The sequence below is a fragment of the Phyllobates terribilis genome, unplaced genomic scaffold (assembly GCF_046119375.1).
Source record: "Phyllobates terribilis strain yellow unplaced genomic scaffold, ASM4611937v1 Scaffold_9__5_contigs__length_417890890, whole genome shotgun sequence".
Lineage (NCBI taxonomy): Eukaryota > Metazoa > Chordata > Amphibia > Anura > Dendrobatidae > Phyllobates > Phyllobates terribilis.
In genome coordinates this window covers 386,292,436-386,430,170 of record NW_027362769.1, presented here as the reverse complement: position 1 = coordinate 386,430,170, position 137,735 = coordinate 386,292,436, and the positions used below count along the sequence as shown (strand labels likewise).

Here is a 137,735-nt window from a genome sequence, read left to right as displayed (position 1 = left end):
TTTTACTTCCTAATAAAACATTAAAAAATAAACATGAAAGAAAAACAATCAAAAAGAATTGAATAAAATAAACCGACGAAAAATAGCACATAAGAATCACATCACTTTTACAAGCCAAAAAGGTAAAGTGTGAAGGGTAAAACAATGAAAAAAGATAAAAAAAAATCCTCAAACAAATCACAAAAATAGTAGTAAAGTCATCGAAACTATAATAATGTGCGGAGGAAAAATACAAAAGTATACAAACATCAGCGAGAGAATAATAATGTCCCAGCAAACAAGTCTAGGTGCATAGTCTGGAAATGTTCACTGACTTCAGTGGGATAGTGTTGTGGGCATGTCTGTGCAGAGATCATTATACAGAGAGGGGGAGGAGGTAAGCTGTGCAGAGATCATTATACAGAGGAGGAGGTGAGCTGTGCAGAGATCATTATACAAAGGAGGAGGAAGTGAGCTGTGCAGAGATCATTATACAGAGGAGGAGGAAGTGAGCTGTGCAGAGATCATTATACAGAAAGGGGGAGGAGGTGAGCTGTGCAGAGATCATTATACAGAGGAGGAGGTGAGCTGTGCAGAGATCATTATACAGAGGAGGAGGAAGTGAGCTGTGCCGAGATCATTATACAGAGGAGGAGGAGTTGAGCTGTGCAGAGATCATTATACAGAGAGGGGGAGGAGGTGAGCTGTGCCGAGATCATTATACAGAGGAGGAGGAGGTGAGCTGTGCAGAGATCATTATACAGAGAGGGGGAGGAGGTGAGCTGTGCAGAGATCATTATACAGAGAGGGGGAGGAGGTGAGCTGTGCAGAGATCATTATACAGAGGAGGAGGTGAGCTGTGCAGAGATCATTATACAGAGAGGGGGAGGAGGTGAGCTGTGCAGAGATCATTATACAGAGAGGGGGAGGAGGTGAGCTGTGCAGAGATCATTATACAGAGGAGGAGGTGAGCTGTGCAGAGATCATTATACAGAGAGGGGAGGAGGTGAGCTGTGCAGAGATCATTATACAGAGAGGGGGAGGAGGTGAGCTGTGCAGAGATCATTATACAGAGGAGGAGGAGGTGAGCTGTGCAGAGATCATTGTACAGAGCGGGGGGGAGGTGAGCTGTGCAGAGATCATTATACAGAGGAGGAGGATGGGAGCAGTGCAGATCTCATTATACAGAGGAGGAGGAGGGGAGCAGTGCAGAGATCATTATACAGAGAGGGGGAGGTGAGCTGTGCAGAGATCATTATACAGAGGAGGAGGAGGGGAGCAGTGCAGAGATCATTATACAGAGAGGGGGAGGAGGTGAGCTGTGCAGAGATCATTATACAGAGGAGGAGGTGAGCTGTGCAGAGATCATTATACAGAGGAGGAGGAAGTGAGCTGTGCCGAGATCATTATACAGAGGAGGAGGAGGTGAGCTGTGCAGAGATCATTATACAGAGAGGGGGAGGAGGTGAGCTGTGCCGAGATCATTATACAGAGGAGGAGGAGGAGGTGAGCTGTGCAGAGATCATTATACAGAGAGGGGGAGGAGGTGAGCTGTGCAGAGATCATTATACAGAGAGGGGGAGGAGGTGAGCTGTGCAGAGATCATTATACAGAGGAGGAGGTGAGCTGTGCAGAGATCATTATACAGAGAGGGGGAGGAGGTGAGCTGTGCAGAGATCATTATACAGAGAGGGGGAGGAGGTGAGCTGTGCAGAGATCATTATACAGAGGAGGAGATGAGCTGTGCAGAGATCATTATACAGAGAGGGGAGGAGGTGAGCTGTGCAGAGATCATTATACAGAGAGGGGGAGGAGGTGAGCTGTGCAGAGATCATTATACAGAGGAGGAGGAGGTGAGCTGTGCAGAGATCATTATACAGAGCGGGGGGGAGGTGAGCTGTGCAGAGATCATTATACAGAGGAGGAGGATGGGAGCAGTGCAGATCTCATTATACAGAGGAGGAGGAGGGGAGCAGTGCAGAGATCATTATACAGAGAGGGGGAGGTGAGCTGTGCAGAGATCATTATACAGAGGAGGAGGAGGGGAGCAGTGCAGAGATCATTATACAGAGAGGGGGAGGAGGTGAGCTGTGCAGAGATCATTATACAGAGAGGGGAGGAGGTGAGCCGTGCAGAGATCATTATACAGAGAGGGGGAGGAGGTGAGCTGTACACAGATTATTGTGCAGAGAGTGGGAGGAGGTGAGCTGTGTGGATGTCAATGTTTACAGAGGAAGAGGTGAGCTATGCAGAGATCATTATACAGAGAGGGGGAGGTGAGCTGTGCAGAGATCATTATACAGAGGAGGAGGAGGGGAGCAGTGCAGAGATCATTATACAGAGAGGGGGAGGAGGTGAGCTGTGCAGAGATCATTATACAGAGAGGGGAGGAGGTGAGCCGTGCAGAGATCATTATACAGAGAGGGGGAGGAGGTGAGCTGTGCACAGATTATTGTGCAGAGAGTGGGAGGAGGTGAGCTGTGTGGATGTCAATGTTTACAGAGGAAGAGGTGAGCTATGCAGAGATCATTATACAGAGAGGGGGAGGAGATGAGCTCTGCAGAGATCACTGTGCAGAGAGGGGGAGGAGGTGAGGTGTGCAGAGATCATTATACAGAGAGGGGGAGGAGGTGAGCTGTGCAGAGATCATTATACAGAGGAGGAGGAGGTGAGCTGTGCAGAGATCATTATACAGAGAGGGGGGGAGGTGAGCTGTGCAGAGATCATTATACAGAGGAGGAGGAGGGGAGCAGTGCAGAGCTCATTATACACAGGAGGAGGAGGGGAGCAGTGCAGAGATCATTATACAGAGAGGGGGAGGTGAGCTGTGCAGAGATCATTATACAGAGGAGGAGGAGGGGAGCAGTGCAGAGATCATTATACAGAGAGGGGAGGAGGTGAGCTGTGCAGAGATCATTATACAGAGAGGGGGAGGAGGTGAGCTGTGCACAGATTATTGTGCAGAGAGTGGGAGGAGGTGAGCTGTGCGGATATCAATGTTTACAGAGGAAGAGGTGAGCTGTGCAGAGATCATTATACAGAGAGTGGGAGGAAGTGAGCTGTGCAGAGATCATTATACAGAGAGAGGGAGGAGATGAGCTGTGCAGAGAGGGGGAGGAGGTGAGGTGTAAAGAGATCATTATACAGAAAGTGGGAGGAGGTGAGCTGTGCAGAGATCATTATACAGAGAGTAGGAGGAGGTGAGCTGGGCAGATATCATTATACAGAGAGTGGGAGGAGGTGAGCTGTGCAGAGATCATTATACAGAGAGTGGGAGGAGGTGAGCTGTGCAGAGATCATTATACAGAGAGTGGGAGGAGGTGAGCTGTGCAGAGATCATTATACAGAGAGTGGGAGGAGTTGAGTTGTGCAGAGATCATTATACAGAGAGTGGGAGGAAGTGAGCTGTGCAGAGATCATTATACGGAGAGTGGGAGGAGATGAACTGTGCAGAGATCATTATACAGAGAGTGGGACGAGGTGAGCTGTGCAGAAATCACTGTGAAGAGAGTGGGAGGAGGTGACCTGTGCAGAGATCATTATACAGAGAGTGGGAGGAGGTGAGCTGTGCAGAGATCATTATACAGAGAGGGGAGGAGGTGAGCTGTGCGGAGACCACTGTGCAGAGAGGGGGAGGAGGCAGCTGGGACATCGCCTTTTGTGATTGGTGGATCCTGCATTATCTATATATACACTGCTCAAAAAAATAAAGGGAACACTGAAATAACACATCCTAGATCTGAATGAATGAAATCTTCTCATTGAATACTTTGTTCTGTACAAAGTTGAATGTGCTGACAATAAAATCACACAAAAATCATCAATGGAAATCACATTTATTAACCAATGGAGGCCTGGATTTGGAGTCACCCCCAAAATTAAAGGGGAAAAACACACTACAGGCTGATCCAACTTTGATGTAATGTCCTTAAAACAAGTCAAAATGAGTCTCAGTATTGTGTGTGGCCTCCACGTGCCTGTATGACCTCCCTACAACGCCTGGGCATGCTCCTGATGAGGCTGAGTATTGTGTGTGGCCTCCACGTGCCTGTATGACCTCCCTACAACGCCTGGGCATGCTCCTGATGAGGCTGAGTATTGTGTGTGGCCTCCATGTGCCTGTATGACCTCCCTACAACGCCTGGGCATGCTCCTGATGAGGCTGAGTATTGTGTGTGGCCTCCACGTGCCTGTATGACCTCCCTACAACACCTGGGCATGCTCCTGATGAGGCTGAGTATTGTGTGTGGCCTCCTCGTGCCTGTATGACCTCCCTACAACGCCTGGGCATGCTCCTGATGAGGCTCAGTATTGTGTGTGGCCTCCACGTGCCTGTATGACCTCCCTACAATGCCTGGGCATGCTCCTGATGAGGCTGAGTATTGTGTGTGGCCTCCACGTGCCTGTATGACCTCCCTACAACGCCTGGGCATGCTCCTGATGAGGCTGAGTATTGTGTGTGGCCTCCTCGTGCCTGTATGACCTCCCTACAACGCCTGGGCATGCTCCTGATGAGGCTCAGTATTGTGTGTGGCCTCCACGTGCCTGTATGACCTCCCTACAACGCCTGGGCATGCTCCTGATGAGGTTGCGGATGGTCTCCTGTGGGATCTCCTTCCAGACCTGGACTAAAGCATCCGCCAACTCCTGGACAGTCTGTGGTGCAACTTGACGTTGGTGGATGGAGCGAGACATGATGTGCTCAACCGGATTCAGGTCTGGGGAACGGGCGGGCCAGTCCATAGCTTCAATGCCTTCATCTTGCAGGAACATCTCATCTCATCTCATCTCGGTACCTAATGGCAGTCAGGCTACCGCTGGCGAGCACATGGAGGGCTGTGCGGCCCTCCAAAGAAATGCCACCCCACACCATTACTGACCCACTGCCAAACCGGTCATGCTGAAGGATGTTGCAGGCAGCAGATCGCTCTCCACGACATCTTCAGACTCTGTCACATCTGTCACATGTGCTCAGTGTGAACCTGCTTTCATCTGTGAAGAGCACAGGGCGCCAGTGGCGACTTTGCCAATCCTGGTGTTCTGTGGCAAATGCCAAGCGTCCTGCACGGTGTTGGGCTGTGAGCACAACCCCCATCTGTGGTCGTCGGGCCCTCATACCTCCCTCATGGAGTCGGTTTCTAACCGTTTGTGCAGACACATGCACATTTGTGGCCTGCTGGAGGTCATTTTGCAGGGCTCTGGCAGTGCTCCTCCTGTTCCTCCTTGCACAAAGGGGGAGGTAGCGGTCCTGCTGCTGGGTTGTTGCCCTCCTACGGCCCCCTCCATGTCTCCTGGTGTACTGGCCTGTCTCCTGGTAGCGCCTCCAGCCTCTGGACACTACGCTGACAGACACAGCAAACCTTCTTGCCACAGCTCGCATTGATGTGCCATCCTGGATGAGCTGCACTACCTGAGCAACTTCTGTGGGTTGTAGAGTCCGTCTCATGCTACCACGAGTGTGAAAGCACAACCAACATACAAAAGTGACCAAAACATCAGCCAGAAAGCATTGGTACTGAGATGTGGTCTGTGGTCCCCACCTGCAGAGCCTCTCCTTTATTGAGGGTGTCTTGATAATTGCCAATAATTTCCATCTATTGTCTATTCCATTTGCACAACAGCATGTGAAATTGATTGTCAATCAGTGTTGCTTCCTAAGTGGACAGTTTGATTTCACTGAACTTTGATTCACTTGGAGTTATATTCTGTAGTTTAAGTGTTCCCTTTATTTTTTTGAGCAGTGTATAATCTCTTTTATTGTATCCTCACTGTTGATAAGAAGTAACATATAAAATGATAATTTAGCGCTCAGCGATCAGTGTGAAAACTGCCGGCCATGATTATTATTAACGTGTGATGTTCCCGTTATTTGTCTTCTTCTTTAGATTTGACTAAACTTCCCAGAACTTCTCGTTTCGTTGTTTGCTGAGAATCTGACACGAGAGATCTTCAGACTTATAAGGACGCCTTTCGTTCTTCCTGCAGGCAAATGCGCCTGCGCCCCCCCGTACACCCACCCTGCAGGTGCAGCCGCTCCTCCCAGGGGACCCAGCTGTTGAGAATTTGACTTTGTGCTTCTGGCTCACTGATCGGTGCCATCAGTTACTCCCTGTCAGGTCTGTGGCCACCATGCTGCTTCTCCTTGTCCTCTACCTGGGGATCACCTGCTCAGCCAAAAATCCAGATTACAGCAGGATTATCCCGGTAACTGCAGAAGGTAAGAAATGTGCCCCAATCTGTCAGTGATGATCCCTACTCTTCCTACACCTTCATCATCCCTACTATGGTTTTCACTATTTTCCATTTTATATTAATCAGCCCTCGATATTCTAGAAAAAACTTTCCTGTGTCCTATAGATCCAATCATGGTCTTATATTCAACAATCTATGACGATCCCTACTCTAATAATAATATAATAATCCCTACTCTAGTTACATTGTCATAATCCCTATGTCCCCATAATAACTGTGTGGGTAACCCACAATAATTCCTTATCTGTATTCCACAATGATCCTTCCCCACTCCGCAATGATGATCCCTACTCTCCCACACTAATAGGATCCCTGGCCTATAAAATATGATGCCCTCTCATTTCGTCTACATGTAATATGCCTATGTGATGTGGGCCCTATGATGACCCTACTGTCCCTACGTGATGATGATCTCATCCCTTTCTGTAACCTATGATGATCCCTACTGTCCCTACATGATGATGATCCCATCAGTTTTTTTAACCTTTGATGATCCCTACTGCCCCTACATGATCATGATCCCTTCTCTTTCTGTAACCTATGATGATCCCTACTGTCCCTACATAATGATCCCTTCTCTTTCTGTAACCAATGATGATCCCTACTGTCCCTACGTGATGATAATCCCTTCCCTTTTTGTAACCTATGATGATCCCTACTGTCCCCATGTGATGATGATCCCTTCTCTTTCTGTAACCTATGAAGATCTCTCCGTGATGATGATCCCTTCCCTTTCTGTAACCTATGATGATCCCTACTTTCTATAAGAATTTCAAAATTATTATTCTCTTTTTGTTCTGTATTCTAAAATGATCCATTCTGTGCACTTCGAGTGCTGCGATGATCCCTACTCTTCCTACACTTTGATAAGCTGTAGAAATATGCAGAGATAAACCTGTGATGTATTCCCTACAGCGTTCCCTACTCTTCCCACTTTATCATGATCCCTTTTTTCTATCTACTCTATGATTCCAGCTCTTTCCAGACTGTTAGTTTCTATAAAACCCTATGTGATGTATTTCCTACAGTGATCCCTACTCTTCCTACAAAATCTGGATCCTTTTTATCTGTCCACCCTATGATCCCTATTCTGTGTACAGAATATATTATTCACTTTCTTGTTATTTTAAAGATCTGTTTTTACTGTGATGATCCCTACTCTCCAAAAATAAAAAAAAAGACTATTACAAATAAAAAAAAAAACTATTACATCACCTTCTTACCGATCCCTACAACGATCCCTATCCTGTCTTGCTTTCTATAGTATGCTGGGATGGTCCCTACTCTATTTTTTTGCAGTTGTCTAATGATCCATGTAGTAATTCTTACATTGGCATGCTTTTATTCTGTGACGATCCCTACTCTCCAAAATAAAAAATAATATTACATCACCTAAGTTCTTACTGATCCCCACAAAGATATCCTATCTTGCTTTCTATGGTATGCTGGGATGATCCCTACTCTGCATAATCTAGAACTCTTACTGTCATCATCTACCTAGTGATCCCTCTAATGATCCATATGCTGTCATGCTAAGTGTGGCATTCTGTAATGATCCCTACTCTCCAAACTAAAAAACTATTACATCACCTTACCGATCCCTACAACGATTCCTATCCTGTCTTGCTTTCTATGGTATGCTGGGATGATCCCTACTCTCTGTACTCAGTGACTTTAGCTGTCTAATGGTCCCTACTCTCTGTACTCAGCTGTCTAATGGCCCCTACTCTCTGTACTCAGCTGTCTAATTGTCCCTACTTTCTGTACTCAGCTGTCTAATGACCCCTACTCTCTGTACTCGGTGACTTCAGCTGTCTAATGATCCCTACTCTCTGTACTCAGCTGTCTAATGGTCCCTACTCTCTATACTCAGGTGTATATGATCCCTTCTCTCTGTACTCAGTGACTTCAGCTGTCTAATGGTCCCTACTTTCTGTACTCAGCTGTCTAATGATCCCTACTCTCTGTACTCAGTGACTTCAGCTGTCTAATGATCCCTACTATCTGTACTCAGCTGTTTAATGATCCCTACTCTCTGTACTCAGTGACTTAAACTGTCTGATGGTCCCCACTCTCTGTACTCAGCTGTCTAATGGCCCCTACTCTCTGTACTCAGCTGTCTAATGGTCCCTACTTTCTGTACTCAGCTGTCTAATGACCCATACTCTCTGTACTCAGTGACTTCTGCTGTCTAATGGTCCCTACTCTCTGTACTCAGCTGTCTAATGGCCCCTACTCTCTGTACTCAGCTGTCTAATTGTCCCTACTTTCTGTACTCAGCTGTCTAATGACCCCTACTCTCTGTACTCGGTGACTTCAGCTGTCTAATGATCCCTACTCTCTGTACTCAGCTGTCTAATGATCCCTACTCTCTGTACTCAGCTGTCTAATGGTCCCTACTCTCTATACTCAGGTGTATATGATCCCTTCTCTCTGTACTCAGTGACTTCAGCTGTCTATTGGTCCCTACTTTCTGTACTCAGCTGTCTAATGATCCCTACTCTCTGTACTCAGTGACTTCAGCTGTCTAATGATCCCTACTATCTGTACTCAGCTGTTTAATGATCCCTACTCTCTGTACTCAGTGACTTAAACTGTCTGATGGTCCCCACTCTCTGTACTCAGCTGTCTAATGGCCCCTACTCTCTGTACTCAGCTGTCTAATGGTCCCTACTTTCTGTACTCAGCTGTCTAATGACCCATACTCTCTGTACTCAGTGACTTCTGCTGTCTAATGGTCCCTACTCTCTGTACTCAGCTGTCTAATGGTCCCTACTCTCTGTACCCAGCTGTCTAATGGTCCCTGTAGTAATTCTTACCTTGTCATGCTTTTATTCTGTGATGATCCCTACTCTCTATAACCTAAAACTATTCCTGGCATCATCTGATTAACAATCCTTATCTTATCATGTTCTCTGTGGTAATCTGTGATGATCCCTACTCTCCATAATGTGGAACCTGCCTAGTGACCCCTCCGGTGATCCCTATGCCGTTATGCTCAGTTTGTTATTCTGTATTGATCCCTACTCTCCAAAATAAAAACTATTAGATCACCTTCCTACCGATCCCTACCATGATCCCTATCCTGTCTCTCTCTCTCTATGATATGCTGGGATGATCCCTACTCTCCATAATCTAGAACTATTACTGACATCACTTTTCTAACGATCCCTACCATGATCCCTATCCTGGTATTTTGGGGTGACCTGGCTAAGGTCATATTTTTTTATGTGATAAGTTTTTTATTAGCATTAAAAAAAAATGTTCTTCTTGTCGTAACATCTTCATTTGCCTCCTGGTTTTCTATAACTTTGTTTTACTTTGTGTAATGTTGGAAAAAGTGGAAACCATCAGCAAGCTGGTGCTGACGGATCTGTTGCTGACAGAATGGATGTGGATCTGATGAGCTGATAGTCCGGGCAGAATCATGTGGACCTTACACATAAGTGTCCTGTGCTGGGATGGTAGTCAGAAGATTTGTCTACTTGTATCTCAAAGGGATATGCCATTAATAAAAGGTTATCCAATATAGATAGTATGGGGGGGGGGGCTACATGCAGACCCCCAGCGATCCGGAAAATGGGGCCCTGGATCCTGGAGGCCCTTCTATAGCATTGCTCCGCTACTTCCAGCAGCCCCATGAATGGAGCGGAGGTCGATCATGCAGGACCCCGAGCCCCATTCTCCAGATTGCTGGGGGTCCCCCAGAGATAAGTGTGTTGTCCCCGACCCTTTAACACGAGCTGGGCTCTTCTGGGACTTTCTACAGGTCACAGCTGGAATAAGAACCTAAATTCAATATCCAACTTGCTGATGGTTTCCCTATTTAAAATGTAAGAAATACGTTTATGAATAAGTCCCCACACAGAATATGGCGTCGTATAATGGACGTGTTTTTGCTTTGCTTGTACATATCTCGAGTTCCATTATTTTTTATCCTCCGCTCACATCCGAAGCTGCAAGTACAAGTTCTTGTCGGAATTATCGGTGTGTAATTGTGCAGTTATTACCGAAGCCTCTGAGCGATCTTTTCCCATCTCTGTCAGGTTCCACCTCTCTGCCCTGCAGACATCGCTCCTCCGATCCCGTCCCGCTGGTGCTGAAGCTGAAGATGGAGGAGCACAGCAACCACTCGTGGGTGGTGGTGGCGATGACTCCCATCATTCTGATGTTAGATACCAACAACTTGACTCTACAGCTCGCTCCTGACAACACGTCCGGCAATTACTCCTGCTCCGTGGATGATGCTCACCTATCAGGTAGGACTCCAGATGGTAGCAATCCCCGTGACCGCCATCGGGAGCGAACCCAGCACCAACTACGACCTCTTAAAGTGTTTGCTTTCCAATAAAACATCTACTTTTTTTCCAGAAACAGCGCCACCAGTGTCCTCAGGTTTTGTCTGGTATTGCAGCTCTGATCCATTATCGTGAATGGACAGCCGCCATAAAATCATATGCAGATCTGTCACTCGGGAGTCGGGAAAAGCTGTGTGACATCTGCGAGCGCATTACCGTATTAGCGCTTTATTGGTTGTCACCCGGACTATGGGCGCGCACTTTGACATTAAAATCATAGTTTTGTCCGTCTTTTCGACGCGTGGAGTTCTTTTTAGGTTGGGAGGTTACAGATCTATAATCCATGATTTTCACCTCCCCAAATTCTGGTAAAGCAAAAAGTGACCGGACGGCGGTGTCCTCTGTCCTCTCCATTTACTTCTGCTCCCTACATTTTCCTCTGTTCCCATTAGACTCCTCTGTTCCCATTAAACTCCTCCATTCACTCCATTTTCCTCTGTCCCCTCGAGACTACTCTGTTCCCTCCATTTGCTTCTATTCCCTACAGATTTCTCTGTCCCCCAAGACTCCTCTGTTCACAACATTTTCCTCTGTACCCTTCAGACTTCTCTGTCCTTTCCATTCTCCTCTGTCCCCTGGAGACTTCTCTGACAGGGGCTAATCCTCCATGACAACAAAATGACCGGGTGTTGAAATCTTCGACCTGGTCCTCCTTGCCCCTGACATCGCCTGTTGGAGGAGTGTCGGGGGACCCTATACACAACAGCCGGTGGGATGCTCCTGCCAATATCTCTGTGTTTTGAGTCCCTCTGTATGTGGGGGCCTTTGGTTAGAGTGATGGAGGAAAGTCTTATTGTTTAAGTTGTTGGGGGTAGTGGGAGCGGGGGACATTGCTATGGTCCATAAGAACTGGGGGCCTTTCCCCTTGTCTTAGACATTGTTGCCTAGTGATGACAACAGGTTGCCTCTTCGGTGATGTAATCGCTGATGTCACTGATTCCAGGCCCCGGCACTTAGTCCTCCCCACAACTCTTCTTTCTTCCATCGCTGATGTTTCTGATTCCCGGTCCTGGCACTTAGTCCTCCCCACAACACATCTTTCTTCCAAAGCTGATATCTGATTTCCGGTCCCGGCACTTAATCGTCCTCACAACTCTTCTTTCTTCCATCGCTGATGTCACTGATTACCGGCCCCGACATTTAGTCCTCCCCACAACTCTTCTTTCTTCCATCGCTGATGTCTCTGATTTCTGGCCCCAGCAATTATTCCTCCCCACAACTCTTCTTTCTTCCATCGCTGATGTCACTGATTCCCGACCCCAGCACTTATTCCTCTCCACAACTCTTCTTTCTTCCATCGCTGATGTCTCTGATTTCAGGCCCCAGCACTTAATCCTCTCTACAACTCTTCTTTCTTCCATCGCTGATGTCTCTGATTCCCGACCCCAGCACTTATTCCTCCCCACAACTTTTCTTTCTTCCATCGCTGATGTCACTGATTCCCGACCCCAGCACTTATTCCTCCCCACAACTCTTCTTTCTTCCATCACTGATGTCTCTGATGTCCTGGCCCCCGACATTTAGTTCTTCCCACAACTCTTCTTTCTTCCATTGGTGAAATCTCTGATTTCCGGTCCAGGCACTTAGTCCTCTCCAAAACTCTTCTTTCTTCCATCGCTGATGTCACAGATTCCTGGTCCCGGCACTTATTCCTCCCCACAACTCTTCTTTCTTCCATCGCTGATGTCTCTGATTCTCAGCCCCGGCACTTAGTCCTCCCCACAACTCTTCTTTCTTCCCCACAGAACTGAATGATGTGGTGAAGGAGTGGATCACCTGCCGTGCCCCGATGAACTGGACCAAGATGCAGTGGTCCAGAGGTAATGAGGTGATTGCGATGGCGCACAGAGCGAGGGCTCAGCTAAACGTCAAGGTGATGAGGCAGGGGCCATCATTCATCATCACCTCCATCATTAATAAGGATTCTGGGGGTGCCTGCTGCCATAATAACAGAACGATAAAGGTGTTAAACGCTACATGTCAGTGGTCGCCTCCGCACGGCAACGCGACAGGTGAGAGAACTGGAAGGATGGGGCTGCTGTGTGGTACAGGGCTGGCCATGGGGGCCGACCGGCTCCGCTTCCTGGCCTCACTTGATGACTGTCATAAACCATACTTATGGAATACGACAGTAGAGAGCCCAGAAGCTCGCTGACTAGTGCCTTGTTTCCTCCTGGCAGGATGGCAGCTGTTCCTGGAGGGGCGATACTGGATCATCGTGGTGGTGGCGTTGTCCTCAGCGCTGCTCTGCCTGCTGCTCGTGGGCGGCTTCGTAAGCATAAAACGCAGTGCGTGTCACTTTATTTTATCAAGACCCCACAGCCAAAAATATTCACAAAAGTTCTGTAACTTTCTAGTCGGCTTTGTGCTTCAATTCTTCCCCATTTTCAACATCTCTGCTGGCCATCAGTGAACGGAAACAGTGTCTGCGCTTACAGTTATATGAAAAAGTTTGGGCACCCCTATTAATCTTAAGCTTAATGTTTTATAAAAATTGGTGTTTTTGCAACAGCTATTTCAGTTTGATATATGTAATAACTGTTGGACACAGTAATGTTTCTGCCTTGAAATGAGGTTTATTGTACAAACAGAAAATGTGCAATCTGCATTCAAACAAAATTTGACAGGTGCATAAGTATGGGCACCTCACCAGAAAGGTGACATTAATATTTAGTAGATCCTCCTTTTGCAAAAATAACGGCCTCTAGTCGCTTCCTGTAGCTTTTAATGAGTTCCTGGATCTTGGATGAAGGTATTTTTGACCATTACTCTTTACAAAACAATTCCAGTTCAGTTAAGTTTGATGGTCGCCGAGCATGGACAGCCCTCTTCAAATGATCCCACAGATGTTCAATGATATTCAGGTCTGGGGACTGGGATGGCCATTCCAGAACATTGTAATTGTTCCTCTGCATGAATGCCTGAGTAGATTTGGAGCGGTGTTTTGGATCATTGTCTTGCTGAAAGATCCATCCCCTGCGTAACTTCAACTTTGTCACTGATTCTTGAACATTATTGTCAAGAATCTGCTGATACTGAGTGGAATCCATGTGTCCCTCAACTTTAACAAGATTCCCGGTGCCGGCATTGGCCACACAGCCCCAAAGCATGATGGAACCTCCACCAAATTTTACTGTGGGTAGCAAGTGTTTTTCTTGGAATGCTGTGTTTTTTTGCCGCCATGCATAACGCCTTTTTGTATGACCAAACAACTCAATCTTGGTTTCATCAGTCCACAGGACCTTCTTCCAAAAAGAAATTGGCTTCTCCAAATGTGCTTTTGCATACCTCAGCCGACTCTGTTTGTGGCGTGCTTGCAGAAACGTCTTCTTTCGCATCACTCTCCCATACAGCTTCTCCTTGTGCAAAGTGCGTTGTATAGTTGACCGATGCACAGTGACACCATCTGCAGCAAGTTGATGCTGCAGCTCTCTGGAGGTGGTCTGAGGATTGTCCTTGACTGATCTCACCATTCTTCTTCTCTGCCTTTCTGATGTTTTTCTTGGCCTGCCACTTCTGGCCTTAACAAGAACTGTCCCCGTGGTCTTCCATTTCCTTACTATGTTCCTCACAGTGTAAACTGACAGGTTAAATCGCTGAGACAGCTTTTTGTATCCTTCCCCTGAACAACTATGTTGAATAATCTTTGTTTTCAGATCATTTGACAGTTGTTTTGAGGAGCCCATGATGCCACTCTTCAGAGGAGATTCAAACAGGAGAACAACTTGCAAGTGGCCACTTTAAGTAGCTTTTCTCATGATTGTATACACCAGGCTATGAAGTTCAAGGCTCAATGAGGTTACAAAACAAAAAAAAAGTGCTTTAGTAAGTCAGTAAAAAGTAGGTAGGAGTATTTAAAACAAGAAAATGATACGGGTGCCCATACTTATGCACCTGTCAAATTTTGTTTGAATGCAGATTGCACATTTTCTGTTAGTACAATAAACCTCATTTCAAGGCAGAAACATTACTGTGTCCAACAGTTATTACATATATCAAACTGAAATAGCTGCTGCAAAAACACCAATTTTTATAAAACATTAAGCTTAAGATTAATAGGGGTGCACAAACTTTTTCATATAACTGTAAGGGCTTCGAAACCAATCTCGATCGTGTCTTGCTTGCATAAGTATAGGGTTTGCTACAGTGTATCGGTGCATTTTCTTCTGTGTCGGATGATATGTGATCACTGTTGTAGAGCATTCTAAGGCTATGTTCACACGGAAGATTTTTGAAGTGTTCAAAAATTATACGTTTTTTTAATCGTTTTTTTTTTTGTGTGGAATTTTTGGAGCAATTTTTCATTTCCGGAGTATTTTGTTTTCCTTTTTTTTGCAGCCTTTTAATTGGACAATGCCCAGTTTGGAGCGGATTCCATCAGATTCCACTTCCAAGAAATGACCTGCACTTTTTTATTTTAACATCCGTTTTTTTTTTCAGCACCTCTTCGGGTAAAAGAAAAACCAAAACTCAAAAATTCCTCATTTGAATGGCAAAAGGGATTTCCCATTTCCCATAGAAATGAATAATAAGAGTTTTCCAAGTGATTTCGAAATGGATTTTTTACTTTAACAAAAACTCGGTGTGAACAGCGTCTAAGAGATTATATTCAGAATTATTAATGATTTGCTTTTGTGACAACGAAAATGGCTGCCATATTTCCCATAAAAGTTGTCCCTCCACTCTCCTGGGCCCCTAAATGACAAATGTGCTTAGTGGCGCAATAATGGTGGCGATTCACAAAGAGTCAGATTTATCACTCACAACCCGAGGAAGCTGAGTGACCGTTATACTCCATGTCTCATTACAGGAAGGAGAGTGAGGAGACGCGCCAAGAGCAGGTGAGTGCCGCCGCCACAGACAGGACCCTGCGTCTATCAGCTGTGCCGCTACGTCCGCCATCCTGTGCCCGCGTGTCGCCTCAGGAGAGATCTGTGCGGGAAAACTCCATTTTCCCTTTTGATAGAAATACTGAGCTTCTATCAAGGTGTGGGGTCAGGGACGGCAGCGGTGAGGCGCACCGGACACAGGGGAGGCGGCATCGAATTGTGCCCTGGTACGGCGCCATCTATGGGCCATGTCCTCCTCTCTCTGTAATGTCCTCGGGTTTATATAACGTTCTCTCCTTATCAGTTTCTTCAAGATGAGCTCAGCCGCCAGGAATCTCTACACAGAATCCATCAGCCCCGAGACAGGTACCACCACGTGCGGGAGACCCCGCGTCTCCTCCTAATCCCTCCTCCTTCTCTTCCTTTTTTCCTTCTACATATTTCCCTTTTTTTTATCATTTTCTGTCTTCTTTTCTTTGAATTTCCCTTTTTTTTCTCGTTTTGTTTTTCTCCTATTTTTCCTTCTTTGTATTCTCCTTTTCTTATTTCTTGTCTTCCTTTTCTAATTTTTTTCTTCTTCATACTTTCCTTTTTTATTTCCAATCTTATTTTTCTTTGTTTCTTCTTTTTCGGATTTTCCATTTTTTTTTAAATTTCCTGTCTTCTTTCTTTCCTTTTTTTTCCCCATATTTGTATATTTTCATTTTACTTTTCGTCTTCTTTTTCTCCTTTTTTCCTTCTTCATATTTTACCTTTTTTTTAAATTTCCTATCGTCTTTTCCTTGTACTTTCCTTACTTACCGATTTCTTATTCTCCTTTTTATCTTTCTTCATATTTTCCTTTTTTTATTTCCATCTTCCTCTTTTCCTTCCTCACATTTTTCCTTTTTTTTATTTCCCATCTTCTTTTTCTCCTATTTTTCTTTTTTCTTATTTTCCCTATTTTTATTTCCCATCCTTTTTTTCTCGTGATGATGACATCAATAATCTTTTTATTCTTTGTGCCTCCACCGATCAGATGTTGCCCACAAGGATCAGGACTTCACCTACCAGAACGTGTCTCCATCTAAAGTCGTTGGTGATGATTATTACTCGGACAAGGGCTCCTTCCTGTCTCTGGGTGAGTGCGGCGCGGTCTCATTATATGTCAGAGATCCCAGGTGGCGCTCTAACCCCTGAGAAGCAGGGAATGGGTTACTGGGAGCTCTACAGAGCACCGCTGCCTCTTCAGGCCTCACCTCTGGTCTCCTCCTGTCCAATTCTTCAAGCCTCACCTCTGGTTTCCACCTGTCCGGTTCTTCAGGTCTCACCTCTGGTCTCCTCCTGTCCGGTTCTTCAGGCCTCACCTCTGGTCTCCTCCTGTCCGGTCCTTCAGGCCTCACCTCTGGTCTCCTCCTGTCCGGTCCTTCAGGCCTCACCTCTGGTCTCCTCCTGTCTAATTCTTCATGCCTCACCTCTGGTCTTCTCCTGTCCGGTTCTTCAGGCCTCACCTCTGGTCTTCTCCTGTCCGGTCCTTCAGGCCTCACCTCTGGTCTCCTCCTGTCCGGTTCTTCAAGCCTCACCTCTGGTCTCCTCCTGTCCGGTCCTTCAGGCCTCACCTCTGGTCTCCTCCTGTCCGGTTCTTCAGGTCTCACCTCTGGTCTCCTCCTGTCTAATTCTTCATGCCTCACCTCTGGTCTCCTCCTGTCTAATTCTTCATGCCTCACCTCTGGTCTCCTCCTGTCTAATTCTTCATGCCTCACCTCTGGTCTCCTCCTGTCTAATTCTTCATGCCTCACCTCTGGTCTCTTCCTGTCCAGTTCTTCAGGTCTCACCTCTGGTCTCCTCCTGTCCGGTTCTTCAGGTCTCACCTCTGGTCTCCTCCTGTCCGGTTCTTCAGGTCTCACCTCTGGTCTCCTCCTGTCCGGTTCTTCAGGTCTCACCTCTGGTCTCCTCCTGTCCGGTTCTTCAGGTCTCACCTCTGGTCTCCTCCTGTCCGGTTCTTCAGGCCTCACCTCTGGTCTCCTCCTGTCCGGTCCTTCAGGCCTCACCTCTGGTCTCCCCTCCTGTCCGGTCCTTCAGGCCTCACCTCTGGTCTCCTCCTGTCTAATTCTTCATGCCTCACCTCTGGTCTTCTCCTGTCCGGTTCTTCAGGCCTCACCTCTGGTCTTCTCCTGTCCGGTCCTTCAGGCCTCACCTCTGGTCTCCTCCTGTCCGGTTCTTCAAGCCTCACCTCTGGTCTCCTCCTGTCCGGTCCTTCAGGCCTCACCTCTGGTCTCCTCCTGTCCGGTTCTTCAGGTCTCACCTCTGGTCTCCTCCTGTCTAATTCTTCATGCCTCACCTCTGGTCTCCTCCTGTCTAATTCTTCATGCCTCACCTCTGGTCTCCTCCTGTCTAATTCTTCATGCCTCACCTCTGGTCTCCTCCTGTCTAATTCTTCATGCCTCACCTCTGGTCTCTTCCTGTCCAGTTCTTCAGGTCTCACCTCTGGTCTCCTCCTGTCCGGTTCTTCAGGTCTCACCTCTGGTCTCCTCCTGTCCGGTTCTTCAGGTCTCACCTCTGGTCTCCTCCTGTCCGGTTCTTCAGGTCTCATCTCTGGTCTCCTCCTGTCCGGTTCTTCAGGTCTCACCTCTGGTCTCCTACTGTCCGGTTCTTCAGGCCTCACCTCTGGTCTCCTCCTGTCCAGTCCTTCATGCCTCACCTCTGGTCTCCTCCTGTCCGGTTCTTCAGGTCTCACCTCTGGTCTTTTCCTTTCCGTTTCTTCAGGTCTCACCTCTGGTTTCCTCCTGTCCGGTTCTTCAGGCCTTTTATACATTGACCGCCTCAAGTTATTTTGAGCAGACTACTTTACATAAATGGATATTACAACTCGCGGAAAGCAGCCAGATGGCGGTTGTATAGAAAATGTAATTCTGGGAGCAAGTAACAAGGGACTGCTCATTATTGGGTCATTTTCATCATACCAATATACAGGGTGGGCCCTTTATATGGATACGCCTAAATTAAATGGGAATGGTTGGTGATATCAACTTCCTGTTTGTGGCACATTAGTATATGGGAGGGGGAAAACTTTTCCAGATGGGTGGTGACCATGGCGGCCATTTTGAAATCGGCCATTTTGGAAACCAACCTTATTTTTTTCAATGGGAAGAGGGTCATGTGACACATCAAACTTATTGAGAATTTCATAAGAAAAACAATGGTGTGCTTGGTTTTAGCGTAACTTTATTCTTTCATGAGTTTTTTACAAGTTTATGACCACGTATAAAATGTGTTCAAAGTGCTGCCCATTGTGTTGGATTGTCAATGCCGCCCTCTTCTCCCACTCTTGACACACTGATAGCAACACCGCAGAAGAAATGCCAGCACAGGCTTCCAGTATCCGCTGTTTCAGATGCTGCACATCTCGTATCTTGATGGTATGGTGTGGTATATGGGGTACAAAGATAGTGGGGCCATTCTTCATCAATGGAAACCTCAGTGCCACTGGATATCTCAAATTGCTCCATGATGATGAGTTGCCCTCTTTATGCACTGAAGATGGCACGTTCCCTGAGTTTTTCCAACAAGATGGTGCACCACCACATTATGGGTGTCAGGTCCGAGCATTCCTACATGAACAGTTTCCTGGAAAGTGGATTGGTCATCGTGGGCCAGTTGAATGGCCACCAAGGTCTCCCGATCTGACCCCCTTAGACTTTTATCTTTGGGGTCATCTGAAGGCAATTGTCTATGCTGTGAAGATACGAGATGTGCAGCATCTGAAACAACAGATCCTGGAAGCCTGTGCTACCGTCTCTTCTGCAGTGTTGCTATCAGTGTGTCAAGAGTGGGAGAAGAGGGCGGCATTGACAATCCAACACAATGGGCAGCACTTTGAACACATTTTATAAGTGGTCATAAACTTGTAAAAAACTAATGAAAGAATAAAGTTACATTAAAACTAAGCACACCAGTGTTTTTCTTATGAAATTCTCAATAGGTTTGATGTGTCACATAACCCTCTTCCCATTGAAAAAAATAAGGTTGGTTTCCAAAATAGCCGATTTCAAAATGGCCGCCATGGTCACCACCCATCTGGAAAAGTTTTCACCCTCCCATATACCTATGTGCCACAAACAGGAAGTTGATATCACCAACCATTCCCATTTAATTTAGGCGTATCCATATAAATGGCCCACACTGTATATATATATGAATTAGATACGTACCTTATACACAGATATTAATACCTTAATACTGTTCACACCACAAACAATAATACCGCCACATGGTGCCCAAATAACACAGCCATTCAAGCCCCTAAAAAAACTGATTCAGGATCTCTATAACACCGCCATACAATGCCTAAATAGTAACGCGTAAAATCTCTAGAGATCTAGGGCAGTGATTGGGTAATGGTAAATTCCCTGGGGGTCCATGGGAGTGAATGGGTAATGGTAAGTCCCTGGGGGTCCATGGGAGTGAACGGGTAATGGTAAAGTCCCTGGGGTCTAGGGGAGTGAACGGGTAATGGTAAAGTCTCTGAAGGCCCAGGGGAGTGAACGGGTAATGGTAAAGTCCCTGGGGTCCAGGAGAGTGAACGGATAATAGTAAAGTCCCTGGGGTCCAGGGGAGTGAACGGGTAATGGTAAAGTCCCTGGGGGTCCAGGGGAGTGAACGGGTAATGATAAAGTCCCTGAGTGTGCAGGGAAGTTAATAGGTAATGGTAAATTACCTGGGGGTCCAGGGGAGTGAACGGATTATGATAAAGTCACTGAAGGCCCAGGGGGGTGAACGGGTAATGGTAAAGTCCCTGGGGGTCCAGGGGAGTGAACGGGTAATGATAAAGTCCCTGAGTGTGCAGGGGAGTTAATAGGTAATGGTAAATTACCTGGGGGTCCAGGGGAGTGAACGGGTAATGGTAAAGTCCTGGGGGTCCAGGGGAGTGAACGGGTAATGGTAAAGTCCTGGGGGTCCAGGGGAGTGAACGGGTAATGGTAAAGTCCCTGGGGTCCAGGGGAGTGAACGGGTAACCATAAAGTCCCTGGAGGTCCATGGGAGTGAATGGGTAATGGTAAAGTCCCTGGGGTCCAGGGGAGTGAACGGGTAATGATAAAGTCCCTGGGGTCCAGGGGAGTGAACGGGTAATGGTAAAGTCCCTGGGGTCCAGGGGAGTGAACGGGTAACCATAAAGTCCCTGCGGTCCAGGGGAGTGAACGGGTAATGATAAAGTCTCTGAGGGTCCAGGGGAGTTAATAGGTAATGGTAAAATCCCTGGGGGTCTAGGGGAGTGAACGGGTAATGATAAAGTCCCTGGGGTCCAGGGGAGTGAACGGGTAATGGTAAAGTCCCTGAGGGCGCAGGGGAGTGAACGGGTAATGATAAAGTCCCTAGGGTCCAGGGGAGTGAACGGGTAATGATAAAGTCCCTGGGGTCCAGGGGAGTGAACGGGTAATGGTAAAGTCCCTGAGGGCGCAGGGGAGTGAACGGGTAATGATAAAGTCCCTAGGGTCCAGGGGAGTGAACGGGTAATGATAAAGTCCCTAAGGTCCAGGGGAGTGAACGGGTAATGATAAAGTCCCTGAGGGTCCAGGGGAGTTAATAGGTAACGGTAAAGTCCCTGGGGGTCCAGGGGAGTGAACGGGTAATGGTAAAGTCCCTGGGAGTCCAAGGGAGTGAACAGGTAATGATAAAGTCCCTGAGGGTGCAGGGGAGTGAACGGGTAATGATAAAGTCCCTGGGGTCCAGGGGAGTGAACGGGTAATGATAAAGTCTCTGGGGTCCAGGGGAGTGAACTGGTAATGATAAAGTCCCCGGGGGTCCAGGGGAGTGATTGGGTAATGATAAAGTCCCCGGGAGTCCAGGGGGGTGATTGGGTAATGGTAAAGTCCCCGGCGGTCCAGGGGGGTGATTGGGTAATGATAAAGTCCCCGGAGGTCCAGGGGCAGTGAATGCAGAGCATTAGAGGGTGATTGGTAAAGTCCCTGGTGATCCAGGGCAGTGAATGTTTACATGCCTCATTCTCAGGTTGCTCCTCATCGTCTAGTTCTAAGGGGGCCAAGGAATAGGGGGTCTCTGATGGGGCTGAGTGTGGAGCCAGATTGAAGGAATGACTGATGAGATATTTGGTGAATGGTGGACAAATGGCAGAGGCCCAGGTGGGAAGAAGAGTCTGCTGCCATGTTTTTGTATGTAATATCCTGGTGGGAAGGCTGAGGGGCTTCTTTGTGCCCCTTCCTTGCCCCATCATGACAGTGAAGCATGTGTCTCGTACACCGGGCCCCAGTTTTGTTCTGCTCCTCGCAGTCTCCGGCCCATGGGACCCGTCCACTCAGTTGTCTCCATGTCTGGGGTCATTTACGAGACCTTGAAGCCCCCTGTCCTCCATTTCTCGGTGTCGCCCTCCCCCAGTATCAGTAACTTGCATTTCATCAGTGAACTTATTTGAGCCCCGTCCTCCCCGAACAGTCAGAACAGAAGAGGAAATGACATTTTTTTCTCTTTTTTGCTCTTGTTTTTGAGTCACGCTTCCCCAATTTCTTTGTCTCAAAAACATTTCTCTGTTCATCTCCAGAGTTCGGTTAGGAACCTTTATAACCATTATAATAACCAGCCGCATTAAAGGGACGGTGCAAAAGTTCTGCAACTTTCCAACGCAATTTTATTCCCAAACTATTTTGAAAACCTCGGCTTCCTGTCAGTGACTGGAAAAAAATCCCACGTGATCTATACACTGCAGCAGCACAAGTTCGGGACCCCTGACATCCCCTTTAATTGCTTTACGGTGTCATTTCCAGGCGGTGATTCTTATTTGGAGCCGATGGCTGAAGGAGGGGATCAGGCGTCTGATGGTGAGAAAGTTTCATTTATGATTTTTGCTCCTTCCTCCGTTTGTCTTCCTATTTTTCGGCCCCTCAAAAATACACGTGTAATACCCTCTCTCACCAGCAAGCGGCTGCTATGAGGACCCCACCGAGGACCCGGATGACCCTGAGGACTCCATAGGTAACAAGGCCTCAGCGATGGGCAGGATATCTGGGGGCACAGGGTTGCCTTAGGGCTTCTTCATTTTTTGGCTACCCTCCACCCCCAGGTGAACTAGATAAGTAAGGCAGCCAGAGATGGTCTGACATCCAGGTTAGGGCCTCTGCACCGCAGGTTCCTATGCAGAGCGCAGCAGTTGAGATGAGTTTGTCATTGGTTTCTGCGCTCTGCTTTGTCAGTAACATATATAACAAAGCTCTCGGTATAATGAGGTGAGCTTTGCTATGCAGAGCTCAGCAACCAATGACAAACTCATCCCGACTGCTGCGCTCTGCATAGGCAGCCAATGAGATGATAGAGGCTGCACCGTGCTCTCTCGCAGCTCCCCACCTCCACTCTCACTTTTAATTTTGTGAGAGAATAGACGGTGACCTGATGTGTGAACTGTCCCATACTTAAAAAAAAATAATAAAACCATACAAAATCCCTAATTTTACAATAATCTAATTTTACATAGTATTTTTAACCCTAGGGCTAGGAATAGGGTTAGGACTGGGGTTAATGCTAGGACTGGGATTAGGGTTCGGACCACTATTAGTGTTTGAAGTAGGGTTAGGATTAGAGTTAGATTTAGGACTAGGGCTAGAGTCAGGACTGAGGTTAGGGTTCTGACTATAGTTAGTGTTAGAAGTAGGGTTAAAGTTAGGACTAGATTTAGGATTAGGACTTGGTTAGGTCAAGGACTAGGATTAGGACTGGGGTTAGGGTTTGAGTGGAGTTAGGACTGGGGATAGTATTAGTATTAGGACTAGGAATAGGGTTCTTATTAGGTCACGGCCCCACTATCAGTATTTGATCAGTATTCGGTCAGTATTTTTTCTCAGGAGTGGGAGCCAAAACCAGGAGTGGGTGATAAATGCAGAATTGGTGACTTGTTTCTATTATACCTTTTCTCTGATTGTTCCTCACCTGGTTTTGGCTCCCACTCCTGAGAAAAAATACTGACCGAATACTGATCAAATACTGATAGTGGGGCCGTGGCCTCAGAACTTGGATTAGGACTAGGGTTAGCGTTAGGACTGGAATTATAGTACTGACTACCATTAGAAGTAGGGTTAGGATTAAGACTAGAGTTAGAGTTAGGACCAGGACTAGGGTTAAAGTTAGGACTAGGTTTAGGATTAAGACTTTGGTTTGGGCTAGGACTAGGATTAGGACTGGGGCTAGGGTTCTGACTACGGTGTTAGGAGTAGGGTTAGATTTTAGACTAGGGTTAGTGTTAGTACTACACTTAGGGTTCTGATGAAGGCTAGGACTGGGGTTACATTTAGGACTCGATTTAGGATTAGGATTTTGGTGTGGGACATGGATTAGGTCTGACGAGGGATAGTACTAGTGTCGGGTTTAGGTTTAGGGTAATAAAATATTTACATAATAAAAAAAAGAATATAGTAAAACAAACATGAATGTGTAATTTTATAATGTACTGTTATGTAACGATGGGACGGGGACGGGGGGTGAAGTCCTTGTTTTGTCCGGGCGTTAGTCGCCCCCCTGAGGTGCCGGTTACGCGGCTGACGCCCCCACTTCTGTTTTCTAGATGGCGACTGCTATGAAAACACCAATGAAGAAATTAAAGATGGCTCAGAGGGTGCGGCCCAGGACCTGGGTGCCGTGGAGCTGGGGCGGCCATGCTGTGATATAAGAATGGGGTCACTTCATCTCTGTTCTTCTCGTGTCTCAGGGTCCCAGTCGTATGAAGACATGAAAGGATCCATCTGTGTCCGGACGAAGGCCGAGGGTCCTGCAGACGAGGGGACGACACAAGACGAAGGTGAGAAGCCATCACTCCAGTCACAGCGAGAGCTGCTGTCCCCTGTGTAGCGCCACCTGCTGTCAGGCATGTGGTATTACAGCCCAGCGTGCCTGAGAGTGTCCTGACAGCTCCCACAATGCACTGCTCACTGGTAACAGCTGATGGGCGGAGTCAGAAAGAAAAAAGGGGAGGAGTCAGCAGGGGCTATGTGATCCCGTGAAGCCGGGGAGACTCTGTGACCAAAGGAGAAGAGATCATGTGACGTGTGTAATCACATCCCCCCATCAGACCATCCGCCCGCACAGTAAATATCACCGCCCCATACAGGTGTGTCACCGCTACTCCAGCCACGGCCATTTCTCTTAATAGCAGATGCAGATTCCTACGAGAACATGCAGACGCCTCTGTACTCCCAACCAAACTGGGTCCTTCACCCCCCACACAAATCCTCCGAGGACCAGACCGAGGGCACGAAGGGGAATCTGTCAGAACCCGCTACCCACCAGCCACAGAAAGTGTCCACGGGACTGCCACAGAAAGTGTCCACGGGACTGCAGGAACAAAGTAGGTGTCCTCCTCTGGGATGGGAAATCACACCATGTAGCACCTACATAATACCGCCATACACTGCTCTAAAACCTGTGCTACTACCTGAATAATACCGCCATACACTGCTCTAACACCTGTGCTACTACCTGAATAATACCACCATACACTGCTCTAACACCTGTGCTACTACCTGAATAATACCGCCATACACTGCTCTAACACCTGTGCCACTACCTGAATAATCCCGCCATACACTGCTCTAACACCTGTGCTACTACATGAATAATACCGCTATACACTGCTCTAACACTTGTGCTACTACCTGAATAATACCACCATACACTGCTCTAACATCTGTGCTACTACCTGAATAATACCGCCATACACTGCTCTAACAACTGTGCTACTACCTGAATAATACTGCCATACACTGCTCTAACACCTGTGCTACCTGAATAATACCGCCATACACTGCTCTAACAACTGTCCCACTACCTGAATAATACCGCCATACACTGCTCTAACACCTGTGCTACTACCTGAATAATACCGCCATACACTGCTCTAACACCTGTGCTACTACCTGAATAATACCGCCATACACTGCTCTAACACCTGTGCCACTACCTGAATAATCCCGCCATACACTGCTCTAACACCTGTGCTACTACCTGAATAATACCGCCATACACTGCTCTAACACCTGTGCTACTACCTGAATAATACCACCATACACTGCTCTAACACCTGTGCCACTACCTGAATAATCCCGCCATACACTGCTCTAACACCTGTGCTACTACCTGAATAATACCGCCATACACTGCTCTAACACCTGTGCTACTACATGAATAATACCGCTATATACTGCTCTAACACTTGTGCTACTACCTGAATAATACCACCATACACTGCTCTAACATCTGTGCTACTACCTGAATAATACCGTCATACACTGCTCTAACACCTGTGCTACTACCGAATAATACCGCCATACACTGCTCTAACACCTGTGCTACTACATGAATAATACCGCTATACACTGCTCTAACACTTGTGCTACTACCTGAATAATACTGCCATACACTGCTCTAACAACTGTGCTACTACCTGAATAATACTGCCATACACTGCTCTAACACCTGTGCTACTACATGAATAATACCGCTATACACTGCTCTAACACTTGTGCTACTACCTGAATAATACCACCATACACTGCTCTAACATCTGTGCTACTACCTGAATAATACCGCCATACACTGCTCTAACACCTGTGCTACTACCTGAATAATACCGCCATACACTGCTCTAACACCTGTGCTACTACCTGAATAATACCGCCATACACTGCTCTAACACCTGTGCTACTACCTGAATAATACCGCCATACACTGCTCTAACAACTGTGCTACTACCTGAATAATACCGCCATACACTGCTCTAACACCTGTGCTACCTGAATAATACCGCCATACACTGCTCTAACAACTGTCCCACTACCTGAATAATACCGCCATACACTGCTCTAACAACTGTCCCACTACCTGAATAATACCGCCATACCGTGCTCTAAGAACTGTGTCACTGTGTGAGGGTAATATTATATGGACAGTGAGGGGGATGTTCTTGACTACCTTATGGCGGTATTATGTGTAGTTTTTGTGGACTGTTAGGCGCTATATAACAGTCACTGTATATGTGCACAATTGTGTACTCTATGGTGCTAGTTCTTGGGCACTATATAGTGGCATGAAATGGTCACTGTATATAGGTACTATGGTGCACTGTATGGTGCTAGTACTAGGGCACTATATGGAGGTATTATATGGTCATTGTATTTGGGTACTATGGTGCACAGTATGGTGCTAGTACTTGGTGGTATTACATGGTAGTAGTATATCGGTACTATTTTGTACTGTATGGTATTAGTTCTTGGGCACTATATGGCGGTATTATATGGGCTTTGAATATAGATACTATTGTACACTGGTGCTAGTACTTGGGCACCCTGTTGTGATATTATATGGGCACTGTATATGGTTGCTATCGTGCACTGCATGGTTATACTGTTGTGCACTGGTGGTGCTAGTACTTGAGCACTATATGGCGGTATTATATGGGCATGGTATGTAGCCACACTTTTTCTGTATTTTCTGTCATTGTGACACTTTTTTACCTGCTTCTCGCTTTTTTTGGTTTTGAAAGATGGAGATTTTTACATTTCCTATGAAACCAACAGACTGTGAGAGGAGCAGACGAGACCCCCGCAGCAGCACGAGGGACATCGATGCAGACTATGGGGGGCAGGACTGGACCTGAAACCACAAGTACCACGCTCCGTACAAAGCTGCGCCAAGACTGCGTGCTGCGTCCATGGAGAAGAATGGAGATGTCCACTACTGAGGTCTCCGGCTGCAGATGGCGACTTTACTGCCCTGAACTTAACCGTCAGGGATGAGAACGGCATCAGAGACAGGAGGCGCCATCACCGCCATCGTCATCCCACAAATATATTCAGCATTTTTTTCAAGATTTATTCATAAAAAAAAAAAAAAAAGTAAAAAACAAAAATCTTGCAGTTTTCACTTTGACCACTAGATGGCAACACAACAGCCAGAGATAAGTGTAAAGCGGGAAGAGTCTTGATTTACGGCTGCTGTAAAGAGCCCGATGTGATTGGTTTTAGATACTGATAATATTTTATGAAGCAAAAACGAATAAAAAGTCAATAAAAACTATTTAAAAAATAGGAAAATCCCTCTAACCTGGCGTTATTATTAAAGCCACGCGTTACTTTCTGGGGCGGGGTCTGACACCGGACAACACCAGGGATCGGCTGCTACCAGCTCCGGTGCACAATGTACAGCGCCGTACACCGTGTGGTGGCCGTTCTTGGTACTGCACTGCGGCTCAGCTCCTATAGAAGCTGCAGTACCAAGAACGGACACTGTAGGGCGCCGTGCATTGGAAATTGCCACAAGTCCACAATAAGTCCGATATTGCGGTGGATTCCTGTCAGCTCTGAGATCTAGGAGGAGACTGATGAGCAGGATATTATTATTATTATTATTATTACGCTGTTATATCCCACAGCGCCCCCCACTGGTGATTACATATTCACCACTTCTGGAACTACATTTCCCGGCATGCACAGGGCGGACAACGGAAGTTCCAGGGGAAGAGACTTCCGGCGCATAGAAGTGACGTCACTTGAAGCGGTTTCTGTGGCAACCGGACGCCTCGGCCTGGTGATGGCGCGGGAGATGGCAGGGACGGTCGCTTTATTGCTCCTCATGGCCGCACATTGCTGCAGGGGAACAGAGACCGGTAAGAGGCGGGGCAGGGGAGGAAGTGACGTCATCTCCGAAGGAAGAGTGTCTGCATGACGTCATGTTAGAAGGGAAGAGTGATGTAACCTCTAGTGTGGAAAGAGAAAGCTTCTGCATGAGGTCATAACTTAAAGGGATAGTGTCTAGACTCCATCACTCTTATAGGGATCGTGTCTTCATGATTTAACCACTTTAAGAGAAGATAAAAGGATGACGTTATCCCTTTAAGGGGATGAAGCAACCCTGAGGCCATGTAATGCAGAGACTAGGCCTTTAAGTGTCTACTGACGTCATCTCTTAAAGCAAAAGTCTATGACAATCTCTTAAAGGGAAAGTGTCTGCATGACATCATCTCTTAAAGGGACCTGATACCAAACAAATACAAGTTTCTTCTTTTCCGTCAGGCGTGACGATCTGCACGTGTGACCTGTCACCTGGGAGCTGTGACATCGACTGCTGCTGTGACCCCGACTGCACGTCCGGGGACCCCACAAACGTCTTCTCCTTCTGTTTACCTGGAAGCACCAAGTAAGGAGACCCCACAAAACGTATTAAAGGGCCCCTGCCCCCAATCTCCACCGCTCCTGGTGTCGACCTCATCTACTGACCTGGCTGATACCAGGGAGCAGTAGTTTGTCCTCACCGGTCCTAGTGTCGACCTCATCTGATGTAACTGATAACTGAGAGCAGTCGCTGTCCTCACTGTCACCAGTGATTCCTCTGCAGGGCGGAGCGCTGGACGTGTCTCTATAACTGGTTGATCTTTCGGAATAACACCCCGTACCCATCCACCCTCCTGGGCGCAGCCCCCGCACAGCTGTTCTGCGTCTCCTCGGCTGATGGTAAGGAACCGGTCCGGTGTCCACTGGTACCGACCCCCCTCCCGCCCTCCGGCATCGGCCGCCCGCTGTGACCTTCTCTCTGTTTTCAGCCTCGGTGAATTACTTTGTGACCCCTCGGAGGGTGGATGCAGAGAACTTTGCCTCCGTCAGTGACCCGTTCAGAGGGGCGTCATTCTCTCCGGCCTCCGCCTCCACGCCCGCGTTCTCCACCTTCTACCGGGTGAGAGTCTGGAACTGCCGCAGTCTGCCATCTTGGGGTGCAATTGGCGCTCTCATTTCCCGTTGTCTCCTCTAAGGCCGGTGATCCCGTTCTTACCGTCTCCACATCCGGGGTGTTGGGAGCATTGAGGCAGCCGGCGGCCCTGGGGGGTCAGAGTCTGTGTGCAGATGGCAACCCTGCAAGTAAGTGACAGTAAGTGGCCAGCTCTGGGCCTGTCACCACCAGAGCTGCCAGTGATGATGTGTCCCGGACAGACAGCCCGTCCACGAGACCGCGGGACAGACAGCCCGTCCACAAGACCGCATGACAGATGGCCCGTCCACGAGACAGATGGCCCGACCGCGGGACAGACGGCCCGTCCACGAGACAGACGGCCCGTCCACGAGACAGACGGCCCGTCCACGAGACAGATGGCCCGACCGCGGGACAGACGGCCCGTCCACGAGACCGCGGGGCAGACGGCACAGCTGTTCTGCATCTCCTCAGCAGTGATTACAGCGCACTCACTGCAGTAACCGGAGGCTGCAGAGAGGATCCACCGTCGTGTTCTCCCTGCAGCTTCTCCTCCTGCCACACCTGGTTTGTGTCCTGTCCTTGTATAATACCGCGTGCATTTATTTCCCAGAGTTCCTGCAGGGTGACACGACTTCCTGTGTCCGTGCGCTCAGCAATGTGGCCGCCGCCTGTGAGACCGACCTCTCCTTGTCACCGTCATTCTATTACCAGGACACAGCCGTACTGAGGGTCCCGGCGGACGCGACGGATCAGAACGCTATAAGGGTAAGAGAAGGGGCTGCTGGGAGGATGAGGGTTGTGCTGTGGAGACCCTTCTCACCGCTCTGCTCTGTCCGCAGGTCCCCATCACCAGCGATGTGACAGAGACCCCCGTCCTGCGAGGAGATGTCTGTAGTAACGTGGTTACCCAGGTGACTGCACCATTATAGGCTGAGGGTCAGCCTGACCTGTCTGCAAGGGGCGGTAATGGTGGCCGTGTGGCCCCCAGGGTCCTGATCTTCTTTGTTCCCGTGGCAGGTGATCTACACGGTGCTGTACAATGGCACGCAGGGCATCACGGGCGTGAGCGCAGCCTTCACCCTCAGCAACATGTCCGCAGGGAGCGCACGCCTCAGCCAGACCTTCTCCATGGTGTATAAGGTGCGTCCTGCTCAGTGGGTACAGAACAGTCATGCTGGGACTTGTAGTGGTGCCTCAGGGTGGAGATGACAGCTGTGTCGGCCATGTTGCTGCTCTCCTCCTCCTGCTGCGTGTTGTGACGTCTCGCTCTCCTCCACAGCCGGCTGCTTCAGCGTCGCAGGGTCCTGCCTGGTCCAGGAGCGGGAACCCGGGGTACCTGGTTGGACGCCCTGTGCTGAGCGACATCGGCCGCGTATCCTTCAATAGCCCAGCGGCATGTGTGTACCTGGGTCCTGCCCTATCCCAGCTTCCCATCCCTGCGCCGCCATAGATAGTGCCTGCTCCCCCCGCTGTACTCATGCCGTTATTACTCCTGACCCCTGCAGCTCTCCATGTTGCGGTCTCTGACGGGCGATTCTTGCAGCCGCAGCGATACACAGTTCGGGGTGAACTCTCTGAGCGGCTGTGCCATCCGGTGAGTGCTCCTTCCTGCATGTTCCTGCCCGATGTGTAATGAAGTAGTAACCAGTGTCGCTCCTCCACAGAGGAGGAGACGCGGAGACGTGCAGCGAGCTCCATGCCCGGGCATATCAGCTGCTGCTCGGGGGACAAGCACCGGGGAGCCTGGCCATGCTCGGCAACGTCACCGCAGGACTGGACGGGGACCGGACGCCCATCATCTACCAGAACTGCAGCCTCCAGGTGACCCCCTCATACATAACTGCTGCTAACCACAAGTCCCAGCATGCAGGGTGTGCTGAGAGTTGTGGTGCCAGAACAGCGATCATTTATAGAAAGGAATGTTACATCTCCCACCATGCACCTCGGTGATGCCAGGCGTTGCAGCTCTGGCTGTGACTGGAGTAGTGTATGATCCTGACGCCGCTCCTCCATCCTTAGGGTGACTGCGCCTCCGCCTGTCTCATCCCCACCTCCCTGCACATGCAGATCCTGTGGGCGAGGGCTGGCCTGCAGTCCAATCCTCAATCCCAGGTTATCGGGGCTCGCTTTGTCTTCAGGTGTCAGCTTGTCCAGGTGAGTGTCTGCAGCCGGTGGAGCAGTGTTTGGCGGTGCGACCCCCGGGCGGTGGAGCCCGATACTGACGACCATTTCCTTTCTGCAGTGTCGGGACACATCCGCTCTCCAGACGCGGGTCACCTTCACCGACCTGACGAGACGCGGCCCGGACCCTCGCTTCAGGGCGACCAGCTGAGCACTAATGACATCTGGGAACCTTCACCAGTGGCACCGGAGGGTGCTGGAGTGTTGACACTGTTTGCATATGTCATGGGAATTTTCTTAATAAAGTATTTTTGTATTTAAATGTTATTTCTCAGTTTTATCTGCAGAATCCTCCGAAATCCCAGAGATCAGCGCCACCTGCTCCAACCTACAAAGCACTCCCTGCAGCCCCCACCAGGCGGCGGTCTCTTTTTTTGAGTGGGATAATATCTATATATACACAGTGCCTTGAAAAAAGTATTCCTACCCCTGGAACTTTTCTGAATTTATTTCACGTTACATCCACAAAAGTAAATATATTTTATGGGGGATTTTATGTAATGCCAACACAAAGTGGCAAGTGATTGTGAAGTGTAAAGGAAGTGATACAAGGTTTACAAATTATTTAAAAAAAAATATACATTTGCAAAGTGTTCTGTGTAATTGTATTCAGCCCCCTGTAGTCTGATCCCCCTAAATAAAATCCTGAGTAATCAATTGTCTTTAGAAGTCACATTAGTACATTATGGCCACTAAAGCTGTTCTGTGAAGGCCTCAGAGGTTTGAGAACATTAGGGATCAAACAGCTTCATGAAAACCAAGGAACCCACAGGACAGGTCAGTGATAAAAAGAAGAAGAGGACAGCTGGGTTAGGTTATAAAAAAAAATAGCCCAAGCTCTGAACATCTCATGGAGCGCTGTTCATTGCATCATCCAAAAATGGAAGGAGTATGGAACAACTGCAAACCTACCAAGACCTGGCCATCCACCTAACCTGACATCCTAAGCAAGAGCACTAATTAGAGAAGCAACCAGGAGGCCCATGATCACTGGAGGAGCTGCAGAGATCCACAGCTCAGGGGGGAGAATCTGGGCACAGGACGACTGTTAGGCCTTGACCCCACTATCCATATTCGGTCAGTATATTTTCCTCAAGAGTGGGAGCCAAAACCAGGTGAGGAAGAATCAGAGAAAAGGTATAATAGAAACAAGTCACCAATTCTGCATTTATCACCCACTCCTGAGAAAAAATACTGATAGTGGGGCTCTGGCCTTTATGGAAGAATAACAAGAAGAAAGCCATAAGAAGTCCAGTTAAAAGTTTGCAAAAAGCCATGTAAGGGAAACAGTAAGCATGTGAAAGAAGGTGCTCAGGTCAGAAGAGACCAAAGTACAACTTTTTGGCTAAATGTAAAACGCTGTGTGTGGTGGAAAACCAACACTGCACATCATCATGAAAACACCACCCCCTCCATCACACATGGTGGGGACAGCATCATGCTGTGGGGAGGTTTTTCTTCAGCAGGGGCATGGAAGCTGGTCAGAGTTGATGGGAAGATTGATGGAGCTAAATACAGGATAATCCTGGAGGAAAACCTGTTAAATGCTGCAAAAGACTTGAGACTGGGGCGTAGAGTCACCTTCCAGCAGGACACTGACCCTAAACCTCCTGCCAGAGTTACAATGGAGGGTTTAGATCAGAGCATAGTCATGTGTGTGAACGGTGCAGTCACAGTCCAGACCCTAATCCCAGAGAATCTGTGACAAGACCTGAAAATTGCTGATCACGGATGTCTCCATCCGATCACTGAGCGAGAGCGAGTGTGCAAAGAAGAAGGGGAAAAATATCACTTCTAGATGTGCAAAGCTGGAGAGACAGACCCCAAAAGACTGCAGAGAAACGTGGTCCGACAAAGATCTGACTCGGGGCTGAAGACTAATGCACCTCACAATTCTAAGATTTATATATTTTTAAACAATTACTTTACACATCACATATACTTGTACTTAGGGATCACAGAAAATCCCAATAAATTACATTTAAAGGGGTTTTCCCACAAACAAGTGTTGATTTTAATCAATAGCTCTTTGAATAATAAAAATTTCCACGATTGGATGTGATTAAATAAAATGTCCCTGTGCGGAGATAATCTTATAAATGTGCCCCTGCTGTGTACTGTGTAATGGCTGTGTCTGACCGTACAGGGACACGGTCTGATCATACCACAGCTCCTGGGCAGGGGAGGAAGCAAAAGAGTATACAGACATTACAGCACGGGATCACAGCTGATTCTTTCTTTGAAGTAAAACATTGTTTAAAAACAGGCAGTGAAATATTTTAGCTCACAAAAAGAATCAGCTGTGATCCTGTGCTGTAATGTCTGTATACTCTTTTTCTTCCTCCCCTGCCCAGGAGATGTGGTATGATCAGACCGTGTTCCTGTACAGTCAGACACGGCCATTACACAGTACACAGCAGGGGCACATTTAGAAGATTATCTCCGCACAGGAACATTTTATTTAAACACATCCAATTGTGGAAATTATTATTATTCCAAGATCTACTCATTAAAATCAAATTTTGTTCGTGGGAAAACCCTTTTAACCCCTTTCCGACATGGTCAGTAATAGTACGCACCAGGCCATCAGCCCCGATTCAGTGAGGGCTCCGGCGGTGAGCCCGCACTGAACCTGGCACGTCAGCTGATTTCTACAGCTGACATGTGCCCGCAACAGCCGCAGGTGAAATCGCGATCCACCCGTGGCTGTTAACTAGTTAAATGCCGCTGTCAATCTCTGACAGCGGCATTTAACATCGCCGCGCCGGAAGGGCATCACTTACTCCGCCCATCGGTGACCCCGTCACGTGATCGCGGGTCACTGATGGGTGGGCATGACAACCCTGGGTCTGCAGCAGAGCCCAGTGGTTGTCATGTGCTGAGCGCCACCTAGTGGTCGGCGCTCATAGCACAGGAGCATTTCTGCTAGATAGAGGTGATGAGCAGATCACCTCTATGTAGCAGAGGCGATCAGACAAGTGCTGCTTCTAGTCTCCTATGGAGACTATAGAAACATGCAAGAAGTGTAAAAAAAAATGTTTTAAAAAATATTTTAAAAAAACAAAACAAAAAATATAAAAATAAGTTTTAATCACCCCCCTTTTGCCCCATTCAAAATAAAAAGGCTATGGCTCTGGGAACAAGGGGGAGCAAAAAAATGAAAACTCAAAAACGGAAAATGCTCTGGTCATGAAGGGGTTAAGTTTGTGGATGTAACATGGAAAAGTTCACAGGGTATGAAGACTTTTTCAAGGCAGTGTCCATCCCCCACACCACCAGTACAGTGTTCATTATTGTATTTCTGTTCCCTCGATGAACCATCCTCCCTTCCCCCGATACAAAGAACCACACGAGCCGCCATTATTTCTACATTCATTTCATTTCAGACAAGATAAAAAGTTCTCATTAAAAAGCCAAAATTCAGCTTTTCAATAGGGAAGAGACACACAGCAGTATTACCCCACCCCCACTCGTCCGCTGGCCTGTAGATCCCTTTATAGGAACCGATATGTAAACTCTGGAGCGGCTCCACAGACTGAGGACTACACCTCCCATCATCTACAGTCACCGTCCCCCGCTGATCCCTACATTGCATCTATTGGTCCCTGAGCGGTAGGTTCACGTCGTAGTCATTAGTTTATACCAATCCTGAGCTGCATCCCGACTTGTGCTCCGCTCACAGCTAGAGCTGCAACCACAATGTTAATGGCCCCCATCATGCACTGCACCCCAGCGTTTAGTGTTTACAGACAGCCTCGTAGTCGGAAGAGCAAAGCATCATGGGATCTCAGCGAGGGGCAAATGTCAACCGTTCTGCCCTATAGGAGGTCGGACTGTGAGTGCAGCTCTGGGTGTGACTGGAGCACAATGCATGGAAATCAATCTCAGCAGGAGCAGTGATGATGGCGGACAGTCTACAGATTAAGTAAGAGAACCCTCAGCAAATGTCATCACTTCAGCCTCCAAAACATTTGCAAGAGTGACATCTGTGCCCCCCGGAGGCCGCTAGCCGAGCGAGCAGCTGTGGCCCCCGGACGCCGCAAGCCAATTGAGCAGCCGTGGCCCCCATGATTCAAGAGGACAGCCGGGCCCCTTCTGCTAGGATCCATGCATGCAGCAGGTGTCCCCCTCTTCTATATGCCATGTTGCGATCGAGCAGCCGACCCCCGTACGCAATGATTCAAGCATGCAGCCGATCCCACCCTCGGCACAGCCGGGCCCCTCCTGCCAAGATCCATGCACGCAGCCAGTCCCGTCCCCTCTCCCATATGCCACGATCCAAGCGCACAGACAAACCCCCGTGATCTGAGCATGCAGCCACCCTCCCATATGACACAATCCAAGCACACAGAAAGCCCCCACACATGCCACAATCTGAGCCCGCACCCAGACACCCCTCCCCATATACCACAATACGAGGGCACAGCCCATTACCCCATTTGCCACGCTCCAGTCACGGGGCTGGTCCCTGACGTATGCCGCGATTTCAGAACTCCGCCAGTTACCCCCTCCTCGCCGTAGGCCACGATCCGAGGGCGCAACTGGTGCCCAAAATAAAAAATAAAGTTCCCTGCAGCAGTTCAGGTAGACAGATTGTGTATCTTCAGCATTGGCTGGCAGCAGTCACACACCCAGGGCCACCGCGGGCGTCACCCACCCATCACCCGGCCTCCGGGTACAAGACTGACACCAGACATGACATGATCTGTACAATCAGACGCAAGTAGAAGATATGACAGCAGTAAGATACACTACAGTGGTTGCTTCACCCCTCGTCCCCCATACACCTGGGTATGATGCCACAGACTCCGAGCCCAAGTGCCCACCCAGCCCACCGGTGGTAAGACATTATACATCTCACATGGGGGTCACCTGAGGGGAAACATCAATCCAGCAAGAGTGGTTTTACTTTTACCTCCAGAGATTGGCGTCGCCCGGGTCCTGGCACAAGTGAGGGCACAACGTAGACCAATGGAACGGGCCAGAGGGGTCTTACAGGCCAGCCTCGGCTCTGGAGGCTGCTATGAGCAATCCTGACCAGGAACATGATATAACGAGGAGGGCACCCTGCGACCCTGACAGCAGCTGCAAGCCGGGCCATTAAATGGTTAAAACCGGCAGTGCCGCAAGGTGCCCACCTCCACAGCAGATCTACACGACGGGCACAGCTTCCAAAGACATTAAAAAAAAGAAAAGAAAAAGGCAACGTAAAATGAATGCAGACACGAGGCCGACAGAGGAGGGGGCTGCGATGGCGTCTGGGTGCAAGAAAAGCCCTGAGATTGCATCTGCCGTAAGTCACCGCACTGCAGTAAGGCACCGCGAGGAGGAATGGACTCTGCCCGCCACCACGTCCATGGGTTAAGGCAGAGACGGCTCCGATGGCAGGTGGTCTTCATCCCTGCACCTGGAGCCCCTGGGTGTCAGTGCGAGGTAACATGAAGTCTCCCAGCCCATCAGAGTCCTCCTCCTCCGAGGAATAGAGTCCTGGAGGGAGGTCAATGTCAGTGTGTCAGGGGGAAGTAACGGGGAAGGGGCTACGGGGGGGGGGGGGGGGAGAGAAGAGAGGGGGAAGGGGTCATCATTTCTTTTGCTTGTTTTTAGCAGAGTTTCGGGGTGGGGTGACCGGGCGGCTCTGGTTCACCCCTCCGTAAGCAAATAGCTTCTTGTCAGCAGGCTTCAAGATCTGTAAGGAAAGAGCGGGCGAGAGCATAAGGCAAGGAGACCAGTCCTGAGGGAGGCAGGGAAATGGTAGCCGACGCGGAGGCCTGGACTCACCTGGAAGGAGCACATCAACGACTCGTCCACGCTCATCATGGACCCGGCGTTATCAAACTCCCCACAGTAGTTGGGCGCGGAGAAGAGCGTCACCAGCTGCCGCTTCGCAAAGAATTCATAACCGTCCTCCACGACCTGCCGGGAAGAGAAGGGTCAGATTGGGGGGGGGACGGTGGTGTCCCCGGGAGCATTGCACCCGTCACTCACCTGGTGCGCTCTGCAGATCAGATCCAGGTCATGTTTGTGAAGAAACTTGGCTACAACATCAGCTCCGAAAGTGAAGGACACCCCACGGTCGTTTTCGCCCCAGCCTAGCACGTCCTTGTCGGGGTCAGACCATAGGAGGTCGCACAGGAGCCCCTGGTCGGGCACATCGGTGGGCCGCAGTATTCGTCGTACTTGCTCCATGGACTGCAGGTCAGGGGACAAACCTAGAAGTAAACACTGAGATCAGCGACGGCCACATGTGGATGGATGGACCCAGCACTGGAGCAGTATCGGACGCGTCCCACCTCCGTGGCAGCAGAAGATCTTCTCGTCCACGATGGCAGCGACAGGTAAGCAGTTGAAGCAGTCGGTAAACGTCTTCCACAGCTTTATATTATAACGCCTTTTACCTGCGCAACACGGAGCATTATAAGGGGGGGCGCTCTGGAGACTGGAGGAGACAGTGTACTCAGGACGCTGCCGTCAGTCACGCACCCGACCACCACTTACACTCGTCGTAGAAGCCGTAGATGCGGTTGATGCTGGCGCACTCGTGGTTTCCGCGCAATAAGAAGAAGTTCTCTGGGTATTTGATCTTGTACGCCAGCAGGAGGCAGATGGTTTCCAGAGACTGCTTGCCGCGGTCCACGTAGTCACCCAGGAAGAGGTAGTTGCTTTCCGGAGGGAATCCGCCATATTCGAACAGTCTGAGGAGGTCGTAATACTGACCATGAACGTCACCTGGTGAGAAGGGAGAGCGTTAGATGGCAGCCGGACCGGACCCCGCGATCACCCAATATCTGACAGCATCTGCTCTGTTACGTGAATACGACAGAAGGCGGCAGCCATATTTATCCAACGCCTTTATGAGAATAGTGAGTGACTATGTAGGAGAACCGGAAACTCACCGCAGATCTTCAGGGGGGCCTCCAGCTCCAGGAGGATGGGCTGACTGAGGAAGATCTCCCGAGACTTCAGGCACAAGCCTCGGATCTCGTTCTCCGTCAGCTGCACGTTCTTCCCGGGACGACAGCCTTTCACTGAACAAGGGGAGGAAAGAAGAAGGTGATGAAGGACACAAACCACCGGGGACGCTAGGGAGCCTCATACATCCCCCTGTACACAAGAAATCCTTCATATTGACTTCTGAATCTACTCCTAGTCACCGACATGCAGCGGATAGCCTGAAAACGGAAGAGAACGAGTCTTGTCAGCTGCATGGACCATACGACCGCGCCGGACAGGAGACGAAAACCTCGAAGGGCTGGAAATGTCAGTCCGGACACACAACCACCTCAGTCCGGCAGCAACATGCAGGGTCATTATAGGACGGGTGCGTCCACAGCACCAAGCAAACCAGAACTGCAACCATGGCCTCCAGTCCAGGCCGAGGGGCTCAGCAAGGAGGCGGCGGCGCAGGCCGAGGGGCTCAGCAAGGAGGCGGCGGCGCAGGCCGAGGGGCTCAGCAAGGAGGCGGCGGCGCAGGCCGAGGGGCTCAGCAAGGAGGCGGCGGCGCAGGCCGAGGGGCTAAGGACACGCAGCCTCTCCCTAGTGATAGAAGACACTCCGTATCTCCTCCGGGTCCTCCACTTTTTGGATGGTCAGGTTAAGTCCTGAGACTGTAATCATGACCGCCGGGTGCCCGGGGTTTGGCCTCTGCCATCCTTGGTATTACCTGGGGTCGGGCCTATCTTGAATAAGGCACCACCCTGCTTGCTGTGAATGACTAGAAACATTTGTGGAAAGCACGGACTAGTTAAATGTGTCACACTGCAACGACTCCTGTATATGTATCTGACAGATCCCCCGATGCAATGATCAGGATGTAACTATACAAGTTCCATTCACAACCAATCATCAGAGGAAGAAAATAACATTCTGTGTGCCCGGCCAGGGATGCAGTGACGCAGCCTCAGTGCAGCGCCCCCTACAAGCCCCCGCTCTGTGTACGCAGCCTCAGTGCAGCGCCCCCTGCAAGCCCCCATTCCGTGTTCGCAGCCTCAGTGCAGCGCCCCCAACAAGCCCCCGCTCTGTGTCCGCAGCCTCATTCTGTCAGTTTTTGCTCCCTGAATATTTGGTGTTTTTCAGATAATTTGTAATAAACTCAAGGACCAACTAGAGAGGTGCGGTGAGGACTGATGCAACATGTGGCAATCAGTGCGCCCCCGGGGTCGCCTCCTGTAATGCCATCAGGATGCACATTAATCCTCCCAGGGGCAGGAAGGACAGGACAAGGTGCCAGCCGGATGCGGGCAGGGCCGCTGATCACCGCACATCACATTTAGGATGCATTCACACATCAATGTTGCGCGGTCTGACTACGGCGCGGCACCTGGACAGCCGGGCAGCACAGCCCAGCCCAGCCCAGCCGGGCAGCCCAGCCCAGCCCAGCCCAGCCCAGCCGGGCAGCCCAGCCCAGCCCAGCCGGGCAGCACAGCCGGGCAGCCCAGCGCAGCCCAGCCCAGCCGGGCAGCCCAGCGCAGCCCAGCCCAGCCGGGCAGCCCAGCGCAGCCCAGCCCAGCAGCCCAGCGCAGCCCAGCCCAGCCGGGCAGCCCAGCCCAGCCCAGCCCAGCCGGGCAGCACAGCCCAGCCCAGCCCAGCCGGGCAGCACAGCCCAGCCCAGCCCAGCCGGGCAGCACAGCCCAGCCCAGCCCAGCCGGGCAGCACAGCCCAGCCCAGCCGGGCAGCACAGCCCAGCCCAGCCCAGCCGGGCAGCACAGCCCAGCCAAGCCCAGCCGGGCAGCACAGCCCAGCCCAGCCCAGCCGGGCAGCACAGCCCAGCCCAGCCCAGCCGGGCAGCACAGCCCAGCCCAGCCCAGCCGGGCAGCACAGCCCAGCCCAGCCCCGGGCAGCCCAGCCCAGCGCAGCCCAGCCCAGCCGGGCAGCACAGCGCAGCCCAGCCCAGCCGGGCAGCCCAGCGCAGCCCAGCCCAGCCGGGCAGCCCAGCGCAGCCCAGCCCAGCCGGGCAGCCCAGCGCAGCCCAGCCCAGCCGGGCAGCCCAGCGCAGCCCAGCCGGGCAGCACAGCCGGGCAGCCCAGCGCAGCCCAGCCCAGCCGGGCAGCCCAGCGCAGCCCAGCCCAGCCGGGCAGCCCAGCCCAGCCGGGCAGCCCAGCGCAGCCGGGCAGCCCAGCCCAGCCGGGCAGCCCAGCGCAGCCCAGCCCAGCCGGGCAGCACAGCCCAGCCGGGCAGCCCAGCCCAGCCGGGCAGCCCAGCCCAGCCGGGCAGCCCAGCCGGGCAGCCCAGCGCAGCCCAGCCCAGCCGGGCAGCCCAGCCGGGCAGCCCAGCGCAGCCCAGCCCAGCCGGGCAGCCCAGCGCAGCCCAGCCCAGCCGGGCAGCCCAGCGCAGCCCAGCCCAGCCGGGCAGCCCAGCGCAGCCCAGCCCAGCCGGGCAGCCCAGCCCAGCCGGGCAGCCCAGCCCAGCCGGGCAGCCCAGCCCAGCCGGGCAGCCCAGCCCAGCCGGGCAGCCCAGCCGGGCAGCCCAGCCCAGCCGGGCAGCCCAGCCGGGCAGCCCAGCCCAGCCGGGCAGCCCAGCCGGGCAGCCCAGCCCAGCCGGGCAGCCCAGCCGGGCAGCCCAGCGCAGCCCAGCCCAGCCGGGCAGCCCAGCGCAGCCCAGCCCAGCCCAGCCGGGCAGCCCAGCGCAGCCCAGCCGGGCAGCCCAGCGCAGCCCAGCCCAGCCGGGCAGCCCAGCGCAGCCCAGCCGGGCAGCCCAGCGCAGCCCAGCCCAGCCGGGCAGCCCAGCGCAGCCCAGCCCAGCCGGGCAGCCCAGCGCAGCCCAGCCCAGCCGGGCAGCCCAGCGCAGCCCAGCCGGGCAGCACAGCCGGGCAGCCCAGCGCAGCCCAGCCCAGCCGGGCAGCCCAGCGCAGCCCAGCCCAGCCGGGCAGCCCAGCCCAGCGCAGCCGGGCAGCCCAGCCCAGCCGGGCAGCCCAGCGCAGCCCAGCCCAGCCGGGCAGCCCAGCCCAGCCGGGCAGCCCAGCCCAGCCGGGCAGCCCAGCCCAGCCGGGCAGCCCAGCCCAGCCGGGCAGCCCAGCGCAGCCCAGCCCAGCCGGGCAGCCCAGCGCAGCCCAGCCCAGCCGGGCAGCCCAGCGCAGCCCAGCCCAGCCGGGCAGCCCAGCCGGGCAGCCCAGCGCAGCCCAGCCGCCCAGCCGGGCAGCCCAGCGCAGCCCAGCCCAGCCGGGCAGCCCAGCGCAGCCCAGCCCAGCCGGGCAGCCCAGCCGGGCAGCCCAGCGCAGCCCAGCCCAGCCGGGCAGCCCAGCCCAGCCGGGCAGCCCAGCGCAGCCCAGCCCAGCCGGGCAGCCCAGCCCAGCCGGGCAGCCCAGCGCAGCCCAGCCCAGCCGGGCAGCCCAGCCCAGCCGGGCAGCCCAGCGCAGCCCAGCCCAGCCGGGCAGCCCAGCCCAGCCGGGCAGCCCAGCCCAGCCGGGCAGCCCAGCCCAGCCGGGCAGCCCAGCCCAGCCGGGCAGCCCAGCCCAGCCGGGCAGCCCAGCCCAGCCGGGCAGCCCAGCCCAGCCGGGCAGCCCAGCCCAGCCGGGCAGCCCAGCCCAGCCGGGCAGCCCAGCGCAGCCCAGCCCAGCCGGGCAGCCCAGCCGGGCAGCCCAGCGCAGCCCAGCCCAGCCGGGCAGCCCAGCGCAGCCCAGCCCAGCCCAGCCGGGCAGCCCAGCGCAGCCCAGCCGGGCAGCCCAGCCGGGCAGCCCAGCCCAGCCCAGCCGGGCAGCCCAGCCCAGCCCAGCCCAGCCCAGCCCAGCCCAGCCCAGCCCAGCCCAGCCCAGCCCAGCCCAGCCGGGCAGCCCAGCGCAGCCCAGCCCAGCCGGGCAGCCCAGCGCAGCCCAGCCCAGCCGGGCAGCCCAGCCGGGCAGCCCAGCCCAGCCGGGCAGCCCAGCCGGGCAGCCCAGCCCAGCCGGGCAGCCCAGCCGGGCAGCCCAGCCCAGCCGGGCAGCCCAGCCGGGCAGCCCAGCCCAGCCGGGCAGCCCAGCCGGGCAGCCCAGCCCAGCCGGGCAGCCCAGCCGGGCAGCCCAGCCGGGCAGCCCAGCCCAGCCGGGCAGCCCAGCCCAGCCCAGCCCAGCCCAGCCGGGCAGCCCAGCGCAGCCCAGCCCAGCCGGGCAGCACAGCGCAGCCCAGCCCAGCCGGGCAGCACAGCGCAGCCCAGCCCAGCCGGGCAGCACAGCGCAGCCCAGCCCAGCCGGGCAGCACAGCGCAGCCCAGCCCAGCCGGGCAGCACAGCGCAGCCCAGCCCAGCCGGGCAGCACAGCGCAGCCCAGCCCAGCCGGGCAGCACAGCGCAGCCCAGCCCAGCCGGGCAGCACAGCGCAGCCCAGCCCAGCCGGGCAGCACAGCGCAGCCCAGCCCAGCCGGGCAGCACAGCGCAGCCCAGCCCAGCCGGGCAGCACAGCGCAGCCCAGCCCAGCCGGGCAGCACAGCGCAGCCCAGCCCAGCCGGGCAGCACAGCGCAGCCCAGCCCAGCCGGGCAGCACAGCGCAGCCCAGCCCAGCCGGGCAGCACAGCGCAGCCCAGCCCAGCCGGGCAGCACAGCGCAGCCCAGCCCAGCCGGGCAGCACAGCGCAGCCCAGCCCAGCCGGGCAGCACAGCGCAGCCCAGCCCAGCCGGGCAGCACAGCGCAGCCCAGCCCAGCCGGGCAGCACAGCGCAGCCCAGCCCAGCCGGGCAGCACAGCGCAGCCCAGCCCAGCCGGGCAGCACAGCGCAGCCCAGCCCAGCCGGGCAGCACAGCGCAGCCCAGCCCAGCCGGGCAGCACAGCGCAGCCCAGCCGGGCAGCACAGCGCAGCCCAGCCCAGCCGGGCAGCACAGCGCAGCCCAGCCCAGCCGGGCAGCACAGCGCAGCCCAGCCCAGCCGGGCAGCACAGCGCAGCCCAGCCCAGCCGGGCAGCACAGCGCAGCCCAGCCCAGCCGGGCAGCACAGCGCAGCCCAGCCCAGCCGGGCAGCACAGCGCAGCCCAGCCCAGCCGGGCAGCACAGCGCAGCCCAGCCCAGCCGGGCAGCACAGCGCAGCCCAGCCCAGCCGGGCAGCACAGCGCAGCCCAGCCCAGCCGGGCAGCACAGCGCAGCCCAGCCCAGCCGGGCAGCACAGCGCAGCCCAGCCCAGCCGGGCAGCACAGCGCAGCCCAGCCCAGCCCAGCCGGGCAGCACAGCGCAGCCCAGCCCAGCCCAGCCGGGCAGCACAGCGCAGCCCAGCCCAGCCGGGCAGCACAGCGCAGCCCAGCCCAGCCGGGCAGCACAGCGCAGCCCAGCCCAGCCGGGCAGCACAGCGCAGCCCAGCCCAGCCGGGCAGCACAGCGCAGCCCAGCCCAGCCGGGCAGCACAGCGCAGCCCAGCCCAGCCGGGCAGCACAGCGCAGCCCAGCCCAGCCGGGCAGCACAGCGCAGCCCAGCCCAGCCGGGCAGCACAGCGCAGCCCAGCCCAGCCGGGCAGCACAGCGCAGCCCAGCCCAGCCGGGCAGCACAGCGCAGCCCAGCCCAGCCGGGCAGCACAGCGCAGCCCAGCCCAGCCGGGCAGCACAGCGCAGCCCAGCCCAGCCGGGCAGCACAGCGCAGCCCAGCCCAGCCGGGCAGCACAGCGCAGCCCAGCCCAGCCGGGCAGCACAGCGCAGCCCAGCCCAGCCGGGCAGCACAGCGCAGCCCAGCCGGGCAGCACAGCGCAGCCCAGCCCAGCCGGGCAGCACAGCGCAGCCCAGCCCAGCCGGGCAGCACAGCGCAGCCCAGCCCAGCCGGGCAGCACAGCGCAGCCCAGCCGGGCAGCACAGCGCAGCCCAGCCCAGCCGGGCAGCACAGCACAGCCGGGCAGCACAGCACAGCCGGGCAGCACAGCACAGCCGGGCAGCACAGCACAGCACAGCCGGGCAGCACAGCACAGCACAGCCGGGCAGCACAGCACAGCACAGCCGGGCAGCACAGCCGGGCAGCACAGCACAGCCGGGCAGCGCAGCACAGTGCAGCACAGCACAGAACAGCACAGCCGGGCAGCACAGCCGGGCAGCGCAGCACAGAACAGCACAGCCGGGCAGCGCAGCACAGCACAGCCGGGCAGCGCAGCACAGCACAGCCGGGCAGCGCAGGGCAGCACAGCACAGCACAGCACAGCACAGCACAGCCGGGCAGCACAGCACAGCCGGGCAGCGCAGGGCAGCACAGCACAGCCGGGCAGCACAGCACAGAACAGCACAGCCGGGCAGCACAGCACAGCACAGCCGGGCAGCACAGCACAGCCGGAAAGCACACGAGGCGCCGCTCCTCACCCTCCAGCAGCCGCTGTATGATGGAGTCCAGGTTCAGCTTCTCTCCGTCCCCCATGATCACAGTGAGAACCACAACAGTGCGAGGCGATCACGTGTGCAGCCGGTTCCGAGCTTCGCCGGCTAATGACGTCACCGCACGCACGACAAGGCCTCTCCCCGAATGGAGGCGGAGCACGATGCGCGCATGCGTCCGGTAGAAGCGACCGATCCGATTGGCTGAGGATGACGGAGGAATTCGAACTTTTTTTTTTTTTTATCCGGACCACGCCTCTTTCCGTTGCGTGTAAGTGGGAAGAAGACACGCCCCCCCAGCTGAGCTCTGATTGGTCAAAGAGAAAGTTCTTGTTGATTGGTGGAATGTCACGGCGGTAAAGGAGGCGGTGACTGTTAGTGACGTCAGAGCAGGGAAGGGCGGACTCGAAGCGCTATTGGCTGTTAGCTGAGTAATGGCGGAGAGCAGTCATGTCCTGTGGTGATAAATGGGACAAAACTAAAGCCTTTATAATCCTTGACTAATTCCTGGTGACTCCTAATAATAATAACAACCACCAACATGGCGGACTGACTCGCATAAAAAAACTAAGGGTGCCCGTGGTAACCAATCACACTGCAGTTTTCAAGGACACTCCGGGAAATGAGAGCTGCACTGTGATTGGTTGCTGTGGGCTCACAGTCTTAAAGGTGGTCCGTAGCAACCAATCCAGTATAAAAAAAATAAGCTGCATTGTGATTGGTTGCTGCAGGCAACAGCTTTTCATGTCATAAATCTCCATCTAGTATCATCTGACAGATGGTCTGAGGCTCCGCTGTGAGCAGACGCGTCGTCCGGCAGTGACAGGGCGGATTGTCTCATCTCTGGATTATCAGATTCCGGATTACAGGCGCAGCACTAACATTATTCTCATCTCAACAAAAAAAACCTTAACCCTTTGTACTTTTCTGCCGGCGCCCACAGGGCGGCTCATGTTTTATCACTTTGGGGTAGATATAATAGAAAAGTCCCTGCTACCCCAGGACATCTCTGCTTCAACATCTGTCTCCTAGGAGACTGTGATTTACGCTATATACTCCAGTACTGTTGTATTCACTAATAGCGATCAGCCGATCGCAGGTTTAAAAGGGGTATTCCCATATCTAAGATCCTATCCCAATATGTAGAAGTGTAAAATTAACAATATAAAAAAATGCCTCAAAATAGAAAAGTAGTATAGTTCTTCTGATTCGCTATGTTGCTTAACTCATGTGCAGAGCATTACAATAGCTTAGGTATCCACTCATATATTGACAGTTGCTAGTGGTCGTAACCATGGATACCTGATCTACTGGAATGTCCTGCACATGAGGTAAGCGACATAGTATAGTTCTCCTCATTAGCTATGTCACTTACCTCATTTGCATGGCCTTGCAGTAGCTTAGGTATCCTTGGTCACGACCACTAGCAACTAATTGTCACTATATGAGTGGTCGTAACCATGGATACCTAAGCTACTGCAATGCAATGCAAATGAGGTAAGTGACATAGCTAATCAGGAGAACTGTACTACATTTTTAATTGGAGGTATTTGCTAATGTGGCACCCCAGGGGTCTGGTTTCCACAGTAATGCAATGTTATGTCTGAGAGCAGGTGGGAGGTCTCTTGGTCAGGGATCCTATGCATGCCACACCTCCTGCCCAGTCCTGGGAGCGGAAGAACTTCCCCTATATAAACCTGGGGCTGAGGCAGGGTTAGGGAGTTCAGAGGGAGAGTTCAGCCAGGAGGGCTGACAGGGAGCTGTGGCTCCGGCTGGGCCCAGCTCCTGGGCCATGCCAGAAGTAGAGACAGAGAAGAGAAACAGCTATGGGAAGAAACAACAGGAGCTCTGTGGGAGCAGTGTTACAAGGAGTCAGGGGCTGGCAGCTGCAGAGCTCGCCCTGACTGAGAAGATTTCTTACCGGACCCGGAGTCCGAGGCTGTGGGGACTAACTCCTACCCAGCAGCAGAATCCGTCAGGCAGGGGATTTCAGGTCCTCTGGCCAAGAAACCCGAAGGCACGGTCACACGCATGGGACCAGCACCGCCGTCGTGGAGCGGAAGCTACTAGAAGGCCCCGAGTCACCGGCCATACGGGTGAGCACCACACGGTACACTCAGGGACGTGGGCTACTTATACTCGCTTCTAGCAAGGTAGCCAGAAGAGTATCGTTAGTTTGGGAGGCCTACAACTCCGCCTGGCCAGGGGAGATCCCATCTGCTCAAGGACTGACCAGGCCCCAACCGCTAGCCAGTACTCCGGGAGGGTCTATCTTTGTCACCAGTAAAGACCCTGAACTACACCGCATCGTCTCTGAGTGGTTCCTGCTACCCCCATCATCCACGTCGGCTGCCCTGAGGCCATACCCCTCCCGTTGGGGGTTATACCATCCACGCTGCACAATCCTACCACCGGCCTCAGCGGTCTGCCCTGCAGCGGCAGCTCCATAGCTGCATTCAACGGGTGGCGTAGTCGTCCATCATCTACCGCTGATACAGCGCCACTTAGTCTGACTCCCTGGGCACGGACCGGATCACCGTCACGAGACTACAACCCTCAAGAGATCCGGCTCCGGGTAAGCTCCCGCGTGCGCAACGCAGCGCGACACAGGCCCAGGGGCGCGTCACTAATATTATTATTGTTACAGTACTACATATTGGATAAGATCTTGGAGATGGGAAAACCCCTTTAAGTCCTCTAAACAGGAGGGGACTAAAAGAGAAACTGTTTTTAAAACAATGAAAAAAAACCCCCATATATACAGGGTGGTCCAAAAGTAGGTGGACAGAAAGTGTAATAAGGTTATGAAGGGGGAGATTTATCAAACATGGTATAAAGTGAAACTGGCTCAGTTGCCCTTAGCAACCAATCAGATTCCACTTTTCATTCCTCACAGAAAATTAAAGGTGGAATCTGATTGGTTGCTAAGGGCAACTGAGCCAGTTTCACAGATCTAGTTTTCACAGATAGATCTCCCCCAAATCTGTTTTCAGATAATTCAGATAACACATAATGGCAAATAATTTAAATACAGATCAAAGAAAATGGATTTTAACAGAGTATTGGAAATCTCAAAATGCTGAAACCGTTAGAGCAAATTGGGTTGGAACATTTGGTGCTCAAGCCCCAAAGAGACAAACCATTTACCGCATTTGTGACAAATTCAATGCCACTGGCTCAATCCTTAATGCTCCAAAAACTGCTCGACCCAAAACAGTCTGTAGATAATAAACAACTTGTTGCTGAAACATTTCTTCAGAGTCCAAAAAAGTCCACAGAAAAGCCTCTATGGAATTGGGAATTTCACGAGCTTCTATCATGCGAATCCTGAAATCTATTGGGTGGAAAGCTGATCGTCCACGTCTAATTCATGGTTTATTGGAGGATGATCCAGACAGGCGGCTGCAATTTAGTGTTTGATAAATCTCCCCCTTCATAACCTTATTACACTTTCTGTCCACCTACTTTTGGACCACCCTGTGTGTGTATATATATATATATATATTAACCAACACATATAGTTGTGCTGAAAAGTTTACATACCCCAGCAGAATTTTTCCTTTCTTGGCCTTGTTTCAGAGATAATGAATGATAACAAAAAAGCTTTTTCAGTGGCTGGATGAAAGATACAAGAGTCTGTCTGGATCCCAGAAACTCACTCAGCTTTTATGCACACACACTGATTACAAGCAAACAGGTCACAGGTGAGGATGGTACCTTTAGTAGCCATTCAAACCCATTTGTGTCAAATTCTGTGCATGTTATCAGCCAAAATCACCAGGATATGTGAACTTTTGATCAGGGTCATTTGGATGTTTTTGGTTGTCATTATGATTTAAAAAGAGAAAACACAGTAGTTTGACAATAAATGGCTTCACCCAACCAATAACCATGAGTGGAGAAAAAGGGTTTTTATCATTCATATTCTCTGAAACAAGGCCAAGAAAGGAAAAATTCTGTCTTTTGAGCACAATTGTGTATATATACAGCTCTGGCAAAAATTAAGAGACCACCGCATAATTTTCATTGTCTCTGATTTTTCTCTTTATAGGTATATTTTTGAGTAAAATGTACATTGTTGTTTTATTCTACTGACAACATGTCTCCGAAATGCAAAGCTAAAAATTTGTATTTATTTGCGGCAAATGAGAAATTGTCAAAATAATAAAAAAGAAACAGAGAAGCCGTGCTTTCAGACCTCAAATAATGCAAAGAAAACAAGTTCTTATTCATTTACAAACAACAATCCTCATGTTTTAACTCAGGGAGAGTTCAGAAATCAATATTTGGTGGAATAACCATGATGTTTAATCCCAGCTTTCATGCGTCTTGGCTGCTTTCCACCAGTCTTTCACACTACTTTTGGGTGACCTTATGACGCTCCTGGCACACAAATGTAAGCAGTTCTTCTTTGTTTGATGGCTTGTGACTATCCATCTTCCTCTTGATTACATTCCAGAGGTTTTCAATGGGGTTCAGGTCTGGAGATTGGGCTGGCCATGACAGGGTCTTGATGTGGTCCTCCTTCATCCACACATTGATTGACCTAGCTGTGTGGCATGGGGCATTGTCCTACTGGAAAAAACAGTCCTCAGAGTTGGGGAACATTGCCTGAGCAGAAGGAAGCAAGTGTTTTTCAAGGATAACTTTGTATGCGTCTTGATTCATACTTCCTCCGCAAAGATGAACCTGCCCAATTCCAGCCTTGCTGAAGCATCCCCAGATCATCACCGATCCTCCACCAAATTTCACAGTGGGTTCAAGACACTGTGGCTTGTATGCCTCTCCGGGTCTCCGTCTAACCATGAGACGACCAGGTGTTGGGCAAAGCTGAAAATTAGACTCATCAGAGAAGATTACCTTACTCCAGTCCTCTATGTTCCAATCCTTATGGTCTTTGGCAAACTTCATCCTGGCTCTCCTTTGCTTCTCATTGATGAAAGGCTTTTTTCTAGCTTTACATGACTTGAGACCTCTAGGAGCCTGTTACCAACTGTTCTTGCCGTGCTCTTCACCTCAGCTGCCATTTGCCATTCCTTTTGTAGGTCACTTGATGTCGTCCTGCAGTTGCTGAGTGACATTTGAATAAGATGACGGTCATCCCGGTCAGTGGAGAGTCGCTTTCGCCCTCTGCCGGTCTGTAGCCCGGTCTCGATTGGGTTCAGGTCTGGTGACTGTGGAGGCCAGGTCATCTGGCGTAGCACCCCATCACTCTCGCTCTTGGTCAAATAGCCCTTACACAGCCTGGAGGTGTGTTTGGGGTCATTGTCCTGTTGAAAAATAAATGATGGTCCAACTAAACACAAACCGGATGGAATAGCATGCCGCTGCAAGATGCTGTGGTAGCCATGCTGGTTCAGTATGCCTTCAATTTTGAATAAATCCCTAACAGTGTCACCAGCAAAGCACCCCCACACCATCACACCTCCTCCTCCATGCTTCACGGTGGGAACCAGGCATGTATACGGTGGTTGGAACCAAAGATCTCAAATTTGGACTCATCAGACCAAAGCACAGATTTCCACTGGTCTAATGTCCATTCCTTGTGTTCTTTAGCCCAAACAAGTCTCTTCTGCTTGTTGCCTGTCCTTAGCAGTGGTTTCCTAGCAGCTATTTTACCATGAAGGCCTGCTGCACAAAGTCTCCTCTTAACAGTTGTTGAAGAGATGTGTCTGCTGCTAGAACTCTGTGTGGCATTGACCTGGTCTCTAATCTGAGCTGCTGTTAACCTGCGATTTCTGAGGCTGGTGACTCGGATAAACTTATCCTCAAAAGCAAAGGCGACTCTTGGTCTTCCTTTCCTGGAGCGGTCCTCATGTGAGCCAGTTTCTTTGTAGCGCTTGATGGTCTTTGCAACTGCACTTGGCGACACTTTCAAAGTTTGCCCAATTTTTCGGACTGACTGACCTTCATTTCTTAAAGTAATGATGGCCACTCGTTTTTTTTTCCTTAGAATTTGTATTATGGCAAGAAAAAAGCAGCTAACAGTGTATTCAGTAGGTCCCAACCCCATTTATAAGGCAAGAAATCCCACTTATTAAACCTGACAGGGCACATCTGTGAAGTGAAAACCATTTCCGGTGACTACCTCTTGAAGCTCATCAAGACAATGCCAAGAGTGTGCAAAGCAGTCATCAAAGCAAAAGGTGGCTACTTTGAAGAACCTAGAATATAAGACATATTTTCAGTTGTTTCACACTTTTTTGTTAAGTATATAATTTCACATGTGTTAATTCATAGTTTTGATGCCTTCAGTGTGAATGTACAATTTTCATAGTCATGAAAGTGCAGAAAAATCTTTAAATGAGATGTGTCCAAACTTTTAGTCTGTACTGTACATATACACTGTTATGCACACGCCCGGACGGACTAGCGTGTTCGTGTTTAGTGATCCCACTGGACCATGAACCGAAGAGTGCCTGGAGGGGCGTAACTAAGTATCTACCCGATCCGACCAAGGTCGCACGACGGCTAACGACGCCAGTACACCAGGGAAGAACCGAGCAGGTGCCGACAGGGAGGCACTAGCAGGTTGGAGCACAGACTGGATAAGGTCCAGTACTGGGACTCAGGAACAGAACCGCAGATGCGGTAGACAAGCAGAGCAGAGCGAGACCGCTGGAGCGGTGAACAGGAGCAGAGCAGGGCGAGGCCGCCGGGGCGGTGAGCAAAGGCAAAGCAGAGCGAGACCGCCTGGAGCGGTGAGCAAAGGCAGGGCAGAGCGAGACCGCTAGAAGCGGTGAGCAAAGGCAGAGCAGAGCGAGACCGCCTGGAGCGGTGAGCAAAGGCAGAGCAGAGCGAGACCGCCTGGAGCGGTGAGCAAAGGCAGGGCAGAGCGAGACCGCTAGGAGCGGTGAGCAAAGGCAGAGCAGAGCGAGACCGCCTGGAGCGGTGAGCAAAGGCAGAGCAGAGCGAGACCGCCTGGAAGCGGTGAGCAAAGGCAGAGCAGAGCGAGACCGCCTGGAGCGGTGAGCAAAGGCAGGGCAGAGCGAGACCGCCTGGAGCGGTGAGCAAAGGCAGGGCAGAGCGAGACCGCTAGGAGTGGTGAGCAAAGGCAGAGCAGAGCGAGACCGCTAGAAGCGGTGAGCAAAGGCAGGGCAGAGCGAGACCGCCTGGAAGCGGTGAGCAAAGGCAGAGCAGAGCGAGACCGCCTGGAGCGGTGAGCAAAGGCAGGGCAGAGCGAGACCGCCTGGAGCGGTGAGCAAAGGCAGGGCAGAGCGAGACCGCTAGGAGTGGTGAGCAAAGGCAGAGCAGAGCGAGACCGCCTGGAGCGGCGAGCAAAGGCAGAGCAGAGCGAGACCGCCTGGAGTGGCGAGCAAAGGCAGAGCAGAGCGAGACCGCCTGGAGCGGTGAGCAAGGCAGAGCAGGCAAGAACTGCCAGAGCGGTGAGCAAGGCAGAGCAGGCAGGAACCGCTGGAGCGATGAGCAAAGGCAGAGCAGAGGGGACAGGGCTCTGTTCACACGGAACAGACTGAAAGGGAAAGGCAGAACCAGATACACACAAGATACTTGCAATGAAGTAGCGAGTGGACTCTAAACTCACAAACGGGAGTACAGGGACAATGAGTAGGAGTTAGGTACGGGTTCAGACTCTGCAGGAAAAGGGAAGGTACGGACATAGAGAAAAACAGGTAACAGGCTAGGAGAGTATTCAGACAAGAACAGACACAGCAGCAAGATACAGGAGCGGGTCTAGGCATGCGCCCCCTAGAAGGCGGAACGAACAGGCTAGGAGCGTGTTCAGACAGGAACAGGCAAGATACAGGAGCGGGTCTAGGTATGCGGCCGCTAGAAGGCGGAAAGAACAGGCTAGGCGCGAGTTCACACTGGCCTGGAAATACAGCCTCCAGGATAGGCAGACAGACAACAGGCTAGAAGATAGTTCAGATAGGACCTGGCAGATCAGCGGCGAAAAGCCATCTGACGGAGCGCATTGCTCAGGCACCAGCTTGTATGTGAAGCTGGTTTAAATATCCAATGACTGACAGCAATAGGCTGAGGACGCATTAGGGGTGTGCCCACAGCAGCTACAAGAAGCAGGAAGTAACCGGGCTGCCGCCCTAAGCAGCCAGAACAGAGGCAAGCAGACAGCATGGAAAGAAGCCAGGCTAGCAGACTGGACTGATAATCAAGTTTGTGATCTTGCATAGTGGGAGATGGTGCCCTATGCAAGAACGCCGCCAGGTATGTTACAGTACCCCCCCCCCTTTACACCCCCTCTTCTTCAAGCCTGCAAGAGTGTTCCGCAGAGAATTTGGAGGCCAATCCTTCTCTTCAAGAGGATTACCTCTTCTGTCCACTAGAGGAAATGAAACTGATCTCATAATCTTGGAAACTAAGATGCTTCCTCCCATCAAGCCATCCTCAGCAACAGATGAAGTGGGTGAAGTACCAGGAACAGCACACAGGAAAATCTCTGTCCATTTATTATCAGAAAACACCCCGGTGGATTCTAGAGACAACTGGAGGTCCTCCGCCTGGTTAGAGGGGTGCGGAGACTCGGGGGTCATTACTGCTTCGAAGTACATTTTGCCAAGCTTACTAGATGAAGTAGGCGCAGTACCAGGTACAGGGTGTAAGAAAGTCTCTGTCCATTTGTTAACAGGTAGCACCCCGGTGGCTTCAGGAGACAATTGGAGGTCCTCCACCTGGTTAGAGGGGTGCAGAGACTCGGGGGTAACCTCTGCTTTGGGGAACACTTGGTCCAGCTCACAGGAAGAAGTGGGTGAGGTATCAGGTACAGGGTGTAGGAAAGTCTCACTGCAATTGTTACCAGGTAGCACCCCGGGGAATACAGGAGACAGCTGGAGGTCCTCCGCCTGGTCGGAGGGGTGCAGAGACTCGGGGGTAACCACTGCTTCGGAGTACACTTGGTCCGGCTCACTGGATGAAGTGGGCGAGGTATCAGGTACAGGGTGTAGGAAAGTCTCACTGCAATTGTTACCAGGTAGCACCCCGGGGAATACAGGAGACAACTGGAGGTCCTCCGCCTGGCCGGAGGGGGTGCAGGGACTCGGGGGTAACCACTGCTTCGGAGTACACTTGGTCAAGCTCACTGGAAGAAGTGGGCGAGGTATCCGATACAGGGTGTAGGAAAGTCTCTCTCCATTCGTTAACAGGTAGCACCCCGGAGGATTCAGGAGGCAACTGGAGGTCCTCCGCCTGGTTGGAGGGCTGCAGAGACTCGGGGGTAACCACTGCTTCGGAGTACACTTGGTCAAGCTCACTGGATGAAGTGGGCGAGGTATCCGGTACAGGGTGTAGGAAAGTCTCTCTCCATTCGTTAACAGGTAGCACCCCGGAGGATTCAGGAGGCACCTGGAGGTCCTCCGCCAGGTTAGAGGGGTGCAGAGACTTGGGAGTATCCTCCGCCTCGATGGATGTATCGCCAGATTCATTAAAGATGGATAGTCCCTGCTTTGGGACCATCTTCAGTCTGGCTTCTGGGTGGGCAGCAGTCTCTTCGGGCAGGAGAACTGGTGAGCTACCCACACACATCACCCATCAGGGCTGCTCCGGGACACTGGGAAGGGCAGCTTCAGCAGAGTCCCCAGGATTAGGGTTGTCGAAGACCATTAGAAAGGCCACCAGGAAGGCCTGCAGGTCAAGGACGATAGGATCCCATGCTTCCCATAGCGGGGTGACCCATTTCAAGGCATCACCTGCTATGTAGGAAATCATAAATGCCACTTTAGCCCAATCGGTAGGAAAATAGAGAGGGTAGACCTTGAAATGCAGCATGCATTGCTCCACAAATGCATGACTACGTTTTGGATCCCCATAGTACCGTGGCGGATCCGGAGGAACGGGTGCAGAAGCTCCATTTGGAGCAAAGGCAGAGCAGAGCGAGACCGCCTGGAGCGGTGAGCAAAGGCAGAGCAGAGCGAGACCGCCCGGAGCGGCGAGCAAAGGCAGAGCAGAGCGAGACCGCCTGGAGCGGTGAGCAAAGGCAGAGCAGAGCGAGACCGCCTGCAGCGGTGAGCAAAGGCAGAGCAGCGCGAGACCGCCTGGAGCGGTGAGCAAAGGCAGAGCAGAGCGAGACCGCCTGGAGCGACGAGCAAAGGCAGAGCAGAGCGAGACCGCCTGGAGCGGCGAGCAAAGGCAGAGCAGAGCGAGACCGCCTGGAGCGGTGAGCAAAGGCAGAGCAGAGCGAGACCGCCTGCAGCTGTGAGCAAAGGCAGAGCAGAGCGAGACCGCCTGCAGCGGTGAGCAAAGGCAGAGCAGAGCGAGACCGCCTGCAGCGGTGAGCAAAGGCAGAGCAGCGCGAAACCGCCTGGAGCGGTGAGCAAAGGCAGAGCAGAGCGAGACCGCCTGGAGCGGCGAGCAAAGGCAGAGCAGAGCGAGACCGCCTGGAGCGGTGAGCAAAGGCAGAGCAGAGCGAGACCGCCTGCAGCGGTGAGCAAAGGCAGAGCAGAGCGAGACCGCCTGCAGCGGTGAGCAAAGGCAGAGCAGAGCGAGACCGCCTGCAGCGGTGAGCAAAGGCAGAGCAGCGCGAGACCGCCTGGAGCGGTGAGCAAAGGCAGGGCAGAGCGAGACCGCTAGGAGCGGTGAGCAAAGGCAGAGCAGAGCGAGACCGCCTGGAGCGGTGAGCAAAGGCAGAGCAGAGCGAGACCGCCTGGAGCGGTGAGCAAAGGCAGAGCAGAGCGAGACCGCCTGGAGCGGTGAGCAAAGGCAGAGCAGAGCGAGACCGCCTGGAGCGGCGAGCAAAGGCAGAGCAGAGCGAGACCGCCTGGAGCGGTGAGCAAAGGCAGAGCAGAGCGAGACCGCCTGGAGCAGTGAGCAAGGCAGAGCAGGCAAGAACCGCCGGAGCAGTGAGCAAGGCAGAGCAGGCAAGAACCGCCGAAGCGGTGAGCAAGGCAGAGCAGGCAAGAACCGCCGGAGTGGTGAGCAAAGGCAGAGCAGAGGGGACAGGGCTCTGTTCACACGGAACAGACAAAGGGAAAGGCAGAACCAGATACACACAAGATACTTGCAATGAAGTAGCGAGTGGACTCTAAACTCACAAACGGGAGTACAGGGACAACGAGTAGGAGTTAGGTACGGGTTCAGACTCTGCAGGAAAAGGGAAGGTACGGACATAGAGAAAAACAGGTAACAGGCTAGGAGAGTATTCAGACAAGAACAGACACAGCAGCAAGATACAGGAGCGGGTCTAGGCATGCGGCCCCTAGAAGGCGGAACGAACAGGCTAGGAGCGTGTTCAGACAGGAACAGGCAAGATACAGGAGCGGGTCTAGGTATGCGGCCCCTAGAAGGCGGAACGAACAGGCTAGGAGCGTGTTCAGACAGGAACAGGCAAGATTGCTCAGGCACCAGCTTGTATGTGAAGCTGGTTTAAATATCCAATGACTGACAGCAATAGGATGAGGACGCATTAGGGGTGTGCCTACAGCAGCTACAAGAAGTAGGAAGTAACTGGGCCGCCGCCCTAAGCAGCCAGAACAGAGGCAAGCAGACAGCATGGAAAGAAGCCAGGCTAGCAGACTGGACTGATAATCAAGTTTGCGATCTTGCATAGTGGGAGATGGTGCCCTATGCAATAACGCCGCCAGGTATGTTACATACACATACACAGTGAAGGAAATAAGTATTTGATCCCTTGCTGTTTTTGTAAGTTTGCCCACTGACAAAGACACGAACAGTCTATAATTTTAATGGTGGGTTAATTTTAACATTGAGAGATAGACTATCCCCCCCAAAAAATCAAGAAAATCACATTATATAAATTAGATAATTTTTTTTTGCATTTTGCAGTGAGAAATAAGTATTTGATTCCTCTGGCAAACAACACTTAATACTTGGTGGCAAAACCCTTGTTGGCAAGCACAGCAGTCAGACGTTGTTTGTAGTTGATGATGAGGGTTGCGCACATGTCAGGAGGAGTTTTGGTCCACTCCTCTTTGCAGATTATCTCTAAATCATTCAGATTTTGAGGCTGTCACTTGGCAACTCGGAGCTTCAACTCCCTCCATAAGTTTTCTATGGGATTAAGGTCTGGAGACTGGCTAGGCCACTCCATGACCTTACTGTGCTTCTTTTTGAGCCACTCCTTTGTTGCCTTGGCTGTATGTTTTGTGTCATTGTCTTGCTGGAAGACCCAGCCACGACCCATTTTTAATGTCCTGGTGGAGGGAAGGAGGTTGTCACTCAGAATTTTACGGTTCATGGCTCCATCCATTCTCCCATTGATGCGGTGAAGTAGTCCTGTTCCCTTAGCAGAGAAACACCCCCAAAACATAATGTTTCCACCTACATGCTTGACAGTGGGGAGGGTGTTCTTTGCGTCATAGGCAGCATTTCTCTTCCTCCAAACACGCCGAGTTGAGTTAATGCCAAAGAGCTCAATTTTTGTCTCATCTGACCACAGCACCTTCTCCCAATAACTCACAGAATCATCCAGGTGATCATTTGTAAACTTCAGACGGGCCTGCACATGTGTCTTCTTGAGCAGGAGGACCTTGCGGGCACTGCAGGATTTTAAATCTTTAAGGCGTAATGTGTTACCAATGGTTTTGTTGGTGACTGTGGTCCCAGCTGCCTTGAGATCATTAACAAGTTCCCCCCCGTATAGTTTTAGGCTGGTCTCTCACCTTCCTCATGATCAAGTATACCCCACGAGGTGAGATTTCGCATGGTGCCTCAGATCGATGTCGATTGACAGTTATTTTGTATTTCTTCCATTTTCTTACTATTGCACCAACAGTTGTCTCCTTCTCACCCAGCGTCTTACTTATGGTTTTATAGCCCATTCCAGCTTTGTGCAGGTCTATGATCTTGTCCCTGACATCCTTAGAAAGCTCTTTGGTCTTGCCCATGTTGTAGAGGTTAGAGTTTGTCTGATTAATTGAGTCTGTGTACAGAAGTCTTTTTATACAGGAGACTATGTAAGACAGCTGTCTGTAATGCAGGTAACCAGTTGATTAGAAGCGTCTTAACTGGTCTGTAGGAGCCAGAACTCAATGGTTTGCAAGGAATCAAATCCGTATTTCTCACTGCAAAATGCAAATACATTTATCTAATTTATACAATGTGATTTTCTTGATTTTTTCTTTGGATATTCTATCTCTCAACGTTAAAATTAACCCTTAAAATTATAGACTGTTCATGTCTTTGTCAGCGGGCAAACTTACAAAAACAGCAAGGGATCAAATACTTATTTCCTTCACTGTATATATTATATATATATATTTTTTTTTTTTTAAGAAAAATTGAATCACACCCCAGCTCCATTTAAGAATAAATTAAAACTTATATTTGGAATCGCCGCATATCTAGAAAATCTGATCTATCAAAATCTAGAATTATGGCAATTAACCCAATCAGTAAATGCCAAAAAGAGAAAAAAAAGGAATCAAAACGTTTCAATCATCACTTCTCCTCCCTTACAAATAAAAAAAGGAATATAAATGTATCAACTAAAGAACTAAAGCAAGTAGGTAGTGATGAGGCATTAAATAAATACAGAAAATTACATAAATTATGTAAAAAACAAATCAAGGCAGCAAAGATTGAGGCAGAGAGAATCATTGCCAGAGAAAGTAAAAATAACCCCAAAATATTCTTTAACTACATAAATAGTAAAAAACTAAAAAAATGATGGCCCCCTTAAAAATAGTCTGGGTGAAATGGTGGATGAGGATGAGGATGAGGAAAAAGCCAATATGCTAAATGATATTTTTTCAACCGTATTTACACAAGAAAATCGCATGACAGAAAACATGATCAGAGATAACAAAAATTCTCCATTAAATGTCACTTGCTTCACCCAGCTGGAAGTACGGCGGCGTCTAAAAATCACTAAAGGTGACAAATCCCTGGGCCCGGATGGGATACACCCGCGAGTACTGCAGGAATTAGGAAACAAAGTGTGGTTATTAATGGAAAACACCTAGACTGGGTCTCAGTTAACAGTGGGGTACCACAGGGGTCAGTATTGGGCCCCCTTCTTTTTAACATATTTATTAATGACCTTGTAGGGGGCATACAGAGTAGTATTTCAATATTTGCAGATGACACTAAACTCTGCAGGGTAATCAATACAGAGGAGGACAATTTTATATTACAGGAGGATCTATGTAAACTAGAAGCTTGGGCTGATAAATGGCAAATGAGCTTTAATGGGGATAAATGTAAGGTAATGCACTTGGGCAGAGGAAATAAAATGTATAATTATATGCTTAATTGTAAAACACTGGGAAAAACTGAAAAAGACCTGGGAGTCTGAAATTGGTTCAGCCCTCCAAAAACAGTCCCAATCTCTCATGTGGCCCCTTGTGAAGATTAATTGGAGAAAACATCTGCAGAAGCTTCACTAGTGACCTGCCAGGACGTTTCACACAGATGCCACAAGTCGGCAGTTGATTGGTTCTTGAGTGTGACATCACAAACTACTCGCACTGTGATTGGTTGAGAGAAAGAAGAATGTGATTGGTGGTGAGTCCAGACCAGGGAACTTCATCGGGGTCTTCAATAAGTCACAACCTTCTAGGTCGTAGAGGAGACGTCGCCGGTCATGGCACAGGAGGATCCTGGGAAGATTCACCTTAATTCCGGGACTGAATTAATATTTTTTACATCTCCACAAAGCTGGAAAATCCAAACCTACAGCGCCCCCTCTCTCATCAGCAGAAAACGGGGACAGGTCTACACATCATTCACGGCCACTGAGATCCGGATGACTTCACTGCTCGTAGTGATGTTTCCTACTCTATTCACATCCAAAGCTGAAGACAGAAATCTACAGGGAGCTGTGCAGGCAGGTGTGAGGAGGCAGAGGCCAAGTCACATGACCGACAGCAGCTGACAGGCAGGCCGCTGACTGTTTCCAAGGCAATAAACAAAAGATTTGACAGCAGATTTGGATGCGACTAGAGAAAAAAATAAAAAACTATTTGCAAAATTTCATAAAATGAAAACAAGCGACAATGAGATGGTAATAAGTGACTCACTGCAGGGTCTGCAGCCAAAAATAAAAAAAGCATAGCGGAATATAACTGGAGGATCCCCCCCCACATTAACCCTTTTCTGGTAAAGTCAGGTAACGATTAAAAAAAAACAAAACACAACTACAACTCCCATCAGGAATGTCACTCAGTTTTCAGAGACTCCAAAATCAGAAATCTGCCTGAGTTATAAAGAGACCAAGAGAAGACAAGAGTCCGGCAGCTTCACCCTACAGCGTCTGCTGCCGCCATGTCAGGCTCCCGGGGAGCATCCGCTGCTCATCCTCAGATCTGTCACCGCGGCATGGTCTACTGGACGCAGAGGATCGGAGGCCGGACTTCACATATCGTAATAGATTCAGGATGGCGGCAGGAGTTACCCCAGGAACACGGAAGGCAGCGCCGATCTGTGGGGAAAAGGGAATAGGGGACACCATAAAATAACCAGCCACACAGCAAGAATTAGAGTAGTTATATTCCTGTACATAGGGGGCAGTATTATAGTAGTTATATTCTTGTACATAGGGGCAATATTATAGTAGTTATATTCTTGTACATAGGGGCAGTATTATAGTAGTTATATTCTTGTACATAGGAGCAGTATTATAGTAGTTATATTCTTGTACATAGGGGCAGTATTATAGCAGTTATATTCTTGTACATAGGGGGCAGTATTATAGTAGTTATATTCTTATACATAGGGGCAGTATTATAGTAGTTATATTCTTGTACATAGGGGGCAGTATTATAGTAGTTATATTCTTATACATAGGGGCAGTATTATAGTAGTTATATTCTTGTACATAGGGGGCAGTATTATAGTAGTTATATTCTTATACATAGGGGCAGTATTATAGTAGTTATATTCTAGTACATAGGAGCAGTATTATAGTAGTTATATTCTTATACATAGGGGCAGTATTATAGTAGTTATATTCTAGTACATAGGGGGCAGTATTATAGTAGTTATATTCTTATACATAGGGGCAGTATTATAGTAGTTATATTCTAGTACATAGGGGGCAGTATTATAGTAGTTATATTCTTGTACATAGGGAGCAGTATTATAGTAGTTATATTCTTGTACATAGGGGGCAGTATTATAGTAGTTATATTCTTGTACATAGGAGCAGTATTATAGTAGTTATATTCTTGTACATAGGGGCAGTATTATAGCAGTTATATTCTTATACATAGGAGCAGTATTATAGTAGTTATATTCTTGTACATAGGGGGCAGTATTATAGTAGTTATATTCTTGTACATAGAGGGCAGTATTATAGTAGTTATATTCTTGTACATAGGGGGCAGTATTATAGTAGTTATATTCTTGTACATAGGGGCAGTATTATAGTAGTTATATTCTTGTACATAGGGGCAGTATTATAGTAGTTATATTCTTGTACATAGAGGGCAGTATTATAGTAGTTATATTCTTGTACATAGGGGGCAGTATTATAGTAGTTATATTCTTGTACATAGGGGGCAGTATTATAGTAGTTATATTCTTGTACATAGGGGGCAGTATTATAGTAGTTATATTCTTGTACATAGGGGGCAGTATTATAGTAGTTATATTCTTGTACATAGGGGGCAGTATTACAGTAGTTATATTCTTGTACATAGGGGGCAGTATTATAGTAGTTATATTCTTGTACATAGGAACAGTATTATAGTAGTTATATTCTTGTACATAGGAGCAGTATTATAGTAGTTATATTCTTGTACATAGGGGGCAGTATTATAGTAGTTATATTCTTGTACATAGGAGCAGTATTATAGTAGTTATATTCTTGTACATACATAGGGGGCAGTATTATAGTAGTTATATTCTTGTACATAGGGGGCAGTATTATAGTAGTTATATTCTTGTACATAGGGAGCAGTATTATAGTAGTTATATTCTTGTACATAGGAGCAGTATTATAGTAGTTATATTCTTGTACATAGGAGCAGTATTATAGTAGTTATATTCTTGTACATAGGGGGCAGTATTATAGTAGTTATATTCTTGTACATAGGGGGCAGTATTATAGTAGTTATATTCTTGTACATAGGGGGCAGTATTATAGTAGTTATATTCTTGTACATAGGGGGCAGTATTATAGTAGTTATATTCTTGTACATAGGAGCAGTATTATAGTTGTTATATTCTTGTACATAGGAGCAGTATTATAGTAGTTATATTCTAGTACATAGGGGGCAGTATTATAGTAGTTATATTCTTGTACATAGGGAGCAGTATTATAGTAGTTATATTCTTGTACATAGGGGGCAGTATTATAGTAGTTATATTCTTGTACATAGGGGGCAGTATTATAGTAGTTATATTCTTGTACATAGGGGGCAGTATTATAGTAGTTATATTCTTGTACATAGGGGCAGTATTATAGTAGTTATATTCTTGTACATAGGGGGCAGTATTATAGTAGTTATATTCTTGTACATAGGGGCAGTATTATAGTAGTTATATTCTTGTACATAGGAGGCAGTATTATAATAGTTATATTCTTGTACATAGCGGCAGTATTATAGTAGTTATATTCTTGTACATAGGGGGCAGTATTATAGTAGTTATATTCTTGCACATAGGAGCAGTATTATAGTAGTTATATTCTTGTACATAGGGGGCAGTATTATAGTAGTTATATTCTTGTATATAGGGGGCAGTATTATAGTAGTTATATTCTTGTACATAGGGGGCAGTATTATAGTAGTTATATTCTTGTACATAGGGGGCAGTATTATAGTAGTTATATTCTTGTACATAGGAGCAGTATTATAGTAGTTATATTCTTGTACATAGGAGCAGTATTATAGTAGTTATATTCTTGTACATAGGAGCAGTATTATAGTAGTTATATTCTTGTACATAGGGGCAGTATTACAGTAGTTATATTCTTGTACATACGGGGCAGTATTACAGTAGTTATATTCTTGTATATAGGGGCAGTATTATAGTAGTTTTATTTTGTATATAGGGGCAGTATTATAGTAGTTTTATTCTTGTATATAGGAGCAGTATTATAGTAGTTTTATTCTTGTACATAGGGGGCAGTATTATAGTAGTTATATTCTTGTATATAGGGGCAGTATTATAGTAGTTTTATTCTTGTACATAGGGGGCAGTATTATAGTAGTTATATTCTTGTACATAGGAGCAGTATTATAGTAGTTATATTCTTGTACATAGGGACAGTATTATAGTAGTTATATTCTTGTACATAGGGGCAGTATTATAGTAGTTATATTTTTGTACATAGGAGCAGTATTATAGTAGTTATATTCTTGTACATAGGAACAGTATTATAGTAGTTATATTCTTGTACATAGGAGCAGTATTATAGTAGTTATATTCTTGTACATAGGGGCAGTATTATAGTAGTTCTATTCTTGTACATAGGGGGCAGTATTATAGTAGTTATATTCTTGTACATAGGGGCAGTATTATAGTAGTTCTATTCCTGTACATAGGAGCAGTATTATAGTAGTTATATTCTTGTACATAGAGGGCAGTATTATAGTAGTTATATTCTTGTACATAGGGGGCAGTATTATAGTAGTTATATTCTTGTACATAGGAGCAGTATTATAGTAGTTATATTCTTGTACATAGGGGGCATTATTATAGTAGTTATATTCTTGTACATAGGAGCAGTATTATAGTAGTTATATTCTTGTACATAGGGGCAGTATTATAGTAGTTATATTCTTGTACATACGGGGCAGTATTATAGTAGTTATATTCTTGTATATAGGGGCAGTATTATAGTAGTTTTATTCTTGCATATAGGGACAGTATTATAGTAGTTATATTCTTGTATATAGGGGCAGTATTATAGTAGTTTTATTCTTGTACATAGGGGGCAGTATTATAGTAGTTATATTCTTGTACATAGGAGCAGTATTATAGTAGTTATATTCTTGTACATAGGGACAGTATTATAGTAGTTATATTCTTGTACATAGGGGCAGTATTATAGTAGTTATATTTTTGTACATAGGAGCAGTATTATATTAGTTATATTCTTGTACATAGGAACAGTATTATAGTAGTTATATTCTTGTACATAGGAGCAGTATTATAGTAGTTATATTCTTGTACATATGGGCAGTATTATAGTAGTTATATTCTTGTACATAGGGGGCAGTATTATAGTAGTTATATTCTTGTACATAGGGGCAGTATTATAGTAGTTCTATTCCTGTACATAGGAGCAGTATTATAGTAGTTATATTCTTGTACATAGGAGGCAGTATTATAGTAGTTATATTCTTATACATAGGAGCAGTATTATAGTAGTTATATTCTTGTACTTAGGAGCAGTATTCTAGTTATATTCTTATACATAGGAGCAGTATTATAGTAGTTATATTCTTGTGCATAGGGGCAGTATTATAGTAGTTATATTCTTGTACATAGAGGGCAGTATTATAGTAGTTATATTCTTGTACATAGGAGCAGTATTATAGTAGTTATATCCTTGTACATAGGGGCAGTATTATAGTAGTTATATTCTTGTACATAGAGGGCAGTATTATAGTAGTTATATTCTTGTACATAGGGGGCAGTATTATAGTAGTTATATTCTTGTACATAGGGGGCAGTATTATAGTAGTTATATTCTTGTACATAGGGGGCAGTATTATAGTAGCTATATTCTTGTACATAGGGGGCAGTATTATAGTAGTTATATTCTTGTACATAGGGAGCAGTATTATAGTAGTTATATTCTTGTACATAGGAGCAGTATTATAGTAGTTATATTCTTGTACATAGGAGGCAGTATTATAGTAGTTATATTCTTGTACATAGGGGGCAGTATTATAGTAGTTATATTCTTGTACATAGGGGGCAGTATTATAGTAGTTATATTTTTGTACATAGGAGCAGTATTATAGTAGTTATATTCTTGTACATAGGGGGCAGTATTATAGTAGTTATATTCTTGTACATAGGGGGCAGTATTATAGTAGTTATATTCTTGTACATAGGGGGAGTATTATAGTAGTTATATTCTTGTACATAGGGGGCAGTATTATAGTACTTATATTCTTGTACATAGGAACAGTATTATAGTAGTTATATTCTTGTACATAGGAGCAGTATTATAGTAGTTATATTCTTGTCCATAGGGGGCAGTATTATAGTAGTTATATTCTTGTACATAGGAGCAGTATTATAGTAGTTATATTCTTGTACATACATAGGGGGCAGTATTATAGTAGTTATATTCTTGTACATAGGGGGCAGTATTATAGTAGTTATATTCTTGTACATAGGGAGCAGTATTATAGTAGTTATATTCTTGTACATAGGAGCAGTATTATAGTAGTTATATTCTTGTACATAGGAGCAGTATTATAGTAGTTATATTCTTGTACATAGGGGGCAGTATTATAGTAGTTATATTCTTGTACATAGGGAGCAGTATTATAGTAGTTATATTCTTGTACATAGGAGCAGTATTATAGTAGTTATATTCTTGTACATAGGAGCAGTATTATAGTAGTTATATTCTTGTACATAGGAGCAGTATTATAGTAGTTATATTCTTGTACATAGGAGGCAGTATTATAGTAGTTATATTCTTGTACATAGGGGGCAGTATTATAGTAGTTATATTCTTGTACATAGGGGGCAGTATTATAGTAGTTATATTCTTGTACATAGGGGGCAGTATTATAGTAGTTATATTCCTGTACATAGGGGGCAGTATTATAGTAGTTATATTCTTGTACATAGGGGGCAGTATTATAGTAGTTATATTCTTGTACATGGGAGGCAGTATTATAGTAATTATATTCTTGTACATAGGGGGCAGTATTATAGTAGTTATATTCTTGTACATAGGGGGCAGTATTATAGTAGTTATATTCTTGTACATAGGGGGCAGTATTATAGTAGTTATATTCTTGTACATAGGAGCAGTATTATAGTTGTTATATTCTTGTACATAGGAGCAGTATTATAGTAGTTATATTCTAGTACATAGGGGGCAGTATTATAGTAGTTATATTCTTGTACATAGGGAGCAGTATTATAGTAGTTATATTCTTGTACATAGGGGGCAGTATTATAGTAGTTATATTCTTGTACATAGGGGGCAGTATTATAGTAGTTATATTCTTGTACATAGGGGGCAGTATTATAGTAGTTATATTCTTGTACATAGGGGCAGTATTATAGTAGTTATATTCTTGTACATAGGGGGCAGTATTATAGTAGTTATATTCTTGTACATAGGGGCAGTATTATAGTAGTTATATTCTTGTACAAAGGAGGCAGTATTATAATAGTTATATTCTTGTACATAGCGGCAGTATTATAGTAGTTATATTCTTGTACATAGGGGGCAGTATTATAGTAGTTATATTCTTGTACTTAGGAGCAGTATTCTAGTTATATTCTTATACATAGGAGCAGTATTATAGTAGTTATATTCTTGTGCATAGGGGCAGTATTATAGTAGTTATATTCTTGTACATAGAGGGCAGTATTATAGTAGTTATATTCTTGTACATAGGAGCAGTATTATAGTAGTTATATTCTTGTACATAGGGGCAGTATTATAGTAGTTATATTCTTGTACATAGAGGGCAGTATTATAGTAGTTATATTCTTGTACATAGGGGGCAGTATTATAGTAGTTATATTCTTGTACATAGGGGGCAGTATTATAGTAGTTATATTCTTGTACATAGGGGGCAGTATTATAGTAGCTATATTCTTGTACATAGGGGGCAGTATTATAGTAGTTATATTCTTGTACATAGGGAGCAGTATTATAGTAGTTATATTCTTGTACATAGGAGCAGTATTATAGTAGTTATATTCTTGTACATAGGAGGCAGTATTATAGTAGTTATATTCTTGTACATAGGGGGCAGTATTATAGTAGTTATATTCTTGTACATAGGGGGCAGTATTAAAGTAGTTATATTTTTGTACATAGGAGCAGCATTATAGTAGTTAAATTCTTGTACATAGGGGGCAGTATTATAGTAGTTATATTCTTGTACATAGGGGGCAGTATTATAGTAGTTATATTCTTGTACATAGGGGGCAGTATTATAGTAGTTATATTCTTGTACATAGGGGGCAGTATTATAGTAGTTATATTCTTGTACATAGGAACAGTATTATAGTAGTTATATTCTTGTACATAGGAGCAGTATTATAGTAGTTATATTCTTGTCCATAGGGGGCAGTATTATAGTAGTTATATTCTTGTACATAGGAGCAGTATTATAGTAGTTATATTCTTGTACATACATAGGGGGCAGTATTATAGTAGTTATATTCTTGTACATACATAGGGGGCAGTATTATAGTAGTTATATTCTTGTACATAGGGAGCAGTATTATAGTAGTTATATTCTTGTACATAGGGGGCAGTATTATAGTAGTTATATTCTTGTACATAGGGGGCAGTATTATAGTAGTTATATTCTTGTACATAGGGGGCAGTATTATAGTAGTTATATTCTTGTACATAGGGGCAGTATTATAGTAGTTATATTCTTGTACATAGGGGGCAGTATTATAGTAGTTATATTCTTGTACATAGGGGCAGTATTATAGTAGTTATATTCTTGTACATAGGAGGCAGTATTATAATAGTTATATTCTTGTACATAGCGGCAGTATTATAGTAGTTATATTCTTGTACATAGGGGGCAGTATTATAGTAGTTATATTCTTGCACATAGGAGCAGTATTATAGTAGTTATATTCTTGTACATAGGGGGCAGTATTATAGTAGTTATATTCTTGTATATAGGGGGCAGTATTATAGTAGTTATATTCTTGTACATAGGGGGCAGTATTATAGTAGTTATATTCTTGTACATAGGGGGCAGTATTATAGTAGTTATATTCTTGTACATAGGGGGCAGTATTATAGTAGTTATATTCTTGTACATAGGAGCAGTATTATAGTAGTTATATTCTTGTACATAGGAGCAGTATTATAGTAGTTATATTCTTGTACATAGGAGCAGTATTATAGTAGTTATATTCTTGTACATAGGGGCAGTATTATAGTAGTTATATTCTTGTACATACGGGGCAGTATTACAGTAGTTATATTCTTGTATATAGGGGCAGTATTATAGTAGTTTTATTCTTGTATATAGGAGCAGTATTATAGTAGTTTTATTCTTGTACATAGGGGGCAGTATTATAGTAGTTATATTCTTGTATATAGGGGCAGTATTATAGTAGTTTTATTCTTGTACATAGGGGGCAGTATTATAGTAGTTATATTCTTGTACATAGGAGCAGTATTATAGTAGTTATATTCTTGTACATAGGAGCAGTATTATAGTAGTTATATTCTTGTACATAGGGACAGTATTATAGTAGTTATATTCTTGTACATAGGGGCAGTATTATAGTAGTTATATTTTTGTACATAGGAGCAGTATTATAGTAGTTATATTCTTGTACATAGGAACAGTATTATAGTAGTTATATTCTTGTACATAGGAGCAGTATTATAGTAGTTATATTCTTGTACATAGGGGGCAGTATTATAGTAGTTATATTCTTGTACATAGGGGGCAGTATTATAGTAGTTATATTCTTGTACATAGGGGCAGTATTATAGTAGTTATATTCTTGTACATAGGGGGCAGTATTATAGTAGTTATATTCTTGTACATAGGGGCAGTATTATAGTAGTTATATTCTTGTACATAGGAGGCAGTATTATAATAGTTATATTCTTGTACATAGCGGCAGTATTATAGTAGTTATATTCTTGTACATAGGGGGCAGTATTATAGTAGTTATATTCTTGCACATAGGAGCAGTATTATAGTAGTTATATTCTTGTACATAGGGGGCAGTATTATAGTAGTTATATTCTTGTATATAGGGGGCAGTATTATAGTAGTTATATTCTTGTACATAGGGGGCAGTATTATAGTAGTTATATTCTTGTACATAGGGGGCAGTATTATAGTAGTTATATTCTTGTACATAGGAGCAGTATTATAGTAGTTATATTCTTGTACATAGGAGCAGTATTATAGTAGTTATATTCTTGTACATAGGAGCAGTATTATAGTAGTTATATTCTTGTACATAGGGGCAGTATTATAGTAGTTATATTCTTGTACATACGGGGCAGTATTACAGTAGTTATATTCTTGTATATAGGGGCAGTATTATAGTAGTTTTATTTTGTATATAGGGGCAGTATTATAGTAGTTTTATTCTTGTATATAGGAGCAGTATTATAGTAGTTTTATTCTTGTACATAGGGGGCAGTATTATAGTAGTTATATTCTTGTATATAGGGGCAGTATTATAGTAGTTTTATTCTTGTACATAGGGGGCAGTATTATAGTAGTTATATTCTTGTACATAGGAGCAGTATTATAGTAGTTATATTCTTGTACATAGGAGCAGTATTATAGTAGTTATATTCTTGTACATAGGGACAGTATTATAGTAGTTATATTCTTGTACATAGGGGCAGTATTATAGTAGTTATATTTTTGTACATAGGAGCAGTATTATAGTAGTTATATTCTTGTACATAGGAACAGTATTATAGTAGTTATATTCTTGTACATAGGAGCAGTATTATAGTAGTTATATTCTTGTACATAGGGGCAGTATTATAGTAGTTCTATTCTTGTACATAGGGGGCAGTATTATAGTAGTTATATTCTTGTACATAGGGGCAGTATTATAGTAGTTCTATTCCTGTACATAGGAGCAGTATTATAGTAGTTATATTCTTGTACATAGAGGGCAGTATTATAGTAGTTATATTCTTGTACATAGGGGGCAGTATTATAGTAGTTATATTCTTGTACATAGGAGCAGTATTATAGTAGTTATATTCTTGTACATAGGGGGCATTATTATAGTATATTCTTGTACATAGGAGCAGTATTATAGTAGTTATATTCTTGTACATAGGGGCAGTATTATAGTAGTTATATTCTTGTACATACGGGGCAGTATTATAGTAGTTATATTCTTGTATATAGGGGCAGTATTATAGTAGTTTTATTCTTGCATATAGGGACAGTATTATAGTAGTTATATTCTTGTATATAGGGGCAGTATTATAGTAGTTTTATTCTTGTACATAGGGGGCAGTATTATAGTAGTTATATTCTTGTACATAGGAGGCAGTATTATAGTAGTTATATTCTTGTACATAGGAGCAGTATTATAGTAGTTATATTCTTGTACATAGGGACAGTATTATAGTAGTTATATTCTTGTACATAGGGGCAGTATTATAGTAGTTATATTTTTGTACATAGGAGCAGTATTATATTAGTTATATTCTTGTACATAGGAACAGTATTATAGTAGTTATATTCTTGTACATAGGAGCAGTATTATAGTAGTTATATTCTTGTACATATGGGCAGTATTATAGTAGTTATATTCTTGTACATAGGGGGCAGTATTATAGTAGTTATATTCTTGTACATAGGGGCAGTATTATAGTAGTTCTATTCCTGTACATAGGAGCAGTATTATAGTAGTTATATTCTTGTACATAGGAGGCAGTATTATAGTAGTTATATTCTTATACATAGGAGCAGTATTATAGTAGTTATATTCTTGTACTTAGGAGCAGTATTCTAGTTATATTCTTATACATAGGAGCAGTATTATAGTAGTTATATTCTTCTGCATAGGGGCAGTATTATAGTAGTTATATTCTTGTACATAGAGGGCAGTATTATAGTAGTTATATTCTTGTACATAGGGGGCAGTATTATAGTAGTTATATTCTTGTACATAGGAGCAGTATTATAGTAGTTATATTCTTGTACATAGGGGGCATTATTATAGTAGTTATATTCTTGTACATAGGAGCAGTATTATAGTAGTTATATTCTTGTACATAGGGACAGTATTATAGTAGTTATATTCTTGTACATAGGGGCAGTATTATAGTAGTTATATTTTTGTACATAGGAGCAGTATTATAGTAGTTATATTCTTGTACATAGGAACAGTATTATAGTAGTTATATTCTTGTACATAGGAGCAGTATTATAGTAGTTATATTCTTGTACATAGGGGCAGTATTATAGTAGTTATATTCTTGTACATAGGGGGCAGTATTATAGTAGTTATATTCTTGTACATAGGGGCAGTATTATAGTAGTTCTATTCCTGTACATAGGAGCAGTATTATAGTAGTTATATTCTTGTACATAGAGGGCAGTATTATAGTAGTTATATTCTTGTACATAGGGGGCAGTATTATAGTAGTTATATTCTTGTACATAGGGGGCAGTATTATAGTAGCTATATTCTTGTACATAGGGGGCAGTATTATAGTAGTTATATTCTTGTACATAGGGAGCAGTATTATAGTAGTTATATTCTTGTACATAGGAGCAGTATTATAGTAGTTATATTCTTGTACATAGGAGGCAGTATTATACTAGTTATATTCTTGTACATAGGGGGCAGTATTATAGTAGTTATATTCTTGTACATAGGGGGCAGTATTATAGTAGTTATATTTTTGTACATAGGAGCAGTATTATAGTAGTTATATTCTAGTACATAGGGGGCAGTATTATAGTAGTTATATTCTTGTACATAGGGGGCAGTATTATAGTAGTTATATTCTTGTACATAGGGGGCAGTATTATAGTAGTTATATTCTTGTACATAGGGGGCAGTATTATAGTAGTTATATTCTTGTACATAGGAGCAGTATTATAGTAGTTATATTCTTGTCCATAGGGGGCAGTATTATAGTAGTTATATTCTTGTCCATAGGGGGCAGTATTATAGTAGTTATATTCTTGTACATAGGAGCAGTATTATAGTAGTTATATTCTTGTACATACATAGGGGGCAGTATTATAGTAGTTATATTCTTGTACATAGGGGGCAGTATTATAGTAGTTATATTCTTGTACATAGGGAGCAGTATTATAGTAGTTATATTCTTGTACATAGGAGCAGTATTATAGTAGTTATATTCTTGTACATAGGAGCAGTATTATAGTAGTTATATTCTTGTACATAGGGGGCAGTATTATAGTAGTTATATTCTTGTACATAGGGGGCAGTATTATAGTAGTTATATTCTTGTACATAGGGAGCAGTATTATAGTAGTTATATTCTTGTACATAGGAGCAGTATTATAGTAGTTATATTCTTGTACATAGGAGGCAGTATTATAGTAGTTATATTCTTGTACATAGGGGGCAGTATTATAGTAGTTATATTCTTGTACATAGGGGGCAGTATTATAGTAGTTATATTCTTGTACATAGGGGGCAGTATTATAGTAGTTATATTCTTGTACATAGGAGCAGTATTATAGTTGTTATATTCTTGTACATAGGAGCAGTATTATAGTAGTTATATTCTAGTACATAGGGGGCAGTATTATAGTAGTTATATTCTTGTACATAGGGGCAGTATTATAGTAGTTCTATTCCTGTACATAGGAGCAGTATTATAGTAGTTATATTCTTGTACATAGAGGGCAGTATTATAGTAGTTATATTCTTGTACATAGGGGGCAGTATTATAGTAGTTATATTCTTGTACATAGGGGGCAGTATTATAGTAGCTATATTCTTGTACATAGGGGGCAGTATTATAATAGTTATATTCTTGTACATAGGGAGCAGTATTATAGTAGTTATATTCTTGTACATAGGAGCAGTATTATAGTAGTTATATTCTTGTACATAGGAGCAGTATTATAGTAGTTATATTCTTGTACATAGGGACAGTATTATAGTAGTTATATTCTTGTACATAGGGGCAGTATTATAGTAGTTATATTTTTGTACATAGGAGCAGTATTATATTAGTTATATTCTTGTACATAGGAACAGTATTATAGTAGTTATATTCTTGTACATAGGAGCAGTATTATAGTAGTTATATTCTTGTACATATGGGCAGTATTATAGTAGTTATATTCTTGTACATAGGGGGCAGTATTATAGTAGTTATATTCTTGTACATAGGGGCAGTATTATAGTAGTTCTATTCCTGTACATAGGAGCAGTATTATAGTAGTTATATTCTTGTACATAGGAGGCAGTATTATAGTAGTTATATTCTTATACATAGGAGCAGTATTATAGTAGTTATATTCTTGTACTTAGGAGCAGTATTCTAGTTATATTCTTATACATAGGAGCAGTATTATAGTAGTTATATTCTTGTGCATAGGGGCAGTATTATAGTAGTTATATTCTTGTACATAGAGGGCAGTATTATAGTAGTTATATTCTTGTACATAGGGGGCAGTATTATAGTAGTTATATTCTTGTACATAGGAGCAGTATTATAGTAGTTATATTCTTGTACATAGGGGGCATTATTATAGTAGTTATATTCTTGTACATAGGAGCAGTATTATAGTAGTTATATTCTTGTACATAGGGACAGTATTATAGTAGTTATATTCTTGTACATAGGGGCAGTATTATAGTAGTTATATTTTTGTACATAGGAGCAGTATTATAGTAGTTATATTCTTGTACATAGGAACAGTATTATAGTAGTTATATTCTTGTACATAGGAGCAGTATTATAGTAGTTATATTCTTGTACATAGGGGCAGTATTATAGTAGTTATATTCTTGTACATAGGGGGCAGTATTATAGTAGTTATATTCTTGTACATAGGGGCAGTATTATAGTAGTTCTATTCCTGTACATAGGAGCAGTATTATAGTAGTTATATTCTTGTACATAGAGGGCAGTATTATAGTAGTTATATTCTTGTACATAGGGGGCAGTATTATAGTAGTTATATTCTTGTACATAGGGGGCAGTATTATAGTAGCTATATTCTTGTACATAGGGGGCAGTATTATAGTAGTTATATTCTTGTACATAGGGAGCAGTATTATAGTAGTTATATTCTTGTACATAGGAGCAGTATTATAGTAGTTATATTCTTGTACATAGGAGGCAGTATTATACTAGTTATATTCTTGTACATAGGGGGCAGTATTATAGTAGTTATATTCTTGTACATAGGGGGCAGTATTATAGTAGTTATATTTTTGTACATAGGAGCAGTATTATAGTAGTTATATTCTTGTACATAGGGGGCAGTATTATAGTAGTTATATTCTTGTACATAGGGGCAGTATTATAGTAGTTATATTCTTGTACATAGGGGGCAGTATTATAGTAGTTATATTCTTGTACATAGGGAGCAGTATTATAGTAGTTATATTCTTGTACATAGGAGCAGTATTATAGTAGTTATATTCTTGTACATAGGAGCAGTATTATAGTAGTTATATTCTTGTACATAGGGGGCAGTATTATAGTAGTTATATTCTTGTACATAGGGGGCAGTATTATAGTAGTTATATTCTTGTACATAGGGAGCAGTATTATAGTAGTTATATTCTTGTACATAGGAGGCAGTATTATAGTAGTTATATTCTTGTACATAGGGGGCAGTATTATAGTAGTTATATTCTTGTACATAGGGGGCAGTATTATAGTAGTTATATTCTTGTACATAGGGGGCAGTATTATAGTAGTTATATTCTTGTACATAGGAGCAGTATTATAGTTGTTATATTCTTGTACATAGGAGCAGTATTATAGTAGTTATATTCTAGTACATAGGGGGCAGTATTATAGTAGTTATATTCTTGTACATAGGGGCAGTATTATAGTAGTTCTATTCCTGTACATAGGAGCAGTATTATAGTAGTTATATTCTTGTACATAGAGGGCAGTATTATAGTAGTTATATTCTTGTACATAGGGGGCAGTATTATAGTAGTTATATTCTTGTACATAGGGGGCAGTATTATAGTAGCTATATTCTTGTACATAGGGGGCAGTATTATAGTAGTTATATTCTTGTACATAGGGAGCAGTATTATAGTAGTTATATTCTTGTACATAGGAGCAGTATTATAGTAGTTATATTCTTGTACATAGGAGCAGTATTATAGTAGTTATATTCTTGTACATAGGAGGCAGTATTATAGTAGTTATATTCTTGTACATAGGGGGCAGTATTATAGTAGTTATATTCTTGTACATAGGGGGCAGTATTATAGTAGTTATATTCTTGTACATAGGGACAGTATTATAGTAGTTATATTCTTGTACATAGGGGCAGTATTATAGTAGTTATATTTTTGTACATAGGAGCAGTATTATATTAGTTATATTCTTGTACATAGGAACAGTATTATAGTAGTTATATTCTTGTACATAGGAGCAGTATTATAATAGTTATATTCTTGTACATATGGGCAGTATTATAGTAGTTATATTCTTGTACATAGGGGGCAGTATTATAGTAGTTATATTCTTGTACATAGGGGCAGTATTATAGTAGTTCTATTCCTGTACATAGGAGCAGTATTATAGTAGTTATATTCTTGTACATAGGAGGCAGTATTATAGTAGTTATATTCTTATACATAGGAGCAGTATTATAGTAGTTATATTCTTGTACTTAGGAGCAGTATTCTAGTTATATTCTTATACATAGGAGCAGTATTATAGTAGTTATATTCTTGTGCATAGGGGCAGTATTATAGTAGTTATATTCTTGTACATAGAGGGCAGTATTATAGTAGTTATATTCTTGTACATAGGGGGCAGTATTATAGTAGTTATATTCTTGTACATAGGAGCAGTATTATAGTAGTTATATTCTTGTACATAGGGGGCATTATTATAGTAGTTATATTCTTGTACATAGGAGCAGTATTATAGTAGTTATATTCTTGTACATAGGGACAGTATTATAGTAGTTATATTCTTGTACATAGGAGCAGTATTATAGTAGTTATATTCTTGTACATAGGGGCAGTATTATAGTAGTTATATTCTTGTACATAGGGGGCAGTATTATAGTAGTTATATTCTTGTACATAGGGGGCATTATTATAGTAGTTATATTCTTGTACATAGGAGCAGTATTATAGTAGTTATATTCTTGTACATAGGGACAGTATTATAGTAGTTATATTTTTGTACCTAGGAGCAGTATTATAGTAGTTATATTCTTGTACATAGGAACAGTATTATAGTAGTTATATTCTTGTACATAGGAGCAGTATTATAGTAGTTATATTCTTGTACATAGGGGCAGTATTATAGTAGTTATATTCTTGTACATAGGGGGCAGTATTATAGTAGTTATATTCTTGTACATAGGGGCAGTATTATAGTAGTTCTATTCCTGTACATAGGAGCAGTATTATAGTAGTTATATTCTTGTACATAGAGGGCAGTATTATAGTAGTTATATTCTTGTACATAGGGGGCAGTATTATAGTAGTTATATTCTTGTACATAGGGGGCAGTATTATAGTAGTTATATTCTTGTACATAGGGGGCAGTATTATAGTAGCAATATTCTTGTACATAGGGGGCAGTATTATAGTAGTTATATTCTTGTACATAGGGAGCAGTATTATAGTAGTTATATTCTTGTACATAGGAGCAGTATTATAGTAGTTATATTCTTGTACATAGGAGGCAGTATTATAGTAGTTATATTCTTGTACATAGGGGGCAGTATTATAGTAGTTATATTCTTGTACATAGGGGGCAGTATTATAGTAGTTATATTTTTGTACATAGGAGCAGTATTATAGTAGTTATATTCTTGTACATAGGGGGCAGTATTATAGTAGTTATATTCTTGTACATAGGGGGCAGTATTATAGTAGTTATATTCTTGTACATAGGGGGCAGTATTATAGTAGTTATATTCTTGTACATAGGGGGCAGTATTATAGTAGTTATATTCTTGTACATAGGAGCAGTATTATAGTAGTTATATTCTTGTCCATAGGGGGCAGTATTATAGTAGTTATATTCTTGTCCATAGGGGGCAGTATTATAGTAGTTATATTCTTGTACATAGGAGCAGTATTATAGTAGTTATATTCTTGTACATACATAGGGGGCAGTATTATAGTAGTTATATTCTTGTACATAGGGGGCAGTATTATAGTAGTTATATTCTTGTACATAGGGAGCAGTATTATAGTAGTTATATTCTTGTACATAGGAGCAGTATTATAGTAGTTATATTCTTGTACATAGGGGGCAGTATTATAGTAGTTATATTCTTGTACATAGGGGGCAGTATTATAGTAGTTATATTCTTGTACATAGGGAGCAGTATTATAGTAGTTATATTCTTGTACATAGGAGCAGTATTATAGTAGTTATATTCTTGTACATAGGAGGCAGTATTATAGTAGTTATATTCTTGTACATAGGGGGCAGTATTATAGTAGTTATATTCTTGTACATAGGGGGCAGTATTATAGTAGTTATATTCTTGTACATAGGGGGCAGTATTATAGTAGTTATATTCTTGTACATAGGAGCAGTATTATAGTTGTTATATTCTTGTACATAGGAGCAGTATTATAGTAGTTATATTCTAGTACATAGGGGGCAGTATTATAGTAGTTATATTCTTGTACATAGGGAGCAGTATTATAGTAGTTATATTCTTGTACATAGGGGGCAGTATTATAGTAGTTATATTCTTGTACATAGGGGGCAGTATTATAGTAGTTATATTCTTGTACATAGGGGGCAGTATTATAGTAGTTATATTCTTGTACATAGGGGCAGTATTATAGTAGTTATATTCTTGTACATAGGGGGCAGTATTATAGTAGTTATATTCTTGTACATAGGGGCAGTATTATAGTAGTTATATTCTTGTACATAGGAGGCAGTATTATAATAGTTATATTCTTGTACATAGCGGCAGTATTATAGTAGTTATATTCTTGTACATAGGGGGCAGTATTATAGTAGTTATATTCTTGCACATAGGAGCAGTATTATAGTAGTTATATTCTTGTACATAGGGGGCAGTATTATAGTAGTTATATTCTTGTATATAGGGGGCAGTATTATAGTAGTTATATTCTTGTACATAGGGGGCAGTATTATAGTAGTTATATTCTTGTACATAGGGGGCAGTATTATAGTAGTTATATTCTTGTACATAGGAGCAGTATTATAGTAGTTATATTCTTGTACATAGGAGCAGTATTATAGTAGTTATATTCTTGTACATAGGAGCAGTATTATAGTAGTTATATTCTTGTACATAGGGGCAGTATTATAGTAGTTATATTCTTGTACATACGGGGCAGTATTACAGTAGTTATATTCTTGTATATAGGGGCAGTATTATAGTAGTTTTATTTTGTATATAGGGGCAGTATTATAGTAGTTTTATTCTTGTATATAGGAGCAGTATTATAGTAGTTTTATTCTTGTACATAGGGGGCAGTATTATAGTAGTTATATTCTTGTATATAGGGGCAGTATTATAGTAGTTTTATTCTTGTACATAGGGGGCAGTATTATAGTAGTTATATTCTTGTACATAGGAGCAGTATTATAGTAGTTATTTTCTTGTACATAGGGACAGTATTATAGTAGTTATATTCTTGTACATGGGGCAGTATTATAGTAGTTATATTTTTGTACATAGGAGCAGTATTATAGTAGTTATATTCTTGTACATAGGAACAGTATTATAGTAGTTATATTCTTGTACATAGGAGCAGTATTATAGTAGTTATATTCTTGTACATAGGGGCAGTATTATAGTAGTTCTATTCTTGTACATAGGGGGCAGTATTATAGTAGTTATATTCTTGTACATAGGGGCAGTATTATAGTAGTTCTATTCCTGTACATAGGAGCAGTATTATAGTAGTTATATTCTTGTACATAGAGGGCAGTATTATAGTAGTTATATTCTTGTACATAGGGGGCAGTATTATAGTAGTTATATTCTTGTACATAGGAGCAGTATTATAGTAGTTATATTCTTGTACATAGGGGGCATTATTATAGTAGTTATATTCTTGTACATAGGAGCAGTATTATAGTAGTTATATTCTTGTACATAGGGGCAGTATTATAGTAGTTATATTCTTGTACATACGGGGCAGTATTATAGTAGTTATATTCTTGTATATAGGGGCAGTATTATAGTAGTTTTATTCTTGCATATAGGGACAGTATTATAGTAGTTATATTCTTGTATATAGGGGCAGTATTATATTAGTTTTATTCTTGTACATAGGGGGCAGTATTATAGTAGTTATATTCTTGTACATAGGAGCAGTATTATAGTAGTTATATTCTTGTACATAGGGACAGTATTATAGTAGTTATATTCTTGTACATAGGGGCAGTATTATAGTAGTTATATTTTTGTACATAGGAGCAGTATTATATTAGTTATATTCTTGTACATAGGAACAGTATTATAGTAGTTATATTCTTGTACATAGGAGCAGTATTATAGTAGTTATATTCTTGTACATATGGGCAGTATTATAGTAGTTATATTCTTGTACATAGGGGGCAGTATTATAGTAGTTATATTCTTGTACATAGGGGCAGTATTATAGTAGTTCTATTCCTGTACATAGGAGCAGTATTATAGTAGTTATATTCTTGTACATAGGAGGCAGTATTATAGTAGTTATATTCTTATACATAGGAGCAGTATTATAGTAGTTATATTCTTGTACTTAGGAGCAGTATTCTAGTTATATTCTTATACATAGGAGCAGTATTATAGTAGTTATATTCTTGTGCATAGGGGCAGTATTATAGTAGTTATATTCTTGTACATAGAGGGCAGTATTATAGTAGTTATATTCTTATACATAGGAGCAGTATTATAGTAGTTATATTCTTGTACATAGGAGCAGTATTATAGTAGTTATATTCTTGTACATAGGGGCAGTATTATAGTAGTTATATTCTTGCACATACGGGGCAGTATTATAGTAGTTATATTCTTGTACATAGGGGGCAGTATTATAGTAGTTATATTCTTGTACATAGGAGCAGTATTATAGTAGTTATATTCTTGTACATAGGGGGCATTATTATAGTAGTTATATTCTTGTACATAGGAGCAGTATTATAGTAGTTATATTCTTGTACATAGGGACAGTATTATAGTAGTTATATTCTTGTACATAGGGGCAATATTATAGTAGTTATATTTTTGTACATAGGAGCAGTATTATAGTAGTTATATTCTTGTACATAGGAACAGTATTATAGTAGTTATATTCTTGTACATAGTAGCAGTATTATAGTAGTTATATTCTTGTACATAGGGGCAGTATTATAGTAGTTATATTCTTGTACATAGGGGGCAGTATTATAGTAGTTATATTCTTGTACATAGGGGCAGTATTATAGTAGTTCTATTCCTGTACATAGGAGCAGTATTATAGTAGTTATATTCTTGTACATAGAGGGCAGTATTATAGTAGTTATATTCTTGTACATAGTGGGCAGTATTATAGTGGTTATTTTCTTGTACATAGGAGCAGTATTATAGTAGTTATATTCTTGTACATAGGGGGCATTATTATAGTAGTTATATTCTTGTACATAGGAGCAGTATTATAGTAGTTATATTCTTGTACATAGGGGCAGTATTATAGTAGTTATATTCTTGTACATACGGGGCAGTATTATAGTAGTTATATTCTTGTATATAGGGGCAGTATTATAGTAGTTTTATTCTTGCATATAGGGACAGTATTATAGTAGTTTTATTCTTGCATATAGGGACAGTATTATAGTAGTTATATTCTTGTATATAGGGGCAGTATTATAGTAGTTTTATTCTTGTACATAGGGGGCAGTATTATAGTAGTTATATTCTTGTACATAGGAGCAGTATTATAGTAGTTATATTCTTGTACATAGGGACAGTATTATAGTAGTTATATTCTTGTACATAGGGGCAGTATTATAGTAGTTATATTTTTGTACATAGGAGCAGTATTATATTAGTTATATTCTTGTACATAGGAACAGTATTATAGTAGTTATATTCTTGTACATAGGAGCAGTATTATAGTAGTTATATTCTTGTACATATGGGCAGTATTATAGTAGTTATATTCTTGTACATAGGGGGCAGTATTATAGTAGTTATATTCTTGTACATAGGGGCAGTATTATAGTAGTTCTATTCCTGTACATAGGAGCAGTATTATAGTAGTTATATTCTTTTACATAGGAGGCAGTATTATAGTAGTTATATTCTTATACATAGGAGCAGTATTATAGTAGTTATATTCTTGTACTTAGGAGCAGTATTCTAGTTATATTCTTATACATAGGAGCAGTATTATAGTAGTTATATTCTTGTGCATAGGGGCAGTATTATAGTAGTTATATTCTTGTACATAGAGGGCAGTATTATAGTAGTTATATTCTTGTACATAGGGGGCAGTATTATAGTAGTTATATTCTTGTACATAGGAGCAGTATTATAGTAGTTATATTCTTGTACATAGGAGCAGTATTATAGTAGTTATATTCTTGTACATAGGGGCAGTATTATAGTAGTTATATTCTTGCATATAGGGGGCAGAATTATAGTAGTTATATTCTTGTACATAGGTGCAGTATTATAGTAGTTATATTCTTGTACATAGGGGGCAGTATTATAGTAGTAATATTCTTCTACATAGGAGCAGTATTATAGTAGTTATATTCTTGTACATAGGGGGCAGTATTATAGTAGTTATATTCTTCTACATAGGAGCAGTATTATAGTAGTTATATTCTTGTACATAGGAGCAGTATTATAGTAGTTATATTCTTGTACATAGAGGGCAGTATTATAGTAGTTATATTCTTGTACATAGGAGCAGTATTATAGTAGTTATATTCTTGTACATAGGGGCAGTATTATAGTAGTTATATTCTTGTACATAGAGGGCAGTATTATAGTAGTTATATTCTTGTACATAGGGGGCAGTATTATAGTAGTTATATTCTTGTACATAGGGGGCAGTATTATAGTAGTTATATTCTTGTACATAGGGGGCAGTATTATAGTAGTTATATTCTTGTACATAGGGGGCAGTATTATAGTAGCTATATTCTTGTACATAGGGGGCAGTATTATAGTAGTTATATTCTTGTACATAGGGAGCAGTATTATAGTAGTTATATTCTTGTACATAGGAGCAGTATTATAGTAGTTATATTCTTGTACATAGGAGGCAGTATTATAGTAGTTATATTCTTGTACATAGGGGGCAGTATTATAGTAGTTATATTCTTGTACATAGGGGGCAGTATTATAGTAGTTATATTCTTGTACATAGGGGGCAGTATTATAGTAGTTATATTCTTGTACATAGGGGGCAGTATTATAGTAGTTATATTCTTGTACATAGGGGGCAGTATTATAGTAGTTATATTCTTGTACATAGGAGCAGTATTATAGTAGTTATATTCTTGTACATAGGAGCAGTATTATAGTAGTTATATTCTTGTCCATAGGGGGCAGTATTATAGTAGTTATATTCTTGTACATAGGAGCAGTATTATAGTAGTTATATTCTTGTACATAGGGGGCAGTATTATAGTAGTTATATTCTTGTACATAGGGGGCAGTATTATAGTAGTTATATTCTTGTACATAGGGAGCAGTATTATAGTAGTTATATTCTTGTACATAGGAGCAGTATTATAGTAGTTATATTCTTGTACATAGGAGCAGTATTATAGTAGTTATATTCTTGTACATAGGGGGCAGTATTATAGTAGTTATATTCTTGTACATAGGGGGCAGTATTATAGTAGTTATATTCTTGTACATAGGGAGCAGTATTATAGTAGTTATATTGTTGTACATAGGAGCAGTATTATAGTAGTTATATTCTTGTACATAGGAGGCAGTATTATAGTAGTTATATTCTTGTACATAGGAGGCAGTATTATAGTAGTTATATTCTTGTACATAGGGGGCAGTATTATAGTAGTTATATTCTTGTACATAGGGGGCAGTATTATAGTAGTTATATTCTTGTACATAGGGGGCAGTATTATAGTAGTTATATTCTTGTACATAGGAGCAGTATTATAGTAGTTATATTCTTGTACATAGGAGCAGTATTATAGTAGTTATATTCTTGTCCATAGGGGGCAGTATTATAGTAGTTATATTCTTGTACATAGGAGCAGTATTATAGTAGTTATATTCTTGTACATAGGGGGCAGTATTATAGTAGTTATATTCTTGTACATAGGGGGCAGTATTATAGTAGTTATATTCTTGTACATAGGGAGCAGTATTATAGTAGTTATATTCTTGTACATAGGAGCAGTATTATAGTAGTTATATTCTTGTACATAGGAGCAGTATTATAGTAGTTATATTCTTGTACATAGGGGGCAGTATTATAGTAGTTATATTCTTGTACATAGGGGGCAGTATTATAGTAGTTATATTCTTGTACATAGGAGCAGTATTATAGTAGTTATATTCTTGTACATAGGAGGCAGTATTATAGTAGTTATATTCTTGTACATAAGGGGCAGTATTATAGTAGTTATATTCTTGTACATAGGGGGCAGTATTATAGTAGTTATATTCTTGTACATAGGGGGCAGTATTATAGTAGTTATATTCCTGTACATAGGGGGCAGTATTATAGTAGTTATATTCTTGTACATAGGGGGCAGTATTATAGTAGTTATATTCTTGTACATAGGAGGCAGTATTATAGTAGTTATATTCTTGTACATAGGAGGCAGTATTATAGTAGTTATATTCTTGTACATAGGGGGCAGTATTATAGTAGTTATATTCTTGTACATAGGGGGCAGTATTATAGTAGTTATATTCTTGTACATAGGGGGCAGTATTATAGTAGTTATATTCTTGTACATAGGAGCAGTATTATAGTTGTTATATTCTTGTACATAGGAGCAGTATTATAGTAGTTATATTCTAGTACATAGGGGGCAGTATTATAGTAGTTATATTCTTGTACATAGGGAGCAGTATTATAGTAGTTATATTCTTGTACATAGGGGGCAGTATTATAGTAGTTATATTCTTGTACATAGGGGGCAGTATTATAGTAGTTATATTCTTGTACATAGGGGGCAGTATTATAGTAGTTATATTCTTGTACATAGGGGGCAGTATTATAGTAGCTATATTCTTGTACATAGGGGGCAGTATTATAGTAGTTATATTCTTGTACATAGGGAGCAGTATTATAGTAGTTATATTCTTGTACATAGGAGCAGTATTATAGTAGTTATATTCTTGTACATAGGAGGCAGTATTATAGTAGTTATATTCTTGTACATAGGGGGCAGTATTATAGTAGTTATATTCTTGTACATAGGGGGCAGTATTATAGTAGTTATATTTTTGTACATAGGAGCAGTATTATAGTAGTTATATTCTTGTACATAGGAGCAGTATTATAGTAGTTATATTCTTGTACATAGGAGCAGTATTATAGTAGTTATATTCTTGTCCATAGGGGGTAGTATTATAGTAGTTATATTCTTGTACATGGGGGCAGTATTATAGTAGTTATATTCTTGTACATAGGGGGCAGTATTATAGTAGTTATATTCTTGTACATAGGGGGCAGTATTATAGTAGCTATATTCTTGTACATAGGGAGCAGTATTATAGTAGTTATATTCTTGTACATAGGAGCAGTATTATAGTAGTTATATTCTTGTACATAGGAGCAGTATTATAGTAGTTATATTCTTGTACATAGGGGGCAGTATTATAGTAGTTATATTCTTGTACATAGGGGGCAGTATTATAGTAGTTATATTCTTGTACATAGGGAGCAGTATTATAGTAGTTATATTCTTGTACATAGGAGCAGTATTATAGTAGTTATATTCTTGTACATAGGAGGCAGTATTATAGTAGTTATATTCTTGTACATAGGGGGCAGTATTATAGTAGTTATATTCTTGTACATAGGGGGCAGTATTATAGTAGTTATATTCTTGTACATAGGGGGCAGTATTATAGTAGTTATATTCCTGTACATAGGGGGCAGTATTATAGTAGTTATATTCTTGTACATAGGGGGCAGTATTATAGTAGTTATATTCTTGTACATAGGCGGCAGTATTATAGTAGTTATATTCTTGTACATAGGGGGCAGTATTATAGTAGTTATATTCTTGTACATAGGGGGCAGTATTATAGTAGTTATATTCTTGTACACAGGGGGCAGTATTATAGTAGTTATATTCTTGTACATAGGGGGCAGTATTATAGTAGTTATATTCTTGTACATAGGGGCAGTATTATAGTAGTTATATTCTTGTACATAGAGGCAGTATTATAGTAGTTATATTCTTGTACATAGGGGCAGTATTATAGTAGTTATATTCTTGTACATAGGGGGCAGTATTATAGTAGTTATATTCTTGTACATAGGGGCAGTATTATAGTAGTTATATTCTTGTACATAGGGTGCAGTATTATAATAGTTATATTCTTGTACATAGCGGCAGTATTATAGTAGTTATATTCTTGTACATAGGGGGCAGTATTATAGTAGTTATATTCTTGCACATAGGAGCAGTATTATAGTAGTTATATTCTTGTACATAGGGGGCAGTATTATAGTAGTTATATTCTTGTATATAGGGGGCAGTATTATAGTAGTTATATTCTTGTACATAGGGGGCAGTATTATAGTAGTTATATTCTTGTACATAGGGGGCAGTATTATAGTAGTTATATTCTTGTACATAGGGGGCAGTATTATAGTAGTTATATTCCTGTACATAGGGGGCAGTATTATAGTAGTTATATTCTTGTACATAGGGGGCAGTATTATAGTAGTTATATTCTTGTACATAGGAGGCAGTATTATAGTAGTTATATTCTTGTACATAGGGGGCAGTATTATAGTAGTTATATTCTTGTACATAGGGGGCAGTATTATAGTAGTTATATTCTTGTACATAGGGGGCAGTATTATAGTAGTTATATTCTTGTACATAGGAGCAGTATTATAGTTGTTATATTCTTGTACATAGGAGCAGTATTATAGTTGTTATATTCTTGTACATAGGAGCAGTATTATAGTAGTTATATTCTAGTACATAGGGGGCAGTATTATAGTAGTTATATTCTTGTACATAGGGAGCAGTATTATAGTTGTTATATTCTTGTACATAGGAGCAGTATTATAGTAGTTATATTCTAGTACATAGGGGGCAGTATTATAGTAGTTATATTCTAGTACATAGGAGCAGTATTATAGTAGTTATATTCTAGTACATAGGGGGCAGTATTATAGTAGTTATATTCTTGTACATAGGGAGCAGTATTATAGTTGTTATATTCTTGTACATAGGAGCAGTATTATAGTAGTTATATTCTAGTACATAGGGGGCAGTATTATAGTAGTTATATTCTTGCACATAGGGGGCAGTATTATAGTAGTTATATTCTTGTACATAGGGGGCAGTATTATAGTAGTTATATTCCTGTACATAGGGGGCAGTATTATAGTAGTTATATTCCTGTACATAGGGGGCAGTATTATAGTAGTTATATTCCTGTACATAGGGGGCAGTATTATAGTAGTTATATTCTTGTACATAGGAGGCAGTATTATAGTAGTTATATTCTTGTACATAGGGGGCAGTATTATAGTAGTTATATTCTTGTACATAGGGGGCAGTATTATAGTAGTTATATTCTAGTACATAGGAGCAGTATTATAGTAGTTATATTCTAGTACATAGGGGGCAGTATTATAGTAGTTATATTCTTGTACATAGGGAGCAGTATTATAGTTGTTATATTCTTGTACATAGGAGCAGTATTATAGTAGTTATATTCTAGTACATAGGGGGCAGTATTATAGTAGTTATATTCTTGTACATAGGGGGCAGTATTATAGTAGTTATATTCTTGTACATAGGGGGCAGTATTATAGTAGTTATATTCCTGTACATAGGGGGCAGTATTATAGTAGTTATATTCCTGTACATAGGGGGCAGTATTATAGTAGTTATATTCCTGTACATAGGGGGCAGTATTATAGTAGTTATATTCTTGTACATAGGAGGCAGTATTATAGTAGTTATATTCTTGTACATAGGGGGCAGTATTATAGTAGTTATATTCTTGTACATAGGGGGCAGTATTATAGTAGTTATATTCTTGTACATAGGGGGCAGTATTATAGTAGTTATATTCTTGTACATAGGAGCAGTATTATAGTTGTTATATTCTTGTACATAGGAGCAGTATTATAGTAGTTATATTCTTGTACATAGGGGGCAGTATTATAGTAGTTATATTCTTGTACATAGGGGGCAGTATTATAGTAGTTATATTCTTGTACACAGGGGGCAGTATTATAGTAGTTATATTCTTGTACATAGGGGGCAGTATTATAGTAGTTATATTCTTGTACATAGGGGCAGTATTATAGTAGTTATATTCTTGTACATAGAGGCAGTATTATAGTAGTTATACTATTGTACATAGGGGGCAGTATTATAGTAGTTATATTCTTGTACATAGGGGCAGTATTATAGTAGTTATATTCTTGTACATAGGGGGCAGTATTATAGTAGTTATATTCTTGTACATAGGGGCAGTATTATAGTAGTTATATTCTTGTACATAGGGTGCAGTATTATAATAGTTATATTCTTGTACATAGCGGCAGTATTATAGTAGTTATATTCTTGTACATAGGGGGCAGTATTATAGTAGTTATATTCTTGCACATAGGAGCAGTATTATAGTAGTTATATTCTTGTACATAGGGGGCAGTATTATAGTAGTTATATTCTTGTATATAGGGGGCAGTATTATAGTAGTTATATTCTTGTACATAGGGGGCAGTATTATAGTAGTTATATTCTTGTACATAGGGGGCAGTATTATAGTAGTTATATTCTTGTACATAGGGGGCAGTATTATAGTAGTTATATTCCTGTACATAGGGGGCAGTATTATAGTAGTTATATTCTTGTACATAGGGGGCAGTATTATAGTAGTTATATTCTTGTACATAGGAGGCAGTATTATAGTAGTTATATTCTTGTACATAGGGGGCAGTATTATAGTAGTTATATTCTTGTACATAGGAGCAGTATTATAGTAGTTATATTCTTGTACATAGGAGCAGTATTATAGTAGTTATATTCTTGTACATAGGAGCAGTATTATAGTAGTTATATTCTTGTACATAGGGGGCAGTATTATAGTAGTTATATTCTTGTACATAGGGGGCAGTATTATAGTAGTTATATTCTTGTACATAGGGAGCAGTATTATAGTAGTTATATTCTTGTACATAGGAGCAGTATTATAATAGTTATATTCTTGTACATAGGAGCAGTATTATAGTAGTTATATTCTTGTACATAGGGGGCAGTATTATAGTAGTTATATTCTTGTACATAGGGGGCAGTATTATAGTAGTTATATTCTTGTACATAGGGAGCAGTATTATAGTAGTTATATTCTTGTACATAGGAGCAGTATTATAGTAGTTATATTCTTGTAGATAGGAGGCAGTATTATAGTAGTTATATTCTTGTACATAGGGGGCAGTATTATAGTAGTTATATTCTTGTACATAGGGGGCAGTATTACAGTAGTTATATTCTTGTACATAGGGGGCAGTATTATAGTAGTTATATTCCTGTACATAGGGGGCAGTATTATAGTAGTTATATTCTTGTATATAGGGGGCAGTATTATAGTAGTTATATTCTTGTACATAGGAGGCAGTATTATAGTAGTTATATTCTTGTACATAGGGGGCAGTATTATAGTAGTTATATTCTTGTACATAGGGGGCAGTATTATAGTAGTTATATTCTTGTACATAGGGGGCAGTATTATAGTAGTTATATTCTTGTACATAGGGGGCAGTATTATAGTAGTTATATTCTTGTACATAGGGGCAGTATTATAGTAGTTATATTCTTGTACATAGAGGCAGTATTATAGTAGTTATACTATTGTACATAGGGGGCAGTATTATAGTAGTTATATTCTTGTACATAGGGGCAGTATTATAGTAGTTATATTCTTGTACATAGGGGGCAGTATTATAGTAGTTATATTCTTGTACATAGGGGCAGTATTATAGTAGTTATATTCTTGTACATAGGGGGCAGTATTATAATAGTTATATTCTTGTACATAGCGGCAGTATTATAGTAGTTATATTCTTGTACATAGGGGGCAGTATTATAGTAGTTATATTCTTGCACATAGGAGCAGTATTATAGTAGTTATATTCTTGTACATAGGGGGCAGTATTATAGTAGTTATATTCTTGTATATAGGGGGCAGTATTATAGTAGTTATATTCTTGTACATAGGGGGCAGTATTATAGTAGTTATATTCTTGTACATAGGGGGCAGTATTATAGTAGTTATATTCTTGTACATAGGAGCAGTATTATAGTAGTTATATTCTTGTACATAGGAGCAGTATTATAGTAGTTATATTCTTGTACATAGGAGCAGTATTATAGTAGTTATATTCTTGTACATAGGGGCAGTATTATAGTAGTTATATTCTTGTACATACGGGGCAGTATTACAGTAGTTATATTCTTGTATATAGGGGCAGTATTATAGTAGTTTTATTTTGTATATAGGGGCAGTATTATAGTAGTTTTATTCTTGCATATAGGAGCAGTATTATAGTAGTTTTATTCTTGTACATAGGGGGCAGTATTATAGTAGTTATATTCTTGTATATAGGGGCAGTATTATAGTAGTTTTATTCTTGTACATAGGGGGCAGTATTATAGTAGTTATATTTTTGTACATAGGAGCAGTATTATAGTAGTTATATTCTTGTACATAGGAACAGTATTATAGTAGTTATATTCTTGTACATAGGAGCAGTATTATAGTAGTTATATTCTTGTACATAGGGGCAGTATTATAGTAGTTATATTCTTGTACATAGGGGGCAGTATTATAGTAGTTATATTCTTGTACATAGGGGCAGTATTATAGTAGTTCTATTCCTGTACATAGGAGCAGTATTATAGTAGTTATATTCTTGTACATAGAGGGCAGTATTATAGTAGTTATATTCTTGTACATAGGGGGCAGTATTATAGTAGTTATATTCTTGTACATAGGAGCAGTATTATAGTAGTTATATTCTTGTACATAGGGGGCATTATTATAGTAGTTATATTCTTGTACATAGGAGCAGTATTATAGTAGTTATATTCTTGTACATAGGGGCAGTATTATAGTAGTTATATTCTTGTACATACGGGGCAGTATTATAGTAGTTATATTCTTGTATATAGGGGCAGTATTATAGTAGTTTTATTCTTGCATATAGGGACAGTATTATAGTAGTTATATTCTTGTATATAGGGGCAGTATTATAGTAGTTTTATTCTTGTACATAGGGGGCAGTATTATAGTAGTTATATTCTTGTACATAGGAGCAGTATTATATTAGTTATATTTTTGTACATAGGAACAGTATTATAGTAGTTATATTCTTGTACATAGGAGCAGTATTATAGTAGTTATATTCTTGTACATATGGGCAGTATTATAGTAGTTATATTCTTGTACATAGGGGGCAGTATTATAGTAGTTATATTCTTGTACATAGGGGCAGTATTATAGTAGTTCTATTCCTGTACATAGGAGCAGTATTATAGTAGTTATATTCTTGTACATAGGAGGCAGTATTATAGTAGTTATATTCTTATACATAGGAGCAGTATTATAGTAGTTATATTCTTGTACATAGGAGCAGTATTATAGTAGTTATATTCTTGTACATAGGAGCAGTATTCTAGTTATATTCTTATACATAGGAGCAGTATTATAGTAGTTATATTCTTGTACATAGGGGCAGTATTATAGTAGTTATATTCTTGTACATAGAGGGCAGTATTATAGTAGTTATATTCTTGTACATAGGGGGCAGTATTATAGTAGTTATATTCTTGTACATAGGAGCAGTATTATAGTAGTTATATTCTTGTACATAGGGGCAGTATTATAGTAGTTATATTCTTGCACATAGGAGCAGTATTATAGTAGTTATATTCTTGTACATAGGAGCAGTATTATAGTAGTTATATTCTTATACATAGGAGCAGTATTATAGTAGTTATATTCTTGTACATAGGGGCAGTATTATAGTAGTTATATTCTTGCACATAGAGGGCAGTATTATAGTAGTTATATTCTTGTACATAGAGGGCAGTATTATAGTAGTTATATTCTTGTACATAGGGGGCAGTATTATAGTAGTTATATTCTTGTACATAGGAGCAGTATTATAGTAGTTATATTCTTGTACATAGGGGGCATTATTATAGTAGTTATATTCTTGTACATAGGAGCAGTATTATAGTAGTTATATTCTTGTACATAGGGGCAGTATTATAGTAGTTATATTCTTGTACATACGGGGCAGTATTATAGTAGTTATATTCTTGTATATAGGGGCAGTATTATAGTAGTTTTATTCTTGTATATAGGGGCAGTATTATAGTAGTTTTATTCTTGTATATAGGAGCAGTATTATAGTAGTTATATTCTTGTACATAGGAACAGTATTATAGTAGTTATATTCTTGTACATATGGGCAGTATTATAGTAGTTATATTCTTGTACATAGGGGCAGTATTATAGTAGTTATATTCTTGTACATAGGGGCAGTATTATAGTAGTTATATTCTTGTACATAGGGGCAGTATTATAGTAGTTCTATTCCTGTACATAGGAGCAGTATTATAGTAGTTATATTCTTGTACATAGGAGGCAGTATTAAAGTAGTTATATTCTTATACATAGGAGCAGTATTATAGTAGTTATATTCTTGTACTTAGGAGCAGTATTATAGTAGTTATATTCTTATACATAGGAGCAGTATTATAGTAGTTATATTCTTGTACATAGGGGCAGTATTATAGTAGTTATATTCTTGCACATAGAGGGCAGTATTATAGTAGTTATATTCTTGTACATAGGGGGCAGTATTATAGTAGTTATATTCTTGTACATAGGAGCAGTATTATAGTAGTTATATTCTTGTACATAGGGGGCATTATTATAGTAGTTATATTCTTGTACATAGGAGCAGTATTATAGTAGTTATATTCTTATACATAGGAGCAGTATTATAGTAGTTATATTCTTGTACATAGGGGCAGTATTATAGTAGTTATATTCTTGCATATAGGGGGCAGAATCATAGTAGTTATATTCTTGTACATAGGGGGCAGTATTATAGTAGTTATATTCTTGTACATAGGGGGCAGTATTATAGTAGTTATATTCTTGTACATAGGGGGCAGTATTATAGTAGTTATATTCTTGTACATAGGGGGCAGTATTATAGTAGTTATATTCTTGTACATAGGGGCAGTATTATAGTAGTTATATTCTTGTACATAGGGGGCAGTATTATAGAAGTTATATTCTTGTACATAGGGGGCAGTATTATAGTAGTTATATTCTTACACATAGGGGCAGTATTATAGTAGTTATATTCTTGTACATAAGGGCAGTATTATAGTAGTTATATTCTTGTATATAGGGGGCAGTATTATAGTAGTTATATTCTTGTACATAGGGGTAGTATTATAGTAGTTATATTCGTGTATATAGGGGCAGTATTATAGTAGTTATATTCTTGTATATAGGGGGCAGTATTATAGCAGTTATATTCTTGTACATAGGGGGCAGTATTATAGTAGTTATATTCTTGTACATAGGGGCAGTATTATAGTAGTTATATTTTTGTACATAGGAGCAGTATTATAGTAGTTATATTCTTGTATATAGGAGCAGTATTATAGTAGTTATATTCTTGTACATAGGGGCAGTATTATAGTAGTTTTATTCTTGTACATAGGGGGCAGTATTATAGTAGTTATATTCTTGTACATAGGAGCAGTATTATAGTAGTTATATTCTTGTACATAGGGACAGTATTATAGTAGTTATATTCTTGTACATAGGGGCAGTATTATAGTAGTTATATTTTTGTACATAGGAGCAGTATTATAGTAGTTATATTCTTGTACATAGGAGCAGTATTATAGTAGTTATATTCTTGTACATAGGAGCAGTATTATAGTAGTTATATTCTTGTACATATGGGCAGCATTATAGTAGTTATATTCTTGTACATAGGAGCAGTATTATAGTAGTTATATTCTTGTACATAGGGGCAGTATTATAGTAGTTCTATTCCTGTACATAGAGGGCAGTATTATAGTAGTTATATTCTTGTACATAGGGGGCAGTATTATAGTAGTTATATTCTTGTACATAGGAGCAGTATTATAGTAGTTATATTCTTGTACATAGGGGGCATTATTATAGTAGTTATATTCTTGTACATAGGAGCAGTATTATAGTAGTTATATTCTTATACATAGGAGCAGTATTATAGTAGTTATATTCTTGTACATAGGGGCAGTATTATAGTAGTTATATTCTTGTACATAGGGGCAGTATTATAGTAGTTATATTCTTGTACATAGGGGCAGTATTATAGTAGTTATATTCTTGCATATAGGGGGCAGAATTATAGTAGTTATATTCTTGTACATAGGTGCAGTATTATAGTAGTTATATTCTTGTACATAGGTGCAGTATTATAGTAGTTATATTCTTGTACATAGGGGGCAGTATTATAGTAGTTATATTCTTGTACATAGGGGGCAGTATTATAGTAGTTATATTCTTGTACATAGGGGGCAGTATTATAGTAGTTATATTCTTACACATAGGGGCAGTATTATAGTAGTTATATTCTTGTACATAAGGGCAGTATTATAGTAGTTATATTCTTGTATATAGGGGGCAGTATTATAGTAGTTATATTCTTGTACATAGGGGTAGTATTATAGTAGTTATATTCGTGTATATAGGGGCAGTATTATAGTAGTTATATTCTTGTATATAGGGGGCAGTATTATAGCAGTTATATTCTTGTACATAGGGGGCAGTATTATAGTAGTTATATTCCTATACATAGGAGCAGTATTATAGTAGTTATATTCTTGTACATAGGGGGCAGTATTATAGCAGTTATATTCTTGTATATAGGGGCAGTATTATAGTAGTTATATTCTTGAACATAGGGGGCAGTATTATAGTAGTTATATTCTTGAACATAGGGGGCAGTATTATAGTAGTTATATTCTTGTACATAGGGGGCAGTATTATAGTAGTTATATTCCTATACATAGGAGCAGTATTATAGTAGTTATATTCTTGTACATAGGGTGCAGTATTATAGTTGTTATATTCTTGTACATACGGGGCAGTATTATAGTAGTTATATTCTTGTATATAGGGGCAGTATTATAGTAGTTTTATTCTTGTATATAGGGGCAGTATTATAGTAGTTTTATTCTTGTATATAGGAGCAGTATTATAGTAGTTTTATTCTTGTACATAGGGGGCAGTATTATAGTAGTTATATTCTTGTACATAGGAGCAGTATTATAGTAGTTATATTCTTGTACATAGGGACAGTATTATAGTAGTTATATTCTTGTACATAGGGGCAGTATTATAGTAGTTATATTTTTGTACATAGGGGGCAGTATTATAGTAGTTATATTCTTGTACATAGGGGGCAGTATTATAGTAGTTATATTCCTATACATAGGAGCAGTATTATAGTAGTTATATTCTTGTACATAGGGTGCAGTATTATAGTTGTTATATTCTTGTACATACGGGGCAGTATTATAGTAGTTATATTCTTGTATATAGGGGCAGTATTATAGTAGTTTTATTCTTGTATATAGGGGCAGTATTATAGTAGTTATATTCTTGTATATAGGGGCAGTATTATAGTAGTTTTATTCTTGTACATAGGGGGCAGTATTATAGTAGTTATATTCTTGTACATAGGGGCAGTATTATAGTAGTTATATTTTTGTACATAGGAGCAGTATTATAGTAGTTATATTCTTGTACATAGGGGGCAGTATTATAGTAGTTATATTCTTGTACATAGGGACAGTATTATAGTAGCTATATTCTTGTACATAGGGACAGTATTATAGTAGTTATATTCTTGTACATATGGGCAGTATTATAGTAGTTATATTCTTGTACATAGGGGCAGTATTATAGTAGTTATATTCTTGTACATAGGGACAGTATTATAGTAGTTATATTCTTGAACATAGGGGGCAGTATTATAGTAGTTATATTCTTGTACATAGGGGGCAGTATTATAGTAGTTATATTCCTATACATAGGAGCAGTATTATAGTAGTTACATTCTTGTACATAGGGTGCAGTATTATAGTTGTTATATTCTTGTACATAGGGGGCAGTATTATAGTAGTTATATTCTTATAAATAGGGGCAGTATTATAGTAGTTATATTCTTGTACATAGGGGCAGTATTATAGTAGTTATATTCTTGTACATAGGGGCAGTATTATAGTAGTTATATTCTTGTACATAGGGGCAGTATTATAGTAGTTATATTCTTGTTCATAGGGGGCAGTATTATAGTAGTTATATTCTTGTACATAGGAGTATTATTATAGTAGTTATATTCTTGTATAGAGGGGCAGTATTATAGTAGTTATATTCTTGTATATAGGGGGCAGTATTATAGCAGTTATATTCTTGTACATAGGGGGCAGTATTATAGTAGTTATATTCCTATACATAGGAGCAGTATTATAGTAGTTATATTCTTGTACATAGGGGCAGTATTATAGTAGTTATATTCTTGTACATAGGGGCAGTATTATAGTAGTTATATTCTTGTTCATAGGGGGCAGTATTATAGTAGTTATATTCTTGTACATAGGAGTATTATTATAGTAGTTATATTCTTGTATAGAGGGGCAGTATTATAGTAGTTATATTCTTGTATATAGGGGGCAGTATTATAGCAGATATATAATTGTACATAGGGGGCAGTATTATAGTAGTTATATTCCTATACATAGGAGCAGTATTATAGTAGTTATATTCTTGTACATAGGGGGCAGTATTATAGTAGTTATATTCTTCTATATAGGGGGCAGTATTATAGCAGTTATATTCTTGTACATAGGGGGCAGTATTATAGTAGTTATATTCCTATACATAGCAGCAGCATTATAGTAGTTATATTCTTGTACATAGGGGGCAGTGTTATAGTTGTTATATTCTTGTACATAGGGGGCAGTATTATAGTTGTTATATTCTTGTACATAGGGGGCAGTATTATAGTTGTTATATTCTTGTACATAGGGGGCAGTATTATAGTAGTTATATTCTTGTATATAGGGGGCAGTATTATAGTAGTTATATTCTTGTACATAGGGGCAGTATTATAGTAGTTATATTCTTGTATATAGGGGCAGTATTATAGTAGTTATATTCTTGTACATAGGAGCAGTATTATAGTAGTTATATTCTTGTGCATAGGAGCAGTATTATAGTAGTTATATTCTTGTACATAGGGGGCAGTATTATAGTAGTTATATTCTTGTACATAGGAGCAGTATTATAGTAGTTATATTCTTGTACATAGGAGCAGTATTATAGTAGTTATATTCTTGTACATAGGAGCAGTATTATAGTAGTTAGATTCTTGTAAAAAGGAGCAGTATTATAGTAGTTATATTCTTGTACATAGGGGGCAGTATTATAGTAGTTATATTCTTGTACATAGGGGACAGTATTATAGTAGTTATATTCTTGTACATAGGGGACAGTATTATAGTAGTTATATTCTTGTACATAGGAGCAGTATTATAGTAGCTATATTCTTGTACATAGGGGGCAGTATTATAGTAGTTATATTCTTGTACATAGGGACAGTATTATAGTAGCTATATTCTTGTACATAGGGACAGTATTATAGTAGTTATATTCTTGTACATAGGGGCAGTATTATAGTAGTTATATTCTTGTACATAGGGGCAGTATTATAGTAGTTATATTCTTGTACATAGGGGCAGTATTATAGTAGTTATATTCTTGTACATAGGGGCAGTATTATAGTAGTTATATTCTTGTACATAGGGGCAGTATTATAGTAGTTATATTCTTGTACATAGGGGGCAGTATTATAGTAGTTATATTCTTGTACATAGGGACAGTATTATAGTAGCTATATTCTTGTACATAGGGACAGTATTATAGTAGTTATATTCTTGTACATAGGGGCAGTATTATAGTAGTTATATTCTTGTACATAGGGGCAGTATTATAGTAGTTATATTCTTGTACATAGGAGCAGTATTATAGTAGTTATATTCTTGTACATAGGGGGCAGTATTATAGTAGTTATATTCTTGTACATAGGGGCAGTATTATAGTAGTTATATTCTTGTACATAGGAGCAGTATTATAGTTGTTATATTCTTGTACATAGGGGGCAGTATTATAGTAGTTATATTCTTGTACATAGGGACAGTATTATAGTAGCTATATTCTTGTACATAGGGACAGTATTATAGTAGTTATATTCTTGTACATAGGGGCAGTATTATAGTAGTTATATTCTTGTACATAGGGGCAGTATTATAGTAGTTATATTCTTGTACATAGGAGCAGTATTATAGTAGTTATATTCTTGTACATAGGGGGCAGTATTATAGTAGTTATATTCTTGTACATAGGGGCAGTATTATAGTAGTTATATTCTTGTACATAGGAGCAGTATTATAGTAGCTATATTCTTGTACATAGGGGGCAGTATTATCGTAGTTATATTCTTGTACATAGGGGGCAGTATTATAGTAGTTATATTCTTGTACATAGGAGCAGTATTATAGTAGTTATATTCTTGTACATAGGGGGCAGTATTATAGTAGTTATATTCTTGTATATAGGAGCAGTATAATAGTAGTTAGATTCTTGTACATAGGGGCAGTATTATAGCAGTTATATTCTTGTACATAGGGGCAGTATTATAGTAGTTACAGTCTTGTACATCGGAGCAGTACTATAGTAGTTATATTCTTGTACATAGGGGGCAGTATTATAGTAGTTATATTCTTGTACATAGGGGGCAGTATTATAGTAGTTATATTCTTGTACATAGGGGGCAGTATTATAGTAGTTATATTCTTGTACATAGGGGCAGTATTATAGCAGTTATAGTCTTGTACATAGGGGGCAGTATTATAGTAGTTATATTCTTGTACATAGGGGGCAGTATTATAGTAGTTATAGTCTTGCACATAGTGGGCAGTATTATAGTAGTTATATTCTTGTACATAGGGGCAGTATTATAGCAGTTATAGTCTTGTACATAGGGGGCAGTATTATAGTAGTTATATTCTTGCACATAGGGGGCAGTATTATAGCAGTTACAGTCTTGTATATAGGGGCAGTATTATAGTAGTTATATTCTTGTACATAGTAGCAGTATTATAGTAATTATATTCTTGCACATAGTGGGCAGTATTATAGTGGTTATATTCTTGTACATAGGGGCAGTATTATAGCAGTTATAGTCTTGTACATAGGGGGCAGTATTATAGTAGTTATATTCTTGCACATAGTGGGCAGTATTATAGTAGTTATATTCTTGTACATAGGGGGCAGTATTATAGTAGTTATATTCTTGTACATAGGGGGCAGTATTATAGTAGCTATATTCTTGTACATAGGGGCAGTATTATAGTAGTTATATTCTTGTACATAGGAGCAGTATTATAGTAGTTATATTCTTGTACATAGGAGCAGTATTATAGTAGTTATATTCTTGTACATAGGGAGCAGTATTATAGTAGTTATAGTCTTGTACATAGGGGGCAGTATTATAGTAGTTATAGTCTTGTACATAGGGGGCAGTATTATATTAGTTATAGTCTTGTACATAGGAGCAGTATTATAGTAGTTATAGTCTTGTACATAGGAGCAGTATTATAGTAGTTATATTCTTGTACATAGGAGCAGTATTATAGTAATTATATTCTTGTACATAGGGAGCAGTATTATAGTAGTTATATTCTTGTACATAGGGGGCAGTATTATTTTTCTTCATGCATACATCTTACCGTCTCAGGGCGACTCACTGACAGATTCTCCCGGACTTCATTAGATAAGGCGACATCAAGGCTCATGTAGTCCAGGTTTTCGGGTAATATCAGTGACTCGTCTCTCTGAACCTCGGCGATCTCTTTGTGTTGGTATGTGACGTAAACCTCATACAAAGCTGCAATACAAAACCCGCGTCATCTACCGTCAGGTGGGGGTATCAGATCTTGAAGAGTCCCGATTTGATGCCGTATTTTAGCTGTGACAACAAGGTGTTCATTGACTGCAAAGATCTAGTGGCTGAGAGGTAAGGAAGGACAGGGCTATATACAGATGATGACCGCATGCCCCCCCAGCAGCCCCCATAACCTCCCCAGGATTTACCTTCTATCCGTAAGCGCTGAGCCACATCCTGATGGTCACTAAATCTGCGAAGAAGGTCAGGAAACAGCGCGGCGAGGGTCCGGACTTCCACCCCGTAGTATCGCAGCAGATCCACGCCACTAGAGGAGACCACCCTGTCAGTGCTGTGTGGGGGTCCGGCTTACTACTCTGTCCTATAGCTCAGCCAGCCCCCTACTCTGTCTACACATCGGCTGTAGGTACCGTACCTGAGCGCGCTGACCCGGGTACTGCTGATCGCCGCCTCCGGGACCAACTTCTGCCACTTGACAGACGAAAACTGCATGGAGCGGAGAGCAGCCAGCCCGTCATCCAGAGCCGCCCTGGTGGTCCGCGCTCGGTCATACCTCTCCCGAGACACACAGCCGGCTCCTTCATACCCTGAGAAACACAAGAACGTCACATCCATGACAATCCGCCAACCCTAATCCACTCACAAGGGTACAGAGACAACTGTGGCAAACCCTCAGCTGTGACAAGTATCAGGTGATGACGGTTCTATTCACTGTCAGCAAGAAGAAACCGCGATGTCATGAAACCGTTTAAGTCGCAGAATATTCAATTTTGCACATGACCCTCCCTTATAGAACGGGTTAATCATGAGACTCCTTCCTGGTCGCCCGCTACCTCCTCCTCCTCCTCCTCACCCTTCAGCGTGAGCCGTGTATCCGCGTTGTCCGGTCTCAGTGTCATGCGGTACTCTGCGCGGCTGGTGAACATGCGGTACGGCTCCCGAGTACCCTGCGTCGTTAGGTCATCAATAAGGACCCCGATGTACCCCTCGGTGCGGCTCACAGTGAAGGCGGGACGACCCGCGGCCCTGAGGGCGGCATTTATTCCTGCAATGATCCCCTGGAAGGACAGGAAAGAGTTAAAACACAATGTAGAAATAGGAGGTAATGAGGTCACAGCGAGCCAGGGGGGGGGGGGGGGTCAACCACAGCACACTTGAAAGGCGGGGGGGGCCCGCTGCATACCTGAGGGGGTGACCCACCTGCTGCATTCCAGAGCCGTCCCCCACTGCGTACCTGAGGGGTCACCCGCTGCGTACTTGAGGAAGGGGGGGAGGGGGTCACCCGCTGTATACCTGAGGAAGAAGGGGGGGCCGCTGCATACCTGAGGGGGTGACCCACCTGCTGCACTCCAGAGCCGTCCCCCTCTGCGTACCTGAGGGGTCACCCGCTGCGTACTTGAGGAAGGGGGGGGGGGTCACCTGCTGCATACCTGAGGGGGGGGGGACCCGCTGCATACCTGAGGGGGTGACCCACCTGCTGCATTCCAGAGCCGTCCCCCACTGCGTACCCGAGCAGTCACCCGCTGCATAACTGAGCGGTCAACTGCTCCATACCTGAGCCATCACCCGCGGCGTACCTGAGCCGGCACCCTCTCCGCACCCGAGCCAACACCCGCTGCATAACTGAGGGGTCAACCGCTCCATACCGAAGCCGTCGCCTGCTACGTACCTGAGCCGGCACCCTCTCCGTACCCGAGCCAACACCCGCTGCATAACTGAGGGGTCGCCCGCCGCGTACATGAGCCGTCGCCCGCCGCGTACATGAGCCGTCGCCCGCCGCGTACATGAGCCGTCGCCCGCCGCGTACATGAGCCGTCGCCCGCTCCATACCCAAGCCGTCACCCACTGTGTACCTGAGCGGCTGCCTCCTCGTACCCTGTGGTGCCATTGATTTGCCCGGCCAAAAAGAGTCCTTGGACCAGAAACGTCTCCAGAGAGGAGCGAAGCTGCCGAGGGTCCAGAAAGTCGTACTGCACCCCATACCCTGCGAAGGTGGAGAGTAGAGTCAGAATGATGGGCCGCTCCACACAGCACCACCATACTCTGCAGCGCGGTACAAGCACCCACCGGGCATCAGCATACGAGCCTTCTCCAGTCCAGGGATCTCCCGCAGAAGCCTCTCCTGAGCCTCGGCCGGGACCGTCACCGACAGACCCTGGGGGTAGATGACATCGGAGTCCAGGCCCTCGGGTTCCAGCCAGACCTGGTGTCTACGGCCGGGAAAACGCAAGACCTTGGACTCAATGGAGGGGCAGTACCTGAAGGAGAAGGTCGGGCGATCACTACAAGTGTCAGTAATGGATCGGGCGGTGGTCGGGTCTGGCCTCACCTGGGGCCGGCGCTGGTCTCCTTCACATGGCTGCTTAGGTGTAGATTCTCCTGGATGATCCGTTCCACGGCTGCGGTCGTGTGCGTTAGGTGACACGGAAGTTGGTCTTCAGGCTGAAATACAAGTTCTTGTCACCCCCTGCTGGTTCGGAGTCTGTACTGCGCCGTGGTACTGTTTACACCGTACCTTGATCCAGACCCGGTCGTTCATGAAGCTGAAGGGAATAGGGGGATCGTCGGCCTCGTGTCTTGTCACAGCGCTGAAGTCCACAGAATCCTTGGCGATACGAGGGGGGGTCCCGGTCTTCAGCCTCCCGACGGCGAGTCCCAGGCGCTCCAGCGTTTGTGCAAGACCCACCGCCGGTTTTTCACCCCAGCGGCCCGCGGGTATATGCTCTGTACCGACCCGCACCATCCCGCGCAGAAACGTGCCGTTAGTCAGCACCACGCTGCCGGCAAATACCTTACTGCCGTCCGCTGGAGAAAGAGATATAATGGAGGACACTGTGATAATTGTGCAGAAATACACTGTGCTGCTGGTTGAGGCAGGACTCAATGCTTTTGCAGCAGGCTACTCCTGCGCTCTCCATGCTTTACACTACAGCACATCTTGGAGGCAAACAAGTGGTTAATACATACCCAGAATGACCCCACTGACTTGACATTTGCCAGGGTGAGCGGAGTCAGGGGGGTCCAGGATTAAGTCCTCCACAGACCCTTCTGTCACAGTGAGGCCCGGTGTGTTCAGGATTTCCTTCTGCAGAGTATATGGATATTCATGTATACAGAGGGTGTATATACATATACTGCTTGGAGACATACAGTGCTGGCCAAAAGTATTGGCACCCCTGCAATTCTGTCAGATAATACTCCGTTTCTTCCTGAAAATGATTGCAATCACAAATGCTTTGGTCTTATTCTCTTCATTTAATTTGCTTGCAAGGAAAAAACACAAAAGAGAATGAAGCAAAAATCAAATCATTGATCATTTCACACAAAACTCCAAAAATGGGCCAGACAAAAGTATTGGCACCCTCAGCCTAATACTTGGTTGCACAACCTTTAGCCAAAATAACTGGGAACAACCGCTTCCGGTAACCATCAATGAGTTTCTTACAATGCTCTGCTGGAATTGTAGACCATTCTTCTTTGGCAAACTGCTCCAGGTCCCTGATATTTGAAGGGTGCCTTTTCCAAACTGCCATTTTGAGATCTCTCCACAGGTGTTCTATGGGATTCAGGTCTGGACTCATTGCTGGCCACCTTAGAAGTCTCCAGTGCTTTCTCTCAAACCATTTTATAGTGCTTTTGGAAGTGTGTTTTGGGTCATTGTCCTGCTGGAAGACCCATGACCTCTGAGGGAGACCCAGCTTTCTCACACTGGGCCCTACATTATGCTGCAAAATTAGTTGGTAGTCTTCAGACTTCATAATGCCATGCACACGGTCAAGCAGTCCAGTGCCAGAGGCAGCAAAGCAACCTCAAAACATCAGGGAACCTCCACCATGTTTGACTCTAGGGACCGTGTTCTTTTCTTTGAATGCCTCTTTTTTTTTCCCTGTACATTCTATGTTGAGGCTTTTTCCCCAAAAGCTCTACTTTTGTCTCATCTGACCAGAGAACATTCTTCCAAAACGTTTTAGGCTTTCTCAGGTAAGTTTTGGCAAACTCCAGCCTGGCTTTTTTATGTCTCGGGGTAAGAAGTGGGGTCTTCCTGGGTATCCCACCATACAGTCCCTTTTCATTCAGACGCTGACGGATAGTACGGGTTGACACTGTTGTACCCTCGAACTGCAGGGCAGCTTGAACTTGTTTGGATGTTAGTCGAGGTTCTTTATCCACCATCCGCACAATCTTGCGTTGAAATCTCTCGTCAGTTTTTCTTTTCCGTCCACATCTAGGGAGGTTAGCCACAGTGCCATGGGCTTTACACTTCTTGATGACACTGCGCTCGGAAGACACAGGAACATTCAGGTCTTTGGAGATGGACTTGTAGCCTTCAGATTGCTCATGCTTCCTCACAATTTGGTTTCTCAAGTCCTCAGACAGTTCTTTGGTCTTCTTTCTTTTCTCCATGCTCAATGTGGTACACACAAGGACACAGGACAGAGGTTGAGTCAACTTTAATCCATGTTAACTGGCTGCAAGTGTGATTTAGTTATTGCCAACACCTGTTAGGTGCCACAGGTAAGTTACAGGTGCTGTTAATTACACGAATTAGAGAAGCATCACAGGATTTTTCAAACAGTGCCAATACTTTTGTCCACCCCCTTTTTTAGGTTTGGTGTGGATTGTATCCAATTTGGCTTTAGGACAATTCTTTTTGTGTTTTTTTCATTGAAGACAAATTAAATAAAGAGAATAATACCAAAGAATTTGTGATTGCAATCATTTTCAGGAAGAAACTGAGTATTATCTGATAGAATTGCAGGGGTGCCAATACTTTTGGCCAGCACTGTATACTGCCACCTCCTGGAGAGCAGCGCGCACCTGCAGGTTCTGCTTGTACAACTTCCTATCAATTTGTGCTCGCAGACCCCAAACCGCAGCACCCTTTCGTCTGTTTAAGACCTTGTAGTGGATTCCAGAGAGATCACAAATCCTCCCGCAGACTCCGTCCAGGGCGTCCACTTCTCTCATCAGGTGACCCTTGCCAATGCCCCCAAAGGACGGGTTACAGGACATCTGACCTGGAGGGCACAGAGACATGAAGCTTACAATGGAGCGCATGGAGCCGGCCCAGTGATGCCAGACAGCGAGGATGACGGGCGCCGTTACCTATCGTCTCCACCTTGTGTGTGACCAGCAGGGTCCTGGCTCCGGCCCGTGCCGCAGCTGAAGCAGCTTCAGTGCCCGCGTGGCCTCCTCCCACCACCACCACATTGTAGTGCTCCGCCTCCTCATCACCAGCGGGAGTGCAGAGGGTGCGGCAAGGAATCCGGGAAAAGGAGGAGCGAACGCCATGGAGGAAAATCCTCTGCAAGAGAAAGAGAAAGACACAGTCAGGAAAGGGCCAGAATCTGCACTAGTGGCCCCCAGGATAACCGAGCCCGTGACACTGCCCCCCGGGATAATCGAGCCCCTGACACTGCCCCCCGGGTTAACTGAGCCCCTGACACTGCCCCCCCCCGGATACTGTCTGCTGAGCCGTGTATCTAATCCTCTCCTGTGTGATACTCTCTGCTGAGCTGTGTATCTAATCCTATCCTGTGTGATACTGTCTGCTGAGCCGTGTATCTAGTCCTCTCCTGTGTGATACTGTCTGCTGAGCCGTGTATCTAATCCTCTCCTGTGTGATACTGTCTGCTGAGCTGTGTATCTAGTCCTCTCCTGTGTGATACTGTCTGCTGAGCCGTGTATCTAATCCTATCCTGTGTGATACTGTCTGCTGAGCCGTGTATCTAGTCCTCTCCTGTGTGATACTGTCTGCTGAGCTGTGTATCTAATCCTCTCCTGTGTGATACTGTCTGCTGAGCCGTGTATCTAATCCTATCCTGTGTGATACTGTCTGCTGAGCCGTGTATCTAGTCCTCTCCTGTGTGATACTGTCTGCTGAGCCGTGTATCTAATCCTCTCCTGTGTGATACTGTCGGCTGAGCCGTGTATCTAGTCCTCTCCTGTGTGATACTGTCTGCTGAGCCGTGTATCTAGTCCTCTCCTGTGTGATACTGTCTGCTGAGCCGTGTATCTAGTCCTCTCCTGTGTGATACTGTCTGCTGAGCCGTGTATCTAGTCCTCTCCTGTGTGATACTGTCTGCTGAGCCGTGTATCTAATCCTCTCCTGTGTGATACTGTCTGCTGAGCCGTGTATCTAATCCTCTCCTGTGTGATACTGTCTGCTGAGCCGTGTATCTAATCCTATCCTGTGTGATACTGTCTGCTGAGCCGTGTATCTAGTCCTCTCCTGTGTGATACTGTCTGCTGAGCCGTGTATCTAGTCCTCTCCTGTGTGATACTGTCTGCTGAGCCGTGTATCTAATCCTCTCCTGTGTGATACTGTCTGCTGAGCCGTGTATCTAATCCTCTCCTGTGTGATACTGTCTGCTGAGCCGTGTATCTAATCCTCTCCTGTGTGATACTGTCTGCTGAGCCGTGTATCAAGTCCTCTCCTGTGTGATACTGTCTGCTGAGCCGTGTATCTAATCCTCTCCTGTGTGATACTGTCTGCTGAGCCGTGTATCTAGTCCTCTCCTGTGTGATACTGTCTGCTGAGCCGTGTATCTAATCCTCTCCTGTGTGATACTGTCTGCTGAGCCGTGTATCAAGTCCTCTCCTGTGTGATACTGTCTGCTGAGCCGTGTATCTAGTCCTCTCCTGTGTGATACTGTCTGCTGAGCCGTGTATCTAGTCCTCTCCTGTGTGATACTGTCTGCTGAGCCGTGTATCTAATCCACTCCTGTGTGATACCGTCTGCTGAGCCGTGTATCTAATCCACTCCTGTGTGATACCGTCTGCTGAGCCGTGTATCTAATCCTCTCCTGTGTGATACCGTCTGCTGAGCCGTGTATCTAATCCTCTCCTGTGTGATACCGTCTGCTGAGCCGTGTATCTAATCCTCTCCTGTGTGATACTGTCTGCTGAGCCGTGTATCTAATCCTATCCTGTGTGATACTGTCTGCTGAGCCGTGTATCTAATCCTCTCCTGTGTGATACTGTCTGCTGAGCCGTGTATCTAATCCTCTCCTGTGTGATACTGTCTGCTGAGCCGTGTATCTAATCCTATCCTGTGTGATACTGTCTGCTGAGCCGTGTATCTAATCCTATCCTGTGTGATACTGTCTGCTGAGCCGTGTATCTAATCCTCTCCTGTGTGATACTGTCTGCTGAGCCATGTATCTAATCCTATCCTATGTGATACTGTCTGCTGAGCCGTGTATCTAATCCTATCCTGTGTGATACTATCTGCTGAGCCGTGTATCTAATCCTCTCCTGTGTGATACTGACTGCTGAGCCGTGTATCTAATCCTATCCTGTGTGATACTGACTGCTGAGCCGTGTATCTAATCCTATCCTGTGTGATACTGTCTGCTGAGCCGTGTATCTAATCCTATCCTGTGTGATACTGTCTGCTGAGCCGTGTATCTAATCCTCTCCTGTGTGATACTGTCTGCTGAGCCGTGTATCTAATCCTATCCTGTGTGATACTGTCTGCTGAGCCGTGTATCTAATCCTCTCCTGTGTGATACTGTCTGCTGAGCCGTGTATCTAATCCTCTCCTGTATGATACTGTCTGCTGAGCCGTGTATCTAATCCTCTCCTGTGTGATACTGTCTGCTGAGCCGTGCATCTAATCCTATCCTGTGTGATACTGTCTGCTGAGTCGTGTATCTAATCCTATCCTGTGTGATACTGTCTGCTGAGCCGTGTATCTAATCCTATCCTGTGTGATACTGTCTGCTGAGCCGTGTATCTAATCCTATCCTGTGTGATACTGTCTGCTGAGCCGTGTATCTAATCCTATCCTGTGATACTGTCTGCTGAGCTGTGTATCTAATCCTATCCTGTGTGATACTGTCTGCTGAGCTGTGTATCTAATCCTATCCTGTGTGATACTGTCTGCTGAGCCGTGTATCTAATCCTATCCTGTGTGATACTGTCTGCTGAGTCGTGTATCTAATCCTATCCTGTGTGATACTGTCTGCTGAGCCGTGTATCTAATCCTATCCTGTGTGATACTGTCTGCTGAGCCGTGTATCTAATCCTCTCCTGTGTGATACTGTCTGCTGAGCCGTGTATCTAATCCTATCCTGTGTGATACTGTCTGCTGAGCTGTGTATCTAGTCCTCTCCTGTGTGATACTGTCTGCTGAGCCGTGTATCTAATCCTCTCCTGTGTGATACTGTCTGCTGAGCCGTGTATCTAATCCTATCCTGTGTGATACTGTCTGCTGAGCCATGTATCTAATCCTCTCCTGTGTGATACTGTCTGCTGAGCTGTGTATCTAGTCCTCTCCTGTGTGATACTGTCTGCTGAGCCGTGTATCTAATCCTATCCTGTGTGATACTGTCTGCTGAGCCGTGTATCTAATCCTATCCTGTGTGATACTGTCTGCTGAGCCATGTATCTAATCCTCTCCTGTGTGATACTGTCGGCTGAGCCGTGTATCTAGTCCTCTCCTGTGTGATACTGTCTGCTGAGCTGTGTATCTAGTCCTCTCCTGTGTGATACTGTCTGCTGAGCCGTGTATCTAATCCTCTCCTGTGTGATACTGTCTGCTGAGCCGTGTATCTAATCCTCTCCTGTGTGATACTGTCTGCTGAGCTGTGTATCTAATCCTCTCCTGTGTGATACTGTCTGCTGAGCTGTGTATCTAGTCCTGTGTGACACTTCGCTCCTTTCTCACCTTTCCTCCGTACTCTGCTATGGACGCCGCCATGCTGATGACGTCACCACTTACCATAGAGACGGGAGACGCTCTGTGTCACACACTCTTCTGCTGTGGAGGAGTAAAGCTGCTCCTCTCTATGGTGGCCGTGCTCAGTGTACAGTGTATGACTGTGGATGATGAGAGTCTTCCTCTCCTATACTGTGGATGATGAGAGTCTTCCTCTCCTATACTGTGGATGATGAGAGTCCTCCTCTCCTATACTGTGGATGATGAGAGTCCTCCTCTCCTGTACTGTGGATGATGAGAGTCCTCCTCTCCTGTACTGTGGATGATGAGAGTCCTCCTCTCCTATACTGTGGATGATGAGAGTCATCTCCTATACTGTGGATGATGAGAGTCCTCCTCTCCTACACTATGGATGATGAGAGTCCTCCTCTCCTGTGGATGATGAGTCTTCTCCTATAGTGTGGATGATGAGTCCTCCTCTCCTGTGGATGATGAGAGTCCTCCTCTCCTATACTGTGGATGATGAGAGTCCTCCTCTCCTACACTATGGATGAAGAGAGTCCTCTCCTGTACTGAGGATGACGAGTCCTTCTCTCCTGTGGATGATGAGAGTCCTCTCCTATACTGTGATCAGAGTCCTCCTCTCCTACACTGTGGATGATGAGAGTCTTCTCCTGTACTGTGGATGATGAGAGTCCTCTCCTATACGGTGGATGATGAGAGTCCTCCTCTCCTGTACTGTGGATGATGAGAGTCTTCTATACTGTGGATGATGAGAGTCCTCTCCTATACTGTGGATGATGAGAGTCCTCCTCTCCTGTACTGTGGATGATGAGAGTCCTCCTCTCCTGTACTGTGGATGATGAGAGTCCTCTCCTATACTGTGGATGATGAGTCATCTCCTATACTGTGGATGATGAGAGTCCTCCTTTCCTACACTATGGATGATGAGAGTCCTCCTCTCCTGTGGATGATGAGTCTTCTCCTATACTGTGGATGATGAGTCATCTCCTATACTGTGGATGATGAGAGTCCTCCTCTCCTACACTATGGATGATGAGAGTCCTCCTCTCCTACACTATGGATGATGAGAGTCCTCCTCTCCTGTGGATGATGAGAGTCCTCTCCTATACTGTAGATGATGAGAGTCCTCCTCTCCTACACTGTGGATGAAGAGAGTCCTCCTCTCCTACACTGTGGATGATGAGAGTCCTCCTCTCCTGTACTGTGGATGAAGAGAGTCCTCCTCTCCTACACTGTGGATGATGAGAGTCCTCCTCTCCTGTACTGTGGATGACGAGTCCTCCTCTCCTATACTGTGGATGATGAGAGTCCTCCTCTCCTGTACTGTGGATGACGAGTCCTCCTCTCCTATACTGTGGATGATGAGAGTCCTCCTCTCCTACACTGTGGATGAAGAGAGTCCTCCTCTCCTACACTGTGGATGATGAGAGTCCTTCTCTCCTGTACTGTGGATGATGAGAGTCCTCTCCTATACTGTGGATGACGAGAGTCCTCCTCTCCTGTACTGTGGATGAGGAGTCCTTCTCTCCTGTACTGAGGATGACGAGTCCTCCTCTCCTGTACTGTGGATGAGGAGTCCTTCTCTCCTGTACTGAGGATGACGAGTCCTCCTCTCCTATGGATGATGAGAGTCCTCTCCTCTACTGTGATGAGAGTTCTCCTCTCCTACACTGTGGATGATGAGAGTCCTCTCCTGTACTGTGGATGATGAGAGTCCTCCCCTCCTGCCTCCTGTACTGTGGATGATGCTAGTCCTCTCCTATACTGTGGATGATGAGTCATCTCCTATACTGTGGATGATGAGAGTCCTCCTCTCCTGTACTGTGGATGATGAGAGTCCTCTCCTATACTGTGGATGATGAGAGTCCTCCTCTCCTGTACTGTGGATGATGAGAGTCATCTCCTATACTGTGGATGATGAGAGTCCTCCTCTCCTACACTGTGGATGATGAGAGTCCTCCTCTCCTGTGGATGATGAGAGTCCTCTCCTATACTGTGGATGATGAGAGTCCTCCTCTCCTACACTGTGGATGAAGAGTCCTCCTCTCCTACACTGTGGATGATGAGAGTCCTCCTCTCCTGTGGATGATGAGAGTCCTCTCCTATACTGTGGATGATGAGAGTCCTCCTCTCCTACACTGTGGATGAAGAGTCCTCCTCTCCTACACTGTGGATGATGAGAGTCCTCCTCTCCTGTGGATGATGAGTCCTCTCCTATAGTGTGGATGACAAGAGTCCTCCTCTCCTATACTGTGGATGACGAGAGTCCTCCTCTCCTGTACTGTGGATGACGAGAGTCCTCCTCTCCTGTACTGTGGATGACGAGAGTCCTCCTCTCCTGTACTGTGGATGACGAGAGTCCTCCTCTCCTGTGGATGATGAGAGTCGTTCTCTCCTGTACTGTGGATGATGAGAGTCATTCTCTCCTGTACTGTGGATGACGAGAGTCCTCCTCTCCTATACTGTGGATGATGAGAGTCCTCCTTTCCTACACTGTGGATGAAGAGTCCTCCTTTCCTACACTGTGGATGAAGAGTCCTCCTCTCCTACACTGTGGATGATGAGTCCTCTCCTATAGTGTGGATGACAAGAGTCCTCCTCTCCTATACTGTGGATGACGAGAGTCCTCCTCTCCTGTACTGTGGATGATGAGAGTCGTTCTCTCCTGTACTGTGGATGACGAGAGTCCTCCTCTCCTATACTGTGGATGATGAGAGTCCTCCTCTCCTACACTGTGGATGATGAGAGTCCTTCTCTCCTACACTGTGGATGAAGAGAGTCCTCCTCTCCTACACTGTGGATGATGAGCCCTCTCCTATAGTGTGGATGACAAGAGTCCTCCTCTCCTATACTGTGGATGACGAGAGTCCTCCTCTCCTGTGGATGTTGAGAGTCCTCCTATACTGTGGATGATGAGAGTCCTCCTCTCCTCTCCTGTGGATGACGAGAGTCCTCCTCTCCTATACTGTGGATGATGAGAGTCCTCCTCTCCTATACTGTGGATGACGAGAGTCCTCCTATACTGTGGATGAGAGTCCTCCTCTCCTCTCCTGTGGATGACGAGAGTCCTCCTCTCCTCTCCTGTGGATGACGAGAGTCCTCCTCTCCTCTCCTGTGGATGACGAGAGTCCTCCTCTCCTATACTGTGGATGATGAGAGTTCTCCCTCTTCCCCTGCTCTCCGCTCGCTGTAGAATGTTTGGGTCACAAATTACTTTTCTCTTCTACAACTTATAGAGATTTTTCCCTTTTTAATTATTTTTAACCCTCTCACGGCCGCTGCCGCCTGCAGATCAGTGTCCGGCCCGAGACCCCACCATCGCCTGAAGCACTCGTCCCCCAGGTGCGGTGCACGGACTCAGCCTTTTTATTTCAGGGGTTGTCCACCTTTGGGGACACTAATTTCATGTATTTGGGGTTAAAAATAATTTTTGCTGTTTGGTTTTCAGACCATTTTGCTTTCACAGCACATTCTACTTTAATGTGGTCTGTGGTCATAAATCAGTTGAGAAGCGCCCAGACAAAAAAAAAAAAGGTAGAACATACACGTCAGACCACCATAGCGCGCTCACTGACCGATTCTCAGTCCACTCATTGAGCAATGACACTGTTGTGGGAGGCAAACGGGGCAACATTTTTAATTAAACCCAATTACAGACATATTTAGCCTTTAATACAAGCATTTAAGATAAAAAAAAAACCCTTAAGTCTGTACATTACTCTGTGCGCTCCCTCCTGAGCAGTATGGTGATCGGTGAGGACTCAGGGCCCGAACTTACCGATCTACAGGGTGTATCAGTGGTCATCACATGGTTAAAAAAACCTCCTCCATCAGACGCAGATAGAAAAGTGCAATCCGTCACTGCACAGAACACGTCTCCTCCAGAGTCCAGTGGTGGCGGCTTTACACCACTCCATCCGACGCTCGGCCTCGTGCTTGGTGATGTACGGCTGTATTCGGCTGCTCGGCCATGAAAGCTCCTGGCGGGGGCGCAGTGTGGTGATGATAGTAGAGGAGGTCTGGACTCTGCAGTTATGGGGTCAGCAGAGCGATGGTGACTTGTCCTCTGCACTCAGGCCCCCACCTCGTGGCCGGACGGCGTCACCCCTAAGATGTAGAATGAGTGGAGTTCCCGCTCTTCCCCCGGTGAAGTAACCACAGGACACCGACGCTTTTTGTTAAGTGTTTTTAATCTTGTTAAACAATACATTTTTTGTATTTCAGGGGGGGAAAGAAACCTCTTTTTTTCCCCTCTTTATTTTTTTCTTTTTTTTTTTTAAAGTTTTTGTATCTAAATCCGGTTCAACAATGTTTTTTTTTTTTTTCTTGGTATAATAAATAATTTAAAGATATACTTTAGATCTTAAAGGTAAATACGCTTTACAAATGGCAAATGAACAAACAGAAAAACCTCCGAGAAAAAAAAAAAAAAAATTCCTATTCTCACTAATACACAGTAGAAAAATAAATAAAAAAAAAAAACAAAGTATTAATAACAGGGAGGAATATATATATATATCTGTAGTGTCCGGGAGGAATATATACACTCACTGTATATATACGTCTGTGTATATAGGGCAGAAGGAAAAGCAGAACCCGCCCTTGTCAAAAATGGAGACTCCACACCCCATTGAAATGACGGATTGATGATGTCATCGGTTACCCATCACGTGTCATGGCGACGGCGTGTGCGACCGCAACGGCTTCTTTAAATAATGGCGCCGACAATCAGAGACCAACCACGAGGTCAGATCCTAAATCAAAGGGGTCAACTGTCACAGGAGGCATCCGAAACCTCGTGCCTCACTGATCATGGCTCCTTTAATCGTGCCCCCTCTAGTGGCAGTGATGGGTATGGGGGGATTTTTGGGGGGGCCCTGTGCTGCAGCTCATTACATAGTGAGTTGGCATTGTCTAAGAATTAGGGACAAGTTAAAAAAAAAAATTATATAAAAGTATATACTCCAAAACCGGAGGATGACGGTAGATTATAATTTATAAAAGTAACTTCCCCTTTAACACTGGCCTAAAAAAAATAAAAATAATGTTAAAAAAAAATGGATGTGGCCCTTTGGGGTGTGAAGCCTTAAAATATCTAGTCATAAAGTCTCAGGTCGCTACGTTCTGTAGTGAGATGAGGGGTTCGCGGACCCCCCGGTATTATCTCGCGTACCGTTTAGTTAAAAGATTAAAATTTCTGTCACCGTCATTGGTGGAAACCGCAAACTCCGCCCCTGAGGATCTCATTCAGAGCGTAAACTCCCACCCTGAGGATCTCATAGAGGGTGAAACTGCAAACTCCGCCCCTGAGGATCCCGCACAGCGGGTGGACCCTGCAGACTCCACCCATGAGGATCCCGCACAGCGGGTGGACCCTGCAGACTCCACCCATGAGGATCCCGCACAGCGGGTGGACCCTGCAGACTCCACCCATGAGGATCCCATACAGCGGGTGGACTCCACCCATGAGGATATTGTACAGCGGGTGGACCCAGCAGACTCCACCCATGAGGATCCCGTACAGAGGGTGGACCCAGCAGACTCCACCCATGAGGATCCCATACAGCGTATATGTATAGTTTTCTCTTGTACCATGTACTCCGGTCACATCCGAAGCTGCATTTGCGATTCTGCTGCCAAATACATGACCCTCGTTTATCATATTTGCTGGTAAAAATAAAACTTTTAATGGACGCTTTACAGCAGCATCCGTCACCTATAGGCTTTTGTGTTACTGGGATGGAATAAGACTCACAGCGGAGATCCCATATCCGATGAGCTGTACCAACCCCCCAGTATCAGACGGAGCAGCAGAATTATGAATGCAGCTCTAGCTTGGACTAGAGGATGAGAAATACAGGTCAAATCAAACTCCATAAATCTTATCCCCCGAAAATCTCAATATGAAGTGTTGTGAAGACGTCCTTATAGCTGGTCCCGTCCCAGTACCTTGGATCTCAAGGCCGTACCTCGCGGCTCCGCTACATGTGGGGGGCATGGGTGGGCGTACAGTGATCAGTACCAGTGGTCGGCTCTCTGCATATATCAGTCATGCCCGTACACCACGATGTAAGACGTACCTGCGTGGTGGGGGGGCTATGCCCGGACGTGCCCAGTGTCCGCTCTGCTCCGTACCATGGGGCGGTCAGGACACAGTCCCAAGTTTCCTATCGTGGTCAGTGACCTCCTTAATGGAGGTTGTATGGCCGCCAGCCCCTGTCTGGGAAACAGAGAGCACCCCCGCCCCCACGTGTACACATAGGGGCGACATCGGACCTGTGGAGATGCCCAACCTACGGGGAAGTGTCATTCCTCACCCCCTCCCCCTCCTGTAGTGTGAATGTTACGTGTAGTGTTTGCTCACATACCAAGTTCACCCAGGGGCCGGTGTTGGGCTTCTGTTTTAGTGTGTCAGGACAGGAAGATACAAAAAGTGGTAGCGAGAATATGAGGAATAGTTACACATCCGTGCGTCACAAACTCAATGGCCTCACAAGTAAGGAGCCCCCACGGCCACTCCCCGCATCACGGATGTGTGACCCCGGCCTCCGCTCATACAAAGGAATACTGGTTGTTTACGGCCCGAGCCCTGGAGGCGGCGTTGGGGTCCCCGGCGTCCTCCAAGGTGGCGCTACCTGGCTGGAGCTGCTGCAGGCGGACGGCGGCTTCTTCCTGATCTTCAGCAGGCGACGGTCCCTCCTCGTGCTGAGTTACAGGGGGCTCCGGAGGGGGTCTACTGCTGCTGGCCGAGGCTTCCTCCGGGGGCGAGGTGCTGAGCGGATGCCAGGGGGGCTGCAGGGTGCCCTCTGCGCTGTGGTGACGGGATAATGGATGCGGAGGCAGCGGGGGAGGGTTACGGCTGCTGGCCGCCTCTGCAAGAGAAATCAAAACACAAAAAACGACCAATCAGGGATGTAGCCCTGAATTAATAAAGCACAGACTCCGCCTACAAGATGGCGGCAACACAATATTGGGGGGGGGTAATTGTTTCACATTAGTCTTAAAGGGGCCACTTATAATATATCAGGATGATGTTTTGTGACTGGTTACAACTGTAACAAACCCTCAGCTGTGACGAGTATTGATTATGTGTAGTTTCTTAAAGGGGAGGTCGGATCCATTTAATAAACGTCACGTGACCTTATACAACCACTTTAACGAGAGGTGGGGTCCCCCAGTGACTATTGTGAATGTGCGATGTCTCACCTTCCCAGCCTGGGGGATGATGGTGGTGGGGGGACACATAGGGGCATGGATGGTTGTAATCAGCACTTACATACAGTCATTCGCTCCAATGGAGATGGGGTTTGATGGTGAGTCTGGGATGCGGTGGGGAACCTCACACACGGTGGTTCTACTGTCAGCCCTGTCACGGCCTGCAAAGAACAGACGGGGCCAGTCAGAGAAGATGAGGTGACGGGATGGGGGAGCGATGGAGGCGAGGGAGAGAGGGAAGAAAGGCAAAATAATGCAAAAGAGGCCTCCAACCCCCCCTCCCCACCACGCCTCCCCTTCCAACCAGTCTCCACTCCCTCCCGACCTCCCCCACCTTCCCGCCGGTCTCCGCTCCCCCTCGACCTACCCCTTTTCCGCCGATCTCCGTTCCCTCCAATCCCCCCCCTCCCGCCGGTCTCCGCTCCCTCCCGACCCACCCCTCTTCCCGTTGGTCTCCGCTCCCTCCCTCCAACCCCCCCCCCTCCCGGCTTCCTCCACCACGTTCCCCCCCACCTCTTCCCGTCGGTCTCCGCTCCCTCCGCCACGTCGCCCCCCCTCTTCCCGTCGGGTCTCCGCTCCCTCCCAACACCCCCTTCCCGCTTCCTCCGCCACGTCCCCCCCCCTCTTCCCGTCGGTCTCCGCTCCCTCCGCCACGTCGCCCCCCTCTTCCCGTCGGTCTCCGCTCCCTCCCAACCCTCCCCGCTTCCTCCGCCACGTCCCCCCCCTCTTCCCGTCAGTCTCCGCTCCCTCCCAACCCCCCCTCCTCGCTTCCTCCGCCACGTTCCCCCCCCCTCTTCCCGTCGGTCTCCGCTCCCTCCCTCCCCCACGTCCCCCCCCCCCTTCCCGTCGGTCTCCGCTCCCTCCCTCCTCCACGTCCCCCCCCCCCCTCTTCACGTCAGTCTCCGCTCCCTCCACCACGTCGCCCCCCTCTTCCCGTCGGGTCTCCGCTCCCTCCCAACCCCCCCTCCCCGCTTCCTCCGCCACGTCGCCCCCCTCTTCCCGTCGGGTCTCCGCTCCCTCCCAACCCCCCCTCCCCGCTTCCTCTGCCACGTCCCCCCCCTCTTCCCGTCGGTCTCCGCTCCCTCCCGACACCCCCCCCCCGCGGGTCTCTGCTTTCTCCCTCCCCTCTCTCCCGGCCCACCCCCTCCCCCACCCTACCGACGGGCTCAGCTCCCTCGCCCACCCTCACACGGGTCCATTAGAAGCTGCACAGATTTATAATAAAATGGCAAAATTACAGTAAAAGAAATCCCCTTCTGCAGGATCCGGACGTCCACGAAGAAGGAGGCAGCGTTATCTGTGCCGCCATCACATCACAGCCCCGCCGCTGTCACACAGGACACAGCTCAGCATATTGCACTGCAGGTGAAGAGTCCGGTGGGCGGTCCCAGGCTCCTCAGGAGTCACACAGTCCTGGCTGGGACTTATCAGTACAGGCCAGATCGAGTCACATCCAGCACATGCGCAGGTGAAGCAGACTCTAGTGCATCCCACTTCACTGCACACGGGGTCCGGCACCGGCTAATAGTGCAACTTCAAGCCAGAAGAGGAGAGCGCGACTCCACAGAAGACCGGGAGCGATGACCGAACTCTTCACCAATAGCGCGCGATCAGTGACATCCTGAGAAACATCATCCTCCGTTATAATGCTGTGTCAGAATTAAAGGGATCGTCCACTACTGAGATACTGACGACCTTTCCTTAGCCGGGATCTGACACCTGGCTCTTCAACCAATCAGCTGCTTGCAGCTACCGGATGTACACTGAACAGCTCCATACACCGAGTAGTGGCAGCTCTCAGTACTGCAGCTACTATTGATGTGAATGTGATCTGAGCAGCAGTACCAATAGTGGCCACTACACAATGTACGGCGCTGTTTACATCCGCCTGCGGTCAGTTGCCAGGAGTCAGACTCCCGAGGATCGGTCAGCAATCACCCTTAAAGGGGTGGAGCATGTGATGACAGGTGCCCTTTAAATGTGACAGAATAGGTGTCCGGCGGCACGCTCACCGTGTAACCTCTGAGAAGACACCACGTAGCTGATGAGGGTGACGTCGCTGGAGCCCCCTGACTCCAGTGGGATGGGGTGAACGCGGAAGTGTTCCAGCATGTCGAAGATGGTCTGGAACCACAGGTGCTGGACGCGACACTGGCCGTCCTCGTTCAGGGACAGGCGGAGGTGCTGAGAGGAGGGAAAGGGGCGAGAGGTCAGAGGATACACAGGGCGGACGCAGCCTCCCAGGGGTTCGGGACCCCCGGCCTCACCTTGGCCTTGCCCTGGAAGTTGAACGTCAGCACGTACTCTCCCCTCCGCGTCTCGCTCTGCCGCACCAAGAAGACGCCGTGACTATTGGTGCCTCCGGCCAATACGAGCTGTGCAGCTTTAAGACGTGACAGGGTCCCGTGGAACCACTGGTACTCCGACAGCGGGTGCTCCCCATCACCAGGATCGGGCTCTCCCTGGAAGAGGAATGAAGCTGCGGGGAGAATAAGATGAATTAGAGTCGGACTGACCGAATCCTCCACCATCCTCCCGGAATAGGACGGTACCTCCACCATCAGCCGTGTCAGGGAAGGGGGCGCTGATAGGGTTCTGTGTCCTCTCCCCCTCGTCGATGGGCGCTCTAGGGGGCAACTCTGGCGGGAGCAGCTCCATGGAGTCAAAGTGTGAGGGCGTCATAGACACAGCGCTGGGCGAGATGGAGGCAGTGGGACGATCGGACAGACCGCCATAGGCTCCTGGGAAAGGAATGAAGGATTATGGGAAAAGTCTCAACATCGGAGCAGGGAGAGCCGCGGTCACAGGTTATCCCATGTCCGGAGGGCCACGTGTGTCCCCATATATGTGCTCGGACCACCATGTGACGTACCGTGGCAGAGCTGCTCACTGCTCTCTGTAGGTATCAGAGGTAGATCCCGGCTGGGCATGCTTTCTGAATGGTTAATGTGTGGAAGGTCTGAGGTATCCGCGCCGTCCCTGCTAGAAAAGAAATGATAAAGATATATTATATTCCAGAGCTGCACTCAATATTCTGCTGGTGCAGTCACTGTGTACATACATTACATTACTGATCCTGAGTTACCTCCTGTATTATACTCCAGAGCTGCACTCACTATTCTGCTGGTGCAGTCGCTGTGTACATACATTACATTACTGATCCTGAGTTACATCCTGTATTACACTCCAGAGCTGCACTGACTATTCTGCTGGTGGAGTCACTGTGTACATACATTACTGATCCTGAGTTACATCCTGTATTATACTTCAGAGCTGCACTCACTATTCTGCTGGTGCAGTCACTGTGTACATACATTACATTACTGATCCTGAGTTATATCCTGTATTATACTTCAGAGCTGCACTCCCTATTCTGCTGGTGCAGTCACTCTGTACATACATTACATTACTGATCCTGAGTTACATCCTGTATTATACTTCAGAGCTGCACTCACTATTCTGCTGGTGCAGTCACTGTGTACATACATTACTGATCCTGAGTTACCTCCTGTATTATACTCCAGAGCTGCACTCACTATTCTGCTGGTGGAGTCACTGTGTACATACATTACATTACTGATCCTGAGTTACATCCTGTATTATACTCCAGAGCTGCACTCACTATTCTGCTGGTGCAGTCATTGTGTACATACATTACATTACTGATCCTGAGTTACATCCTGTATTATACTCCAGAGCTGCACTCACTATTCTGCTGGTGCAGTCACTGTGTACATACACTGCTCAAAAAAATAAAGGGAACACTTAAACAACAGAATATAACTCCAAGTAAATCAAACTGTCCACTTAGGAAGCAACACTGATTGACAATCAATTTCACATGCTGTTGTGCAAATGGAATAGACAATAGATGGAAATTATTGGCAATTATCAAGACACCCTCAATAAAAGGAGTGGTTCTGCAGGTGGGGACCACCGACCACATCTAAGTACCAATGCTTTCTGGCGGATGTTTTGGTCACTTTTCAATGTTGGTTGTGCTTTCACACTCCTGGTAGCATCACACGGACTCTACAACCCACAGAAGTTGCTCAGGTAGTGCAGCTCATCCAGGATGGCACATCAATGTGAGCTGTTGCTAGGTTTGCTGTGTCTGTCAGCGTAGTGTCCAGAGGCTGGAGGCGCTACCAGGAGACAGGCCTGTACACCAGGAGACATGGAGGGTACAGTAGGAGGGCAACAACCCTGCAGCAGGACCGCTACCTCCACCTTTGTGCAAGGAGGAACAGGAGGAGCACTGCCAGAGCCCTGCAAAATGACCTCCAGCAGGCCACAAATGTGCATGTGTATGCACAAACGGTTAGAAACCGACTCCATGAGGGAGGTATGAGGGCCTGACGTCCACAGATGGGGGTTGTGCTCACAGCCCAACACCGTGCAGGATGCTTGGCATTTGCCACAGAACACCAGGATTGGCAAAGTCGCCACTGGCGCCCTGTGCTCTTCACAGATGAAAGCAGGTTCACACTGAGCACATGTGACAGACGTGACAGAGTCTGGAGACGCCGTGGAGAGCGACCTGCTGCCTGCAACATCCTTCAGCATGACCGGTTTGGCAGTGGGTCAGTAATGGTGTGGGGTGGCATTTCTTTGGAGGGTCGCACAGCCCTCCATGTGCTCACTAGAGGTAGCCTGACTGCCATTAGATACAGAGATGAGATCCTCAGACCCCTTGTGAGACCATATGCTGGTGCGGTTGGCCCTGGGTTCCTCCTAATGCAGGACAATGCCAGACCTCATGTGGCTGGAGTGTGTCAGCAGTTCCTGCAAGATGAAGGCATTGAAGCTATGGACTGGCCCGCCTGTTCCCCAGAGCTGAATCCAATTGAGCACATCTGGGACATCATGTCTCGCTCCATCCACCAACGTCACGTTGCACCACAGACTGTCCAGGAGTTGACGGATGCTTTAGTCCATGTCTGGGAGGAGATCCCACAGGAGACCATCCGCAACCTCATCAGGAGCATGCCCAGGCGTTGTAGGGAGGTCATACAGGCACGTGGAGGCCACACACAATACTCGGCCTCATCAGGAGCATGCCCAGGAGTTGTAGAGAAGTCATACAGGCACGTGGAGGCCACACACAATACTCAGCCTCATCAGGAGCATGCCCAGGAGTTGTAGAGAGGTCATACAGGCACGTGGAGGCCACACACACAATACTCAGCCTCATCAGGAGCATGCCCAGGCGTTGTAGGGAGGTCATACAGGCACGTGGAGGCCACACACAATACTCAGCCTCATCAGGAGCATGCCCAGGCGTTGTAGGGAGGTCATACAGGCACGTGGAGGCCACACACAATACTCAGCCTCATCAGGAGCATGCCCAGGCATTGTAGGGAGGTCATACAGGCACGTGGAGGCCACACACAATACTCAGCCTCATCAGGAGCATGCCCAGGCGTTGTAGGGAGGTCATACAGGCACGTGTAGGCCACACACAATACTCAACCTCATCAGGAGCATGCCCAGGCGTTGTAGGGAGGTCATACAGGCACGTGGAGGCCACACACAATACTCAACCTCATCAGGAGCATGCCCAGGCGTTGTAGGGAGGTCATACAGGCACGTGGAGGCCACACACAATACTCAGCCTCATCAGGAGCATGCCCAGGCGTTGTAGGGAGGTCATACAGGCACGTGGAGGCCACACACAATACTCAGCCTCATCAGGAGCATGCCCTGGCGTTGTAGGGAGGTCATACAGGCACGTGGAGGCCACACACAATACTCAGCCTCATCAGGAGCATGCCCAGGCGTTGTAGGGAGGTCATACAGGCACGTGGAGGCCACACACAATACTCAGCCTCATCAGGAGCATGCCCAGGCGTTGTAGGGGGGGTCATACAGGCACGTGGAGGCCACACACAATACTCAGCCTCATCAGGAGCATGCCCAGGCGGTGTAGGGAGGTCATACAGGCACGTGGAGGCCACACACAATACAGAGACTCATTTTGACTTCTTTTAAGGACATTACATCAAAGATGGATCAGCCTGTAGTGTGTTTTTCCACATTAATTTTGGGGGTGACTCCAAATCCAGGCCTCCATTGGTTAATAAATGTGATTTCCATTATTTTTGTGTGATTTTGTTGTCAGTACATTCAACTTTGTACAGAACAAAGTATTCAATGAGAATATTTCATTCATTCAGATCTAGGATGTGTTATTTGAGGGTTCCCTTTATTTTTTTGAGCAGTGTATATTACATTACTGATCCTGAGTTACATCCTGTATTATACTCCAGAGCTGCACTCACTATTCTGCTGGTGCAGTCACTGTGTACATACATTACATTACTGATCCTGAGTTACATCCTGTATTATACTCCAGAGCTGCACTCACTATTCTGCTGGTGCAGTCACTGTGTACATACATTACATTACTGATCCTGAGTTACATCCTGTATTATACTTCAGAGCTGAGCTCACTATTCTGCTGTCTTATCTTGCACTCACCTGGACAGCATGCAGTCATATATGTCGGAGAGCCATGACCTCATCTGTAGAGGGTCCACTGACTCCAGGATATATTCTGAGGAATTCTCTATCTGCAGTGAGATATATCGGATTACTTCTCTGTATACAGTATTCGCCCGTAACAGAGATCGGACAGAGTGGCGATCCCACAGGCAGCTCTGCCCTATCAAGTCACATGCTCGGAGTGATGCCCAGGACGGTTACCTTCAACACGAATGTGTTCTCTTTATCCGGCATCTCCAGGGGGGTTGTGGTCCGAACGTCAGCAATGGCTGAGCAGACTATGCTAACCCGCGGCTTGGCGGCCTGAGCAGAGAAGACAGAGTTACAAGGCGCCACATGTCCTCGCACACTAACACTGCAATATTTACAGTCACTGACGGCAAGCAGATGTCTCACCTTGGGAGGAATGTAGAACTCCAGCAGGTAGCCCTCTCTCTCAGCCTTCCGCAGGAGCAGCCGGCACTTCTGCCACCGAGGTTTGCTGCTACTGTTCACCTCCTCGGCCACCACGTAATTGAGGACCCCTTCCCGCTTGACATCCCGCAGGTCGGCTCTGGGGGCCGGAGGTCGGCTAAGCCGCAGCTTCTCGAATCTGTGCGTCCATCTGTCCCCTCCGGCCCTGCCGCCGGCCGAGGAATTGCAGTTGCTGTTGGCCCCTGTCTCATCTGTGGGAGACTCCGCTGAGCTTTTCCACTGCAGGATCCCCCTGACGCTCCCCCTCACGCTGCGGCTCACGTTTCGCAGCGAGAATCGCTTCTTCAGGCGCGGCTTGGCCGTGGCAGAGGACGTGGAGAACTCCTCCGAGCTGTGGGACTGACTGCTGGAGAGACCGGAGGTGATGCCGGAGGAGTCCTGCCGGGGCTGAGTCTCTACCGGAGAGGCCAGAGAGGAGTCGCTGCAGGTCTCCGACAGATCCCTGGTGGAGGTCTGTGCTCCCGTAAATGGTGCGATGCTGCAGCGGGTGGGGGAAGGGCCATCAGGACCGTGGGTCTTGTTCACCTCCGTCTCAAAGTGCTCCACAAAATGTTCAGCGAACCGTCTGGAGAAGCTGCTTTCCGCCCCCGGTGTGGCGTACTGCGGGTTCTCGCTCAGGAAAGCGCGGAGGCGACGGGCGAAGTCGAGAGCAGCAGCGTGAGCGTGGATCTCACAGAACTCCTTCCAGTTTGGTGAAGGAGAGGAGGAGGAACCCTCCAGGGGTAAGCTACCATTCATGGCGGGGGCTTCTGCAGGATCAGCTGCTGGACAGAAGGACATGAGGTGAGTACAGCATGTCAGCAACACAACGCTGTGCACTACTAATACAGGCCTCCGGCCACAACGCACCAGTGAAGGCCCCTCATATGGCCTGAATGACACGACTAGAGGCTGTCACTGGCCCTTTAAATGAACAGTCTGAACCATCATAATCTGCTTCACTATAAGGACTAGTTCACATGTCTGTGTCACAAGCACCATGCCCGGATCACAATAACAGGCCAGCCCTTCAGCCCCGACCCTCCACCACAACCCCAGCCCTTCCGCCCCGACCCTCCACCACGACCCCAGCCCTTCCGCCCCGACCCTCCACCACGACCCCAGCCCTTCCGCCCCGACCCTCCACCACGACCCCAGCCCTTCCGCCCCGACCCTCCACCACGACCCCAGCCCTTCCGCCCCAACTCTCCACCACGACCCCAGCCCTTCCGCCCCGACCCTCCACCACGACCCCAGCCCTTCCGCCCGACCCTTCACCACAACCCAGCCCTTGCGCCCGGGCGCCTTCTGCCCGACCCTTCTTCTCAACTCCAGCCCCACCTCCCGACCCTTAGTGCCAACCCCGGCCGTCTGCTTCATAGGCATATAAGAGGCAATCAGTTCAAGACACTAAAGGAGCTAGCTGAAGATTGTGATCTGAGCAAGGTCTGTATGAATTTGACCCTATACTCTGCCTGTCACAAAGTGTATGGTCCTTTCAATAGATCATTTTGTTCCATTACAAGCCCTTGCTGCAATATTCATGGCCTTATAAATTTATTTTTCTGCCATATTCCCGGCTGCCCCCAGCTTTAGATGGCTGGTTTTGCAGTACTATGAGCTACCACCTGGCTGCAGGGTCAGTGGCCCTTTAAGTGGGCGGTTGGCGGTGACCCGGGACCGTGCACACGTCTGTAGTGGCAGCAGCTGCTTCTGGTCCCTGGCGGCAGAGTCACCGTGTGAGTCACCAGTTAATCTCCGGCCATTGATGATAATCCCAGCGTACGGAATAAGCCGCTGTTTATAAACTGCTCTTTCACTTTCAGCCGGAGCCGAGAAGCCGCGACCACAAGAGTCCTCCGGCTGAATCCTCCCCCGAATACCATCCCCGGGAAAGCTGGGTGACCCCAGTGAGAGCCCCAACGGCGGCCACATCCCAGACACTAAAATAAACCAGATCTGGTGCAGCCTAAAGAACAGAGGATTTCATGTCTTGTTCTACATTAAGAATCTCAATGACAGTTGTGATACACGTGAATGGAAACCTCCATGCTTAACACTGCAGGCAATATTATTTTGGGGGTTCTCAGCTGATATTTACCTCTTGACATCCCTTTTGCCTCTCTCCATCCTGTCCCGGCTCCTCTGTGCACAGGGCCCCCGGGATGTGGCCCCTGGCTGTGTGCGATTCTCCTGGGTTGTGGCCCCAGCCTTTCTGCCGCTCCGCTCACTTGGTCGGACTCTGGACGCCGCTTATCTCGGAGAGGTCGTGGCCTAAGATGATTGATGGCAGCGGTGGAGAACGTGGGGCCCCGGGGATCTAGAACCACAGGAGCTCTGAGGCCCTTAAAGGGAAACTCTACAGCTGCGATCTGTGGCTCCCTGGGATGGTCCCCGAGGTCAGGAGCACAGACCCCCCAATGTCAGAGCTGGGTGGGCTCCCTGTGGGGCAGGGCAGGGCTCCCTCCCTGTGACAGCAATCAGGAAGAGAAGGGCCCTTGATGTAACACCAGGGCCCCCAGTGACAGTGCTGCCTCCTGTCACTCAGCCCTGCACTGCTGGCAGTGTGCTCAGGCCTCAGGCTCGTCCCTCTCTCGCAGGTCACGGACCCCCTGGCCCCGGGAGGTTACAGCGGCATCTCCCCCAAAACAAGCGGCCGCTCCCAACACTGCTCCCCGGTCCCTCTTGTTGACTGACTCGGTCCAGTCGCGTCCCAGGGGCTGCGGCCTCTACACTAAAGCGCCTGCGCACTGAGCGTGACGTCATCACAAGTACCATCGAGAAAACATGTAAACAAAGCAAGAGCGTCTTACGCGTACCAGCGAGATCAGATGTGAGCTGCAGGAGCGCCGCAGAGCGAGAGCCGAGGACAAATAACTGTTACGTGCGCGCCCTCTGCTGCGGGGTGGTGGTACTGCGCATGTGTAGAGCATACTACAGTCACCGGAGTCATGTGGCCATTGTGTGTATAGCACCGTACTCACCACCCAGCATCACCACACACAGTGCTCACCACACTACACCGTGCTCACCACACACAGTGCCCCCCCCACACACAGTGCCCCCCACACTACACCATGCTCACCACACACAGTGCCCACCACACTACACCGTGCTCACCACACACAGTGCCCCCCACACTACACACAGTGCCCCCCCACACTACACCATGCTCACCACACACAGTGCCCACCACACTACACACAGTGCCCCCCCACACTACACCATGCTCACCACACACAGTGCCCACCACACTACACCGTGCTCACCACACACAGTGCCCCCCACACTACACACAGTGCCCCCCCCACAGTGCCCACAACACTACACCATGCTCACCACACACAGTGCCCCCCACACTACACACAGTGCCCCCCACACACAGTGCCCCCCACACTACACCATGCTCACCACACACAGTGCCCACCACACTACACCGTGCTCACCACACACAGTGCCCCCCACACTACACACAGTGCCCCCCCACACACAGTGCCCCCCCACACTACACCATGCTCACCACACACAGTGCCCACCACACTACACCGTGCTCACCACACACAGTGCCCCCCACACTACACACAGTGCCCCCCCACACACAGTGCCCCCCCCACACTACACCATGCTCACCACACACAGTGCCCACCACACTACACCGAGCTCACCACGCAGTGCCCCCCACACTACACACAGTGCCCCCCCACACTACACCGTGCTCACTACACACAGTGCCCCCCGCACTACACCGTGCTCACCACACACAGTGCCCCCACACACTACACCGTGCTCACTACACACAGTGCCCCCCCACACTACACCGTGCTCACTACACACAGTGCCCCCCCACACTACACCGAGCTCACCACGCAGTGCCCCCACACTACACACAGTGCCCCCCCACACTACACCGTGCTCACTACACACAGTGCCCCCCCGCACTACACCGTGCTCACTACACACAGTGCCCCCCCACACTACACCGTGCTCACTACACACAGTGCCCCCCCACACTACACCGAGCTCACCACGCAGTGCCCCCACACTACACACAGTGCCCCCCCACACTACACCGTGCTCACTACACACAGTGCCCCCCCACACTACACCGTGCTCACCACACACAGTGCCCCCCACACTACACACAGTGCCCCCCCCACAGTGCCCACAACACTACACCATGCTCACCACACACAGTGCCCCCCACACTACACACAGTGCCCCCCACACACAGTGCCCCCCACACTACACCATGCTCACCACACACAGTGCCCACCACACTACACCGTGCTCACCACACACAGTGCCCCCCACACTACACACAGTGCCCCCCCACACACAGTGCCCCCCAACACTACACCATGCTCACCACACACAGTGCCCACCACACTACACCGTGCTCACCACACACAGTGACCCCCACACTACACACAGTGCCCCCCCACACACAGTGCCCCCCCCACACTACACCATGCTCACCACACACAGTGCCCACCACACTACACCGAGCTCACCACGCAGTGCCCCCCACACTACACACAGTGCCCCCCCACACTACACCGTGCTCACTACACACAGTGCCCCCCGCACTACACCGTGCTCACCACACACAGTGCCCCCCCACACTACACCGTGCTCACTACACACAGTGCCCCCCCACACTACACCGTGCTCACTACACACAGTGCCCCCCCCCACTACACCGAGCTCACCACGCAGTGCCCCCACACTACACACAGTGCCCCCCCACACTACACCGTGCTCACTACACACAGTGCCCCCCCGCACTACACCGTGCTCACCACACACAGTGCCCCCCCGCACTACACCGTGCTCACTACACACAGTGCCCCCCCGCACTACACCATGCTCACTACACACAGTGCCCCCCCGCACTACACCGTGCTCACTACACACAGTGCCCCCCGCACTACACCGTGCTCACCACACACAGTGCCCCCCGCACTACACCGTGCTCACCACACACAGTGCCCCCCACACTACACCGTGCTCACCACACACAGTGCCCCCCACACAGAGTGCCCCCCCACACTACACACAGTACCCCCCCACACACTACACCGTGCTCACCACACACAGTGCCCCCCCCACACTACACGGTGCTCACCACACAGTGCCCCCCCACACTACACCGTGCTCACTACACACAGTGCACCCCCACACTACACCGTGCTCACCACACACAGTGCCCACCACACTACACCGTGCTCACCACACACAGTGCCCCCCACACTACACACAGTGCCCCCCCACACTACACCATGCTCACCACACACAGTGCCCGCCCACACTACACCGTGCTCACCACACAAAGTGCCCCCCCACACTACACCGTGCTCCCCACACAAAGTGCCCCCCCACACTACACCATGCTCACCACACACAGTGCCCGCCCACACTACACCGTGCTCACCACACAAAGTGCCCCCCCACACTACACCATGCTCACCACACACAGTGCCCGCCCACACTACACCGTGCTCACCACACAAAGTGCCCCCCCACACTACACCGTGCTCACCACACACAGTGCTCCCCACACTACACCGTGCTCACCACACACAGTGCCCCCCACATTACACCGTGCTCACCACACACAGTGCCCACAACACTACACCATGCTCACCACACACAGTGCCCACCACACACAGTGCCCCCCCACACTACACCGTGCTCACTACACACAGTGCCCCCCCCGCACTACACCGTGCTCACCACACACAGTGCCCCCTCACACTACACCGTGCTCACTACACACAGTGCCCCCCGCACTACACCGTGCTCACCACACACAGTGCCCCCCACACTACACCGTGCTCACCACACACAGTGCCCCCCACACAGAGTGCCCCCCCACACTACACACAGTACCCCCCCACACACTACACCGTGCTCACCACACACAGTGCCCCCCCCACACTACACGCTGCTCACCACACAGTGCCCCCCCCACACTACACCGTGCTCACTACACACAGTGCACCCCCACACTACACCGTGCTCACCACACACAGTGCCCACCACACTACACCGTGCTCACCACACACAGTGCCCCCCACACTACACACAGTGCCCCCCCACACTACACCATGCTCACCACACACAGTGCCCGCCCACACTACACCGTGCTCACCACACAAAGTGCCCCCCCACACTACACCGTGCTCACCACACAAAGTGCCCCCCCACACTACACCGTGCTCACCACACAAAGTGCCCCCCCACACTACACCATGCTCACCACACACAGTGCCCGCCCACACTACACCGTGCTCACCACACAAAGTGCCCCCCCACACTACACCATGCTCACCACACACAGTGCCCGCCCACACTACACCGTGCTCACCACACAAAGTGCCCCCCCACACTACACCGTGCTCACCACACACAGTGCCCCCCCACACTACACCGTGCTCACCACACACAGTGCCCCCCACATTACACCGTGCTCACCACACACAGTGCCCACACTACACCATGCTCACCACACACAGTGCCCACCACACACAGTGCCCCCCCACACTACACCGTGCTCACTACACACAGTGCCCCCCCGCACTACACCGTGCTCACCACACACAGTGCCCCCTCACACTACACCGTGCTCACTACACAAAGTGCTCCACCGCACTACACCGTGCTCACCACATACAGTGCCCCCCACACTACACCGTGCTCACTACACACAGTGCCCCCCCGCACTACACCGTGCTCACCACACACAGTGCCCCCCCACACTACACCGTGCTCACTACACACAGTGCCCCCCCCGCACTACACCGTGCTCACCACACACAGTGCCCCCCACACACAGTGCCCCCCCACACTACACCGTGCTCACTACACACAGTGCCCCCCCACACTACACCGTGCTCACCACACACAGTGCCGCCCACACACAGTGCCCCCCCACACTACACCGTGCTCACTACACACAGTGCCCCCCCGCACTACACCGTGCTCACCACACACAGTGCCCCCCCCACACAGTGCCCCCCACACTACACCGTGCTCACTACACACAGTGCCCACCCACACTACACCGTGCTCACCACACACAGTGCCCCCCACACACAGTGCCCCCCCACACTACACCGTACTCACCACACACAGTGACCCCACACTACACCGTGCTCACCACACACAGTGCCCCCCCGCACTACACCATACTCACCACACACAGTGACCCCACACTACACCGTGCTCACCACACACAGTGCCCCCACACAGAGGGCCCCCCCACACTACACAAAGTAACCCCCCACACACTACACCGTGCTCACCACACACATAACGCCCCCCCACACTACACCGTGCTCACCACACACAGTGCCCCCCCACACTACACCGTGCTCACCACACAGTGCCCCCCCGCACTACACCGTACTCACCACACATAGTGCCCCCCACACACACTGCCCCCCCACACTACACCGTGCTCACTACACACAGTGCCCCCCTCACTACACCGTGCTCACCACACACAGTGCCCCCCCACACTACACCGTGCTCACTACACACAGTGTCCCCCCACACTACACCGTGCTCACCACACACAGTGCCCCCCCCACACTACACCGTGCTCACTACACACAGTGCCCCCCCGCACTACACCGTGCTCACCACACACAGTGCCCCCCACACTACACCGTGCTCGCCACACACAGTGCCCCCCACACTACACCGTGCTCACCACACACAGTGCCACCCACACTACACCATGCTCACCACAAACAGTGCCCCCCCCGCACTACACCGTGCTCACCACACACAGTGCCCACCCGCACTACAACGTGCTCACCACACACAGTGCGCCTATGCACTACACAGTGCCCCCCCACTACACCGTGCTCACCAAACAGTGCCCCCCACACTACACCGTGCTCACCACACACAGTGCCCCGCACACTACACCGTGCTCACCACACCCAGTACCCCCCACACTACACCGTCCTCAACACACAGTGCCCCCCACACTACACCGTGCTCACCACACAGTGCCCCCCGCACTACACCGTGCTCACCACACACAGTACCCCCCACTCTACACCGTCCTCACCACACAGTGCCCCCCACACTACACCGTCCTCACCACACAGTGCCCCCCACATTACACCGTGCTCACCACACAGTGCCCCCCACACTACACCGTGCTCACCACACAGTGCCCCCCCGCACTACACCGTGCTCACCACACACAGTGCCCCCCCACACTACACCGTGCTCACCACACAGTGCCCCCCCGCACTACACCGTACTCACCACACACAGTGCCCCCCCGCACTACACCGTGCTCACCACACACAGTGCCCTCCACACTACACCGTGCTCACCACACACAGTACCCCCCACACAACACCATGCTCACTACACACAGTGCCCCCCCGCACTACACCGTGCTCACCACACACAGTGCCCCCCACACTACACCGTGCTCACCACACACAGTGCCCCCCCACACTACACCGTGCTCAACACACAGTGCCCCCACACTACACCGTGCTCACCACACCCAGTGCCCCCACACTACACCGTGTTCACCACACACAGTGCCGCCTACACTACACCGTGCTCAACACACAGTGCCCCCCACACTACACCGTGCTCACCACGCAGAGTGCCTCCCACACTACACCATGCTCACCACACACAGTGCCCCCCACACTACACCGTTCTCACCACACACAGTGCCCCCCACACTACGCCGTGTTCACCACACACACTGCCCCCCACACTACACCGTGCTCACCACACACAGTGCCCACCACACTACACTGTGCTCACCACACACAGTGCCCTCTCACACTACACCGTGCTCACCACACACAGTGCCCCCCCACACTACACCGTGCTCACCACACACAGTGCCCCCCACACTACACCGTGCTCACCACACACAGTGCCCCCCACACTACACCGTGCTGACCACACACAGTGCCCCCGACACTACTCCGTGCTCACCACATAGTGCCCCCCCGCACTACACCGTGCTCACCACACAGTGCCCCCCCGCACTACACCGTGCTCACCACACACAGTGCCCCCGACACTACTCCGTCCTCACCACACAGTGCCCCCCCACACCGTGCTCACCACACACAGTGCCCCCCACACTACACCGTGCTCACCACACACAGTGCCCCCCCACACTACACACAGTACCCCCCACACACTACACTGTGCTCCCCACACACAGTGCCCCCCCACACTACACGGTGCTCACCACACAGTGCCCCCCCCCGCACTACACCGTAATCACCACACACAGTGCCCCCCGCTACACCATGCTCACCACACACAGTGCCCCCCCACTACACCGTGCTCACCACACACTACACCGTGCTCACCACACACAGTGCCCCCCCGCTACACCGTGCTCACCACACACAGTGCTTCCCACGCTACAATGTGCTCACCACACACAGTGCCCCCACACAGTATCACCACACACTACACCGTGCTCACCACACACAGTGCCCACCACACTACATCGTGCTCACCAGACATCGTCACCACACACTACTCTGTGCTCACCACACACAATGCCCCCCCGCACTACACCGTGCTCACCACACACAATGCCCCCCCGCACTACACCGTGCTCACCACACAGTGCCCCCCGCACTTCACCGTGCTCACCACACACAGTGCCCACCACACTACACCGTGCTCACCACACACAGTGCCCCCCACACTACACCGTGCTCACCACACACAGTGCCCCCCACACTACACCGTGCTCACCACACACAGTGCCCCCCCGCACTACAAAGTGCTTACCACACACAGTGCCCCCCGCACTTCACCGTGCTCACCACACACAGTGCCCCCCACACTGCACCGTGCTCACCATACACAGTGCCCCCTGCACTACACAGTGCTCACCACACACAGTGCCCCCCGCACTACACCGTGCTCACCACACAGCGTCACCGCACACTACTCCGTGCTCACCACACACAGTGCCCCCCCGCACTACACAGTGCTTACCACACACAGTGCCCCCCGCACTTCACCGTGCTCACCACACACAGTGCCCCCCACACTACACCGTGCTCACCATACACAGTGCCCCCCTGCACTACACAGTGCTCACCACACACAGTGCCCCCCCTCTACACCGTGCTCACCACACACAGTGCCCACCACACACAGTGCCCCCCCACACTACACCGTGCTCACTACACACAGTGCCCCCCCGCACTACACCGTGCTCACCACACACAGTGCCCCCCACACTACACCGTGCTCACCATACACAGTGCCCCCCCGCACTACACAGTGCTCACCACACACAGTGACCCCCGCACTACACCGTGCTCACCACACACAGTTCCCCCCGCACTACACCGTGCTCACCACACACAGTTCCCCCCGCACTACACCGTGCTCACCATACACAGTGCCCCCCACACTACACCGTGCTCACCACACACAGTGCCCCCCCTCTACACTGTGCTCACCACACACAGTGTCCTCCACGCTACAATGTGCTCATCACACACAGTAACCCCACACAGTATCACCACACAGTACACCGTGCTCACCACACACTGTGCCTCCCCACTACACCGTGCTCACCACACACAGTGCCCCCCACTACACCGTGCTCACCACACAGCATCCCCACACACTACACCGTGCTCACCACACACAGTGCCCCCCCACTACACCGTGCTCACGACACACTACACCGTGCTCACCACACACTGCCCCCCCACTACACCGTGCTCACCACACACAGTGCCCCCCACGCTACATCGCGCTCACCACACACAGTGCCCCCCACGCTACAATGTGCTCACCACACACAGTGCCCCCACACAGTATCACCACACACTACACCGTGCTCACCACACACAGTGCCCACCACACTACATCGTGCTCACCAGACATCGTCACCACACACTACTCTGTGCTCACCACACACAATGCCCCCCCGCACTACACCGTGCTCACCACACACAATGCCCCCCCCGCACTACACCGTGCTCACCACACAGTGCCCCCCGCACTTCACCGTGCTCACCACACAGTGACCCCCGCACTACACCGTGCTCACCACACAGCATCCCCCCCACTACACCGTGCTCACCATACAGTGCCCGCCGCACTACACCGTGCTCACCACACACAGTGCCCCCCGCACTACACCGTGCTCACCACACACAGTGCCCCCCCGCTACACTGTGCTCACCACACACAGTGCTCCCCACACTACTCCGTGCTTACCACACACAATGCCCCCCGCACTACACCGTGCTCACCACACACAGTGCCCCCCCGCTACACCGTGCTCACCACACACAGTGCCCCCCCGCTACACCGTGCTCACCACACACAGTGCCCAACCACTACACCGTGCTCACCACACAGCATCACCACACATTACACCATGCTCACCACACACTGTGCTCCCCCCACTACACCGTGCTCACCACACAGCATCACCACACACTACACCGTGCTCACCACACACAGTGCCCCCCTACTACATTGTGCTCACCACACACAGTGCCCCCCACGCTACATCATACATCATACTTACCACACACAGTGCCCCTCACGCTACATCGTGCTCACCACACACAGTGCCCCCACGCTACATCGTGCTCACCACACACAGTGCCCCCACGCTACAATGTGCTCGCCACACACAGTGCCCCCACACAGTATCACCACACTACACCGTGCTCACCACACACAGTGCCCACCACACTACACCGTGCTCACCACACACAGTGCCCCCCACACTACACCGTGCTCACCACACACAGTGCCCCCCCTCTACACTGTGCTCACCACACACAGTGCCCCCCACGCTACAATGTGCTCATCACACACAGTGCCCCCACACAGTATCACCACACAGTACACCGTGCTCACCACACACAGTGCCTCCCACACTACACCGTGCTCACCACACAACATCACCACACACTACTCCGTGCTCACCACACACAGTGCCCCCCCGCACTACACAGTGCTCACCACACACAGTGCCCCCCGCACTACACAGTGCTCACCACACACAGTTCCCCCCGCACAACACCGTGCTCACCATACACTGTGCCCCCCACACTACACCGTGCTCACCACACACAGTGCCCCCCCGCTATACTGTGCTCATCACACACAGTGCCTCCCACGCTACAATGTGCTCATCACACACAGTGCCCCCACACAGTATCACCACACACTACACCGTGCTCACCACACACAGTGCCCACCACACTACACCGTACTCACCACACACATTTCCCCCCACACTACACCGTGCTCACCATACACAGTGCTCCCCACACTACTCCGTGCTCACCACACACAGTGCTCCACACTACACCGTGCTCACCACACACAGTGCCCCCCCACTACACCGTGCTCACCACACAGCATCACCACACACTACACCGTGCTCACCACACATTACACCGTGCTCACCACACACAGTGCCCCCCCACTACACCGTGTTCACCACACAGCATCACCACACACTACACTGTGCTCCCCACGCTACACCGTGCTCACCACACACTACACCGTGATCACCATACACAGTGCCCCCCCCGCACTACACTGTGCTCACCACACACAGTGCCCCCAGCACTACACCGTGCTCACCACACACAGTTCCCCCCGCACTACACCGTGCTCACCACACACAGTGCCCGCCACACTACACCGTGCTCACCATACACATTTCCCCCCACACACAGTGCCCCCCCTCTACACTGTGCTCACCACACACAGTGCTCCCCACACTACTCCGTGCTCACCACACACAGTGCCCCACACTACACCGTTCTCACCACACACAGTGCCCCCCCACTACACCGTGCTCACCACACAGCATCACCACACACTACACCGTGCTCACCACACATTACACCGTGCTCACCACAAACAGTGCCCCCGCACTACACCGTGCTCACCACACAGTGCCCCCCGCACTTCACCGTGCTCACCACACAGTGCCCCCCGCACTACACCGTGCTCACCACACACAGTGCCCCCGCACTACACCGTGCTCACCACACACAGTGCCCCCGCAGTACACCGTGCTCACCACACACAGTGCCCCCCACACTACACCGTGCTCACCATACAGTGCCCGCCGCACTACACCGTGCTCACCACACACAGTGCCCCCCGCACTACACCGTGCTCACCACACACAGTGCCCCCCCGCTACACTGTGCTCACCACACACAGTGCTCCCCACACTACTCCGTGCTTACCACACACAGTGCCCCCCCGCTACACCGTGCTCACCACACACAGTGCCCCCACGCTACACCGTGTTCACCACACACAGTGCCCCCCCACTACACCGTGCTCACCACACAGCATCACCACACATTACACCATGCTCACCACACACTGTGCTCCCCACGCTACACCGTGCTCACCACACAGCATCACCACACACTACACCGTGCTCACCACACACAGTGCCCCCCCACTACATTGTGCTCACCACACACAGTGCCCCCCACGCTACATCATACATCATACTTACCACACACAGTGCCCGCCACGCTACATCGTGCTCACCACACACAGTGCCCCCACGCTACATCGTGCTCACCACACACAGTGCCCCCCACGCTACAATGTGCTCGCCACACAGTGCCCCCACACAGTATCACCACACTACACCGTGCTCACCACACACAGTGCCCACCACACTACACCGTGCTCACCACACACAGTGCCTCCCACACTACACCGTGCTCACCACACACAGTGCCCCCCCGCACTACACAGTGCTTACCACACACAGTGCCCCCCGCACTTCACCGTGCTCACCACACACAGTGCCCCCCACACTACACCGTGCTCACCATACACAGTGCCCCCCTGCACTACACAGTGCTCACCACACACAGTGCCCCCCGCACTACACCGTGCTCACCACACAGCGTCACCACACACTACTCCGTGCTCACCACACACAGTGCTCCCCCGCACTACACAGTGCTTACCACACACAGTGCCCCCCGCACTACACCGTGCTCACCACACACAGTGCCCCCCACACTACACCGTGCTCACCATACACAGTGCCCCCCCGCACTACACAGTGCTCACCACACACAGTGCCCCCCGCACTACACCGTGCTCACCACACACAGTTCCCCCCGCACTACACCGTGCCCACCACACACAGTTCCCCCCGCACTACACCGTGCTCACCATACACAGTGCCCCCCACACTACACCGTGCTCACCACACACAGTGCCCCCCCTCTACACTGTGCTCACCACACACAGTGCCCCCCACGCTACAATGTGCTCATCACACACAGTGCCCCCACACAGTATCACCACACAGTACACCGTGCTCACCACACACAGTGCCTCCCACACTACACCGTGCTCACCACACAACATCACCACACACTACTCCGTGCTCACCACACACAGTGCCCCCCCGCACTACACAGTGCTCACCACACACAGTCCCCCCCGCACTACACCGTGCTCACCACACACAGTTCCCCCCGCAGAACACCGTGCTCACCATACACTGTGCCCCCCACACTACACCGTGCTCACCACACACAGTGCCCCCCCGCTATACTGTGCTCATCACACACAGTGCCTCCCACGCTACAATGTGCTCATCACACACAGTGCCCCCACACAGTATCACCACACACTACACCGTGCTCACCACACACAGTGCCCACCACACTACACCGTACTCACCACACACATTTCCCCCCACACTACACCGTGCTCACCATACACAGTGCTCCCCACACTACTCCGTGCTCACCACACACAGTGCTCCACACTACACCGTGCTCACCACACACAGTGCCCCCCCACTACACCGTGCTCACCACACAGCATCACCACACACTACACCGTGCTCACCACACATTACACCGTGCTCACCACACACAGTGCCCCCCCACTACACCGTGCTCACCACACACAGGGCCCCCACACTACACCGTGTTCACCACACAGCATCACCACACACTACACCATGCTCACCACACACTACACCGTGCTCACCACACACTGTGCTCCCCACGCTACACCGTGCTCACCACACACTACACCGTGCTCCCCATACACAGTGCCCCCCCGCACTACACTGTGCTCACCACACACAGTGCCCCCAGCACTACACCGTGCTCACCACACACAGTTCCCCCCGCACTACACCGTGCTCACCACACACAGTGCTCCCCACACTACACCGTGCTCACCACACACAGTGCCCCACACTACACCGTTCTCACCACACACAGTGCCCCCCCACTACACCGTGCTCACCACACAGCATCACTACACCGTGCTCACCACACATTACACCGTGCTCACCACACACAGTGCCCCCGCACTACACCGTGCTCACCACACACTACATCGTGCTCACCACACACAGTGCCCCCCACAGCATCACCACACACTACACCATGCTCACCACACACTACACCGTGCTCACCACACAGCATCACCACACACTACTCCGTGCTCACCACACACAGTGCCCCCCCACTACATTGTGCTCACCGCACACAGTGCCTCCCACACTACACCGTGCTCACCACACACAGTGCCCCCCCACTACATTGTGCTCACCACACACAGTGCCTCCCACACTACACCGTGCTCACCACACAACATCACCACACACTACTCCGTGCTCACCACACACAGTGCCCCCCCGCACTACACAGTGCTCACCACCCACAGTGTCCCCCGCACTTCACCGTGCTCACCACACACAGTGCCCCCCGCACTACACCGTGCTCACCATACACAGTGCCCCCCCGCACTACACCGTGCTCACCATACACAGTGCCCCCCCGCACTACACAGTGCTCACCACACACAGTGCCCCCCGCACTACACCGTGCTCACCACACACAGTTCCCCCCGCACAATACCGTGCTCACCATACACTGTGCCCCCCACACTACACCGTGCTCACCACACACAGTGCCCCCCCGCTATACTGTGCTCATTACACACAGTGCCCCCCACGCTATAATGTGCTCATCACACACAGTGCCCCCACACAGTATCACCACACACTACACCGTGCTCACCACACAGCATCACCACACACTACACCGTGCTCACCACACATTACACAGTGCTCACCACACACAGTGCCCCCCCACTACACCGTCCTCACCACACACTACACCGTGCTCACCACACACATTTCCCCCCACACTACACCATGCTCACCATACACAGTGCTCCCCACACTACTCCGTGCTCACCACACACAGTGCCCCACACTACACCGTGCTCACCACACACAGTGCCCCCCCCACTACACCGTGCTCACCACACAGCATCAC

The 137,735-nt window shown here is 46.9% G+C and overlaps 5 protein-coding genes across 12 annotated transcripts; 2 read left to right on the top strand and 3 right to left on the bottom strand.

Annotated features, from left to right (window-relative positions):
- The first annotated feature begins 5,956 nt into the window (after positions 1-5,956).
- Positions 5,957-27,105, top strand: CD19 (CD19 molecule). 4 transcript variants are annotated; one of them, XM_073648638.1, is made up of 13 exons: positions 5,960-6,196; positions 10,278-10,490; positions 12,335-12,601; positions 12,770-12,877; positions 15,400-15,430; positions 15,723-15,784; positions 16,437-16,538; positions 22,177-22,230; positions 22,328-22,384; positions 23,964-24,014; positions 24,108-24,197; positions 24,549-24,743; positions 26,971-27,105. In XM_073648638.1, the coding sequence occupies exons 1-13, from the start codon at positions 6,109-6,111 to the stop codon at positions 27,048-27,050; spliced, it is 1,398 nt and encodes a 465-aa protein (XP_073504739.1). In that variant the 5' UTR covers positions 5,960-6,108; the 3' UTR covers positions 27,051-27,105. The 4 variants fall into 4 exon arrangements, with proteins under 4 accessions (XP_073504741.1, XP_073504739.1, XP_073504742.1 ...); XM_073648641.1 differs by having other exon boundaries at positions 5,968-6,196; positions 12,335-12,409; XM_073648639.1 differs by having other exon boundaries at positions 5,991-6,196; positions 26,937-27,071.
- A 637-nt stretch (positions 27,106-27,742) lies between these two features.
- On the top strand, positions 27,743-31,580 carry TCTN3 (tectonic family member 3). Of its 2 annotated transcripts, XM_073648636.1 has the most exons (13): positions 27,743-28,058; positions 28,465-28,588; positions 28,787-28,902; positions 28,992-29,122; positions 29,199-29,304; positions 29,748-29,902; positions 29,977-30,048; positions 30,155-30,277; positions 30,417-30,509; positions 30,643-30,731; positions 30,802-30,958; positions 31,157-31,291; positions 31,380-31,580. In XM_073648636.1, exons 1-13 carry the CDS (start codon positions 27,878-27,880, stop codon positions 31,467-31,469), a joined length of 1,572 nt encoding a protein of 523 aa, XP_073504737.1. In that variant the 5' UTR covers positions 27,743-27,877; the 3' UTR covers positions 31,470-31,580. The 2 variants fall into 2 exon arrangements, with proteins under 2 accessions (XP_073504737.1, XP_073504738.1); XM_073648637.1 differs by lacking the exon at positions 31,380-31,580 and having other exon boundaries at positions 30,417-30,534.
- A 3,098-nt stretch (positions 31,581-34,678) lies between these two features.
- LOC141162475 (serine/threonine-protein phosphatase PP1-gamma catalytic subunit B-like) lies at positions 34,679-44,699 on the bottom strand. Its single transcript, XM_073648635.1, has 7 exons — positions 44,544-44,699; positions 38,212-38,343; positions 37,814-38,044; positions 37,609-37,713; positions 37,304-37,527; positions 37,097-37,231; positions 34,679-37,004 (listed from the first exon to the last, which is right to left on the bottom strand). Exons 1-7 carry the CDS (start codon positions 44,596-44,598, stop codon positions 36,900-36,902), a joined length of 987 nt encoding a protein of 328 aa, XP_073504736.1. The 5' UTR covers positions 44,599-44,699; the 3' UTR covers positions 34,679-36,899.
- A 13,516-nt stretch (positions 44,700-58,215) lies between these two features.
- Positions 58,216-107,254, bottom strand: MTO1 (mitochondrial tRNA translation optimization 1). Its single transcript, XM_073648633.1, has 13 exons — positions 107,197-107,254; positions 103,632-103,830; positions 103,344-103,543; positions 101,493-101,610; positions 101,041-101,330; positions 100,855-100,967; positions 100,593-100,783; positions 100,379-100,509; positions 99,379-99,583; positions 98,941-99,112; positions 98,714-98,832; positions 98,350-98,507; positions 58,216-59,904 (listed from the first exon to the last, which is right to left on the bottom strand). The coding sequence occupies exons 1-13, from the start codon at positions 107,251-107,253 to the stop codon at positions 59,728-59,730; spliced, it is 2,130 nt and encodes a 709-aa protein (XP_073504734.1). The 5' UTR covers position 107,254; the 3' UTR covers positions 58,216-59,727.
- A 4,151-nt stretch (positions 107,255-111,405) lies between these two features.
- Positions 111,406-124,169, bottom strand: SH2B1 (SH2B adaptor protein 1). 4 transcript variants are annotated; one of them, XM_073648632.1, is made up of 10 exons: positions 123,485-124,169; positions 121,327-122,168; positions 121,132-121,233; positions 120,907-120,998; positions 117,299-117,408; positions 116,979-117,167; positions 116,694-116,905; positions 116,439-116,610; positions 114,488-114,587; positions 113,925-114,083 (listed from the first exon to the last, which is right to left on the bottom strand). In XM_073648632.1, the coding sequence occupies exons 1-10, from the start codon at positions 123,492-123,494 to the stop codon at positions 114,065-114,067; spliced, it is 1,848 nt and encodes a 615-aa protein (XP_073504733.1). In that variant the 5' UTR covers positions 123,495-124,169; the 3' UTR covers positions 113,925-114,064. The 4 variants fall into 4 exon arrangements, with proteins under 4 accessions (XP_073504730.1, XP_073504732.1, XP_073504731.1 ...); XM_073648629.1 differs by lacking the exon at positions 114,488-114,587 and having other exon boundaries at positions 111,406-114,083; XM_073648631.1 differs by lacking the exon at positions 114,488-114,587 and having other exon boundaries at positions 111,406-114,083; positions 117,299-117,405.
- Positions 124,170-137,735: the final 13,566 nt, after the last annotated feature.

What these genes read in the sequence shown, in the direction of transcription:
- SH2B1 (XM_073648629.1), bottom strand. An exon ending in AGTTCTACATTCCTCCCAAG is followed by an intron (nt 121,234 to 121,326) that starts GTGAGACATCTG and finishes TTCTCTGCTCAG; the next exon opens with GCCGCCAAGCCGCGGGTTAG. An exon ending in ACTTCCAGGGCAAGGCCAAG is followed by an intron (nt 116,611 to 116,693) that starts GTGAGGCCGGGG and finishes CCCTCCTCTCAG; the next exon opens with CACCTCCGCCTGTCCCTGAA.
- LOC141162475 (XM_073648635.1), bottom strand. Translation starts at nt 44,598, where the DNA reads ATGGGGGACGGAGAGAAGCTGAACCTGGACTCCATCATACAGCGGCTG. An exon ending in CATACAGCGGCTGCTGGAGG is followed by an intron (nt 38,344 to 44,543) that starts GTGAGGAGCGGC and finishes CCCCTTGTTCAG; the next exon opens with TGAAAGGCTGTCGTCCCGGG. An exon ending in CGTTGATGTGCTCCTTCCAG is followed by an intron (nt 37,005 to 37,096) that starts GTGAGTCCAGGC and finishes CTTTCCTTACAG; the next exon opens with ATCTTGAAGCCTGCTGACAA.
- MTO1 (XM_073648633.1), bottom strand. Translation starts at nt 107,253, where the DNA reads ATGGTAAGTGGTGACGTCATCAGCATGGCGGCGTCCATAGCAGAGTAC. An exon ending in ACACAAGGTGGAGACGATAG is followed by an intron (nt 103,544 to 103,631) that starts GTAACGGCGCCC and finishes TGTGCCCTCCAG; the next exon opens with GTCAGATGTCCTGTAACCCG. An exon ending in ACCCGGGTCAGCGCGCTCAG is followed by an intron (nt 98,833 to 98,940) that starts GTACGGTACCTA and finishes GGTCTCCTCTAG; the next exon opens with TGGCGTGGATCTGCTGCGAT.
- CD19 (XM_073648638.1), top strand. Translation starts at nt 6,109, where the DNA reads ATGCTGCTTCTCCTTGTCCTCTACCTGGGGATCACCTGCTCAGCCAAA. An exon ending in AGGGGATCAGGCGTCTGATG is followed by an intron (nt 22,231 to 22,327) that starts GTGAGAAAGTTT and finishes CTCTCTCACCAG; the next exon opens with CAAGCGGCTGCTATGAGGAC. An exon ending in TGACCCTGAGGACTCCATAG is followed by an intron (nt 22,385 to 23,963) that starts GTAACAAGGCCT and finishes TCTGTTTTCTAG; the next exon opens with ATGGCGACTGCTATGAAAAC.
- TCTN3 (XM_073648636.1), top strand. Translation starts at nt 27,878, where the DNA reads ATGCACAGGGCGGACAACGGAAGTTCCAGGGGAAGAGACTTCCGGCGC. An exon ending in CGGATCAGAACGCTATAAGG is followed by an intron (nt 29,903 to 29,976) that starts GTAAGAGAAGGG and finishes CTCTGTCCGCAG; the next exon opens with GTCCCCATCACCAGCGATGT. An exon ending in CTGAGCGGCTGTGCCATCCG is followed by an intron (nt 30,732 to 30,801) that starts GTGAGTGCTCCT and finishes GCTCCTCCACAG; the next exon opens with AGGAGGAGACGCGGAGACGT.